The sequence below is a fragment of the Cygnus atratus genome, chromosome 14, assembly GCF_013377495.2.
Source record: "Cygnus atratus isolate AKBS03 ecotype Queensland, Australia chromosome 14, CAtr_DNAZoo_HiC_assembly, whole genome shotgun sequence".
In the NCBI taxonomy this organism is placed as follows: domain Eukaryota; kingdom Metazoa; phylum Chordata; class Aves; order Anseriformes; family Anatidae; genus Cygnus; species Cygnus atratus.
Window position 1 is genome coordinate 7,145,757 of NC_066375.1, and position 141,351 is coordinate 7,287,107.

The window sequence follows — 141,351 nt, forward strand, 5'->3', positions numbered from 1 at the left end:
GTCACCACGAGTCAAAATTTGCTTTCTTCTCGCTCGGTAAATTGGTCCCGTTGGTGCCCCACTGATGCAGCCCCGTGGACCTGGAGCTGCTGCCATGGGGACGAACTGAGCCAGCGGCTGCAGGGCTGTGTGACAAATGCCTCCGGGCCCCAGAAACCCCAGCTTCGGGGCAGCGCGGTTTAATGAGCACACTCATCCCTGTGCCGTGGGACAGGGACTGGGAGATGGGTTCAGGTAACAAGCGTGCAGGTGCCGTGCTGCCTCTTGCTGCTCATTTTTCCTGCTTTAGCTGGAGGCTCAGGGGAAGCAGGAGTGGCAGTGGTGGCTGGCAGCTGCAGCGGGGATTTTGGGGACGATGCCACAGTATGGGGCACGGAGGATGGAAATAGGGGCTGGCTGCTGAGCCGAGGAGCAGAGGTGAGCTCAGCTGGGGCGTGCCCCTGGTGTGGGCACCCGCCGTGCCCGTGGTGCTGTGGAAACCAAACCATGGTGAGCTTCTCCCAGTCCTCCTCTCCCTCCTGCTCCTCCTGCCCTTAGCCCAGGACCTTCTGCAGGCTCCTGTCTGACCCAGAGCATCCTGATCCACCTTCAGCAACCGCACCCAGCCGTGTCAGGCTGGTGAAGTGGCACTGAAGAGGCATCCTTCTGCTGAGTGCAGTGCCCAGGAGGAGAAAGGGACCTGTCCCAGGCTCGCAGAGAGGGGAATTTCTTGCACTTGATGGGACATCCCGGCAGCAGCAGAGCCCGGGGCCCACGGGGCTGCGGCTGCAGGGACTTTGCAGACAGAGGCTGGGGCCACGATCCCCCTTTGCAGAGCCGGTTGTCATGGTGGGGAATAAACCTGCCTGGAGCGAGGGAGGGAGGATGGAGGAGCTGCCCCGGGAAGGCAGGGGGCTGCGAGGGGGGAACCAGGCGGAGAAGTGTCCAGGGGAGCCTGCAGACCACCAAGCCCAGCTGCACGGTTAGGAAAGGAAGCAATTAGAGGCCTTGTGGTTCGGCGGTGAAATGAAAGCAGGAATTACACTGGAAAATGTATATATAGAGCAAAGGAAAACTAGATGGTGATTGGTACTCGATGGGAGATGCGAGCTGTTAAGGATGCAAAAAGCAGGGTAAAAATGCCGAGGAAAATCCACGACTGGAAGGGTCTAAGAGCAATAAGAAAGGCGTTTTAAAAATTATATTTATATTATTTCAGACAAATGCTTAATAGAGACTGCAAAAGTGCTAATGATGATACATAGCAGGCAGAGACATGCAGCAAATATTTCTGTTGCTATTCAGAAATGAGCAGGCAACTCGATCTGTCTCGTGTCAGGCTGCTGAAGTGCTTTCTCCTTCATTAAAGTTGTAGGCATGCTAAATAGCATCTGCCAGCAATGAACACTGGCACAGTGGCAGGTCGGGCACCCTGTGCACCATGGGGTGTGACAGGGGGTCCTGAGCAGAGCCCGGGGCCATGGGGTGCGGTGGGGTGAGAGCGGGGTGGCAAGGGCAGGAGGCTCCCGACCAGGGAAGGGATTGCCCTGGTAAATCCTGGCTGCTCATCCCGGCGTTAATCCACGGTAAAATGAAAGAGAAGCTGATGGGAGATTCAATTAATAAAGAATTAAAGGATAGAACTCTAATTAATGCCAGCGCACATGGTTTTATGGAAAACAATGCCTTGTCAAACAAACCTGGCGCCGGCCTGTGCTGCTTGGCTAGCAGAGGGGGCTGCACGCTGCAGGAACTGTGCTTTGCTGGGCCTGGCTCAAAACTGAGGGTTCCCTGGTCCCCAAATCCAGTGTGATGCCTGCTAGCATAGGGCATGGCAACAGGATGAAATGTGGGGTGTGAACAGCCCCCAGCATCACCCAACAGCTTTCAGGCTGCTGGGGACCGCTGTGTGCCAGGGAGTTCCAAAACATTGCCCTGAGATAACGTCTCCTGAGGACGGGCTGTATCCTGCTGCGCTTTCAGCGCTTCCATCCCACCCACTACAGCCCACCCGGAGTGCGGAAGAAGTTTCTGGCACGGCATCCAGCACTCTGCTTTCACTCAGGAGGATGAACTGTCCTTACAAGACAAAGATGCGCTACATTGGCGGGTCCCAACGAAGCCAGAACTAGTGCTGGAGGAGGTCTGCAAGAGCTGTTTGCAGGGCAGCACAAGAGAAAAAGTCCTTTACCAAAGGGAAGGCAAAGAAGAGCTTCTGCTCATGCACATGAGCAGGGGGAAGAGGTCCTAGCCAGCCACCCGTGAGTCCCCACATGGCCCTGTCCCTGTCCCCAACCCCACGGCCACCCTCCCCACAGGGACATCCCCAGCCTGGGCACACGGAGCTAAATCTGCATCATGGTTATCCGTGCTTCAGGGCTTAGCCCCTTCCAGCCTCACTGCATCTCCACATCCCCGTGGCATCTCCTGACGCTGGATCATTTACAATGCCCGTGAGGCAACCACACGGACTCATTATTATCAGCTAACGAAGCATCCAAGCACTAAACACGCAGTCTGCGAGTGGATGAAGAGCTCAGGCTGAGCCCGAATTGCCACGCAGCGCCGGCTCCTCGCACAGGGAGCAGGGCTGAGGCAGCCTGGCAGGACCATCCAACCCCTCTGAGCCATGAGCAGTGCTGGCTGTCCCCGCTGTCACCCCAGGGACCAGGCAGCCCCACGAAGGCACCAGCATCGCCTCTCCCAGCCACACAATGGGCTCACAGGGGCAAAGCCCTGATGCAGCTCCTGCTCCGAAGCCACCAGCCCTGGGGAATGAAGGACCCTGCTCTGCTTTTTGGGCTGCACCATGGGGCTGTTGGCTGGCTGGGGAGGTGGGTGGGAAGGACACGGCATGTCCTTGGCCTGCGGCACTAATAACACAGCCTCCCTCGGGCTGCGTCTCCCTTCCCAGAAGGATAAATATTTGATAACAAATTACTTTGAAGATAATCCACTTAATCCTTTGCCATGTCTCCAGGTTTCACTGTAATTAAAGTGTGATTAGTTTTCTAAAGGAAAGCTGAAACCTCTGCCTCTCCTCAGCCCATCTCCCCCAGCCAGCTGCCCGCAGCCGAGCGGAGCCTGGAGCCTTCCCCCTGCGCACCCCACGTGGCTCAGGCCGTCACGCCTGGATCCAGGGCACAGCAGCCAGATGTGCCTTCAGCACCGTGAAGGACACGCTGCAGAAGGGCACGAAGCCCCTGGGAGCTGCACGAGATGCATCCCTGGACCGAGAAGGGGCTTTAGCCCCCTGCTCACCCCGTGTTGTCTGCCCCCAAAGCCCTCCCCAGCCCCTGTGCTCGCTTTGCCCTTTTCCCTGCCCTCAGCAGTTGATGTCTCTGCCCTGCTGCTGTCCTGGTTTTGGGGCTGGGGTCTGTAGAGCAGGTGGGATGCCACCCCACACACTTCTGGGTCGCTCCGAGTGGGGTGCAGCTCTGCGCTGGGGGTTCACGCGCTCAGCCTCACCGCTGCCCTCCCACCTCGCAGCTCTCCCATCACCTTTCCGCTCTTCCTGGCACCAAACCCAGACTTGACTCAGCTCATCAGAAATAGAGAGTGAGGGGAGGTGTGAAAGCCAGGAGGAAAAAAAAAAAAAAAAAAAAAAAAAAGGAGAAGAAGAAAGCAAACCCAAGCAACCTGACTAAGGCAATCTGCAGCCTCCTCCGCCACCCCCAGGATTCCCAAACCTGGGATCTCAGGGCTGGGCCATGCGGGCCAGCACCAACGCCTCCCTGCGGCCCTGGCAGTGCTGCTGGGGCTGGGAGCAACCCTGACACCGCCGCACCTCTCACAGCACTTGGAGGGGAGCCGAGGAGTGGCTGAGTGACACCTCGTTTGACAGGGAAGTCATCTGGTGAATCTGTGAATTCGCAGCGTGACCCAGTGCCAGCTCTGCCCATCGCTTCCCAGCACAGCTAGCCCTGGCTCAGACACCCAAGGGTACTAAAAACTACCATTTCCTCCCTCTGTACCCCAAAACAGGTCTGACCTCCTCCTTGCTTCACCCTGCTGAGATGGAGGTCCCACACTGTCTTTGCCCAGGCCGCCATCACCACATTTTGTTGCAGAGCAGCTCTCTCGGCTGGTGCCCTGGTGCTGGGAGCACAGACCTGGCCGCCACGCGTGGCTGCAGGCAGGGCTGAGCAGGTTTGCAAGCAGTTGGGAGCAATAAATCATTCACTCCCCCGAGCAGATGTGCCACGAAGGGGCCGGGGCTGTCCTCCCTGTGCATCGCAGAACATCCCATCCCTCTCCGCGTGGCAGGAGCCCTGTGTGCCACCGCAGCACCGTCGAGCATCACGGCCCCTCGCCCCCACCCGGGGAAATCAGGGCTCCCAGCAGCCCCACATCCAACCACATGAATGCAAGTGACACCGTGCCCCTCCCATCATTGTCACCTCACCCGGGGTGGCTGTGTCTGCACGGCAGCCCTGTCAAGGCAGCCTTCGGAGCATGGGAATGCTTATTGCAGAGTAAATCCCACCCGAGCACAGGGAGAGTGGGAGAGCTGCCCCACACTTAGGCAGAAGTTAGCTGTAAGTACACAGATGAAGCTGCATTATTCAGAATTATTGGGGTTTGCTATTGAATCCTGATAGCTGGTCGGTGTCTTTGATACGTATGAAAGTAAAAAGTGCTTTTGGAGCCACTGGCTCTCCTGAATATTTCCTGCTGCTCTCCCCTTCCTGCTGCACCGAGCAGATGTCTGAGCAGCCAGGCTGTGTTTGGGGACGAGAGGAACAGCTCGGGGATTGAAGCTCTCCTTCACCCAGCTCCACCAGCCAGCAGCCGCCTTCTTTGCCCCTCTCCACCGCCACATGAAAAACGAGCTCACCAGCATGGTGACCATGGCATTGAGCTGCGATACACCTCCTGCTGCCCCCTGAGTCCTTGCACCCTGTAACTTGTTTTCCCAAGGGTAAATCCCAGCTGAATCTGGGATGAAACCCAACATGGACCTGGCGAGGGTTGTGCGGGCAGGGCAACACCCATCCCCGTCTGCTCCAGCACCTGGGCCCAGGTGAGGAGCGGTAGGCAGCAACTCCAACCCACCTCAATTGGCAACTCCAGCAGCCTTTCTGCCCTGCAGGGACCCCCGAGGCCTTTCCCTGGCTCAGCAGCGTGTCCTCACCAGCACTCACACACAGAGGACGGGTTGAGCATCCCCAGCACAGCTCCTTTCTCCCCAGGACACCCACGAGAGCTGTGCCTTGGGCACTTGCGGGTCCACCTGACACACCACCAGCAGCTACATTTTGTATTTTTTCCTCTTGGAAACACCTCCTTAATGGGCACTTAACATCATGCTTAAGTGACAACGAATTACACATTTTATTTAAGAGCAGACGCAAGGAACAGTGTAATTCCCTATAGACTAATGGTGCATTTCCCCTCACAGACAGCTAATTAAATATTTAATCAGCACAATAGCCAGTTAAGTATTGTATATGGGCATAAATACAACCCAATACATTTCCACGCTACATTAAGCTGAAGCTTGTAGACACTTGTCTCCCCAGCATCAGACACGACAGCTCAGTCAATGCATCCTTCGAAAGCAGATTCTATTTATTTTCCATCATATTAAGTAGGCATCATTTTGATTCTGTCCCGGCCGAGTGTATTACTCTTCAGCAGAACCGTATGAATAATCTGCATCAAACTGTGGATTAGGTGAAGATTGCTTCCTTCCTGCTCGGCAGCTCGCTGTGAGCTGACTGCAGATTTCAGTGAATAATTTCTCTTTGGATTGCATCCTGGAGCTCCAGCAGCGACTGGAGGGCCATTGTGCTCAGCGCTCCTCGGGTGCTTTAGAAGAGACGATCCCTGTCCGGAAGATTTAGCAATTAAAGCCAGAAACACAAGCCAGAAAAAAAAAAGAGGAGAAAGGAAAGAATTCTGACTCTGCTCATTTAATGGAGAGAGCTAAGGGAAAAAGAGGTTAAAAATTAGTTTTTTAGACATGGTTTGTCACTGGTGTTTCAGTGGGTTGGGCACATCAGTGACTGGGATGACCCGTGATGTGATTTGGGCAGCTCCGTAAGCTCCCAGGGCTCTGCAATGCAAAATCAGCCCACAGATGGGGCAGGCACAGCCGCTGGGCAGGAGGGAAGGGTGTAGGGCATCTGTTGGCACACCATCCGTGGCACCAAGGCTGGGATCCTACACCCTCCAGGCTGGCTTTGCCATGGGGAATCGCAGGCTGCCCTCAGCCTAGGGCATGAAGACACGCATCCTGTGGCCAGCACATGGGGCATCACCCCCCAGCCCAGGTAATGCTGACAGCACAGCCTGCATAGCTATAGCCCAAGCAAGAGAACCATTTCTGGCATTTTCTCACATCTAGGGGATGCATTCATTCTGCGGGAGTCTTGTTTGGGGCTTGATTTCTATTCAGCTTTCTTACCATCTCCACTTCCCAAGCTCTCATCGACTCTGTTATAACTGCAAGAATGAGTCTATTTATAGAGCACGGTTGCAAAATAAATCAATAAACGCAGAGCAAAACCAAGGCCAAATCCCCAGCTCTGTGGTGGCTGCAGGGGTGCCCAAGTCCCCCAGCAGGCATCTGGCGAGAGCTGGTTGGAAACCCAAGAGTTGCTCCAGGCACCAGCAGCGAAGCAGGACAGGGGACAGCTGGCTTTCTGGGCAACTTCAGATGGGAGCCAAAACCCTCTTTTTGTTTGTGCTGGTGCCAGCCATCAGCCTGATTTCAAGACAAGCATGTAGCACGGGGCACCTTTAGGCAGGGTAAAGCACTTCACTGCGTGAGAGGACGGAGATCCTGAGCATCATTCAACTGGGAGGGCAGCAGGGCAAATCCTACAAACTGTCCCTGTAACAACTGGCGGTTTTCAAGGTGTGTGAGCCAGCCTTCGGGGAGTCTGAGACTGCAAAAGGGTGAAGTTAGAGAATGATCAAAATATGGGAGGGACATCATTTTTTTGTTGATTAGATTAGTTCCTATAAAAATCAGCTACCTGACATAAAAGCTTTAACGTGAAAGAATCACACAGGTCCTGCCTGTACCAGATTATCCCCCTGCCCTTTCCCAATGTACTCTCTCCAGCAGCCATGTGAGATCCCAGCCCTTCCCCGAGCAGTACCTCTGGGTGTGCAGGGATCGCAGTAGGGCTGGTGTGCAAGGGGGAAAAATGCACGCCTGCAGAGGAACAGCCCATGTACCGCACCGACTGCCAGCAGGGCATGTCCCCAGCTGCTCAGAATTAGGGAAATTTGGGAATATGATGGCCACGTGGCTGGCTGCAGGTGGGGGAACAGCCTGGGCACGCGGCTCGGATGATGGACTCGCAGCGCTGAGCAGGTTCACGCCTCGCAGTGACCCGTGGTGGTGACGGCGTCACGACCTCACAGTGCTTCCCTCTCCCGTGCATTATTTCATCCTCGGCCGGGCTGTGAGCACGCCTGTGTGGTTACATCACCCCGGCCGATGTGCAGCCAGGCTTTAAGCCACGTGAATGCCCTCGGTTACACGCCCGCAGCCTTAATCGCAACCTGAATATCATCAAAGGTAAATCTGATGGCAGACAGGGGAGTGACGAGGCCGGGACCTGTCTGCGAGCACCCCCAGCCACCCCGCCTGCCTGCCCCCATAAATCTCCTCCCGTCAGGGAACAACATGCGAGTGCTAAGGGTGATTTCCACTTTTTTTTTTTTTTTCTCTTTGCTGCGCTGAGCTCAACCTCTGCAACAGCTGCCAGACGTCGTAAATCACCAAGCAAAATCCTGGAGCTCGGGCTCGCTGTCTTGTAAAACAAATATCTTCCAGATTTTGTAGCGCCTGATGCTGGTGACAAACTGTCAGTTGTCGGGTTCTTCCTCCTCTCTTCCATTTATTTCCTAGCCCCATGTCTCTGCTGCTCCTCGCCTGCTATATATCTCCCGTTTATTGTTATTTCTTTTCCCCCTTTGTTTTAATAACTCTTTTACTGTGGATTCTTGTAAAAACAGCTGCTCTAGCAAGTAAAAAAAAAAAATAAAAAAAATCTGGAAACAGATGCCCTGGCATTGCTGCAGCTGTAATCTGCTAGATTTATAATTCCTCTTCAGTTCAATATTGATTCAGAATAAAGCAACTCAAAACACACTGGCAGCTCGCAGCTTTTTGTAGCCTTTCCCTATCTTTCTTCTTCCCTGCCATAACATTTCTTTTCTCTCATCCAAACAACTGGAAATGTACCGAAGAACAAAACAATGCCAGCTGATGAGAGACACCCAAGTGTCCGCAGAGCAGAGGGTTTATGTCTGGGAAAGCTCAACAGAACACCATCAGCTGCTTTGTTTATTGTTTTAATTTATTTCCTCCTGCCCAGCTTTTGCTGTTGCCTCTCCGCATCCCTCCTTAGGTTGCTCCTCAGCCTGTCGGGGACTTGGCAAGCTCCGGGGCTCACAGGGGAACGGGGATGCTCTGCGTGTGTGTGTGAGGGGACAGGCACCGGGCCCCCGGCTCCTCAGCCCCCGTCCAGCACCACTCAGTGTACAGTCCCTTGACACCTTGTCAAACCCGAGATAAGAGCACTTCCCATTGACAAAGCTCTTTGAAAGCCCTCAAAAAAGGAGTGGAAGAGAAAAAGAAGAGAAAGCTATCAGGACATTTCCTTCAGGTCTGGAAACAAAAGCCACCAACGCATGGGGGGGGGGGGGGGGGGGAGGCAGAGGAGGTCGTGGCCTGGGGTGCACCAGCATCTCGAGGGCTCTGCTGCCACCCTGCATCCCACCCCACACCGCCCTTCTCCTCATGTGCTGGGCTTCCTGCCTTTCCCTTTGGAGAGGGAAAATACAGGGCAAAAAGCCTGGCTTTCTTCTAGCTCTCGAACACAAGAGCCCTTGGAAAGGACCTATTTTAAGAGCGGAGAGCATCCCCCCGCTGGAGAAGCAGTTCGGCAGCGGCAGGCTCAGCACCGTGCCCTTCGCTCAGGCACTCGAGCCACCTGCCTGCAGCCACTTATGGCAGGAGGGGACACGCGCCAGTAGCCCCGAGCAGCAGGGCACATGGGGAGGGGGACTCGTGTCCGGGGGGGCACCCACTTCAGCCTTGCACCGATGCTTCTCCCCTTGGGCAGGTAGCTCTCGGCTCCCGTTCTGGGCTTGCCTCTCCCCTATTTCCATTTTGCAGCCTGGGCTCCTCTCCCCTCGGTGGGGCTGAGTGCAGTAACTCGGGGTGATATTATCCATCTCGTTTAAGTTTTTATGCAGTTCACTTATATTTTCTCATAACCAGCTTTATTTTTCCCTTTCTCCTGGGTGTCTTCAGCATTAGATATTTTAGTGCTGGTTTAAGTGCCTTCGTCCTTCTTTCCCCTATCCATAAGGTTATTTTTTAACAGTGCAAGCAGAGTTTAGCACACTTTGAAAATAACCTCTTAAAGGAGGGCTTGGGCACTGAAGTGTTCCCGATCCACCCTGCAGAAGACCTCAGACCAAGCAGTGCTCCTCTGATCCCAGTGGGCATCCAGTGAGCCAGAGAGGAGCCAACTTCTCCTCCGGGTCCAGCTCAGCACTGCCCAAACTGCTCCTGCACAGCAGCTCAGAGGAAAGCTGCAAACCTCCCTCACTATCTCACATACGCACTGGAGAACCTGCTGTAAGTTCCTCCGTGCTAAAAGCCCATGAGCACAGTCAGAAAGCAGCCAGCTGCTCCACGCACAAATGGTTATGACGGGAAATGGTCTGAGAAGCAAAAGCGAGGCTGAGGGCTACGGCGTTCAGAGCAGCCTTAATTATTAGAGCGTGAGCCTCCGCGTCCCTCGAGAAGCATGGAAAATACTGGCCTAAAAATTCACGGTGTGATCAGAGAAGCTGGAGCCAGGGAGTTTTGGGGACATCCTTGCTGCAGCCAGCCTCGCTGGCTCCACCGGACTTGGAGTCGGTCCGATTCGTTGCAGCGTCTCTGAGCTCGGAGCAGAGCGAGCAGACAAGGCTCATTGCCTATTCCAGGCAGAAAGTCCGCAACAACAGTTGTGGTTTTCTATTTTTTTTTTATTTTATTTTTTTTAATAAGGTTACTTGAGAGAGAGCCTGGAGGAGACCCTCTCACTCCTCATCACCGAGCCCCGCTGACGGGTGTGCACGGGCTGTCAGGGCTGCCTGGGGAAAGCAGCGGCAGGATGAAACCAGGCTGATGTGGTGCTGTGCAAGGGGTGGCTTTGCCTGGAGAAGCGAGCTCCTAGCCCACCACAAAGGCCCGGAGAGGAGAGCAGGAATGGCTCAGTCCCACATTTCTATATCAAGCTCTGCCACCAAGGCCGTGCCTTGCACATCTTCGTCCTTGTGCAAGGTTCCTGGTCCCACAGCTGAGGATTTCCCCCAAAACTCCCGTGTTTGTTGGCATCCTCCCGTGCTTGAAAAGCGCAGCAAAGCTGTTTCCTCCTGATCCACTGACATGCTGCCTGTTGTGCAGCCTGGCCCTGAGGTGGGTGATGGATTCAGGTTACTCCTGGGGAAAAAAAAAACAAAACCAAACGTGTCCCCATGCAAAGCTAATCTCTGGATATGTTCATGCAACTGTTTGTAGCGTGTGAGATGAATGCGGCCCACAGCGCTCCTTGCTTTGTGCTCTGCTCCAGCATTTATCCTCCCAGCAAGCCATTGCCACCTCGCCCTCCAGGGCTGTGCTTCCACTTAGACATCAGCAATTTCCCCTGCCACGGGAGATCGGCGAAATTACCTAGCTGATTTAAGGCCAGGGGAGTTAAAAGAGTGTTTCGCTCCGGGAAACTCTTCCAACAGCTCGGTTGCTTTTGCACCTCTCTGGGCTGCTCCTTCCCCTTCGCAGCAGGCAGGCGGAGCAGCAGCCCGTGGCCACGCAGCTTCCAGCCACCCCCTTCGCCGGGCTCTGCTTGTCCAGAGCAAATGCAGGCAGATTTCCCTGTTGACTGCAGGGATTTTGTTCATTCAGGTGGATCCAGGGGGAATATTGACATGTTTGTTTTATTTATTTTTCCGCTAGAAGCTGCACGTAGGTCTGTCCCATACGGATTAACCTGCAGGCCGGTCACTCCGCAGCCAGCTCCCCGCCTCGCTCCCCAGGGACCAGGGCTCGCGGTGTTGGTGCCCCTTCCCCGGGAGGGCTGGCAGGAGGGCAAGATGCCCTCACATGGAGCCAGGGCTTGAACTTTCTCATTAAAAGCTCCCTGAGCTATTCAAGTACTTGCACGGTTTTGCAGCGTCATGGGTGCCGGCTGGAAGCAGCTCCAAGTTTCGGGGGCACCCAGCTGAGCCGCAGAGCAAGGCTCTGCTCCTGCCCACAGGTGAGCTGGTTGCTGAGCACAGCACATCGCCATTTTGAGGAAAAAAAAAAAAAAGGAAAAAAAAATCCAACAAATTAATTCAGTTCACATGAGATTTGAGCTGAACTTCAACCGGTAAAGGATTGAAGGATAAAGCAATGCCATGAAAAAAAGTCTGGTGACACAGCCATGTCTGAGGTTCATTTATTTTTTAAAGGCTTTTTTTTTTTTTTCCTTTTCTCCTGGTTAAAAACAACATTTACAGCAAAGAGGAAGCATCACCAGCATACACACATTTATCCCCAATCCCAGCCGGTGTGGCAGAGCTGGCTTTCTGGATGTCGTCTGCCACCGGCCCAGCGTGGACACGGAGGTCTGGGCTGGATTTTTGCTTTCCAACCCCTGCGGTGGCAACACAGAGCTGAACCCGAGCCAAAAACCTAGTGGGATCTTGAGTGGTATTTTGATCATTGCTTCCCCCTTGCTGTCAGAGGAAGCTGTGCCATGCCTCCAGCAAGATTTTTTTTCCAGAGCTGTTGTGGCGAGGCTGGCACAGCAGCAGAGGGCACAGAAAGCCAGCTCTCATCTCACTCCCAGCCTGGAGAGAGCGGCTGGCACAGGTGGGCAGCTCTCTGCAGCATGTAAAGGGCCCTCTGCTTTCCTTTACCCACCCCTGCAGGCGTCCCCAGGTCAGAATCCGGCCCTCCTCCGGTGTCAGTCCTTGCCCTGAGGAGCTGTGGCCAGAGGAGACCAGAAGGAGAGCACCAACCCAGGGCTCTGCCATCTCGTCCCCGTGCTGCCGTGCCATCTGGGGGCCTCATCCCACAGCTCCTGCTCCGTACGCTCCCCTTAGCACTTTGTGCTCTTCTCTAGCTCTCCACCAGCCCCTGCTGGCCGAGCCCCTCCTGCACCCCTGCTCCTCATCCTCTGTCTGAGCTTTCCTGGCACCGCTGCCCCTGTGCTGCGCCCTCCCCTGCAGCATCTCGGCACAGGAGCTGCAAGCTGGGCAACCCAGCTCACTAGCAGAGAGCTTCCACACGGGGACTGAGCTGCTATTAATTTATCCTGTATTTGTTTTGAAAAGCACCTCGGCAAGGTACACTATTTCCCTTTCCAACTAGAGGCTTAACATCCGCCGTCTTTCTTCTGTCTCAGAAGCAAATCCCCATTTATTTTGCATGCACCCGATTAATCCCCAAGGCACTACACCTAGCGGGCCAAAACGAGAGCTCTGCCTCTGCTAAAACACTTCAGGAGAAAGAGGAGAGGGAGAAACGCTGGGCCTTTAGCTGAAGAGATTGGCCTCAGTGCAGCGGTGTTTCAGCAGCGCGCCAAAGCTCGTGTGCGGGTGTCGCTAGTGCCATGGAGCACAGCGAGGAGGCAGCTTGGACGCCAGCAGCTTTTCTGGGGCTCCTGGACGTCTGCCCGTGGCTTTGCTCAGAGCCAGGCTTGCTGGGCTTGCAAACAGTTCTTGGGGGTCCTGTGAAGCCACCCAGGTCCCTGCTGTGATGCGGGGAAGTCCACCCATATATTGTACAGGTGGCTGCATGGGTATAAGTGGTTTTACTTGGTAACTCCAAGGGGATTCAATCCATCACAAAGCGGGTAGGAGAGACCCAAAGCATCCATTTTGAGCGTGATCACTGATGAGCAGACACGGTGCCCTTCCTACGAGGCTCTTCAGATGCTTTGATCATCTGGGATACTCCCAGGTACAAAACTGATCCACCTGCAGCACTGGCCAATTGCTGCCCCAGTTAGAGCTCGTGTGACTCTGCTGAAGTCAATTTACCAGGCAAACATTTCATTTAGCAAGCAGGCTCAGAATCCCACATTTAAGCATATGTCAAGCCAGCCAGTAGCTTTGTTTTAATTAACTCTCCAACTTTGTGGCTGTCATTTCTTTATATAAATGAGTATGTTCTGCCAAGGGCAGAACACGATCCTGTGCGAGCACCTACAGACCTCTGCTGGGGCACGAGCACTTCTCAAAGGGGGCAGAGGCAAGGAAGGGGCTGGGGATGTTGCTGTAGGGGTGCACATGGCAGCGATGTGCTGCAGGATTAAAGCAGAGGCAGCAGAGCTTTCCAGCCTGGGTGCTCACAGAGAAAGCAGGGGTGACACGTAGCCGTAGCTTTCTTGTAGGATTTTGGTGGCCATGCATTATTCAGCAGTGGCCAAAGCCTCCAGCTGCCGGGGGTGGCTCAGCGATGCTGGAGGTCCCCTCTGCTCTCCGGGCAGGAGTGGAGGCGTTTCACGGGTCGCTGTCTTCTCCGCCCACGAAGGAACAATGGAAGGGAAATCAGCTGGCGACAAATCCTCATTTATAATTAAAAGGGGAGCAGGAGCTGCCTGAACGTGCCTTAACTCGGGAGCTGCAGCCGGCGCCCCACAGCTGGTCCCCGCCAGCAGCTGCCCCCTGGCGGCCCGGGGAACTTTGGGGAAGTTCAAAGCCATTTGCTGCCGTTCTGAGAAATAACAACTTCTTTACGTTGGAAAAGACCAAATATTTGGGTCTTTTTTAGCGATAACCCCAGCGGGACGCTGCGGTGTCACAGCCTTGCTGCTGGCATCAGCAGCGCCGGGCACCATCCCAGTTAAAGGGGCGAGTTGGCTCGTAAATAAGGAGTGGATTCACCCCCCCAGATTTTGGGATATCCCCCAAATTCCCCCAATTTTGCTGCCGCTGGTGCGTTCAAAATAAAAAATAATAAAAATAAGTTCAAAGAAAAAAAAAAGACGTTAAAAAAAAAACACATGCCGAGCCAACCCATGCAGTTTACGGTCCGGTAGAAGGCAGCTTAATTAACCCTGCACTTCCCCGCGGGGCGCTAATTGCGTCGGGGCGCCTCCCGCAATTAGCGCGCGGGCTGCAGGGAGGGGCCACGGGAGGGGAGGGGGGCGTGGCCTGCGAGTAACCCCGCCCACTTTTGGCGTTCCTGGGCGTGTCCCGGCGAGGCCCCGCCCCCGCGCGGAGCGGAGCGGAAGTGCCGGAGTTGGCGCTGCCGCGCGCGGGGCAAGTTGGGCTCCGGCGGGGCGGGGGCGGCTCCGCGCCCCCTGCTCGGCTTCGTCCCCTGCTGCTGCTGCTGCTGCTGCTCCTGCTCCTCCTCCTCCTCCTCCTCCTCCTCCTCGCCGCCGTCCTTCTCCCCGCGGCTCCCATGCGGCGGAAGCAGAAGCGGCTGCTGCAGGCGGTGGGGCTGGCGCTCGCCGCCCTCGTCTTCTTGCCCAACGTGGGGCTCTGGTCCCTGTACCGAGAGCGGCAGCCGGACGGCGGCGGTGGGGCGGCCGCCGGGCAGGGGGCGGCGGCGGTGGTGGTGGAGGTGGGGGCTGGAGAAGAGGCGGTGAGTGGGGGGGGGGGGTACTGGAGGGGTACTGGGAGTGGGAGGGGGGGGCAATGGGGGGGCACTGGGAGTGGGAGGGGTACTGGGAGGATACTGGGAGGGTACTGGGAGTGGGGGGGGAGGGCTGCTGAGGGGTTACTGGGAGTGGGAGGGGTCCTGGGGGGCTCCTGGGAGAGTGTCGGGGGCTACTGGGGGAGTACTGGGAGTGAATGAGGGGGTTCTGGGGGGGGGGTACGGGGAGTGTAGGGGGTGCTAGGGGGTACTGGGAGTCTATGGGGGGAGATGGGGGGATACTGGGAGTGTGTGAGGGGCTTGGGGGGGGTTCTGGGGGTTGCTGGTGGGATCGTGGGAGTGTGTATGGGGCTGCTGGGGGGGTCCTGGGGGTGATTCTGGATGTGTGTGGAGTGCTGGGGAGGGGGTCCTGGATGTGTGGGGGGTGCTGTGCGTGTAGGGAGTGCCCAGCAGTGTGGGGCTGCAGTGGGTGGGGGGCCAGAGCTCAGCTGCGCTGTGTTCTCTTCGTGCATGCCTGGAGGAGGGGCTGAGCTCTTGAGGACCCCCGCCCGTATCTCAGTGTCTGGGGGGTCTCACCTGGCCCCTCTGTACACGGGGAAGGGGAGCAGCAGCCCTACAGCAGCGGGGATGGGAGGTGCGGACCTGGGGGGAGGCAGCCCCCCAGGAGGCTGTGGCAGGAGGGAAGCTGCCCGCCTGGGAGGCTGCCTGCAGGGAGGGAGCCGAGCGCGGCTCCCGTGAGAAATGGGAGCAACTGTCTTGACATAAGCTGAGGAGAGAAGGGGCTCGTGTAGGGGATGGGTCGGAGGTGGAAGGCGAGTACTTTCTTGGCAGCTTATGGATCCGGAGACCAGAGGTCTGCTTGCCTTTCTGGCAGGGCTTGGTAAGGGAATAAAGCAGGATCTTTGCTCTAAGGAGTAAGGAAGGGAAGTTTGCCCCCTCCTTGCAACGGAAGGAATAGTAATTGTGTCTCCCAAGGGCATCCCTTCTGCTCCATTTCTCTTCACCTGTCTTGGAAAGGTACGGGGAACACGCATCACCAGTTACTTCGGGGTCCCCACGGACCTTGTGGCAAGGGCTAGCAGAAAGCACCGGGTGGAGTGTGAGGGCGATGCCTGTGCCCTTATCCTCCTCCGGGGAAAGAAGAGCACGTATCTGTTCCCCCTGGGGCGGGGGATACCAGCTGGGTACCTGCTGCTTGGTGGTATTGCAGCAGACGACTGCGTTCCTTGCTCGTCCCTCTGGGGTAGTAACAGGCGACTTAAAAGGCAAACCCCTCTGCTTAATGAGAGGGACAGGAATGCTAGATCACCCGGGTTAGACGTTTGTAAGCTCAGTTTAGCTGCATTTACTTTTGGCTCTGTAATTGCTTTATCCCATCCTTGGTTTGGCTTTGTACCATTACGAATGATTGGGGCTTGAAAGCCTGAAATGTCAGTGTGTAACTATCGGTTCGTCTCCTTGTTCAAAACCACTTAAAACTCTTAGTTGTCTCAATCTTCCCCTCCTCGGAGACTTGCCATTACGACCGCGCCGTAAAGGTGGAGAAACTTAGTGTGGCAATTTCTGCTCAGAGAGCGAGGAGGCTCCAGGAGCGAGGTGCTGAGGTTGAGCTCTTCCTTCCCAGCAGAAACATTTTTCAAATTCAAGCATTTCGGGTAAGCCCAGACATAACCATGATATACCATGCTGATAGGGGAAGAATAAAGCAGATCAGTCGGTACCTGCCTTAACATGGGATTGTGTAGCAGACCCCAGACCTGCCCAGAAATCCTTTTAATTCCCAGTGATCCTTGTGTGCCCGCATTTCCTGATGTTACTGCCTTACGCTTGTATTTCTGTTGCGTGCAGGCGATCTATTTTGCATGACTGACAAAATTAAGCCCTGTAGGCCACTGCTGCGCAGCTTCAAGTAGGACGGCGAAATGAAGACCAGTGTAAAATCATGCCTCTTCTAGAGGTTGTGAAGGAGGAAGTCGGTAATTATTCTTAGGCTTCAGAGGTCCTTGCTGGAGGTAGCAGTTAACGCTGGTTAAATCTACCAGGGCTGAAAATACAATAACAAGCTGACTTTTTATTTTTCATCTTCCAAAATCGTCCCTGTGCTGCAGGCCTTGGGTCGGAGCAGCTGTAGGCCAGGCGGTTTGTACGGTGCAGTGTGTCACTGCTGGTTTCGGTGTGTTGTCTTCTCGGAATTAAGAAATGTCATATTGCTTGTTATACATAGCGTTCATCCTATTTTTCTTTATGCTATGTCTGTTTGAAGCATGATGGCTGTCAATAAACTGAAATCTACTGTTTTGGGTGTGTGGTGGGCTGGGCAGGAAATGTCTGTGCCGATTACAGGAGAACTTGAAATAAAAGCTCTCTGCTCTTGTGTAAATTGGAGTTGCTGGGTCTTAGGCTGAAGGCTCAACCTTCCTGTCTAATTAATGGGGAACTATGGGTTGCAGTGGGGCTGGCAGTAAAGATATACGTCCATCACATGCATATATTTTTGAAGGATCAGGCCCTGAAATGTTAGCTTGTGTTACACTGAGCAAGGGAAAACAAATCCTGAAGGACAGCTGGCTGTCTTGGTAAAAATAATTTCAGATGATGCAGAATAAAGATAATTTTTTTTTTTTACTGTTGTCATAGAGTTATCTGCCAGCTGACTGCAGAGAGTTTGTCTGCTGGGTGTCCGCAGTTCTGGTGGTTCCCGTCTCTCTCCCGTGGTCCTGACAAATACTCACGGTTTTGGTACTCACTGATCGACTTCCAGCTTGTAGATGAATTTACTGTTTGTCTACTCGTTCACGAAGCTATACGGAGAATCTGACTTCTTAACACCAGTACTCTAGTTTAAGACCACAGGAGGCTGTATCATTAAAAGAATGATATACACAGCAGTCAGGAAATATTTTTTTCTTTCTGGCTTTAATTTGCCTACTTGCACAGGCTAATCTTTGAATTGAAGATGTTTCAGATGTGATACAGAAATGAGCTTTCCAATGAAATCTCTGTCCGTGCTCATTCTTTTGCTTAAATAGTGTCTGCTGTTTGGTAGTTTTATCTTTCAGAGTAACAGCAAAAGGGCAGAAGAGTTTTTAAGAAACAGTTGGATTAAAATGATAAAAAAGCACTTCTTAGAATATACAGTTTCAGTACGAAAACTTTTTAAATTGTGCCAGGAGTTTGTGTAGCAGTGTGCCTTGTGCAGGCTTATTACCTTCAAAATGGCAACGTATCAGTGCACGCTATTTTACTTCATTTAATCTTTCTAGTGGCTGAAACAAACACGTCAGAAATTAAGCAATCAGAAGCCATGTAAATATATCCTAGGAAAGATTATGCTAAGTTGTTTCTGCAGAAGTGCCTAGGTGGCTAATTGCTTCTGTATTTACATGTTGAGGGGAAACACGGTGCCTGAAAATAATGCATTGCCTTAATACTGTGGTTAGGTTGGTGTTCTTCTGTCCTTCTGCTGTCGGGTTTCTTCTTCTGGAGCTCTGCTGGCTGGCTCTCCATCCCCAGGGAGAGGGGATGGCCTCGAGTCGTTAAAGTCCTGCGAGAGATGTCATTAGGAAAGCTGATTCATTGAGTTTCTTTGTACTACACCTGCATGTGAGGAAATTTCCTTTATCATTGTGTATTTACAGTTGCTCATCGGATGATATGAACTAGCAAGTCCTTTTTTCATGGGGCTTGTAACAGCTTTGGTTGGTGTGGTGGCTTTCAATAGGGACGATAGGATCAAGGTGGTAAAATGTTTCTGCTGACAACAGAAGTATTAGCTTAGTAGCTTATGCTGTTGAGAAAAAATGGCAGTATGTGTATATTGGCGTGCTCACGTAGTGCAGATTGACTTCGGTGTAATTTCATCTTTTTTAACAAGCATTCGATAGGTAAAAACATATGATCTGTAGGTGTAGGGGACTGCAAGAGAAATTCAACCTGTTCCTTCTGTCTCCAATCCCCGCTGTCCGCCTCAGAAGCTGCTGGGCATCGTCAGCTGAAATGTTTGATGTGTGGTCCTGCAGTGTGCAAAACCACAGATGAGGTGGGCTGTGGGCTGGCGGTTTATGCTTGGGCTGATGCGAGTATTTATGTGGTTTCTAATCCTCTGCAGATATGCTGCTCTCTACCTGTCTGGTCGGGCAGGAGGTCTGTGTGATGTGCCCTGTTAGGGGAATGGGGCATTTGAACTCTGGGAGAGATTAAGCTTGAACGTCTCCTTCTCTGAATTGCTGGATAAAAGCATTGGAGCAAATTAGCAGCCTTTCATTTTACGCATTTCATTTGATATGATGCATGCTTTATAAAGTCATCCTGTAGCTTGCTGTAATAGTAATTTGTGTTCTATAAATTCACTCGCGAGCATGATGGACGTGTATAAATCACATAGCTGATGGTGTGGTGCCCTCTGCTGCCAGCTGTACCTGGCTGCTCCTGGCTCCGCAACGAGACACGGGCTGCAAATGGGATTGAAAAAGGCTTTGCGAGAATGCAGCCCTTGGACAATCTGGGTTTGTAAACTTTGGCTTTCGTGCAATTAGGCTTAAAGCATCCAGGCTGTATTGCTGAAAAAGCAGCCCTGTTAGGGGCTGGGCGGGGAGCAGCGCGGTGCTGCCTGCCCAGCTGCTGCTGCTGCTCCTCCTGTCCTCTTCAGCAGAGGAAGATGATCGGCTTTGCCATCCCGGCCTCAGGGCAGCACTGAAACTGTCACCGATTGTCAGCTTCACGTCGCGGCTGGCAAGCGCTGGCCGGGAGGGGGGTGGCTTAGCAGGCTTCCCCTGCTGCCAAGGCTTCGCGAGGGCTTGGGGAGAGGGAGAGGAAAACCTTCCTGCTCTCTGCCAGCCAGAGGTGAATACAAAGCCAACTTGTCCTGCTTCCCGTGCTGATGTCTTTGGCAGCTAAACTGGTCGTGCCATAGACCTCGCTGCCTGGCAGCTCTCTGCCCTCTGCGGGATGGCTGTGTTATCCCTTCTGTTTGCTGGTTGCTTATCTGCTGATACAGAGGCAAACTTTGGAAACCTTATTTTGATAAGCACAGAGTTAAACAGTTGACAACTGAGGGCTAAAGTGCAAGTGCTCGAGATAAAAAGCACTTTTTTATGCCTGATTTCTAGTATAGGCTACTGTAAAGTTCATTATTTTGGTGCAGCTGCAAAATGAGCAGTTTCTCCTGGACCAGTTACGTGTGGTACTGCAAAGTGAGCTGAAGTGAAAGCCCTGTTTCCTTCTCCAAAGGAAGGAGAACAAGGGTTTGGAGCACATGAAGTGGCTATCCCGTCTTGCAGTCGTGAAGTTCAAAGTCCAGCTGGGAGGGGACGTTGGCTAATAAATTATGGCTCTCCCTGGTCTTGTTATTCCTTAACTGGTGGTCTTACCTGTGATGGTAACACGGAGCTGAGAGCACAAGCAGGCTGTGCTCTAGCTCCTACGCTGCATGAAGATGAAAGGTGTGTTATATTTGCTGTTCTGCTGGGGTTCTCCTCTCGTGGAGCAGATGCTGTTACCAGCCCAGCCATGCCATGGCTAGCTGTTCAAACGTGCTCTGTCCGAAGCTCTTAAAAGCTGTGATGCGTAATTCCTGTACTTGAAGGAAAATTGTGGCAGGAAAACTTTCTGGCTCCTGACACCCCGACTGCTTTGTAGGTCACCAGTGAAAACTGTAATCATACAGAACAGCGGAGCTGTTTGTCTTTCCCATATGAATGGGGATCGGATGGTGATACAGCGAGATTTGTGAGCAACTCCACTTACAAATACCCTGTCAGGCAACCGCCGTGCATTTGACCAAGTGGGCTGAGAAAATAATGGGAAGCTTCTGACCACCAGCAATGTGTTGAAGTCAGGCAAAAATGCTTTCTAGCAGACCTTTAGTTACATAGTGCTACCTTCCACTCCCTATTTAAATACAATTGCAGTCATCGCTATAAAAAGATAAGGAGCAGCCGTTAAGCTTGCTGTCACTCTTGTTTGCTTCCCTGGGGAGCCACCTGTAACCTCGCTTGCGTCATGTAGGAGCAAGTCTGGGTTAACACAGAGGAAGCTGTTATCCTGGTGTAAGAGCAACCCTGTGTACTGCTCGTGTCTCTGCAGCCCTGTCCCGACCCAGGCAGCACAGTCCAGTAGCCCTCAGGCTCCCCCTGAAAAGTGCAGAGCTGCTGGGGGGAGTTAGGAGTTGGTAGGAGGTATTGCTCTCTGTGCTTGAAATATCACTGGGGGGGGGGGGGGGGGGAACACCTTGTGCTGCAGAAATGCATTTGGAGCTCCTGTGAAAGCAGGTGTTCCTACGTGCTAGCTTGGCATCGTGCTGAGTACAGCAGAGCTGTCGTTTGTAGGCTTTTACGGAGTGCACCCCAACCAGCATGTAGCGTGCCCAGTTTTATGGCACAGTGTGCTTCAGGGTGGCAGAAATGTGTGTGAGAGCAAAGCTGCTGTGGTATTTACTGTCAGAGGACTTTGCCTCTCTCCAGGGTCCGTCATGCCTCGTGTTTTCCGTGTTATCTCTGTAGAGCGACCTCAGTAAGTTGTGCAGCTTTAAATAGTTTGATAACATAAATATTGCATGATACTGTGCAGACACAGGGACAGAGGCGGCTGCAGTAACTTGGTGCATATGAAATCCTTGAAGAGTAGCAGAGAGGTGCTTTAAAGTTAAGTGACTGGAATGCATGTGCACATTTTCTTCTGGATCATCTTTACTGGAAAACTGGAAAGGAATTTTTCCATAGCTGAGTGGATTGAAAACTGGAAAAATCTGGTGGGATATACTGGGATGGTAATGTGCAGCTTGGCCTGGGAGTCCTCTGCTTCTAGGGAGAGCTATAAGAGAAACTCTGACTTGACTTCAGATCCCAGTTTGTTTGCAAAACTGAGAACTCTCAATGTTTTTTAGCAGTGAACGGAAAGCATGAATCTGTTTATCTGATTTTAGACTCCTGAACGAGTCCTGATGCTCAAGTAGCTTTCAAGTGTATAACGGTGATGCTCTATTCCCTAATCCCTAGCAGGTGCCTCCCCCCTCCTTTGTTTTTATATTTTTTTGTTGTTTGTCATGAAAAAAACTTTCAAGCTTTTCATTGTCTCCTTTAGAGTTTCCTTGTGGTTTTATTTTCAGGTCTGGCACACTGCTCATGCCTTTTAACAATCCAGGGAGCTAGAAGTGTTACTAGTCCTGCTTTATTCAACTTGAAGCATAACCCCTCGGTGGTAATGGTATCTCTTCTGTCAGTATAACTGACACCGTGGTGTTATTTGCTGCATTTTGTGTTACCTTGCCTGGATAATGGATAGGTAACAAGGATGGGAGTGTTTATCTACACGGCTTTGTTACGAACATAAGTAGTACTGGTTATCAAATTATGGCTGACGTGTCAGACTGTGCCTCTTTTGTTAGCAGATTTAATGGGTCTGGCCACGATTACAGAAAGCTACAGATAAGTAAATCGATGTGTAGTGCAGTTAGCAGGCTGCCCCTCCTTCCCAAATGCTTGGGTAGTGGAGTAACCTCTGCTGAGCCTGAGATCTGCTGGCAGCTCTGCATCCAAGTCCTGCATGCCCCCGAAAATATCAGAAATATGTCACTTGACAGTTCTGCTTATTGTTCATAAACGTGATAAAGCTTTAAATTGCAGCTTCAAAGAAGGGAGGTCTACCACATCTTGGTCCTTAAATCTGCTTTTCTTTCTAAATAATTAGCTCTTTTCCCTGCCCTTTTGCAGTTGCTTCATTTTCTCTAATCTTAGCTCCAGGGTTAAAAGAGAACTCTCTAGAGCATATATATCTATAATTAAGGCTTTTCAACCACAGCTACAGCGGAGCATAAGCAGCGCTCCAGTCTTGCCAATGCTCAGGGAAGAAACTTTTTGTAGTGGAAAAGCTGCTGATTTTATTGGAACTGAACTCTTTCAGTTACCCCACTCGTGGAGTTCCATCTGATGCTATTTTGTGCCTTCCCACTTCACTAAGTTACCTTTTTCAGGTCGATGACATTTTCTGTAGCTCACAAGAGAAAAGTTATTTATTCTTCCTGTCGCTTTTTTGGAAGCACAAACTACCAGCTACAGCAATTAGCGTCCATCACTGGTGTATTCAGAAAGCTTAAAATATCATGGAATTCATTTTTAAGGCCTGACTTCTTTGGGTTTTGCTACAACTCTGTACAGGCATCTTAAGGCAAACTAGGTTCTCCTTCGCTGTACCGAAGGGTGGTGGTGTTCATCAGGCTTTTGTCTCTTGGAAATCATGACACGAGCACATGAACATGTTGCCAGGATGATGTCTCCTGTTGTCTAGGTGCTCTCAGATGTCTTACAACTACTGTGAGCGAGAGCCTACTTAGAGGCAGCTACTAAATGGTAGCTGATGGGCTTGAAATTTGTACTCTGCAAAACGTGGCTTGTATTTCTGTAGCCTTTGATTTCCTTTATTGTTGAGTCAAATTAAAATGACAGACATAGTGAGGGTGTCAAATGGAAAACCCGTTGCAAGAGAGCTGTTGTAACAAGTGTGGATATTGTGACTCTTCCCTTGGCAAGAAATACAAAATAAAGGGAAAGAAAATGGAGTCAGCTGAGACTTGAATGCAGAGCAGCACCCACCCTTTAAGTTCGCTCAGTGTTTATTCAGTGACTGTCTTCCAGTCTCAACCTCTTATTAATCTTTCAGCTGCAATACTTTTTTTCTCTCCAATTAGCACAAGAAGTAGCAGAAAGTAACTTCTAAAAAAATCGTCTCAAGGCGGTGGATGCTGGCATCCTTTCCCGTTACGCTGAGCGTTGCCTCTGCAGTGAGGTCACTGATTTGTGCTCAGAGCTGCTCCCCTCAGCACTGATGTGTACTTCTTGCATGTATGTCATGCTCAGCTGATGTAGCAGTGACTTGACACGTTTCCCTGATGTAGCTTTTGAATACAAAACTGTCTATTCTGTGTGGTTGAGGGTTCGCAAAGTGACCGCTCAAGCCAAAATCCCAAAAAGCATTGCAGTGTATTTTTTTAAAATGCATAGGAATTCCAGTTGTTTATTGAAATAATGACCAGCCAGGGTGTTAAATTTCAAAGGAATGGTGAAGAGTGTTTTTTTTCAGGTACAAATATTAGAACTTCCATCTTAACCTTGCATGAACTCTTTCTGCCGTAGAACTTCTATTCAGTAATAAAAATAAAGGAATTGCAAACTAATAACTAATTAGTCTGTCTCCTGCAAGAACTTTCTGGATAAATAAAATCTACATCTGTATATGACTACTCTTTACCCAAGTTCTTTGAAGGAGAATGGAGTTTTTTCCTTTGGTCAAAGCCTCACCGTGATTTAGGACTTGGGATCTTATCTGGAAGCACTGTTAGCTGTCTCTCTCATGGGTAGAGCTGCTTTGCTTCCGCCCTGTTGAGCAATTATTTTTACAGGGTTGGGTTGTTAGAAAGGGTTCTGCTCTGATTTATCTCCAACGCCTGAAATCCTTTGCTTGCAATTGTATGTGCAAACTAAGGTGACTTTTCAAGGGTAAGTCATCTCCTCCATCTTTGCTTATGTTTACATAAGAAGATCTAACGTTTAAAATCTCTAATAGCCTGTCTTGTTTTTCCAAAGCAGAAGATTGTATAGGCTTGTCTTTGCGTAGGTTACTTGTGTTCAAAGTCATTTGGGAGGTTACTTTTATCCAGTTCATGACACTAGCAACAGAACAATTTTTCTCCATGATGGAGAAGAGGTAATTTGTTCTTCCTTGAGCATACCTAACATTTCTTAGTCTTTAGATGAAGTCCTAAGAAAAAAATTTCACAGAGACTAGCAAGCATGAGCAGTTGCTTAATGAATAAAACAGGTGAAACAGTGTGCGAGTGTTCTTAATGTTTAGACTAAAGTTTTCAAAGGTGTCTTAGGGTGTGATGCTCCTTTGAAAAATGAGAGTCTTAGTGACTTTGATCTAGGGTATGATACAAAAATATGGGATGCCAGACCTGGTTATGTATAAGATTATTTGTTCTTTTTTTTAAAGAAAGAGCAGTTCCTTCACTTCTGCTCAGACTGACTTTAATCTCAACTCTGCTTCCTTGATAGTGGCTCTCTTTAGAAACTGTACTTTCAACTCAGATAAGTAAAAGCAAAAATATATTCCTTCACTAAAGAAAATCAGAACCCCCAAAGGTAGGTAAATACAAGTGTAACTCTGGAAAGGGCTTCAATTAGGCAAGTGAGTTACTTGCTGTAACATTACAGAAGGTCACTTAAATTTATCCAGACTGCCAGTTCATATTAAATACTACTTAAGATTATTCAGTATCTCAAAAAGAAGTGAACGCTGATTATCTTTTGTCTTTTCATTTATCTTGCACGTGATCGGTTGTCAGGGTTTAGTGTGTGTTAGCCAAGTAATAAGGTCTAACCCTTTTCTCACTTGTGCATATGTTAGTTTTGCTTAGCCACCAATACACTCTGACCTGCTGCTCTTCTCGTATTCTTAGGCTGCAGCTTGCTATGATGGAAACAGCAACAACAAAAAATTAGTTTTAGATGCTGTCTAACTTTTTTTGTGATGTTTTGGAATCTGTTTCAAGGAATTGATTTTGCCTGCAAAAAAAAAATCTCACTTCAAAAAAGCAGCATCTGTTCACAGGTCTCCTTCACTGTGGCAAAGAAGCAATGTTGGCACAATTAAACTGTTTAGAATGAGACTCCTCAAATTTGTTTTGTTTGCCTTGGACCGAGGGCATGGAATTAAACGGTATAAACATCTGCAAAGTATTGGAAGACCTCTGTTTTTGATGCAGAAATCTATTTGTATAGAGAGAGACCAGAAGACTACCAAAATCATTCTTTGCTACCATTTTCCTACTGCTGCTGCTACTTTGGAAAAGTGGAGGGGAGGTCAGCCTTTAAGGAGTAAATTGTCCCAGTAATTGCCATGTGTATCTCTCTTCCCTCTTCCTTTAATCATTCAAACCAATTATGTTTAATTTAGGATGCACTGAGGAATAAACAGAACTTTGATAAAACAGCTGACATCCAGCATGGGCAGTTCCAGCTACAGAAAAAGGTGCTAGTGAAGTGGAAGCAAGTGATGCCGTGCTGAAAGTGTAGGTGCATAGGGCTCAGTTCTATACCAAGACACTATCAGTTATCTGAACTCCAGTGTTTACAGAATTTGCATCAATTGCATTTGTCTGTTGCACTTTGCAGAAGGATCTATTAAATTACAGCTGATGTGGAACTCCTTTGGAGAGAAGCAGGAGAGGAGAATTGTGTGCTGTGCTTCACAGAGCATATACACTGTAGTTAAAAATACATCTTTGACATCTTTGTATTGAAATTTGGCCAATTTTTCCTGTAGTGCAGTTAGAATGTGCAAAAGCTGCATCTCCACCCTTCCAATTAGTCAAGATTTATCAAAATGTCCCAGACTGAATTTCACATAAGAATTAAAGGCTTCTTTGCTCAAATACTGCTAGAGGAATCTTTTTTTTTTTGTGATGGCTTTTATCATTGTTGCTTATAAAACAGATGTTTTAAAACATTATGAGGAAGAATATCAAATATTTACTGTTCCTGTAATTGAGTTTAAAAACAGCAACCCCAATTCTACTATGAAATCCATCTTCTATTTCAGTCCACAGATTTCTGCCACTGCTCTGACAGGATAGGCATTGGTCTCTTGATTTTATTTTTTTTTCTGTCCTTGGTAATAGATCCAGAGGAGCTTTTCCCTTATTGTCTCCTGACAGGACTGTTGTCCTATTTGAACATCAGTATTTTGCTGGCCCATGTAAGCCAAAGTTTCTATTATCTTTTCTCATAGTCTCCCTCAGCAGGTGTGTGTTTGGGAGGGCGTTGCTGGACTCTAAGATGGAGTTTAAGAACTCCCGCAGTCGTCCTGCCAGATGTGTGTACAGTCTCTGCTGCTGCCTTGTGCTGTCTCAATCTAAAAAGAAATGGTGCTGCTGCTACATGCAACGTAACATGGTTTTTGCACACACAAATTTCAGTTAAAGCCTAAATAATCACTTTTAGGGGAAGTCGGTTCTCTTCTTCTTGTGCATCCTCCTAAGCAGGATGTCATATGCACCATCACCTAAACTAATTCTTATATTAGAGCTGGACTTCTGAATTTAAATTTGCTATCTATAGCTATTCTCTTCCAACTGCAGGCTCGTAGATCTCTCTGAGGAGAAATTTCCCTGTTCTGCCTCAAATTGTTTCTGATCTTCAGATGCAGGTTGTGCGCTCTGTGAATGGGGATGCAGAAGATTGGAAAAGTCTTATCTGAAACATGTGAAGGTGCTACTTGAGTTGTCCTTGATTTCGACTGCTGCAGAGTGTGTATAAAAGATAATAGGTTTCCTTCTGCCGTAGTTGCGTTATGTTCTGCAAATATGAACTTAGGTCAACTGATTACAGAATAAGAGTCCTTGGCAAAGCCAATTACACACTAACAAAGTGTCTCAAACTTCAGTCTGTGCCAGGATCCTTTTCCTTGCGTTTTGGCCAAAGCTGTTACCAGTACAAAATAACACTGCTTTCCAAGGGTGAAAGGCTTAAGCTCTGGAAACAAGTACTGTGGTTGTGCCATTCAGAGCGCTGATATTTTTATAACAAGAAGCTTTTTATAACAAGAAGCTGCCCATCGTGGAAAAGCTTCTGAGAAGCAGCTGTAAATTGATGCACATGAGGAGAGCACTGGTGTTTGCAGGTAAATTAGCTGGGAATTGTCAGTCATGTAAGAAAACTTCAAATATTGGCTTAGCCTGAAAATGTTAAGTGAAATACAAAACCATGGGTTTTCTCTCTGGATATTTGAAAACAATAAGTCATCTTAAAACTTGTTCTTTTAAAATTATTTCTAGAGAGTATGAATCTTCAAGCCTTATGCAGTGAAGTCTATTTTTATAGTCCTTGAAAACAAAACCTGACAGACCATATTTGCCAGCACTTACATTGCTCTGGTGACAGTGCTTCTTTTTAAAGCATGCCAGAGGAAATGCTTTGTGCTGGAGCATATGTCAGTGATTAGGGGGACCAGTGCTGCAGGATAAAATGGCAGAATATTGTTGTGTGTAGGAAACACTGAATGGGCTGAACATGAGAGATAGTGGTGTCCAACTATTAGTTGTAAAGTAGGAAAGGGAAATAGTTATTTTAGGGTTATCTGCTTGTAACTAATGTGCTTTCTTGCAAATCAGTTCACGTTTAACGAGGTGGACAGCTTGTTCCCTTCTCTGTATGCTTCCTTTAATTTCTTCATTTAGATAAGTGTGTGCCCTTTGTATCTCCTGTAGTTTATATAACACAGATACTTGCACGCTTTGTTTATGCCAGAGTGAACTGAAAACCCTAGAAAGTGAGAGCCTTTGGTACCTAACTCCTCCAGTGGATTTCGGCCTAAGTGGGCTTAAGGGCTTAGGCTGAGAGCGATCCTCAGAAACCAGTTGATCCTTCCCAAACCTGAAGCCCATGCTCCCAAGGCTCTTACAAGTATTTTAGGTCTATTTTTTAGTTTCCTGTAAAGTTCTTGCTTCTGAGTAACTGTTGAGCTGATTAGAAAAACCATTAAATTCTCTGGGCCCATTAGGGAAAAGTGATGGCTTCATGAGAATTGATTTGTGTTTCTGCAGTGCATAGGAGGCCTGGTCAGAAATCTGTAAGGAAAAAATGCTTCTCGTAAAGTCACATCAACTGAAAGTACATTCATTTTCCTTCCCTAAAGTTTTTTCTATAGAAAGTGCCTTAAAAATCAGATTGTTTGCTGGTACGGGTACAAGAAAAGCAGCTTCAATAATTTGACTTTATACTGTGTCACAAGTACACCACAACTTCCTGAGAAGGATGGCTGGGCTTTCACTGGTTACTGAATCCAGTGTTTAAAGGTCTTTGGCGTTTCCAGTCTTCTGACTGGTGCAATTGCTTTATACTTTCAATCTTCCATCTCAGACATGAGATTTCTGGATCTGGTTTCTTCCTTAGCTTGTCAGAGCTGTGACAGGGTCTGACTTTGAAACGTTGTTGTTTTTAATCGCTTTTTTAATTCCTCATAGCTGTTAGAGGTTTCAACATTTAAGAGGAGCACCAGCTTACGAGTCACAACATCACAGTAGGATCACATGTCTTTGACATGTGACATCAAAGGTGACATGTCATCACATGTCTTTGGCAAAATGTTTTCAAGCTCCTTGAAGTTGGGTTCATCAGTAATGAGTTCACGTGGGCTGTTGGCTCTATGTGCAGTTACAGCCTATTTTTGCAGAACTCTGCATACGTGTGGCTATTCCTCCCAGAAATAGCATCTTTTGGAAAGGCAATGGCTCTGATCAGAAGATCAGCAGTGAGGCATCCTTCCTTTTCTGGTGGAAGCTTGTTGAAACTAAGGTATCTGTATTTTACTCAAGAATTGTCTTGATATACTGCTAAAGTAAATTTGTGCATAGACTCTAGCGATCTCTTCCATTTTGGACGAGGGAAGCATTACCAAAGAAAGGTTTCTTCCATCCTATTTAGCTTAACGTGAGTTTGGGCATGTCTGGTGCTCCTGGATTACGCAGCTAGGCTTCACTTCTTGTTTCCTAAATGAAAGCAATGTGTAACACATCACCATTCGTTGTACCTGTAAGCTGTCCTCGATTCTGTGCTGTGTACAGTCAGCAAGAAGGATTAGGAATTAGAGGAGATGAGTTTGTGCACCTGCGTCTTGTTTGAAATCACAGCATACAAAGCTTCTAAAGTCTATAAAAACTCCCAGTGGATCCTCAGAGGAAGCTGGCTGGTGGTAAAGACCCTGAAAGCTGCTTGGTTATAGAGTACTCTTAAATTTTAATGAAATGTAATCCAGCATCCTAATTGCATGTCTGGGCTTATGAATTTGATGGTGACTTCTAGCAATTCTGCTTAGTACCTAATGCATTGAAACTCCTTGTGCAACAAGAAATCTCCCTCCAGGAGATCTTAATCTTAACACACAATACTTGGGGGGGTGGGGAAGGAGAGGGAGAAGCGGCAGTCGCAAAGATATCCACTGGTTTCTTGAAGCTCCTCAGGTTTTAAGTTTCTTTTGTGGTTCAAAGCAATCTTGGCTTTAGTTTATGAAAACTACCTCCTTATTAGTCTGCAGAATGGCTTGGACAACTTAGAGGGTGTATGCAAGAGATTACTGTGATCTGCAGCCAAAATGGTAGAAGCATTAAACAATGCTCTTCAGCAAAGGAACTGTGGAACAGCTTTCCAAAGGGTTTTTTTTTTGTAGCTCAACGAGTAGCTACAAATGCTGGCTAGTATCCCTGGAATATTTGAGAAATCAGAGTGTTCAGCAGGAGTTGGTCAAGAGTTAGTTTAGGTAAATCTCTGCCGTGTAATGCCATACTATTGCTTTGGTCACCCTGGCTTCCTTGCTCTTGGCTTCTGCTTACCAGCCCTTTCTGAAAGGTGACAATAAGAGACTATAGGGAATGCTGCTGAGCTTTTTATCCTTTGACCTCTGCACACAAGATCTTCATAATTCATCTGTTTGGGTGTGAAAGGATAGGCAGGAAGATTGTGTTATTCCCTGGATTGTCAAACTGTTCTGGTTATTCTTACACTTTTGTTGCATAGCTGTGTCCCAGTCTGAAGTGAGACGTTGCTATAGTGATTCTTGCTCTTTGTGGTGGTTTACTTTCAAGCTCAAAATTGTCCAATAAGAGAACTGGTGTAGTTCTTGCCAGTCATGTATTTGCTGACCACAGGAGGGTCGCTGACTGCCCTCCACTTCCATCGGGGCTGCACGGGCTGATGTGGGAATTCAACTGCACGCACCTCTGGAGCACTGGGTTTTGAGGTGGAGAGGATGTAAGTGCCCCTTTCCTCATCTTGCCCTCAGACAGCATCCTATCCCAAACCCAGCTGGCATATTGGGCTGCGTTGGGCAAAACGCTTGGCACTAATTCTAGCAAAGCTGGTGGTTTTGTAGTACTGGACAGCTGGTATCCCCTGGACCTGATGCAGTGCTTGACGTAACTATTAATCGGCATTAATGGAATTGCCTGAGCGGTCTTAATTTTTCTGTGTGAAGTCAGCAAGGTGGATGGTTGAAATGCACGTGACTGAATTATGCTCTTGCCCTGCTCAGAGGTGAGACGCTGCAGTGGCACAGCAGGGTGATGGTGCCCAGCTGATGGGGAGGTGCTTGCGCTAAAGCAGCCGTCTTGGATGTGATGGATTACGTGTCCTCTTGCTTTCGTTAACAGAACAGCTCTTTTCTTTTGTATATATTGCAGAAACTGGAAATGTTAGTGTTGATGCATTGCAGTTCAGTGTGCAGTGGTGTCAGTTGGATGGGCAGCTTTCTTTTGAGGAACAACTGACAAAGCACTGGCTGTCACTTGAGAACCGTCCAGGAAGAAAAGTGTCCCTCTGCTGCAGCTCTTGCTGCTCCATCTTTGCTCCTGTTGTGAGGAGGAGAGCTGCTGCACTTCAGAAGGTCATAGTTAAAAGAAGTTACAAAACAGGACCCCAGCGGAGTATAATCTCCTCAAAAATAATCTCTTGGGAACTGTGTGTGCTTGATACGCAGACATTTAAAGGAGGTATAAGCATTCCTAAAGAGTAAGGGAAAGTTCATTTGCATCCAGACAAAGACCCTTTGGCCATCCGGACTTGTCTGCGATGTTGTTTGCTGCTTGCTTGTGGGCGAGGAGGTGCTGTCTGAGCTGTGGATATAAGGCGCTATGCGACGTATTTTAGCAGCACTTAAGCTGCCTTGACCTAATTCTCTCGCTTTTTAGAGAAGCGTGGATTAGCAGCAGCTTGCCAGGAAAAGTAAGCGGCAGTTAATTCTTGTAAGTCAAGTCCCGAATGACTGTGATTTGGGTAACGTCCTTGTAGAAAAAAAAAGTGGCAAACATCGAATGACTGTGATAAGGATAGATGGGGTGATCTTTGTGCCAAGCAGTGACATGACAGACAGGCAAACTGCACGGTGAGGCTCGGATTGTGCTGGTGACTTCTGGCTGCTGCTTTCCTCCTCTAAGTCGTGGCTGAACTCAGCTCTGAGCAAGAGCGGCTTCCTTGGAGGCCTTAAGGCATTCCACAGGATTCCAGATCGTTCTGAAAATGCTTTCTAAATGCTGTCTTAATTAAAGATTTAAGTCAGAATTAAGTTATTAAAATGTTCCAGGCATTTTCTAGAAGTCTCCGAAAGCTGACTGCACATTCCTTTCCAAGTTGTTCTACTCCTTGTTCTGGGCTACAAAGTGATATTGTGCTGCTGGCGGATTACAGATATTCAAATAAATGATTTTTTTTTTCTTAAAGCAATTTTTGCCTTTTCATGAACTGATGCTGCCATTGAGTAGCTCTTTAGGATATTTTGTAATCTTGTAGCTGCGGTCCTTCAGCAGTAATGGGGGAAAAAAAAGTCTGGTTTTCTTTGGAGGGCATTCCCAAAATCCCTGGGTATGTCAACTTAAGGCAGCACCACATACAGACTAACAGCCGTTTAAAATGTTTTCCTTTTTTTTTTTTTACGCAGCCTGTGGCTGCTTCTAAAACACTGGGTGATCATACATGATAGATTTTGTACTTTACAGAAAAATTGCATTGTGTGGAGCTGTTGGCAGCCCACACAGCTGTCGTGCTACAAGTGTTTAATACACTGTTTGGGTGATGGGAAAGTAATGAGTGCTTGCGAGACTTGCCCGTACAGACAAGTTGTGGTGTCCTGGGTCTGTCCCTGCTGGGGGCTGAGAAGCGTGTCTGTGCTGTTATAAGCGGTGATTAAAGGCCTGAATCTAAATGATGTAGTGACTTCTAGGCATGTGTTTGTGCATGGATTGGGTGCTTCTGTTGGACTGTGCTGTTGGTTTGGGGTTTTAGTTAGGGTCTTAGAATCTTAAGGGTACATCCCAACTAGCTGTATTGTCTAACTTTTTTGGCCCTACCAACTGTGTATGAAATTCCTTGTCCTAAAGCCACAAACCTCTTCTGCATTTTGGAGGGTGGAACTATTCAGCAGCCCTTCCCAGGACAGTAGTCTTAGCAGCTGTGTCCAAAAACCCCAGTACAGAAGCAAGATCAGAGCAACACTTGGCTGCGTCACGCTGAGTGGGCTCAGGCTCCTTGTCTGTTGTGTGGTGCTGAACTTTGTGCCAGGCTGCTGAGAGAGAAGCAATTACAGGCTGAAAGCAGCCCTTGGTGCTGAAGGGAACGTGCTGACAGATCATCAGCAGAAATTCAGGCTTCATAGGCTGCTGCAGAAAAGGCTGCGTGGAGGGCACTATTTCTGTAACAGCAATGCGGAGTTCCCTGCTTATAAGGTGTGTTTGCAGGAGAGCTGTAGGTCTGCTATCTTTCCAAATCCATGTTCTGCGTAGATTTTGATGCTCTTTGCATTTTAGAGGTAGCTTGATAGAACTAGTGGCCTCAGAGTTGTATTTTCCAGATGAGAGCAGGTAACTGCTCTAGAAGCTGACATTCAATCTCCCCTTACTCAGCTGGTGCTATAGGAGTACTTGGTGGTTTGAAGGTCTTCCCAAGTCTGCAGTTCACCTTTGACTTCTGGCTGCTCAGTCTTATCAAGTTGCAAAAGGTATAAGAAACAAAAGCAGAACCTTGACAACTTGTGTTGCTTCTTTCGGGACCTGTGAGCAGCTGTGAAACTGCTCTTCAAGCTGATGTTCGGCTTTTGGCTGGCAACTGCAAGAGCACATCAAACAAACCCAGCCTGAAAACCAATGCATGGTTGTAAAGAGCTCTGTTGTCATGTGCATCGTCTGGATATTTTTTTTCCCAATAAACGAAAAGCTAATTGTGTTCTTTATATTTCCTTTCCCAATAAATGAAAAGCCAGTTCTTTATATTTCCTTTGCAATCTTCTGGTGTATCAACAGCCATGTAATTATCTATCCTTATTAAAGCTTCTGCGGGGAAATGGATGACTGGCTCTGTAGTTGCTGTGCTATTACTGTTAAGTAACAGGGAAGCCTGCTAGGTAGTAAGTCAGTAAAAGCGTCACTGGGAAACTGTGGTTACTGAGTGCTTAAACCAAAGGCAAATTCTCAAGTGTCTTCTTCTGAAAGAAGAATGGAGAGTGGTACTTTCTGAGCTTCACGCTGAGGTCAGAGGCTATGCCGTGAAGGCAGAGTGAGTGCATTAATCTGTGGGGCTGAGAACATTTATCTCCTAAAAGGAAAAGGTATGACGGGACTATTTAATTATATCTTAAGTTTCCCAGGAGATATGAACCTAAAGCGTTGCGTTCAGCCACTTCTGTCACCGTACTTGATAATTTCTTTGTAAAGCATCTTACCTAGAGAAGTTGGTTTTCTAGCACAAGCTTTGCTCCCCTATTGTTGCTCTGCTCTTGAAAGCATTTTGCAGATTTGCTTGGTGTGAGAGGTGCTTCCTCCAGAGCAGCATGAGTGAAGAGGTTTAGGGCTGCTCACATTAAAAAGGCCCTGAGATTAGATAGATGCAGAACAGTTGCCTCCCTCTGACCAACAGAAGAACGGACAGTGGGAAGGTGAAGTGGGAAGTTTTATGTAGGCTTTGGACCACTTCACTGCAATCTGAAGCGCAAGTTAGGTGTTTATTCAGAGGATTTCCACTTGCAGTATTATATGCACATATTACTTGCGGATATCCACAGCTTCTCTGGGCAGCCTGTGTGGCAACTCTGATTTGCACAGCTCAGGACCCTTTGGAGCAGGCAAACAACCTCATTGCTGCCTTTGAGTGGCTTTCAGAGGGAATGGAGGACCTGGGTTAGAACAGAGTTTCTCACTAGGTTAAAATCCCTGCTATCATTTCCTTTTGTAAACCACTGTTTGAGATGGTTTAAATTTTAAAACCACAATGGAAGTTAGGAGGGGATGTCATTTTGTGCACCCATAATGTTGATATCCTGGCTAAAACAATAACAAAAGGGAACCTGTTTCTAGGGGAGAAGTGAAGGGAGATATTTTGGGAATGGCACTTGTATGAGAACTTTTGGAGCTTCTGCCTCTTACTGGTAAGATTTTGGATGTTTGACCTGTAGTATCAAAGCCAGCTGGGTTATGGGAATTTAAGTTTTTTCTTAAACTTTTTAAAGAAGCCCAATTAGTAGAATTCAATTCATAGGACTTTAAAAATTAATGGTAAGTTCCCTTATAAAATATAGACCACTTGAGAATAACCTAAGAGCAGGCATATGGTTTTGATTTTATTTTTTTCCTTCAAACACTGGCACAGTACTGAAGCCAGACAACTTTATTTTCCTGATGCATTATAACCAGCTGCAGATGTTTTAGACGTTATAAGCTTCTAAATGTGCTTTGACAAATGTCTCCTGGAAGCCAGGAGTTCTAAATATTATATGCAGTGTATTTGAAGGAAATGTTGAAAATAAAGTTTTCGGAATTAAATGTTCAGTGTCTGAATCAAGAAAATTTACTTTCTGCCCTTGTCAGGGGTTTTACTGGCTGCAAACATTCTTTTACAAGACATGCACAGATGTTAGTAGGGGGCATGCACAGAGTCCAGAACAAATATTGCCCTGGATGGTCTTACACTGTATGTTATTTATTGGCCTTTAATAACTAATACTTGAAGGTGGACATTTGCTTGAGATGGTACTTCAACATATATCTAAAGGCTGGACTGAGTTTTATAGCTGGTATGAAACTCTTCAGCATTAAGCCAACAAAAATTTGATGTATGTGTTTGAACATACGGAAGCATTGAGTTTTATGCACCAGTGACAGTGCCATGACCCTCTACTACAGAAGCTTTTGTGATATTTCAATTGTTCTGTTTGGGATTAAGATAAAGGATTTCAAATAAAGATATTTTGGTACTTTTTTTTCTTTGCAAAGCTTTGAAGTGAACGCTTGCTCAGAAGGGCATCTTCATTCATTGCACTGTGTGTGTGTGTATGCACAGTACGAAATGTTCCTTGCATGTTCAAGTGTATGGCTTTGTGGTAGAGAGGGGCTACTTGATTAATTACACTGGGAGTTACATCAGGTGTCCTCGGTTTCCGAAATTCAGACAGCTTGACTTACTGCTACAAAAACCATTCATTCATTTCTACATAACCTGAGAGAGGTTGGAGAAATACCTATGCTTTGCTGTAGACACCTCATTAAAAAGTGATCCGGTATTTATCACTCTGAGTTCTTAGTCTGGTCAATGCAGAAACTGAGAAAGGAGGCAGTGTTAGAGGACAGGCTGAGTGCCTAAAGGTTAATTGCTCAAACTAGGTAGCAGAAATATCCCTCTAGGCAGTGAAGTTCAAAACAAGCAATATATTTGACATAGATTTAATTGCTTATATACTAGCAGTTCTTTAAGTAACAGTGGTCCTAATTCTTTGAAATCTTTCTAGAGGCTTTGAAAGGGAAATAGGAATTGTTTAAATGTTATCACTAACTTCTTGTGCAAAGTCTTTATGGGTAAAAGATGTTTCAGAACAAGATACATACCTTTTCATTTAAAGGTTAATGATGCATCTGATTTATACCCTGCAGGGTAACCAAAGGGAGCCTCCGTGCCCGTCTGTTACCCCTAAAGATCATTCCTCCGGCTTTGGACCAGTTTAAATGTAAGCCAGCTTGTGCTCGCTGAAATCCCTAGAGTCTGCCTGGCACTGGGGAACAATTCCAAGAGAAGATTAGAGGTGGCAAGTGTCAGTGGGTAACTACTTGAGCAGGGACCTGGCTGCTTGCTGGGAGGAACATGGCACGCTGCCCTGTGCTGGGGAGCCGAATCGAGCAAATGCAAGTCTAATGATTTGGATTTTGCTACTTCACATTAGTGTTTAAAACTGCTTAGATATAATCCTCCTAGCAAATCTCTCCATACTTTGAGATGGCGAACATTCACTGCTGTACACTGATTTTTAGGTATGAACTGGCTACACTGAATTCTTGTGCAGCTGAACAAAGGCTCTCACTGGTGCCTGGCAAAGAGAAGGTTTCTTGTTTTGATTCTGTTTGTATAGGAGCATAAAATGGTTCTTTGTATTGGTGGGCTGTAATAAATGAAACAGCCAAACTTTTGGGTTTTGATGCTTCCCAGTCATGTAGTAACTCTGGAAAATGATATATACCCAATGCTCGGTCGGTATGGGAGCGAGGGGGGAATTCTGCTGACTGTGACTTTCTGTAGAGGTGCTGGTTGCATGTGCTTAGCTGGGCATATTTTCATATTTTACAAAGTATAATTGGGAAAGTTTAAACTAACGGTTACCATTCATATCACATATCTTTATTAGTGGTTGCTCATCTGAACCACAAAGAAGTTTTTCCCCCAGTCATGCAGGACGCTTCCGCTGTCTGCAGAGCTCGCTCTGGTTTCTTGCCTTGACTTCATCAGAAAATCTCAGCGATAGCTGCGTGTGCCCCTCAGCTACAGAGCTGCTCTGGAGGTCCCCTCTGTATTGTGTATGGAGCCTGAAGTCTTTGCCATGCTACTTTCTTCTTCCTCCCGTGTTCTTTTTCTTCACCCGTACCTCACTTGGCAGTCCTTCGGCCAGGTTCCTCTTCACCGAGACTTTCATCCTCCCTAGCATAAGGAGGTGCCACCACATGCTAGGAGGACTGTCAGCTCTCTATCGAGGTAATTAAGGTTTTCCTGCTGTCAGCTTCTGCAAGCTTGTGTGATTTGCCTCTTCGAGTAGCTGTGATTATCAAATTAGGGATACTGTGTTTGGCCCAAAGCGAAGGTGGCTTTGCTGGCAGGTAACTTCGTTACCCTATTGACGTGTGGGCCATCATTTGAAGGGCCTGCATTTTCTAAAGGTCTGCATTTCTGATTGAAAGACAAGTCACAGTTCATTTTCAGAAGCATCAATTAAAAATGGAATATTCAATTAAAAACAAAGTATTTTCAAGCAGCACTCGGAACATATCAATACTTTGAAATCTGTAGTAGCTATGAATTCTGGCTTGCATCTTAAGGAAAAGAATATGATCCCACCTCTAATGGAAACTAACAGAAAGTTGGCTTCTATTTGATTTTAAGGAATTTGGCGTGGTTTCTTGTCCCTGTGGTCTAACTGGAATATCTTGGCTTGTCTGAAATCAATGCTGCTTTTTGAAAATGCATTTAAGAGAACTGTGGAAGTAGAAGTATTTGATTTTTCCCACATCACCACCACCATGTACTATAGTTTCTTCATACTTTCCTTCTTGGATAAAATGTTTAGCCAACTCTAATGAGAGCTGCTGCATAAGTTATTCCAGACAGTCAGAATGCTCCTTGCTGATGAAGGCCTTCAACTATAAGCATTTTCCATTTTGGTTTGTGGGGTTTGGTTTAGTTTTTGGGGGGCAGTGATTTTTCTGAAGCTTGTAAAGATTATTTAAATAGAATAGTGTTGTTGTGGAGTCAGGGTTAATTGGGATCTTTGTTACTGAGATTAAAATGTTAGCATGGGCTCGATGCAGTTCTGAAAACTAAAGCATCTGTTTGAAGTTTTATATAGGGAGGGTGGTTCAAATTGCTGCAACCAGTTAAAGTTGCCTAGGCGTGTTAAAACTAGGTGTACTGAGCAGCCAAAAATGTGCTGAATTTCCCACCCCCCAGTAAGCATTTATCGATTCCTTTAAGGCTGGCACTGAGGTTTCCCTTTTTCACACAAGCGGTTTTCTGCTTTGCAAGATTGCAGACCCCTTCAGTTCCCTAAGCCTGAAAGTTAGGGGAAGCTGGAGACTGGTATATGTTCCTACATGAGGGAGTATGAAAGTGTGAATTTGAGGTTGCTAGTGGTGGTGATATCAAGAATGGCAAATGAGTTACCTTAATATAGTCTCCTCCAGACTACTAGCAGCACAGTAACCCAAGAGCATGTGTTACGTGGGGTTTTGATGCACGTTGTTGCAGTGATGGAGACGATCCCGTGGTCTGCCCTCGCTTTTCTGTTCGCTTCCCACTCTGTTGTGCTGGTGCAGCTCTGTACGGGGACCCACTGTGTAAATTAGATCGGGGAGATGAGCTGCAGTCAAAACAGGGAAAAGGCTTTTTAAATGAGCTTGCTCCTGAAAAAGATGTGTAAAATAGCAATGAAACTCAGCGAAAACTCTCTTGTGGTGCTGTGTAAAGCAACGAGTCCGCTCTCACCTGCTCAAAGACGCTGCAAGGGTTTACCTCAGGCTATGGAAAAAAAGGTGTCAGGATTTATCAGTCTAAGGCTAGTTTTATTTGAAAGTACACAGCTGCCTTGATTTTTGCTTGTTTTGTGAATTGGAAAGTAATTTCACCAAACTGTGTATTAAGAATCTTATTATTTTTTGTAAGATTGACGTCTCATCTCTTATAGCATGTGTTATGGTCCTTCCTCTTCCTAACGTCATTTGTGACAATTTAGTCCTATGGAGGCTGCTTCTGAGCTGCTGTCGGAAATGAGATTATTGAAACGTTGCCATCTATCTGAGCTTTTTAGGGTTCATATTAGCCAACTGCTCTGGTTTATGCTTTTTGGGATGGTGAACCTGTCTTGCTTTTTTGCACAGTGGTAAACTCGTGGGAATACATAAATATTTCCTAATTTGGAAATGTCATCTTGAGACTTTAAATTTTGAAGTCTCCTTGCTTGTTACTTCAAGTTTCAAGAAATGTTCTTAGAAGTAAAAAGAGCTAGTTCACTTATGTGTGGCCCCTGGAGTGTTTTATAACACGAGGCCTGAGAAAATGGGTCTAGCTGAGGGCATCTGCGAAGCAACACTGAGAGAAGTGAAAGCTTTGAGAGAGGTGAAAGTGTTTCCTTGCTCTGTATGCATGTCAGATGGAATTCAGATGCATTTGAAAGACCACTCTGGCAACTTGCTTTTTTGTACTGAGGCTGACTTTTAATGTTAGATATGAATTATGAAGCGATCTGAGTCTGTATTCAGTGTGTATCTCTTAATAGCATAAAATTATTCAAAGTTGAGTTGTTCCCTAGCATTAGATGCCTGGCATATTTAGGATTCTCGCCTTTCTAGCAAAGGTGGTAACTTTTACATGCAGCATTTTCAGAAGACAGTTGCTTTTTTATATTGCCTTAAAATATTTATCTTGTCTCCCAGCAATCTTACACATGCTTACATCCAAAATTAAAATTGTATGTATTTAGTGGATTTAGTTTGGGATTCAGATCCACACTGAGAGGGGGGAAAAAAGCTTGCAATACAGCATAATGTTCCCTGATCTCATGGGCAGTGTCTGTTTCTTGCTCGCCTGTGTAGGTGTGGCTGATTTTGGAGCTATGGTCCAAATAATCTGCCTACATCATGTTACTGGTGTTGGTAAAGTGTGGTGCTTATTTTTTTTTTCCCTGAAGCCTGACAACCACCCTTTCCCTTGCAGTTCCACTGCTACTTATAAAGTCATCTTTCTTACCCCCAGTCTATTTCTTCTCTGCATCCTTTCCCTAGGAGAAGCACTGCATAGACAAATGTTTTCCATGATAGGTTAGCTGATGAAATGTTATGACATGCTATAGCCACTTGAAAGCAGTTGTTGTTGTCTTTAATTTTACGATGTCAAGTTGCTCTGCTCTAAGTAAGTGCCTAAACTCTCCTGCTTCCTTCTATAAAGGTCATTATATGTGGCTCACCTGTAAACATGTCATGTTGGCGTGTCCTCTCCTTTCAGGAGCAGAGAACGGATGTTCCTGCTCACCAAAAGGTGTTTCAGTCACTTGCTGCAGAAGATGGTCATCAGGCTGTCAAAAGCAATCTTTATAGGCAGGCTGGTCTTTCGCAAGGAGATGTGTTTACAGAGCATGAAATTAACATTTTTGCACAGAGGCAAATAATTGCTTACAACGGAGGCTTTAGTAGCAGATTTGAAGCTTGAATGATTATTAGTGAGGTCAGGTGGAGCACGTAGGGATGTCCACCTCCCGAGCAAAGTCACTCCGAACTTTTTAGCCGATTCACTTATGCCAAAAGGTTTTAAAATGTTGCAGTGTTCAAGCCTTGTTTGTCACTTGAAAAGAACTTGTAATGAGCTGTGTTACGTCTGTATATGTGGTATGGTTCCTTCAAAATCATTCTTGAACAGAAAACTCTTCTGATTTGCAGGGAGGGAACCTGCATTCCCATGATATTAGTCTTGAATTATTATATAGTAGTGCTCTAGTGCTGTCGGTATTTTTGTAGTTGTTCTTTTTTAAGACTGCAGAAAGTGTCTGTGAAGTAGGCCTTTGTCGTGAACAAAAGGAAGCTCTGTAAAAGCTTTTTGTGGTCAGGAGATCGGTCTGAAGGGCCAGTAGGTCTTGGAGAGAGTCGGCTGACCGGAGCTGCTCCGGTGATTGCACTTATTCATCAGGTCAGGGCTTTTCCTTGAGTAGTGGTAAAAAAACGTTTCCAAAGAACGGTTATTGGCAAAATTAATCAGATTGATTCTTCACTTATGACACAGATCAAGTTTTGAACTTTGGTCTCTTGTGGTAATAAGAGCAGTTCATTATCACTGACTGCATCTCGTCAGTCCCGGTTTGCTCAGCCTGCTTTACTCCCCACTCAGCGGATACACACGTCTTACAAAACATTTGAAAACCACTATATTAAAATAGATAAACATTTTCTAAAATACTTCGGTTCTATTGCAATCAACTGTGGCACAGAATTTAGGAAGTCTGCCTAATGCTAGATGCAAGTGTCCTGTCAGACTTCAAAGTAGAGGTGGCTCTCTCTGCGTACCTCCATTGCAAATGGTGCTGAAGACTTGGAGCACTCTGTTTTCAAAATATCTCTGCTTTTTCAGGGAGAGGAAAATAAAAATGTGGCCAGCATTGCAAACACTGGTCTGAAAACCTTTTTTTAAATACTGCATGTTACACCCATGATTTTGCCATCGCTTTTCTGCAGGACGTTATTCTTCAGAGGCAGTGGAACTCCTTGCATCATCCGTATCATTCTGAATGGCTCTAACGATAACACTTCTGTAGAGTTATTCCTGTCTGTACAGTGACAGTGCCATATAAAAGAAACATCTGGTCACCGGTAGCAGGGATTGAAGAGCTCGTACTTGTTTATATATCCCAGGGTCTTTGAACTGGGCGCATCCTTCAGTGTGGTGTAGGAAACCACTCTGCATCACCAGGCGAAGTGCTAGCAGCGTGCTGGCAGGTTTGTCCTGTGTGTGCTGAGGTTCCTTTCCTCCTCCTGCATTGAAGAGGAGGAAGAGGAGGAAGGCAACATTGCCTGTACAGTGAGCAAGGTGCTATTCCAGAGGGACCGTGTTCCTGTCCTCTGCCTGCTGCAAGACTGGGGGTGTTTGTTCTCTGGGTGTTTGTTGGTGTGTTTTTTTTTTTTTTTGCAGCAGAGCAAACAGCACAAGCTTTCATTCTGATTTCTGACTGATCTTAGGGACGAGAAATAAAAACTAAACAATACACATTCAGCAAGGTCACCACTCCAAGCATCACCTGAATACTACTCGGAACAACTGTTCTGGAAACACCCAAAATCCGGGATAAAGGATATGCCTCACTCCTTGCTCTCATTGAAAGAAGGCTTTAAAAAAAAATTAGATGTTTACCTTTAAAATTCTTCCAGACAGGTAAAAGAGCACCATGTTTCTGTGCACTTCACATAAGCTGTGCAGTAGCACTGTTTTACCAGCACTGTTTTTGCCTTGAGATGTTACACCATAAATCTTAGGAGGACAAGAGAGGTGGTGCATACAGTGAATTGCTCAGTTGCACCTCGACAAGACCTGCTAATAGCCTTCCCTATTTAAAATAGTCCCAGCAGAACGAACTTTTTTGCCTGTTTAATAAGACTTGGTAGAACAAAAACGTAAGCAAATGTGAGGAGTTTATGTAGGCCATTCTCTTCAGTATCTTATGTACAAACGTGTTTTATTTCTTTATTGATTTTTTTTGTCCACGCTTAAACAGTATTCCTTCAGTATGAAGTGAGACTCATAAAAAAAACTAGGTATAATGTGTTCAAGTCAGATTGGTTACTTTATTCTAGCACAACAAGCTACAAAATCTCCATTGCAGAGAATGTCATCCTATACAACAATTCTTCTCAGTCCCATGGAGCTTCATTACAGCGAGGTCAGGCTATGTGCTGTAGAGAAGAGAATTTAGATTTTATTATAGGGCTAACTCCTGTGCTGTTGTAATGATACTGAAGGACAGTAAATGCTCCAAATAATTCAGTTTCTTTGGAATACAGTTCTGTGCTGTAGAAGCTAGAGTAGATCTAGGAAAATGGAAAGCATTGTGGTACGTTTTAGTGTGATTCCTGCTGGATGCTCATGAGATTGTCCAAGTGCCGTAGCCCTTGCTTATTTTAAGCTTCCAGAAGCCAGTCAGTGAAGATTACCAGAGCTGGGTGTTTTCACTGTGTGAGATCTCCCTTAAGACCCTTGTGGTAAAATGAGACTCCTCAAAGTCTAGCTTTTGGCCTGAGATGGGGCACATTAATTTCTCATGTGATTGAAAAGCATCTGCCACAATTCCAGCTGTGGTGTGCTTTTAATCTCATGTTTTTCCATTTCTTGCTGCAGTCTAGAAAAGCGAGAGGACTTTCTGTGATGCTTACCCTTCCTGTCTACCCAGTCATCTCTGCCCTAGTCAGCACCCATAATTTTACATGCTTCTGTGTATGATGTTTCTGTAAATATCTCAGGATGAAATTTTTCTTGAACAGTAGGAAAAAATCATAGAGTCAGTGATCTGTCATCACCCATGACAAAATGATCAAACAGCTGCTGAACAGCATAATAAGTGATTCATATCTTGCATTTGTTTAGTTAATGCCTTTTTGTTTACCCTTTGAATGGTATCCCAATTTTTTGACGTGGTCTTCGGTTATGTCAGGACCACTTCAGGATTCTAATCCTGTTCTCCACTTTGCTGGCAACATCAGCAGACTTAAACATGCTTTTTATCCACTTACTGAAATCGATAGGTAATTTCACAGAGTCTAGAAAGGTTCTGCAAAATCTAATTTTGACACGACCTGGATGTTTGCATCAAAACGTGTAGGTCTTGATTAAATTTGGGTAAATTGCAATTTGGATATCAAGAGTAACAAGGCTGCTGCCTACTCACGTTCGCATTGCTCAGTGGAGTGATGTCTTCTCTCGCAGAGTTATCTGTCCCAGAAGAAGCTGTATGTTTTAGTTTTTATCCTGACACTGCTATAGATAGTACTTGTTTGTCACTCTGTAGGTGAAATCCAAAAGTGATTTGTCACCTGTACATGTACATAGTTTTTGCATCCCCAGCCCCTCTTTTCCTTAACGCCCCAGCTGTGCTTGTGCTTTTCCAGTTACTGGGAATCTCATCTATTTTACACAGGCAGTTGGATGCAACTCTGAGTTGACCCCAGACTGTCAACAGCCTTCCTCCCAGACCCAACCAATTTATCTTACCAGATTCAATTTCTTTTTTCCTATTGTACCCTAACCAGGCTCAGACTCTTGCAAGTCTTTGTAACCCATCAGTGATGGCTTGGTTTTCTAGAAGGTGTTTGAAGACAGAAATTAGCTAATTTTAGCTAAGTTAGCTCTACTTTTTGTCCCAAGTGGGATAATGCAGCTTTTGCCTGATCTCCAGGAGTGGCTCGTGCTTTTTGAAAGAGAAAGCTGTTTACAGGAATGCTCTGACTACAAGTCTCCTACAGCTGCTGGCCAGCCTCTCCGCTCTGCAGCACCCAGCAGGACTCCTTGCCATCAAGGGCAGCGACTCTATTTACTGCCTTTTGCTCAGGGAGAACTTGGCAATGCAAACAAAACACGAGTATATCAGAGGAACTGACAGCATAAACGGGGAAACTGGATGCTTGAGGATGGCTCAAATGTTTTTTGAGTAACAAATGTAATAGCAGGAAGTCTGATGGTGAGAGGAGCGTGATTAATTTTGGCATCGATCTGTGCATTTGCTATTGCTAAATGCAGTGTGCTTGTTGTTTGAACCAGCAGTTAAATAACTTGTTGGGAAGAAGAGGCGTGTAAAATGTTGCCTTTTAGTGCTGATGTTTTCAGTTTAGCATAACGCTGTCAAGAAGCATCAAGTCTGCCAGGAAGTTGGTAGAAAATTTTCCTTTAAAATTCTTGAACTATCTAAAAGGAAAATAGTGCTATTCTGTTCTAAACAACAGGAAAATGGGGTTTTACTGCATTGCTACTAATAAAATGCTGCTTTGAGCCTGATGCTAGGCGCATGAACTAGGGAGCAAAACCTGGTTAGGCACCACCTGAAGTAATAGTGATAAACACGTTCAATTAAAACCGAGGCTTTTTCTAAACCACAGCTGTCACAGTGGTTGTGACAGGTACTGTTGGCTGAGCAGTAACTGGAAGGCAGGAAAGTAGAGTCAGCACTGAAGTTACTGACTGCGGAGTGTGGAAAATAAAACAAATGTGTGCAGTTTTCCTTGCTTTATTGGAGTTGGTTAGAATCACTTTATTCCAGTGATGTTTAAGTATTGCATTAGCAAGTTACTGGTAGCAGATGGTAATGTGAAAAAGCAGCCTCTGAAAATACCTGCAAGCCTTTTGATGTCTTAGGTTCTTCTTAGAGTCCTTTGGGCCTAGGACTTTATTCAGCGGGTGTCTGTAGTAGGAAAAGCTCGGGAGGTCCTGTGTCACCCATCTGCGTTTCCAGTGACAGTTTGTTGTTAGACTGCAGCTGTGACCTGCTGAGGAGGGTGAGCTGGCAGTGTCTGGGGATCCTCTCCTGTGCTAGCAGGTGAGCGTGGTTGGCGGCTGCTTGGCATCCCCCAGTGCTGAGTCTGACTTGCCGGCAGATGTTGTTGTCATTCCTGGTCACATCGTGCCTCCCCACACGTTCCTGATAGGAGATACTTCTATCATTTTGTGTGACTGAGTGATGGATAAAGCCTCAATTTAAAAAAAAAAAAAAAAAAAGGCTAAAATACAGACTTCTTTATAGTATCTTTCAAAATTTTTAAGGGAAAAGCAATTTCTAAGCTTCATATGCTGCTTGCTAGGGGAGCAGCAATGCTCTGTGTATTTTTCCAGGTAAAATCCAGATCACTTCTGTTTTGTGTGGTTTTTTTTGAACTATCACAGTCAGCAAGCTTTCAAACTGCCTAGTTCCTCCTACTAAGAAAACATGTTTATAGTGCAGTCTCTTGTCTTACTAGTGGCTGTCTTTATCACAAAATGTGAGGCATCGTAGTAGCATAGTTTGCACATTGGAAAGTCTCAAAATTGAGATCTGTGCAGCATGGTTTTATCTTGGTTTATCAGTCTGAAGGAAAATACTTAGACCTCTCTCTGGACATCTAGATAGATTTCTCTAATGGATACATTTGTCAAACTGGATAGATTTTTGTCCTGTTCTCACTTCAGTTTGTTGGATCTTTAGCAGCCATCTCAATTTTTTCAACAGTTACACTAGGATTTCCCAAAGTCTGTTCAGGACCATTCCATTTAATGAAATTTGCAATTGTGGTAACTCTTCCACCTTTCCAATCACGTATGTTTTTTTTTGTAAACTGAACAAAGTAAAATTTGCAGTCACGTACTTACCAGGTCCAACTACTTGCAGTACCTAACTTACTTGTAATTTTGTATTTGCTGTCCGCATACTGTAAATCTCACTTGTGTAGTATTGATGCTGAGGATGGTACGCTATGTTCTTTGTAATATCAGTCATGAGATTTCTGAATTTCTGCTAGTATGATATATGGTATGGTTTTCTGCTAATTTTCAAAATACTTGGAAGTTGTGTTCATCTGAGCAATCTTTGACTGGCCTAATGTTCCTCTAAAGTGATTGGGAGTTTCTACTTAGGGTACAGGGAATTCATGGAAATGATGGAATTAACAGGTCGTATATCCAGTGTTTTTATTAAAGAATAATGCAGGTTAGTCAAGTGTTTCTGCTTATGCAGCATAGTCTGTAAGTCAGAGATTCCAGAAAGCATGTACGGCAGAAAGGGATGGAGAAGAGAGTTGGGAAGGCTGTAATCTTGTTTTGAATGGCAGTTCAGAGATGACTTATCTAAGTCCTCATACCTTGTGTATTCGCTGTCAAAGCACATCGTGGTAGTAGTACCTCAGGCAGTGTGAATAACATTGTGCTTCCAGCCTCGACAGGAGGATGGCCCAGGGAGCAAACTCTTGTTTAGGAAACTTATAATGTGTTGCTGTATGTTAAAGCAAGGTCAGTGAACCTGTGCCTGTCGCTTGAGGGGGAAAATTAGGAGGTTTCTGATGCAACTAAATGCCCGCAGGAGCTTACTCCACAACTTTGAGCAGAACCCTTAGACGTGCTACTACGTGGGAAATCCAGCATTTCTGCTGATATCAAGGGCTTTAAATGTTTAAGTGAACGGAAAAGACGAATGCTTTAATTTGCGCACAACAGCTATGAGGCCTGTTCTAAAGTCTAAAAATGTTTCAGCTGGGTTTTTGACAGCTGAAAGAAATCTTGAGCCTGAAACTGTGCTGCACTATCAGGTATGCTCTAAAACCTGGGGAAGAATTTGCTGTGTGCGCTGACTTTGAGAAGGCATTGTGCATTTGGAGGCTCGGATTGAATTAATCAAACAATAGGTTTAGAACAGCAAACACTGCAAAACTGTAATATTATTTCTAAAGGTAAGTGAAGAACAAAGTGTAAAGTATTTGGTAGAGAGAGATGACTAAGCTGGATGTCATATCGCTGTCCTCAGCTGATGTCTTTAGATTTTAATCAGCTGATAAACCAGGATGTTTCTGCAGATAAACATTCCTTTGTGCTAAGGGCTTTTCAGCAATTGAGGTCAAATAAAACTTAAATGAGGGAATGTAAAAAGGGGGAAAGTTTTGGTTCAACAAAGTACTACCCTAGCAGTTGATCCAAAAAGCTTTCTGCATTAAAAAGTACTGTCAGCTATAATTGGGTAATGCTTAAGCAGTAGGCCGTGTTGTCCACCAAGTTACAGCATGCATGGCCTCTTGAAAGAATCCTGAAATTATTTCTATAATAGCTCTGCAAACAGCTACCAGCTGTCCCTGGGTATTCTGCAGTAAAGGCTCTGCTCTGTCCCGGAGCACTGGATTCATTCAGCTGGTTCAGGTTCAGCTGTGCTTTAATTAGCTGACACAGGATAAGGACTGCTCAGGAGTATGGGCAGCAGATCTGGCTCTACTTCCCGAAGGTGCCCAGGCAAGTTATCTCCATACCCTGAAGTGTGACTGTCTCAAAAAACAGCACAAATCCGAACATATGGATTTCAATTTTAGTGGTGTTTCTGGTGGGAGAGAAGAGCACGATGGCCAAATTGTAGGATCTTGGCATTCTGCAGGGAACCTCTAGATCTGATTCAGACTTGTTGCTTGGATCTGAGTCACTACATAGCTGTGAAGATGTACTTGACTTTTTTGTCTTTGAAAGCACTTAATCTTTCCGCATGATGTGCTGCCATTTAGTTCTGCCTTGCCTTTTAACAGTTCCTGAAATGCTGTAGATATGGATTATATTAATGTAGCTTTTAAATTTTTGATGGACTGAAATAGCTTCAAAAACTAACCTTTTGAAAACACTTGGGTAGGATGCAGGACAAGCTTTTAGCAGCTTCCTTTTTCTAGTAGTACGCTATCTCCTGTTCCAGTAAGTGAGGAGCTGCGACTGACCAAGGTTATGCTTGGCTTCCTGACCCAGGAAGAATGCCTCCAACTGATGTTGCAGATACTTTATTTTTTTTAGATCTGAAAATCGCAGCTATTTTCACGCTAGTACCAAGGATGGAGGCTGTTTGTACTGCATGGGTGCTGTACCTATTTGTTCAACACGTGAATAATCAAATTTCATTAAGAAAAATAAAATAAAATAAAATTTCTCCATGGTGCAATAAAACTTTATTTATGAGAGGGTTACCAACGTTTCGTGTGCATGGTCCCGCAATAATTAAAACGTAGGCTTTCCTTCCTTCCAAAATTGTTTGTCTTCCAGGATTTGGAAGACTGGAGAGAAGCTGGTGCTGCACGGTGGTGAGGTTTCGTGTTTTTCTTCTGTTTTGCTGGGGCACGGCTCATGACAGGCTGCACACAAAGTGCGTGCTCTTGAGTCTTGCACTGTGTCCTCCGGAATGATGGAGCAGTCTGCACGCTGGGCCCTTAATAATTGCAACTTGCCAGCTCTGCAGCTTGTGCCAGCGAATAGATTTTGAAATGATAGCGTCTTAGCACTGTGAAATGTTCAGAGTGCTGCAGAGAATTTTTTGGCTGGTGGTGTCAGCAGCAAAGGGAGGAACCTCTGAACCATGTCCCCTTTTTTCCTTGTGTAGTTTAGGCACAGCTGTCTGGGAAGTGAAATGCTCTTCCTTCTGGCCTTTAGAAGCTCAATTTCTATTAACAATACAGGAGGAAATCCCACCTTTTTTGTGTGTATATGCTGTCAATTGCTGGTTTAAAATATCTAGTGGCTGCCTGGAGTGCTTATGGAGTTATAATCAAAACTGAACTCTTGCAGTGTATTTCTGCTCAATATTTTTGACCTAGCTCAAGTTAGCACACAGGTATGTTACCTACCTCTGCCTCAGGCTAAAACTTCCTTTAATAAATAGAAGAATGGTTTCTACGTGCCCTCCCTTTCCCTGTTGTTTATCTGGATCATTTTGTCATCTTCAGCATTTGGTAAGGTATAAATGCAAGATATCTTTGTTGAGTTGCTAGGATAAATGGAGAGACTTAGGGTGAAACTGCCATCCTTTTAATAACATCTGAAGATCATAGTTCCTTGAGTCTCATTATAGCTACTTGGTTTAAAAAATAAAAAATAAAAGAAAACTCAGCAGAATAAATGTTTGAACAGGGTTTGAAATCCATACAGCATTATGATTAGCTGTATGCACTTCAACAAATCTTTTTTCTTCTTGTATATAAAGCTCTTGGCTTACATCTGCATCCACTCTTCTCGTATTCTGTCTGGAGCCTGGCACACTAAATAGTGATTACAGAAAAGATTAAAATTCCATTTTTGTGTTTGGTGTTTAAACGCTGATCGATTCCTTTGGTGGCATGTTAAGTAACAGCACGGTAGACAACAGAAGGGGCTTATTTACAGCAATCTGTCTAAATCCATTTCCAATTTATTGTTTAATATGCCTTTCTACTTCAATTCATTTTTACTTTAAAAAAAAAATAGAAGCAGGCAGGAGATTATTTTAAGGTATTGCTGGAGAAGTAATCACTTAGTGGTAAACAGCTTCCAGTTTTTAAGGAAAAGTTAATGTGTTTGAGCTGAAACAGAAGTTATGGGCTTGCTCTAGGAGTTAATGGATAAAATTCAATGGCCCGTGCACTTACATAACTTGACTAGATGATTGCAATAAACCTTTCAGGCTTTGAAATCTCCTCTTTGTTTTGCTGTTTACAACTGACCATTTCAAAAAATGAACAGATTTTTGCAAAAAGAGAAGCTAAGCTAGAGAAAAACAGAACTGCAAAGTCTATAGCCTGGTACTTCTGTTTGCTGACCTGTTTTATAGGGACAGAAATCCAGATCCTTAATGCCAATTTACACTAACTGTGCAGAGTAGATAACTTCAGTGTTCAAACAATGGCCATTGTAGTTCACAGTTAAAATACAGATAAGGAGGGGATTGCGCTGGTGGGTTTTGGACAAAAATGTTAGGCCTTCTGCTATGCAATCAGAATTAATGGGAAAAAAGGATAAAAGTGAAAACTTACGTGAAATGCAGTATTCCAGGTAAGACTTAGCTCCCCACAAATGAGATGCTTGTTTAATAGTGAAGGCAAAAGTCGGTCCTAGAAAACTTGCTGTGTTTTGCAGATTGCTTAGATATCCGTCTAGAGCTTCTGTTGAAGGAGTATCATCAAGTTATTTAATTTGCATAAATGAGTCAAATCCCATGCAGCATCCTTGAAGAAAACCACTAAAAAAAGTAACAGTATGGTCCATGTGTGCTGTCTGGATTTCTAGAGCTCAGACAAAATTAAAAAAAAAAAAGCTTCCAAAATAATGTCAGTGTCAGCAACCTGCTCATTTTGACAATGAGGGAGACTGGGTGTATATGCACATATTCCCCGTGACAGTGGTGGCATGCTGCCTGTACCTTTACACACTGCTCTGCTAATAGTGATGACATGAGCATAAAAATTGCGTTCGGGGGGGAAGGTAAATGTTTATCATTTGCATTGACTTTTTTCAGTAGTCTGCTTAAGTTGGTTTTCGAAGTGTGATTTCTAGCACAAAATGCTCTGCTACCAGACTGCTGCGACTGCACCTTCCCTTCAGGGCTACGCTGATCGTGGGTGCTGGCAAGTTCACTGAAGCAAAGACACTGACGTTCGTTTTCTGGCACTGAAAGTCACTTCAAAATTAATGTTCAGACATTGTTGACAGAACTTGTCAGTGACTCACAGCAGGCTTTTCGGATACAATGCTTTAATAGTGACCTGTGAAACCAATGTAAGTGTTATAAGTTTGCTTACAAGTGATACAGTTAAAAGAAATATTTTAAACTTTTAACACTTACCCAAGTTGAATTAAATTTAGTGGAGCATTTCTGAATTGTATTGACTCATGTAGCTTACCTGCCCAAGGCTAAAACAGCTCCACAATGCAGCATGTCTGTCATGGCCATCTGCAGATACGTCTAGCCTTAAAGATTGAAAAGGTACTTCTAGAAAGGTATGTTGGTACTTCTAGAAAGGAGATTAATATCGTGTTTATCTTGTGTGAATCTTTTGTCTGGCTTCGTTTGTACAGGGCAGTAATGTTGTAAGCACTGAAGGCAGTGGAACAGATGAGTCACGCTGTGCAGACCTCTTTTTCCTTCGCCAGTGCTAATGTGGAGAAAAGTCAGGCCTTTCCAGTCTCCACGAGCAAGAGCCTAGGAAGAGGCTCTGTACAGGACTTAAGGATAAATAACTCATATTCTGTCTCTCCAAAGCCCAGTACTGTAGTTTGGAAAGGTCTGAATGACTGATGTCTGTACTCCGTCATTTTCCTCTCATCCTTAATGTGAAGCTTGCAAATTCCTGAAGTCTTTCTCTTGACTTGTGGCTTTGACCCAGCTTAGCTTAGCCAAACTCAAAGATTTTTACGCATAAATTTGAGAGCAAGACGTGATGTCTCTACTAGACTTCCTGCTGTCCGTATGCCTCATTTGGACTCCACATAATGCAGTGGCAGTCTCTGTGGCTTCTTCTTTTTTAATAGAACTGGAGGATGGCATGCTGTCGTGTCAGGTTTGTTTGCTTGCTCTGCAGGTATTCACATGCACATTGCTGACCTCTATGAACAATGGCTCGAAGCTGTGCAGAAAATTTATTTCTCTATTCATAGTATCTCATATTGAAAACACAAGCACAAGGTCAGCTCCAGCCCAGTACTTGAAGATGTTCACCCCGAGCAAGGAGGCTGAAACTGCTTTTTAATGGCTTTTAGATTGCTCCTTGTCCTCGTGAGAGTTAGGTGCTTTCTGTAGGCTTTGTGCAGGTGTTGGTCTGAGTCCTTCGAGGTATAATTTGAACTGGTCTCCCATCTCCTGAGCTGTTGTGTGAGGGAGCTCAAGATCCACCTTTCCTTCTTAGTGTATTTCAGATAGAGAGCAATCCACCTGGGTAGCTTCTTCTAAGGGATGTTTACAGGCTGCAAGTCAAAGGGAAGGGAAGGAGGTGCTTCTGCAATTCTGGTTCAAGGTGCTGAAGTCCCAAGGAGAGGTGGGATGTAAAACATTCTTCCTAGCTTCTTGTCAGCTTGGATGTCTTTTTGCTTGTGGGATTTCTCCCTTTTCTTCATTGTGCCTGATGTCCCCTGCTTGCTTTGTAGAGATTTGGACATCTGGCATAGGGTGGCACAGTGGTGTTGCAAGGCTCTGAGCTGCACTCTATATTTCTGGTTAGATCTAGCCCCTAGACAGCCTTATAATGCCTTATAGCGGTGGGTGGGAATTCCAGGGTAACTGCAGGTAGCAGGTTTTACAAGTGTTGAAACACAGCAAATGGCGGAACGGGCAGTGGCATTGTAAGCCATTCTCCTTGTACTGCTGATCCAGTCCAGAGAGCTATAAAGAGCAGACAAAAGACTTTAAAATATTGAGTTCTCAAACTGGCCGGCTGTTCCTGTGCCCAGTATGACACTTCTGCACAAGCCGAGTGTGCGGGAGGTTGGCAGAAGGCTGCTGGCAGGGAAGGTGTGGTGTGTGAGGCCTTCCAGGGCTCCTGCTGGCACGGGAGCATCCTGGGGAGGAGAGGGACCCATGAACAGGCCTGGCAAAGCAGAGATCTTGTAAAACAGAGGTGCAAATCTCACAGAAATGGTAGCGTGTGCTGTGGAATATTTAGTGGGGTTGATGGGGAGACCTGGGGAACAGACAGCCTTATGGCTGGTCTGGGCACGCACCCACTGGTTTTCAAGGTGCTCCGATCATGTTGTTGACACCAGCTTCAGACTGACCTGAGGACAAGCTTTATGCTTCCTCTTTTCCCCAAGGCGTGCTGCTGTCCACTGTGTACAGTTTGCATTACTATTGAAACTTTTCTTTCACATTTGGTTCCTGGTGCACGGGTTCATTTTCACACTTAAACATACTTTTTCGTAACAACAGGTGATATGTGTAGAAATCTGTGTAAGAACAGCGGTATTTAATGGGACAGTTATGCAGTTTAGTTTGATATTTATATCCGAGTTCAGCGATGGTCAGAAGCCCTTCCAGAAAGGGATGGTGTGCCGCTTCACCACAGCTCTGCTGCTCTGGAGCTGCACTGCCCTGTTCCTGTGAGTTGGGATTAGGTGAGGCCTTGCAGTGCCTCTTATAAAACCTGTTTCCCCTCAGCAAATGCCAACAGGTGAATTGAAGTTGTTAGATTGCTGGTGACAATCTTAATTTTGTGTCCTAATAGGTGCAGATTGAAATTTGGGAAAGTACACCACAGATTTCAGTATCTGAACAGAAATAAAGATTTAGAAGAGTAGAATTAATAGGCTAAAGGGGCAGTGATTATTAATGTAAAATGAGCTATCAGTTTTGATTCAGGTAACTTCATCAGGTGGAAAATAAAGGAACAGATGATGAAGATGAATAACGATGGGCACGATGAAAGAAATCAGATATACCATCTAAATACAACTCCACCGGGCTCTTTCTTTGAAGTGGTCACTTCTTCTGGGTATAACTGCCCTTTCCTGATAACCAGCCTTTACTGGCAGCTGTCTGGCTTTCACCACTGTTATGCCTATCCCATAGTGTGGTCTCTCTCTCCCTGTGAAGCCCTGAGAAATTCCTTTCCCTCCATCTTTGTGTCATGAATATTTTTCAGAGAATATCCTTGTTAGCTCCAGGTGACACAGGTAGAAGTTCAGTAATAGTTCTGAGAAGTAGCTGTGTGACTCCTTGTCCGTTTCGAGTGCCCATCAGTGTTCCTGCAGTGAAAGTAAATCTGAATTGCAGGAAGGGAAATGCTCTGATATTGATACTCATTGATATGTGTAACCGAGTGTCTGGTTTCTTGGATGAAACTCAACTTCTGCCAGGTCTGTAAAATGTCTTGCCAGATAAGTCAAGCAGCTGAGTGTAAATCACTCTGTGATCCTTGATTTGAAAGGATCTGGAATGATTTTTAATCTCTTGAATTGGAAAAGAAAATCCCAAGCAAGTTCTAATAGTTCATAGGGCAGCTCTTAATCAGGTTGAGCTCTCTTTCTTGTGCACGACTTGTTTATTACCCTCTGGCCTGGTAATACAGCCAGCACAACTCACGCTGTTTGTGCAGTTCCTTTGCTAAGGGTTACCACCCAAAACCAAGCAAACAGAGCATGCACCTTCAGCTTCTCTACTTCACTTGGACATCTTAGCTTAAATCCGTCTTTGATGGTGTTGTAAGCTAATACGGAGGGTGCTGAACTGGAGTCAAGAAAGCACTAGCAGCGTGCCTTTCCTGATGGCTATAGAGAAAGGATGCTCTGACAGGGATAACCTGCAAAACCTTCACAGCAAGGCTCAGCAGAGCTTGTCTGCCAGACTGCAGTGAGATGTGCTCCAGCAGACAGAAGGGAGCGAAATAGCAAGTAAAATGCCCAGATGCCCTACTTGTGCAAGACAAATCTAGGCATGAAAATAATGAGTTTGTAGTTTATTAAAGCAAATGGCATCTGTGCTTTTAATGCCAGAGGTATCTGATAACCCTGCAAGGTTACTATGCCAGCTGTTGCTTTTTATTGGTGGTGGTTTAGTTTGATTGACCCATTAGAGTGAGGCTTGAAGCCTCTTGCCCTCTGAGTACTTCCCTGCTTTAGCTTTTTTTCTTTATAGAAATTTGTAGTCTGTGGAGCTTGCTCTGCAAGTCGCATGAATTAAAAAGAAAAATTCTCATTCTTAGAGATGTTCTCTTCTTGATCCTAAACCCTATTTAAAATATATATACATATGTATCTCCCTTGTTTTCTGGGGATGTCAGTGCTTTTAGAGATGTATCGCGGTTTTATTTCCACACACCATAGTCTCTTTGAACCAGAATTCACCCCATCTTTCATTTGCTAACTTGTTCCCAAAGCACTCATTGCTTTTGAATTTCAGGAAAAACATCATGAAAAGAGCAGCTCTAATTGCATTCGGTGCAGGCTCATGCCTCATGTGAAACTTGCTTTTAAGTTGAGCAGCAAGAGTCTTAATAAATGACCTTTTAAATCTTATTTTTATTTTATTCAGGTATAGTAGTGTGCTCATTAATAATGATCCTGCAATAGGTCACCCATTAAAGCTGTATTGTTAATTAAATAGGAAGTAAGATGTATTAGATGTTTTCAAAATGAAAATGGGAGCTTTTAATAGGTTCTCTGATTAAGAATACTGGTCTGCATACATGATGTTGCACTTGGAAAAAAAATCACTTAGCTATAGATAAAGTACTGTTTTGAGGCAAGCAAAACTTGCTTTCTTCCTCATCCCTTTCAGGGTTAAAAACTGCCTGCTTGTGAGAGTCTGACCTTGAAGAAGATGTATTGTCTTCTCTTACAGGAAGTGGGAGGCTATCAAAAAAATGTTTCACGAGTTTTTTGGTTTTTTTTGTAATATATCCAATCTTTTGTTTAAAAGGCATCGTACGTGAGGCAAAAGAAAGACCCTTACTTTGGTGATGGACAAAGGAAAAAGGACTGGCATAACAAAGAAGCTATAAGGAGGGACTCAGAGCGTGTGGGTATGTACCTAAAATTACTGTGCATGTTCTAATACAGATTGTACATCAGTTTGATTTTATTTAGTAGTCTGAGCGCAGAACATATTGTTGAACTTCAGGGTCAAGATGCTGTTGGCATGATGCAACAGTTATTGCATGGTAATCCCAGTTAAAGCTGCCTCCACCAACTCTAAAATAACCATTATGAGACGAAAGGATATTGATAACATTCTGGTATTTTTAGAATAGGTACAGTATTGATTTTTAGAAGCTTACTTAAAAAAAAAAAAAACAAAAACAAAAACAAAAAAAACACTAAGCCTTTCCCAAAAGTGGTAAGGGATCCAGAAAGAAAAGAGGTGTAAGAAAAATGTTGTTGATCATAACATTCATTCAACTTTTATTCCATTGTCCTGGATTTTGTCCTGCATTATATAGAAGGGTCCATTTTGAGCATCACAGCTTTACACTGGTGTGTCTGCAAGGGCTCTTCTTCCTCTGTACAAGAACTCAGGTTGTTAAATATACATATCCATCTGTGCTGAAAAAAGCAACATCGAGGTATTTAAACCATATGTATTCTTCCTGCTGTGAAACAAAAAATGTTCTATAGATCCTCCCCAGCATTGCCATAGCCCCTTCATCTGTTTCTGATGTTAGAAGGAAGACTAACTTGTATGATTTCCACAGCTGAGTCGTTCGTAGCAAAATCTCTTATCAAATAAAATTGTTAGGTTGATATGGTTCACCTAGCGCTAAGTATGACATACAGCACAGACCTAATGAAGGAGTTTTGAAAGGGCTATAAGATAACTGCCGTCCTTTTGATATATGGATTAGTTTCTGGCCAGTTAAGCACCAATTAGTAGTAATGATGCATGTTTACTCTCTGTCTATAGGAAATGGAGAACAGGGAAAACCTTACCCCATGACTGATGCAGAGCGGGTGGACCAGGCATACAGGGAAAATGGCTTTAATATCTTTGTGAGTGATAAAATTTCTCTGAATCGTTCCCTTCCAGACATCAGACATCCAAAGTGAGTACACAGTTTACATTTCAACAAGTGAAAGTTTACAAGCTCTAAATTACCACATCTGCAAGAGTGTGCTGTCTTTATTTTATGGTCTTTTGTATCTTTGTCAAATAGAAGCCTTTCACAGCTGGGTGCCTGTTGGCACTGCTGTCTTACTCATAAAGGACAGTGTGTAATAATTGCAATGGGAAATGGGGGAGACAAACCAGGAAAAAAATGACTTTCAATTCCAAAATAGTTAAAATTACTAAAATCTTGCAGCCCTGCACAAAAGGAATCTTGAACTTAAACAAGAGGTGTCACGTTGCAAGAGATGAAGGAAGAAGGCAGTTCAGTTCCTGAGCCCACGGACATAGCCAACAACTTTTAGCAGCTAACAAGACAGAGCTATTTCTCTCTATAGTACAACAAGCTGGTGTAAACGTCTGACTTGCTTCACAAGTGCACTAAGCACAGTTGGGTAATAACTTTGTCACTAAACACTGTTTGGTTCTTAGGTTTGCCTGTAGCTGGAAATGACCATGAAATTTTTAAGAGCAGAACAAGACTGGGGTAGCTCCACTCTGTGTGAAGAAGAGTTTTGTCAGCAATAACATCTTCCTCTTAAAAACCTTTCCAGGGCTTTTAAGTAGAAACTAGTTCCAACTGAATTTTGGATTTTGAGTTCACCTATTTAACTCTTGTTGATACAAAGATGAGAGGTTTTTATACTGCAGACTTTAATTTGAAAGCCTTGTTAGACATTTGAGTGAAAGCTTGTTTTGTGTAAAGCCATTTTTATCACAACTTAGTGAATCTGAATCCAGCGTTTACTTTATGTATATGAAGTATAATTTGCAGAAATTGGTTTTTATAATTTGGGCATTTGAGAGCTCCTCTTTATGGTTAGGTGGCTGTGACAGCTATACTCTATCTTGACACCCTTTCTCAATGTATACCCATAAACCGGCTTAGTGAGTATAGCTCTATAAATGCTTTAGGCATACAGCTGAAATGTTTAAGTATAGAGGTTGTTCAGGTAACTAAAGATGTTTGGTCCGCTAATACTGAAATTCTAGGACATAGTTTGAGATTGCTAACTTAAATAGTTTCCTTTTGGGGCTGCCATGGGCTTTGGGAATTTAAGCTTTAGACAATACAAGTATTTCCTCACCTGAGGTGTTAATATATCACCTTACATTCCCCAGTGCTTCACAAAGTTGCTGATTCCTCATTACTAATTCTGCAATTTAAACTTTTTAAAAACGTGAAACTTCTGACTCTAGTCCCCAGTTAAAATTAATAAGTGAAGTGTCTTAAGTCACCGACACCTTAAGCTGGGATTAATGATCCTGCTGCAGCTGGTTTTGCTTGATGTTTGACACATCCTTTCCCCCAAAGTAGTGAGTTATAATTGCAGAGGTCTCAAGATGAGGATAAACAACATGTATATAATGGATGCTAGGATTAGGTGGGCAGGGAATGGGGATGCATTTAATGGAGATCTTCAGTAAAAGGAATTCACAACTGGAAAGGTCTGTTGTGCATTCCCTGCTCATTAAAAGAAAAGATACGCTTGAGGTGCTATGTTTCATGTTATTTGGGAGCTGGATCAGGGCAATTCATAATGAAGTTTGGCTGAGGTAAAGTCCGTAAAGAGCACTATAGAAAGAAGCAAGCTGTGTTTTAAAGCACTTGTTTTACCTAGCCTTTTATCTTTGGTAAGAGTATGGGAATTCAGAGGTTTGGAAGTGTGCCCAAAGGTAGAAGGGAGTGTAAGCACAAGGTGAACTGGCGAAAAAAAGAGATCTGCCGTGCCTTTTTACTATGCTTTGGGACCATGGTTGAGGTTCTTCCCAACAGCTGGCCTGGGGAGGGACAGAAGCAGCCACTGTTTGCGGCAGTGAGGTGCTGGAGCTGCTGTGCAGCTCTGCAGCCCCGGGAGAGGGGAGAGCCCTGTTATCTCCACGAGCTCTGGCCGGTGTTCCCCTGCCTGGGCAGAGCTGCCAGCTGGCTTGCATTGCCTGTCAGGGTCTGGAAATCCCGTGGATTTCCAAACACTCATGCTGACACTGAACCAGCTCGCTTCTGAGATGTTCTGTGTGGATGTGTGTGAACCAGTGCCTCACCTCTGCTTTTAAATGTGGAAACCTGCAGGGCACTGGGGAAAAGAGCATGCTGGATCTACCTTGTGCACCCAGATGATGCAGCCTTTTGTTTCAGCAGTCATGTCTTCCCCAGCTAATAGTTCCTCTATGTGCCTCTGTTTTTTTTTAATATTAAATACTAATTTTACAGGTCTTGTAAAGCAATTGCTGATGTGATAGCTGGAGGGAAACTGTTTCTTTCCATGTTTAATGGTTAAACTTAATAGCTAAAGTTTCTACTTGTTCAAGTCAGAAAATGAGAATTGCAGTTTAAGAAGGGTTAGAAGAGATTTGGGGGATCTTGTTTCATACTGTAACAGAATTATAGATAGTAGCTACCTCAGAAGAAGGTTGATTGCAATGCCAAGGACTGGATGAAAGCAGTCCATGCAGCTTTATTTTGCATCTTAAATCTGTGCATTGCAGCCATAGCCTGCAAGCTCTTGGCAGTACCCCAAGACAATTCATTAGACCCAGAATAAGCCACTGTCCTTTCACGCAGGCACCACAGTCACTTCCTGTAATCACAGATTTATTGGGCTTGTATAACATAGGTGTATCCTTCTCCATTCCCTGGGAAAGGCACCAGGAAAAAGCTTCCAGTGCCAGAGCTATTTTGTTCCTATCTGCCCTTCTGAGAACAGGGAGGGAACCACCTGTGTGCATGCAATCTGCTGTGCATGTGCTGAAATCCTACTCTGCAAATCAGCTCTCATGTGATAAGCACAGTGTTGTGGCAGGGCAGTGAGTGGAGGATGGCCTCCCTCCTGTGACAGTGGAAAGAGGACAGCCCACCCTGCTAGCCCTGTCATTAACATGTTCCAAAAATCTGTGCTCGTGTACTTACCTCTGTCTGTTTTGCACTGGACTGGGGTTTTGGGAATGTAATAGATTTACCTGCTAGTGAACAGCTGCTAGGTAATTTTAACTATAACTGTGCTTTGTATGGCCTTAGGTCTTACCTGTTTAAAAAAGTTCAAACTCCACTCCCAGGGCTGCACCTGCAGGAAAATAAACACTGCACTTACTGCATTAGTCTGAATGTTCTTCGGGAGGCTATCTGGAAAAGACACCCGCAAGACAAGGGAGCATTACCCCTATTTCAGACTTAAGGGAGACTAACGGCATGGGGGAATGCCCACAAATTCAAGGGGTCCATATGGTGACTCTGCGGACCTGAGTTTCCAGTCTCATTCCAGTTCTCCAGTGCTTTGTGTTTAAAACAAGGTAAACTAGACCAGGTCAGTGTTGTCTTGAATAAGTGTTTTTTTAGGCAGTTACGTAAATTGGATGAACTGAGTTGCTTGATGGAAATTACTATGGAAGTGTTAGTGTTTCTTGGCACCACCTTTGACCTTATTCTATCTATGTCCAGCTGCAAGAATAAACTATACCTGGAGAAGCTTCCGAACACCAGTGTGATCATACCGTTCCACAACGAAGGATGGTCCTCTCTCCTCCGCACAGTGCACAGCGTCCTGAACCGCTCCCCTCCTGAGCTGATAGCAGAGATAGTGCTGGTGGATGACTTCAGTGACAGAGGTATGATAATTCACGAGTAACGTTTTATCCTATCTTTATCTCTGCTTATCTACCTAAGGGATCAATGAACTTGCAAACAGGTGTATAAGGAAGGTGACTAGAGGATTTCTTTCTGGCCAGCAGCAGAGTTCAGGTAAATCTTGTTCCAGGATATTTTAAAGGCCAAAAGTCTAGCAAAAATTATGTTCCATATTCAGTTTGTGCTATTTTAGCTATTGATAGCATAGGTTGTCCTGTGTTTTGGACACCACAAAGAGGGAACCAGCTGAGCGGGATTAGGTGTTTGACATTCAGAATTCAAAAAAACAAAACAAAACAAAAAAAACAACCTGGGGTGGGAGGGAAATAGCTCACTCCTCCATATCATGTTTTCTTCTAGGTACAGAAAAGAGATACAGAAAAGAAACCTTGATAAAAAGGTTTCCACCTTGGACTTGCAATGATTTGGCTTTTCTCCTAAATGTTGTGCCCCTGGAAAGTCAATCTGCAGCATCCAAAGCTTTGACTGCTCTCCCTTGCTGACTTACACCCTAGTGCAAAATAGGGAGAGGAGTCTCAAGCAAAGAGTAATCATTTGGGATTGGGTTTAAGCGTTACATTTGAAGACAAAAAACTGCTGCCATAAGACATCACCATAAATGGAAGAACCATTTTTAGTTGTTGCAGCAGCAATGTATACTAGGAGTTGCTGAAGGTACTTGTTCTGTAGCAGAAAGATGAGATTTTTTTTCTCTGAAATATTTACACGCTGTGTGATTTAAATAAAGATAGAATTTAGTTTATATCTTGAGGTAAAACGTGTAGTTTGCACCCTTGCTATAGTGAAAAAGGCACTCAAGTGAAAGAGGAATGGATGTCTGTCCTGTAGACATTGCAGAGTTGTTAAGATCCGGTGGAATTTGAAAGCCCTGTGAAATAGTTGGCTCTCCTGTGTTGAAGAGGGTACAGTGACTTTAAGGGACTATGGTCAGATCTAGCAACTGTTTTCTCCATTAAAATTACTAACATTATTTAGCTTCTTTACAAGCTGCAGAGTTTGAGTCCTGCCACTGAGATTATACAACTGAGGATAAAGCACTCTGTATGGATACTAAAGGAGGCATCTTCAAAATTCTGGCACATAGGAAACTCCTAAAATGAGCTTATGAGTATTTAGTGTTCTGACCTTTATTGACTTTAAAATAAGCACTACCCACTAGCTACAGTATTTGTTCTAAAGTATGTCTCTAATTAGTTTGCAAGCAAGGCGTGCTGGTTGGAACAAATCAATCAGTTATATGAAGTATTTCTTTAGAGGATTTTCAGACTAAGCTGGGAGATGAAATACCCTCCCAACAAGGTCTCTTTATTGCTACTCAGTCTAGAAGCAAATTAGACATGCGGTAACCACAGCTGGATTGTACAAACAAGTTTCTTATGGGAAAAGTAGAAGTAATGAAATCTGGTCTTCTGTGGATCTGTTTTCCTTGTTCTCTAGACGTGTCCTTCTGGCCAGGTGACAGCACTTCTATGGCTCTCCCATCTCCGCTCCTCCTCAGTCCATGCACATGCCTTCTGTCCCTCTTGCTCTGTTCCACCTGCATCTGACAAGATGCGAGCTCTTCTAGTCAGTCATCCATCTTCCATACTAAGGTTGCAGGAAGTAGCTCAGATCGATTTGCGTGCAGCAACCATTTACAGATGGACACAGAAGACTGCTGGTGTTGGACAGGGAGCTGAATTGTCGAGGGAAGAGAACGAGACACAGGCACAGTGTGCTAATGAAAACCTTTTTTTGAAACCAATGTTTTCCCGCTGGCTCAGTTGATCTATGCATGTTGAGACAATTACTGGTTAGGATGAAGCATATTTCCTTCCCTGCTGTCAGTTCTGTATCTGCACCGTGGCATTTCCTGCTGGCAGCTTCTCCTTCTCCAGCAGTCGGTGTTCTTCCCTAACCACGCTGGAGCTGGCTTCCACATGCCTCCTGCAGTTTAAATAGATCCTTAGTCTTCAGGAGGCAGGAGCGCTAAGTCCTAAATACATAATCTTGACTCAAAAGGCTGTTGGTTAGAAGTTTGTTTTTAATTTGTGTTTTTTTTTTTTTAAAGTCTTTCTTTAACCCAAGACCTGAAAACTGATAATTTAACACCTCAAATCGAGCTGTGTGAAGGAGCAGAGGCTCTGGGAAAACTTTTACTTCGCATGTATGCTTGAGAAAGCCACATTCTTGGATATGGGCTGTTAGATCACTGCTCTGGTTATTTATCTCCTGTCCTGAGCTGATGACCATCACCACCTCTGTTCCACAGAACTGGTGAGCAGTTAATAGTGAGGAGAGATTTTCTTTGAAAATCATAAATGATTAGTCTTCTGTGTTGTCTGCCAAGTGGAATGCTATGCTTCTGTTTCAAACACTAGTCCCACAGATTTGTAACAATCTTTCTTCTGAAATTATAGAACCATTGTTGAACATGGTGATAGCTGGAGGGCCTGTTTGAGATCAGAGAAGCATAGTAAGAACAGTAAATGTCAGCTTCTTTCCCAAAGAGATCAGTAAACAGTCATCGTAAACTCCTGTGAATAGCAAAAGATGAGAAGAATAATCGCTCAATAAAACCCTATTATTTTTTTTATCGAGAGATTACCCAGACAAGATAAAATATCAGATATACTCTGCTGTACATCCTGGTGGCCTTTCAATTGAAGGTTGTCTAAACAGACCTCTAGCACTTTAACAGCTCATTAAAAAGACTAACCTTCAGAAACTGGGCTATCCCCAACAAGGAGACTGTATCCCTCTTGCTAGCACGTCTTGTGAACTGACCTGCGTTTAGGGTTAAAGGCACTGGAATTTGCACAGCTGCCCTTGGGGTTCTCTTGTTAGTGTTGCTCTCTTGTTCTGCTATTGCACTAGTTTCTGTAGGTGGTGATTAGTGTCAATCCATCAGTCTTTTTTGTCTATCTGGTCAATTCTCATACACGGAGAATCTTTATTTCACATAAAGAGGACTTAATAATAGAAATAGTAAGTATGGAGACACCAGGAAGTATGTGGAGACACATCACGTAGCAAGTATGCTGCACACATCAGTGGTTTTCTGACTTTCCTAAGTTTTTCATCTGTTTTCAAGCTTGAGAGTAAGAAATTCTTGGTGTGGTTATGAAGAGAGTTGAGAAGTCAGCTAACAAAGTGACAGGAGAGTGAAGACAGATTTCTGGGTTAGTTGGCGGCTGCTGTGTTCTCCAGCATACCTGAGAGGCAGCTGGGTTGCTTTCATTATTGGAGCTTTTGGACAGATGAATCATCTTCTGGAAGTGTCAACAGCCATTTATTTCTTAATTTGTTTGAGACACAATTCTGTGACCTTTAACAATAAATGTTTTTCAGCCAAAAAAGGCTGTCCTGATGACAACAAATCGTAACAGCAAGCAGCAAAAGCTTTACAAGTCATGCTTTTGAAATGTTTCCTTTGCTTTGTACGTGAAAAATCTGAATGTGCTGGAACAACTTGCTGTCTGGAATTTTGTTGGATGTCTGAAATATAAAGCAAATGATCAAAATCGAGCCTTATTTCAAAGTTAGTGGTGGATTCCATATCAACCACGTTGCTCTGGGAAAGCCCAGCTGTCAGTGGGACCAGTCTAATGCCGTGCAGCAGTAGCGTCCAGTTTGCCTGAGCAGCAGGGCATGCTGTTGCCTCCAGCAGCTGCCTTTGCTAACACTGGGCTTTCTTTGTCTGTGGGGATACCCTTGTTAGATGGTCTTCATAATCTGGTTTAAAAGAAGCTGCTTTCCAGCATGTGCCATTGGTCGCAATGGAGTAAATATTATGGGGCGATTTATAGTTGGTCTCTGTTATCAACATAGCATTCCCAGTAGGACTGCTATAATAACTTATGCTTTTTTCCCCCCCAAAGTTTGTGGGGATGTTGGTGATATAACAACTCTCTTTCCCTGACCATAAGCATTTAAAAGCAATAGGCAGGCTTTAATATGCAGAAGAGTATAGGTTATATTAGAGGGAGAAGCCAATTCAGTAGCTATTTTTGGAGGGTAAAAATGAGCTGCCTGACATTGTCTTTTCCTGCATCCCAGGGAGAACTGCTGAAGACCCATGCTAAAGACTCTCAGCTATATCATGGTGGTCCAAAATAACACCCTCTGGATAAGCAGAAATCAGAATGCTGTACATGTAAATTGTATCTTCAGAACTCCTGATCATAAAAATGCTTAGTTGTGGCAGTCCTACGTGGATTTGTGGCTTTGCTTTTCATTTATATGGCTATTCTTTAGTTCTGATCTCAGTTAAATTAAGCCTTTTCATATGCTGACTTGGAGGATACTAATTATATCCCTCAGAGCTTGTTGTTACCAGAATGGCTCTAAGTAAACTAAAATGCTTTTTTCATGTATATCAATTTTCTCCTGGGGACTGTCAGATGTGAAACTTGTTTGCTTTTTGATTATTTAATTACAACGCTGTTGAGCGGTAAGCGAGTTCCATTATATCATAGAAATGAGGAGGGGAAGAGAAGTTGAAATGCAGGTCAGTCTGTAACACTGCAGGTTTTTGTATCGACTCTGGCGTTTTATTATTGCCAGCAGGCAGTGAATAGCAGACAGACAGTTTGTGGCTCTTCGGGGGCTGCTTCTGTTTCTAGGTGAACAATCTGAATCTACAGTTGGGAGAAGTCAAGCTGTTCATCTCAAGTGTGTCCTGTGCAAAATGGATTGCTGGTCTCCGTCTAATTCTTGTAGCTTGCATGAGCAAGTGCAAAGCTGCCCTTGTCTCTTGCTACGTGAATGTTCAGCCGTGAGTTAAAAGAACATGGCAGAGTTCCATCATCAAGGTCTTAGATAAAGATGTTCAATGGTATTAGCACTGATATCAGCCCCTAGGGTACACAACTAGTGACTGTCCAGCCCCCTAGCTGTTGATTACAACCCTCAGGGCCTGAAAACTCAGCCAGTTTTCAATCCACTGTCCACTTTCCTAGCAAATATTTCAATTGGTTTGTCCATAAGGATGTTATGAGAGGCAGCATTGAAAGCTGACATGCCTTTATAGGTAAGAAAAACTCCAAAATGAGGGAATCCAAATGTACTGGAAGAGTAGACCTAATAAAATGGGCTGCACAAGCACGTTGTATGCCCCAATGCCATAGTTGCCTTGTTGAGTCACCAAAAGGCAACAGCCTAGGCAAGAGATACCTCAAAAAATTGAAGAAATGTTTGTGTTAGTATGATTATCTGGAACGAACTGATATCATGTATTTTCTGACCTTCCTTTAAATTAAAAAGTCATATTTTTACCTTTTCACCTTTAGCAGTAATTGAAAATTTTAAATTATTCAAGGTATTGTAAACCTTGTGCTAGAAGGCTGTACCTCTTGTTGAATGTCATTTGAAAGAAACATCTTGCCAGGTACTTGGGGTTAGCTACGTGCAGAAGAAAACCTTCACACAGGCGGTTCAGAAGTACTTTGGGTAGGTATTTCTTATTTTATGGTCTAGCGTGACAGAAATCAGTGACTGTGGCTAAGTGCTTAAATTTCATATGCATCACGTTTTACCATTTGATTATTTGCATATTGCCTGACAGCCCGTTCTTACTCAGTTTTAAGACTCCTTTTGTGTAAATGACAGTGTTTTAGTACAAGTGTTGTCCCTTGTTGAAGAATGAGAACCACAGCATCAGTCATCTGAAGCGTATGTTACTTGCAAAGCACTGTGGTGATACAGTGCTGAAGCTGAACGTGGCAGCACTGAAAATGCTGCAGTCTCAGAGCATCAGGGTTGTTCTGGAAGTGTTAGCTCAGCTGGGCTGTCGGCCTCAGCATTGTATGTATGCACAGCGGCAATACATAAAGACTTAGCATCCTCTTTACAGTAGCCAGTCAAAATCCGCACCTGTGACTGAAAGGCAGTAACAATTTTGAATGAATTTAATATATTTAATCCAATATGACAATGCAATTGCAAAATCAACCTTCTGGCTCTGAGATTAAAAAAAAAAGTCTTTCAGGATGTGGCATGCACACTCAGTTATATTAGATTTTGAGGAGGAAAAATGTTATAAGCAGGGTGCATGGGATTTTATTTTCCCTTGGGGGATCATTAGGGTGGTTCCAGGTTAAAACTTCGTCTTTCTTCCACCACTGCTCTGTTCCCCTGAGCTGTATTTTGTGAAAATTTAGGAGTTCTGAAAATGTTTTTGTTCATTCATTTTTAATGTCTTTTGCCATTTTTACAGGCTCTTTGCTTAGCTGTTTTTTTCAGCAGGACTGTGTGCAATAAGAATTATAGCGGCTGTTTTATGGTTGGAAGACACCTAAGTGTTGTGAGCCCAGAATACAACCTGAGGCCACTGCTCATCTTTGAAAGACAGCAGTAGTCTTTTAGACCCTTTAATAAAGGAGTCCAAGGAGTGTTTTCCCTGAGCAATGTCATCTGGCTTCACCTCTGGTAAAGTTGCCTTTGACCAACATTTTTTCCATTTCATTCGTCCTCTCACCCTCTAGGGTTGGTCACTTTTCCCTGTTTGTGCTGTCTCCACCATTCTGTAGCTTGCTTCAGAGTTTCCTGTTGGGAGTCTTGGAGCTTATCTGTTCAGTGAGTGTCAAAGGTAGCTGCAGCCAAATCCCCTTTCTCCCTTTTGAAGATAAGTCCCCGTGACTTTTTAATATTTATATTGCAGTACAAGTAATTCTGAAGGTAACCATATGGGATAATCTGAATGGAAAACAAATGTGGGTAAGGCTACTTGGCTGAACCACAAGTAGCATAATTTGGTCTGAAGGGCATGTCACTAAGCACAGCATACTGAAGGGAAAAGACAAGGAATGATTAATGTGTAATTTGGTGCAGCATCAGGTATGTAGCAAATACAACTCTGTTCCATTAACCACATCTGCCAGGCTTTAATTGAAAGAAATCATGCTCTTAGTATCTGAAATAGAAAAGGGTTTAAAACCTGAATTCTTTTTGATCTTTAAATGGAACAGTAAAGGATTTATGCAGCTAAAGAGATTATCTTTTCATCTTTAGGCACAAGCACTGTAAAAGTCATTTTTTTCTTCTTAAATGCACTAAAGTGCATCTGGTTAGTACATCTCTGAATAGAGTGACTGTGCTTAGGACAAAGTGGTGACAGTTTTTCGTACTGAATTTTGAATATGATTATTTTAAAGCTTTTAACCTTGAAGTATTTGGGGGGAGGGAGGGAACAACAAGCTTTTCTTAGGCAACTGTTTTTATACAACCTTTTCTTAAATGTTTCTTTCAAATTCTCATTTAGAAGCTGTGAAAACTGTCTCAAACAACTTATAAAAGGATTATTTTTGTAAATTAAGTTACAGGATGAAGAGGTGGTTCTTTTTGCCCTTAACATTCATTGCAAATCATCTCAGGTTTATTTAGATTTTCATAACAGCTTTGAAATAACTATCAGTGGCATCTCCCCTTGGGTAAGTGGCAGCAGGTTGGTCCTTCTAGGTACACACATTTGCAAGTCTGAGAAGAACATACTTTTCACTTTCATTAGAATAAAATTATCACAAAACATACTCTTTGATATTTGTATGTCAGTAAAATTCAGCTTCCGGATGATGCCCAGTTTCAGCGTGGTCCTCTGTCTTGTGGTTTAACACTACCAGGTGCATGAAGTCACAGTGTAAGGAGTTAAGTATTCCTCAGACTTGCAATCAAGTTCTAAGACTTTCAATGTTAAAATGCTTCTGATGGAAGCCAGTACCTTTGCAATTTTTTCATGACGACTTTGACTTTTGACTATCACTCACTCAAGTAGTGGCACAAAATTACAAGTGAAATATGATTCAGGCTCCAAAGTCACTTACGTGGTTGTGACCCACAGTCTAGATGTGATGTTTATTACCAAAACTCCTATGTGGATTAGGTACCACAGCAGAGTGTTTGTATTGTTGTAGTGAATTTGTGGACTACGCAATATTCTATTCTATAGTGAGCACTGAGGAGGGAGGAGCATAAAGCCAGGTGCAGTTGTCCAATTTCAGTTAATGAAAACAAGTAATTTGTTCTGTACCTCTGGCCATGTCTGATGGATGTGGGATATTTCAGAAAAGCGACTGATAAGATTTGCTTTGGATGCACAACGAAATGTGGATGGGATTCAATTTTCTATTTTTTTTCCTTTTTGAGTATTCATTTTTTAATGTCTTCAAACGCTGTTTCTGTACCTGTGTGTACCTTCGTAAAGGGATATCTAAAAACTGCATTGTTCATTAAGCAATGTCTGGAGAGTATTAAAAGTATATTCTCTTGTGTTTTAAAGGACCTGAGGGCCCATTTTAGTTGTTTATTGAGCTTTTTTTGTGACAGCCTAAATTAACTCACTGGTTTACTTTTCATCTTCTTGTATTTATTACTTTAAGATCAGTTGCTACTGCTGAAGGATCCTTCTGGAAAGGAGATGAGGTAGATTAAAAGGGTCCAGTTTACTCTGACCTCTTTCTGAGCTAATTATTTTGTAGTGAAGGATGTCTGGCAAACTAAAGTTTAGAGAAAATAATTGAGGAGCAGGCTTTCCATTACAGCTCATTAAATAAATCTAACTGCATCGCTTGCTATTATGATACCCAATGCATGTAGCTAGCTATTAGTGCAAGCTGCAGGAAAACAGATTTAATTTTCTTCTCCTCACCTTGAAGTATGTGTCCTCATCTACTAAAAGACAAAAATATCTAGATACCTGTCAGCTGCAGTGCAAATCAGCATTTTAATGCTTTACAGCTGCTTCTCTATAGAAGCTAATTAGAAATGTGATTCGAACACCCTTTGCCAGAGCTTGTATGTGATGTCTGCTATTCGTAATCACAGTTTCTGCTATTTCAGTGAACGTTTTCAGTGGTATTGACCAAGTAGCTGTTCTAACATAGGGACTTTGATACAGGTGGAAACTTCTTCGGTTTGAGAAAATTGGTAGGTAATGCAATTTAGAAATAGAAGCGATAATCTAAAACATTTTCTGCACAGATTTAATTGCAGTGATATTTTCTCAGTAAAGAAGTGGGACACTTGTTCTTTCAACATAGCATCTATTCATAAATATCATGAAAACTTTTGTTGCCTGTTACCAATAAGCTAGGTGTGTGATGTCTCCAGTGGAGCGTGGTAGTTTGCTGTGTTGGACAGTGGAGGCCAAGGCTGAAGGTGTCAAAGCAGCACACCTTCAGCTATCAGCACTACCCTCTCCCCTGTGTCATCGAGCTAAAATGAATGTGTGAGGTGAGAACAATATTGTTTTCTGTTACATGTTTTAGTTGTGGTATCAGCACAGCTGTGAACAGTCCTGGATTTGTGCTTTAGGACTTAATAGATTTACTGACCTTTCTGGCAGATGTCAGCAACTTACTGTAATAGTTGCATTTCTTGCCAATAAAGTAAACAAGAGCATTGGGAACTGATGGTAAAGAGGTCTGGAAGAAATGAGTGAAGTGTTAAGTTTGTAAAAATAAATTTCTTAAAAGCCAGAGTTTGTTACTACAAGTCAAATATCTGTTTTTTTTTTCTGCATCTATATTGGTAACTTTCTGTTTGACAAATATTTCATTTTTTGTTCTCTGACTTACAGACTATAATGCAAATGTTTTGTCATTCATGGTTACTAATATTCTTCCTCACCTTAGACACTTGAGATCAAAGCTTTTGGACTCCAAAGGGATGCGTTCCTATCAAATCAAAGCAACTTTCAAGTGGGTCATCTTGGACCTAATGGCATATTCTCTAACAGAAAAGTCCAGAATAGATTTTTCTGTTAATTCTTGCACTGTCTAGAATCCTTCCTGTGTTGTTATTTTGCACAGACCAAATTCTTTCAGGCCAAGAAGTTCTCTTTGCCTTTATCAGCAGTATTCACGTAAAGCTGAACCTCTGTGGACTGGCTTGTTTGTGGTTGTTTTTCTTTTTTTTGCTTTTCCCCAGCAAAAATCAGAAACTTTTAAGGCTTTATCAAAGCTGGGAGATTATGTTCCAAAATGTTTCAGCATGAAATGTCTTAACGCTTTATCTGCCTGCATCTCTCCAATTGATGGCAATTTGGTGGTTGTTTGGTCTCAGTCATAGGTTTTAGTCATGATATCTTACCCAATACATCACTATCCGCAGTGCAAGTATACTGACACGCTAACCAGAAGTAGAAGCAGCTAACCCCTCTAGCACAGCAGCTTCCTCTGACTCATTCATTCCCTGTGCATTTGTTCTGTTTTGAAGCCTGCTCATTGCAGAGGAGTTGTGTTGAGTTGGTTATGTCCTGTGAGTAAACTTCTGAAACACTTTTACACCCTTGCTTGTCTCTGCAGTGCTCAAAAAGCAATTGATAATATGGATTAAAGGCAGTTAAAGATTAATATAGTCTTGTGATTTTTAATTCCAGTAGGGAAAGTGAAGTATAAACTTTCAGGATCCTGAACCAGCGTGTGGTGCATACATGAGCCTCTGACTACTGTCAGTGGTGATGCCATTGGTGCAATGGCTTGTCTTAACGATTTTCAGTGTTTTCATCTGCCCATGCAGTATTTCTCAATTTAGTGAAAGTATATTAGCATTGAGCAGGAGTACAGACATCCCCATGGTTAAGCAGCTAGATAATCAAAAACACCAATTTGGCCTTAAGATGAGGGCACAGATTCCCCACTTTAAAGGCAGTATTTGGGACAGTAATGCCCTTCCTGCTAGTCACCATGGCTACATCTAACTTGTGCTGAATATTAAGTGTGCTGCAAGGAGTTTGCTTCTGTTTCAGCTGCTACGAAGGCTATGTAGCTGAAAAACTGTAGCTATGTAGTATGTCAGCAAAATATTCTCTGGTATCAAAAGCAATTAACAGGGAAATAACTGAATCACAAAATCACCTCTTTAGATCAAATACAGTCAACAGAGGAGGAAAAAAACTAAGTGGTTGCTTTAATCTTGATACATATTTAATGAAATTGGAAGGGAGAAGAGTAAACTAATGAGAATGACTGTTTCATCCTAGGAAAGACTGGTGCAGAAAGAGAAACTAATACTGTAAATGAAGTAGGGAGTCAGTATGGAAGAAGTAAGAACTGATGCATACAACACAGGCTGGCTCCACTGTTCTTAACAAACAAAAGGTGCTTAAACCTTACAGCGTGAAGGAAGGATGAGTAAATGATTTTTTTTTTTTTCTGGATTCCCTCAGGAAGAAACAGTTGAAGTGGACTCCTTTACAAATTAAACTTTCCTGAAAGAATAAAAGGCTATGCCATAGCTAAGATGATCATTCCTTATGTATTTCCCTCGTTGGGAAATGCAGCCTATACTAAACTTTCCCTGGGGTCTAGGTGTATTTATATGTTATGCCATTAAGTGAATTTTCTCATTTCATGGTTAATCCTTTATCTCTGTTCACTCCCATTATCTCCTGAAAACATAACTGAGCAGGGTTTGGATGTCAGCTCTAGGGTGGAGGAAGCTATGAGAAAGTTCCCTTTACAAATTCAGGAAGTTATTGATACATGTAAGACATCTGAAGTCTAAACAACTTGAGTTTATGAAAGCATGCAGCACAGGTTTGCATATGTGGCCTTTGCCCCCAGCAACTTGCAGTCTGCCTTATTTCTTAGGTCTTCTACTTTTGTGCATTTTATTGTACATACAGTTAACATTTCTGTCAGTGAACATCTAGGAAGAGAACAAAGATTTCCAGAAACCTAATTATATAATATACAGTCTCTGTATATACAGCTAATATACAGTCTATACAGCTAATATATATAATATACAGTCTCTGTATATTATATATATTAGCAAGTAGGGTGGTACAGCTTCCCCAAGGCTGACACCCAACACTGATGCAGGGCGTGCTGTGAAAACTGGGCCCAGTCCCTACTGCCAGTGAAGCAGGACAGAGTGTTGGCAGAGCGCAGGTCTGCAGAGCTAAATGTCATTTTTAGGCAGTCTACCACAGAATTATAATCAGGGAAGCAACAGCGATTGATATTCTCCCTTCCCAGGCCTTTTCTTCTTCCTTTATAAGAAGATTAAGCTGATCACAGCCTTCCAAGCAGAATCAGTTGCTATTATTGGGACTGGTGTTCACAGTAATTTATTAAATCAGTTTATTATCCTCTGAAACTTCACTGATCAGAGGGTGAAAACACTGAAGGAAAATTAAAACTAGTGTAAGTGCTGCCTGTTTGCATAACAGCACATTTGCTGTTTAAAAGGATTACTCATCTGTACCAAAACAGGGGGAGAAGTTAATTTCAATGATGTAGAGCTTTCTATTTCAGGGAGGCCTGACTTGCACATTGTGATAGATTCAGGAAGAAGTATAATTCATTCTTAAATTGTTAAACAGCACGTTAGGCCCAAGTATCTAAGTAAAGATGAATGGGCTCGTTTGTAATCTTAAATGAGCATGTCTGCATGTGGGAAGGTTGGGACAGGAGGCTGGGATAACCAGTAAACAAAGGCTGGGCAAACAGTTACTTTTGGTGCTTAGAGAGTAACCAAAATAACCTCAGGGAAAGAAAAACTAGCCCTGTGTGGCTGCAAGGAGATCTCACAGGTCCTTCAGTTCTCCTGTGCCATGTGCCCTACAGCTGGAGGGAGAAAGTTCTCCGGATTTCCAGAGTGTAGCAACTTTCATTTCTTCATCATCTTAAGTATTTCAGCAGGAGGTAGGGCAGAGATTCCATGGCATCTGAATAATGCAGGAAGGTGTCTGGGAAGGTTCCTGGTTTCTGCAGCGCTGCTCAGTCTGATGAGGGTGATAGTACTCATAAGAGCAAGGGCAGTGGTGTCACAGATGTGCTGTACAGTGTAAAATGCTGAAGCTGATAGGTCTGAAGTAACACATGAACCATGAAACACTGCACTAGCAGAATTAAAGAGGGAAACACTTCCCCTGTCCTTTCTCTGGGCATAAATCTTTGTCATAGTTTCAAGCCCTGACTGGTACTTACAGTGAATTAATTTGTTTCTATGCCCAGATCACAAATGTTGTTACCCCATTCCCTTCCAAATATTGCAGAGATCTTACAGGGACATGTGCAAAAAGTCTTTGTGCCAACCACGTCATTGTCATACAAGCTCTGCGTTGAGGCCTAGAAGCCTTACCCTGCCCTCCTCTGCAGAGCACACTTCTTCCTGAGTGAAAGTGAAGTATTATTTTTTTTTCCTGCAGCTACTGTGAGTTCAGGCATCTGTGAAAATAAAGGTTTCGTGGAATGGGACCAAAACAATCTGCTGTCTTTTCAGCCCTGTGACCAGTTAATAACCTTGACAACTCAAAAGCCTGAGCAATGGCCGCATGATTCAAAATGTTTGACTCAAACCCTTCCAAGCACAGAAAGCAGATGTGCCTTGAGCACCTCTCAGTTGCCTGTCAATCCCTGCAGCTGGAGGTGAAGGCCTTCTCCATCAGCCAGGCTCCAGAGAGTCCCAAACTGCCACTGACCATGAGTCTGCCCTGTAAGAGCCTAGTGTCTTCCTCAAAGCAACACCCACCTCTGTGTCTCAGAAGACAATGACCAGACTGATCAGCTCTGCTTCCTGCAGGGCCCCTACTTAAAAGCAAAAACAAGCTCTGGGCTGCTCAGCAGGCCTGATGTGAGCACTTCTCATCAGTGCTCTCAGCTGCCTGGCAGCAGCCTGCTGTGTGTGCCCAGCTCGCCTGGGGAGGGATGGATGCAGAGCTGCACGTAGCAGTCATTTTTGTAGCTGTGTCCCCATATGCAATTGCTTCTAAGCAGGTGCTTCAGCTCTTGGTGTGTCATTTGTGGGAGGGGAAAGGGCACAAACCAGACGAGGCTTCATCTGTTAGCTGTGGCAATACAGTAGCGTGCTGCTGTCTGCAAAACCACCCTGTGTAAGCTCAGGGGAATACAGTTCCTTTGTGTCCCATGGCAGCTATTGAGGGGAATAGCTGTTTAACTTAAAGTGTACGGGCAAAACAGTGTTTAAAGACACGTTAAAAACTTGACAACCGCTGAATCTTGTTCACTGATATTTGAGGGAAAATACTTTTGGTCCAAGCCAAATCAATTCAAAATAAGCTATAAAGCTACCGGTGGCTTTGCACCTGTGTCTGTGAAAACGTGGCTGAGCCACTGGGAAGCAGAAGAGATGGGGAGGGAACCTGCCCTCTGGGGGAAGATCCAGCCACGGCAGTGTGGAGACAGGCTGCATGGTTTGCAGGGAGAGGATGGGCTCAGGTAACTTCTGCTTTCCCTGAGCAGTTGAGTCCTATGGATCCTGGGACTGCAGTACCTTGTTAAGCTGATCTGTGCTGTGGATCCATGTCTATGTTGCCCTGTTTCTCATGTATTTGCCTCTCTAAGCCTTAAAGAAGATAATCCTTGGGCTTCTCTGTCCATGTCCAGCTTCTACATATGTTTGGTTTTGAAGAGGTAATGTTTCCTGTGTGCCTGTCTAGTAAGGAAATGTGCAGTGGCTGGGGTGAAAGCTCAGCTGGATGTAAGAAATCCCAGCCTTGGAAAGTCCTTGCCGTGCTGCCGGTGGTCACCAGCCTAATGGCATCCGAGGGTCGCTCTGCTCGGATGGTGAGGCCAGAAAGAAGAAATGTAGTAGGCAGACCACAGGAACGTGTCCTAGGGAAAAAAATCTTTGGGACCGCTTACCTTAAGCAGGCCTGATGAAGCTTCCCTTCTTTCTTTGCACAGATTTTTATGTACAGTTCAATATAAAGAAAACTATTTCTTGACTGGTGGTAGTTTTAAGTAGTTCTTGGCTGGCACTGTTAATGTATACACTGTATATCAAGTTTATAGCAAGGTCTGTTAGCAAGCTACCAGGCTAGTTTTTAATCTAGAGATAATCTTACTCTCATTTATATGTTTGGGCTATATTACTTTGCCCAGAGTGAGCACAGCCATTGGAATCCATCCAGCTCACCTAACAACTTTCATTAAAGAAAATTGTCCTTGTAATAAAAATTACTCAGTGTGACAAGACGCCATAATATATTTTTTAAAGCCTCATAAAATTTTGTAGCAGTTAATGCCACTTGTTTGTTTTGTGAGATTTTCTTTTAAAAGTAAAAATTGACTTAATTGTGACGATATTTGTAATAGAATGAAACAAACATCTTCCGTCTGGGCTCGTGGAGGTCAGGCTGGAGCAGGAATAGAGCAGGGTTAAGGAAAAAAGAAAAACTGCTCTTTGAAACGTGCATTTCCCTGTGTTTTGTATTTTGTTTGTGAGGTTGCTTGAAAGTCTGAGTTTTCAGTAAAGGGAAGTAGATATGTTAATAAAGTCTTCTAGCTTGCTGTTCATGATATGAGTCTTAAACTTATAAAACGCGATGATCATGCATGGATTTTTCTACAGCTATTGGGAGCAGCTTATCTGAGCATCGGCTCTCCTAGCTACAAGGACTGCACTAGATACGTGTGGGCACTGCATCAGCGAGAATAGGCATGTGCAGATATAGTACCTGGAGCTTGTCCTTGCCTCTTCCATCCATCAGAGATACAAGGCTACTTCTAGTCTGTGAGGCATTTCTTACCAACGCAGTGTAGAGCAGGCCACTTGCTACAAGCATGAAATGCTTTGGTACGGTGGTGTTTTTTTTTTTCTATGGAACAAGGTAGAGCAGTGTAGGAACTGCTACGCTGCCTGCGGGTGTCATTACAGAAGAAATTGCAAAACAAACCAGGGTAGTTCGGAAAGGTAGATGATGCCAAAATATAAAATCTGCAGCACACAGGTGGAAGACAAACCTCTGGGATTTTTCAGTCTCATATTCTCATTTCTGTTGAAACAGAGAGTCACGGGAGATGTATGAATATTTTCCACTGTTTTGGAGCCATGGATTTTTTTGGACTTTCCCATGTTTTGTAGCTCTGGTTTAAATAAATATTGCAGGATCTAATCTTGCAAATGCTACAGTATCTGGGGTTACTGGTAGGGGAATCAGATCAGACACAAATCTTTTGTGTGACAGTTCCCTCCTTTTATTATAATGAGCACTGGCAGCTACTCTTTTACCTAACTTGTCTTTGGTAGAATTATTAGGCCATACCTTATAGTTTTTGCTTGAAGTGAGGACTATTTTTCTCTTCTGTGATAACCTAACAATGGCAAAGGATGATCTGCGATGTTAGACAACAGTGGTGGTCGCCTTTTTTTTTCCTCCCCTCTTTTAATTTTTTTTTCTTCTTTTTAAGTCTACCCACTACCTCATGAGGAAGGCAGCTGTACTAATAATGAACCTAGTCTCTATAGAAGCTTCTTATTTGAAAAATCTGTAATTGAGTGGACCAAATTTCTGGTTGCTTGTGAAGATCTATTCATAAGGGACTTGAAAAGGATGATGAAAAAACGTGCTAGACAGCAAAAAGTACTAAAGGCTTTATTGAGCAGGCAGACCTATGTAGATATTGTGGGACAATTAGACTTGTTAGGCCAAAGAGTAAAACGCATTTGTGAGAATAAAATCCTGGGGAATGTTAAATAAAGCTTTGAAAAAGGTAAAGAGGTTGCTAGCAATACCTCCAAAGAAAAGAAGTCAATTTGGGTTATCTTTCAGTGAAGGTAGGTATAATTGCTTGAAAGGGGAGGTGCAGAACTTAGGTAGTCATAGGAATTTTGCCTGCTTTTTCTTCCAGCAGCTAAAACCCTAAAGCATAACTGCTGGGTCAGCACCATGCAGGAGAGCTCATAACTTATTTATTTGCCCTGTTCCTCTTTTCAGAGAGCTATTCCAGTACTGGGCTTCCCTGCCACCCTATTCAGGGGTGCTTTTATACTGTCTGCCTTTTCAGCCCCTACCTTTTGAGCCTGTTTTGGAGTCAAGGAGGACTCCACTACACAGCCTGCTGGTACAGGGTGTTGGTGCAGGGATGGCGTTTGTTATAGGACCACTTGCTGCACCTAGGCAAGCTCCTGCTTGGTTCCCTGGGGTCAAAGCGTATAAACCTGCAAGGTTATTTGGCTTTGAATGATCGCTTCCGTTGCAGTTTTTAGTGTATGAGATTTTAAGATTAGCTAATTGCTTAGATTTGACTGGCTGGCTTTTGCTTAGAGAGGCTTGTCTCCTTGATCTTTGGCTGATGGCAGCAGATAGTACGAAGCATTAATGAACAGTCCCTGGCACACTGTGAATGGGGTTTGCTGTCAAGTCAGAACTTCAGATGCCTAAGATCCACCCATTAGTGATTAGGCTAGCATCAGCTCTTAGCCCATTTTTAGGATTTTCTTTGGTGCTTTGCTCTTTGATGTAAAGACAGCTGTATGCCCCTCACTCTGTATGTAGACCAAGCTTTTATTTCCACATCTAAACAAGCTATCCATTGTTTTGATCGTTCAGTAATCTTTTTCTGCAGCTTTTCTATCTGAATTCTTGTTAATCATGGTGACTGCAAATGTTTGTGCTATTTCAAATGTGGCCTCAGTCCATATTCAGTAGCGTGAATATTTCCGTATTTAAATGCAAATATCTCCTCTGATAAGCATTTTATGTAGCCATCCAAATATATACAGAGGCTATGCCTGCCTTACTGGCTTGGAGGGACATCTGGCTAGGTTTTTGCTCTTTTTTAATCTATGCATGAGTGGATGGTCCTGTTTTGTGTTTAGAAGAAACCAAACACAACTTAAATGCACTGAGTGCAGTTTAATTCTAAAAGTAAATTGTTCCGTGTCTCTTCAAAGCTACGTTATTTTTCTGCAAAATGCCTAAGAATCCCTGCAGCCTGTTCTGATGAAGTTCTCCCAGAGGTCTGCTAGTTGACTTTTTTCTTTTCCCCTTCCTCTGCTTCTTTCCTTCTTTGTCCTGTACTCCTCCACCTTCTCCTGGTCCCTCCTTTTTTTTTTTTAATTACTCCTAAAGTTTGAGAACATCTTCGGCAGTCTTGTTTAAGACGTTACGTTTAAACTTTGGGTTTGAACAGAATTATTCTTATTTCTTTTTTCTTGTTACTGTATTTGTTAACTGTTCAGGACCTACCTTCCAAAGGCATTGTTTTCTGCTAAAGAAAGAACTGCATCTTGAAGAAATTACTTGCTACAGTGTTTTACTTCCTTGTTTTCATACAGAACACCTGAAGAAACGCCTGGAAGATTATATGGCCCAGTTCCCAAAAGTGAGAATCCTCCGAACCAAAAAAAGAGAGGGGCTGATAAGAACTCGGATGCTGGGGGCCTCCATGGCAATAGGGGATGTCATCACCTTCTTGGATTCCCATTGCGAGGCCAACGTCAACTGGCTGCCACCCCTGTTAGGTAAGCGTGGTGGTGCTGAGTGTTGTACGTGGCTGCAGACTGAACTGGTAAAGAGCTGGCAACACATATTTGTGTTGAGTTTCTTTTATTTCTACCTGCTGCTGTATCCTCACGCTGTGAGTAAATGGACAAAAGCACGAATTGTCTTAAAAAGGAAGAGGAAAAAAAAAAGATAAGTGAACTGTTGGCAACTTGTTGCCTTTATTTCAAGATTTTTTTTCTATGCTAGACTGTTCAAAAATCCTATCGTATGCTTAGTTTAATTAAAGAGTAAAGATCGTATTCTTCTGTTTCCTCACTAAACAAAATCTTAAATAATTCACAGCTTGATAGAAGAGTAAACTATAGCATGGTCATTCTGCAGCTTGCAGAGAGGGATTGCTTTATGATTCAGAAAAGATCTTTATGTACAGATTTTAAGTAGCTTCCAGGTTTTTTCTCCTGTATAACTATATTCAGTTTCATAGTCTGCTACCTTGTGGAAAATACTTCTTGTGAATAACAGCTGCTGGTATGTATTTGTGAAAACGTGTACTCCTTTCCAAGGCAGTGCTCCATCTTTAAGGAGGCATCAGTTTTACAACGTTAGTTCGTTTCAAGGATGACAAATTGAAAGGACAGTGCCTTCTGTTTCTGGTATCTCTGTGCCTCTGGCCAGCACCACCTCTAGTCAGGTGCTTCTTGAGGAAATTTCTGTTTAAGTAGCGAGCTCCCTTTTTTGTTTGTTTTTGCAGTGCTCAGCTGAGTGGAATGATGCTATCTGGATTTTGTGCTTGTTTTGAAGGGGCGTGTTCTCTGTGATCTGTGCCCTGCTGTAGATTTGGTAGGTTTTCCAGTTGTACGCACTGTTCTTCCCACGTTATTTAGAGTGGGCATCTTGCAGTATCCAGGTCACTTTGGCTGCCAGATACGATGCTGTATGAAAGTAGAAACTTTCCCCTAAAGAAAACCAAACTCCTTTACAGCCCTATTGCAAGCGATGTGTCCAAGAGCTCTCTGAGGTGTGGCTTTGTGGAATACGCTGGCAGCAGCAGTCAAGTGGGGGTTTGAGAAAGAAGTCAGATTTGTCAGCAGGATGGCTGGATGGTAATGCTGTTGCTTTCACAACAGTTTGTATCTGGTAATAACGTAAAACATTTGCTGCTTCTTGAGCCCTAGGGAGGGAGGGCAGAATTAGCTCAAATGCCATTTAAATGAGAACATGTACAGTGAGCTTTAATTTTGAAGCATAGAAAGGATTTCTGTTAGACGTGTGTTGGAAGCTGAGACATCGTTTGTCGCCTCGGCTCTGAAAGTTAACTTCCAACAAGAGACCTTCTCAGTAATAAAGTATTTAAGAAGTTCCAGATGTTTATTCAGGAATTAATCCTGTTTTGTATTATTTGGTTGGAAGAAAAGGCTGAGAGGAGGAGGTGAACTTGCATTTCTTGAGCCTGCTGAGAGTAGTTATGCCATTAGTCTGGATTGCTTCCTGCCAGATCCTGGCATAGCAATTAAAGCGAGGTGGTACAATGGGTTATTGCCCTGGTTTTGAATCCGTGCAGAAAGGGTTCACATCCCGGTCGCTCGTTAAAATGAGGGCTGTTAACTAGGTACGTACCAGATTGACATTTTTTTTTAACCTGGTGGTTTGGGTATCTGTGGTGGCATGTCTGTGTCTTTCTATTCTGCCTCAGCGTGATGGTCACGATAGCAAGAATGCCGGGTGTTTTGATGTCAATAGTTTTAGCTCTAATATCCCAGCTATCTCAGAAACACCAGATAAATTGATATGAATTGGAGCATCTGCTCAAAAGAGAATGGAAGGGAAGAAAGCTCTCGGGCAACTTCATATTTTGGTGCTCTTTTCAGTAATTTGATGGTCAAAAGAACCAACTGGTGCAGGTCTTCTAATGTGTTTCTCCAATCTTCAGATCGCATTGCCCGAAACCGCAAGACTATCGTTTGTCCAATGATCGATGTTATTGATCATGACCACTTTGGATATGAGACTCAGGCTGGAGATGCAATGCGAGGTGCATTTGACTGGGAGATGTATTACAAGAGGATCCCTATTCCTCCTGAGTTACAGAAACTCGATCCCAGTGATCCCTTTGAGTAAGTTACTGAAACGCAGCGTGCTAAGAGCTGGCTAACAAAATAACACCCTGCTACAGGGTTGGTTTACACCTCTGTGTATTAGAAACCAGAAGCTGATTGTAAGCTACTTGTTTTTTGGCAGCTGTTTGCTTTGTTGATTTAAAAGAACTGTATTGTGTAGTAGCTGTGAACACTCTCCTTTTCATTGCTATTTTTTGCCACCTTAATTCCCGCAGAAGTTAACATTTCATTTAAAACTGTAATGTGTAACATTTAATGTGGTCATTTATTACTGAGATCTTTCAAACATAACTTAGTATCCCTAATGCTCTGCCAAAAACAACAAGCCAGTGGCAGCTTATATGTCATTCCCAGGTGGGGGGAGAAGAAAACCTAGTGGAATAATTACAGCAATTTTGATGATTGCAGTGCATTGCAGAAGTAAATCTGTGATCAAGTTATGTTCTGCTGTTGCTGTGCTTGCCAACATTGAGACAGTTCTGCTGTCCTTTTTACTTCTGCAGCATAAAGAACAACAACAAAAAACCACCCTTGGAGGTCAAGCTCAATGACTTGATCGTACTACTGAGACAAAGAGCACTAATGTGCAGGATATGGGTCCCTCTGGAAGAGGTTATGTTCTGTCACTTAATGGTGAACTCTCCTGCCTCTTTGGAGGAGAGGCATTTATTGCTTCTGAAATGAGCCTGGTCTGGTCCTCCTCATTTGCAAGTGGAAAATTACTAGATAATGCAAAAACAATTGCTTGTTCCTGCAGGGCTGCAAATGCACTGTGAACTCCGGGTGGTGAAAAGAATGTTTGTGAAATCTTGCTTTTGTTTTTTAAATGTTTAGCTAGAGATCTGTATCTTTGAATATGTTTGTAATATGGAGTCTGGTTTTTCCTTAAGGTCTCCTGTAATGGCTGGAGGACTGTTTGCAGTCGATAGAAAGTGGTTCTGGGAGCTGGGAGGGTATGATGCAGGTCTGGAGATATGGGGAGGAGAGCAGTATGAAATATCCTTTAAGGTGAGCTATTTTCTCTGGAAATTACTTTTGTTTTGAAACGTAAGAATTGTTCTGAGACACAGAATGTGAATGATCTATCTTGTCCTTGCTTTTGCGTGTGACTAAAGGTGAAAGAGCTGGGAGTAGTAAGATAGTGAGCAGAAGAATCAGCGATGATGAGGGTCAGTTTTGGAGCGTTAGCTGGGGTGCTCCCGTTCTGTGGTCACAGCTGCAGATGCATGTGCTCTTCCCAGCAAGGGTAAGTCAGCTTGCGTGGAGCTATCTGTAACTGTTAGGTTTTTCGCACTCACCCTAGCAAGAAGATGAAATATTCTCCTTAAGTGAAAGGGATTCAGGCATCTCATTGCTCGCCTGGTTGGGTACCTCAGGCCTGAACTTGAGTTTCCCAGCGATGAGAGTAACTTACTGTCTGTGCTCAATCCATCTGAGTCCTGGCTGCGAGGAACCGAGCCTATTAATTACCCTGAAAGAAATCATCAACAATTGGAATAATAGCGCTGCTGCTGGCAGTGACTTCACATCGTTATCTGCCTGGCATGGGGACAGCTCTGTTACTTACTGCTTGATCAAGCTGCTCAGTTCGAGGGCTTTAAAGTAAGAGTTAGCCAAAAGCGCATACTAATAGTAACAAGTCACCGTGACCCATAAAGACCACTGGTAGCTGTGTTATCATGGAATATGGCACTCTGAAATACACTCTAGGAAACCCACTGGGATGCCCCACATCGCTTCTTTTCAGTGTTGGGAATCCTTCCCATAGTCTGTGGAGGATTAAGTAAAGATTTCAACATTTAACTCGGGGCCACAACATGGTTTCTCTTTCAGAGATTGAATATATGGTGGATATGGAATATATGGGTATATGAATATATCTCATAGGTGTCTGGATGCCACTGGACTAAGCTAGTTGGCCTCAGCACGGGCCCAGAAGTCAGCAGCAATGCTAGTATAGTGCAGAGTTTAGCTTCAACAGCTGAAATTTTTTATCTGTCTCCCCTGACAAACAGTCGTGGATGATCTCTAACAAAACAGATTCCGAGATCTCAATGCCTCTATGCGATTCAAGGCGTATCAAGCTATAGACAGCAAGCCGTATTACCATGCATATATACAACGTACCACCATACAGCAAACAATTTTTTTCATTCACAAAAAAAATGACGAACTACTAAAGCCATGGTGGAGATCCCTTCTCCTCTGTAACAGCACCAGGGAGAGAGGGAGGGACTCGCTCTTTGGGGATGTCGTTACAGGTAGAGCCATTTATTCTTTGTGTTGCATGTAATGAAATTGTGTAACGGTGTCATTCACTGCAGGAGGCGTAGTGGCAGTATTCAGCCTCTTTTCCTTGGCCCTTTTCAAAAGTGCTGGTTTCCAAGAGTGATGACACTGGCTGGACAAACCCTTTGTCTCTAATGCCCCAGCAGACAGTCACACTGCTTGATCTGCAGGAAATAAGACTGCTTCATTCATCTGTTTGCTTATCCTCTCTGAAGCACGCTGTGTTTTATTGCAGTCCAAAGATGGTAATTTATGGAGGGATAAGTTTGCTTTAATTAATCACTTCAGAGAACCCCTTTTTTTTCTTTCATTGTGCAACAGAAAAATGAAGTTTTAACCGAAAGAGGCTCGGTGTATTTTCAGAAATTGAGATAAATTTGATACATTCATCTGTGGCTGATAGATTTAATAATTCTGCTGGAATTGCAAGAATAGAAGGTTTGTTCATAGAATTTATGAAGCTATGACATTTCCTGGAGAGCTTAGAGCTATGTTCTTACCTTTAGAAGCAGACTGAGATTTTGTAATTAAAGGGGCACTGTCAAACAATTTAAAGTTCTGGGTATAGACGTAGGGTACCTACTTTCACATTATTTATTATCTAATGTGAATTCAGATTCTAAGTGTGCCAAATTTACAGCTCAGCTTTAACAAAGAGTCCATTCCTATGGCTGGGAGTTGTGGGTGCAGGTAATGGTGTATACTGATGGTCTTTGAACCACTGCATCAGCTCTGGCCTTCTCAAGCCTCACCAGGAGGAGATTTTTTTCCCCCCTCAAACACACTCTTTTTTCGGCCACATATGGACTGTACTTTACAGTTTTTTGCCTTTATTTTAAAATCCAGAACTATGTGGCTGAGAGACTGCAAATAAACAAGTTTATTTAGGAGCCTCTTGCCTTTCTGTTCTGCGATCATATGTGTTTCTGTCGTCAGCTAGCTCTGCTGCATTCATAGAGGGAACGTTCAGGCTGAAAACAAGCCAGCAGAGAAACCATCAGTCTTTAGCACCTCAGGAAACATTTAACCAGGGGATGGATCAAACTCCATTAATAAAAGCCTTGTTTCTTGGATGAAATGTGTACACAAAGCTTCACTAGAAAACATAGCATACAGTGGGGACAAAAATAATTTAGGCAAATGTTAAATTAGAAATAAATTTCCTAACTTGGGTCCTAACCCTAAACACTGGCAAGCAATCTCGATCCCTTAAAACAGGAATTTCTAGATTAGAAATGACAGAGTCAGTCTATCCGTTTAGGACAAAAACACGCACTCTTCTGACTTGTGTATATCCAGAATAGCTCAGTGTATGTAACCCAGTTCTTCGAAAGGTCTTCCTATGTCAGGTCATGTTCAGGTGCAACAAGAAGATTTCAGTCTTGAATTTTAGTCGCTGGCATTACACCTGTTCAAATGAGCTGCATCCTTTTGTGAACCCTGCATGCAAGATGCTCCAGGCAAAGTGCTCTGCAGGTCTGCGTGGTGTGAGAACCATTTTCCTTCATCTCAGTGGATTAACAAATATTAACCTTTGAGTGCATTCTTGCATTTTGAAGAAAGGATAAAAAAGCATGCACAAGTGTTTCTGTGCAGCACTGGCTACATTTCCTTTCTGCTGTCCCTAACTCTCCAGCCCTAGTTTCTCTGTTCAGTGGTCACTTCTGACACCGTTTCTGGTTGTATCAATGAAGTTAGTGCTGATTGTGGCCTTCGCTGCGTTATTCCAGGCACATACTCGTGCTGCTTTCCAGCAGCTCACGTTTGCCCACACTGAAACAAGCCTGGCATTTTGCTTTTTCTTTTCTTAAGCAGCACATCCTGCTTAACTCTAAGGCTCTCAGCTGCAGTAAAGGGTGGCTTCTTTCTCCCTTCCTGTCCCGTTGATGCAGAGATCAGTTTCAGACTGTCAACTAGAATTTTTGCTCCCTGTTCACCGTATGTGCTTGAGTCAGATTTCGGAGTAGCCTTCTACCAAGCACCAGCAGGAAAATGGACATGCACACACCCCTGTCCGCCTGTGAAATGCAATTATTGGAAAGTGCTATCGTTAATCTAAAATGCTCCAGACGATAAGGAGGAGCCGTGCTGGTGTGTGTTATGCAAACACACAGATCCCAGCGCCTCTTTAGTCACCTCAGTCTTTTATAGAGCTGTAAGTCCCAGCTGTAACGGCAGCTGATGCTTACAATGCAGAGAATTACAATTTTCCTGAATTACTGTTTGCCCTTGCTTTCATCCTCTCACTTACCTCGTTACGCAGAGAACCCCCTTGGCTTCTCCTCCGTGTCCTTTTCTTCCCACCTTTCAGTGTATGCTCAGACACCCAGCCAGCTTCTCTCCATTGATCCACCCCATGCTCTTTATATTTGTTGTGCCTTGCAGAAGCAGCTTTCTTTTCAAGGTTTGGCTCACTCTTTTGTGTGTGTGTGCTTTTGTGTTTTTTTCTTCCTGTCTTGGGAAGCATTGGCTCATCGTGCTGCAGTCTCTGGAAACCATAAACCTTGTACACCCAGATAATTTGTGTTCACACACCAACCGTGGTATTGTATTGTGTGTTTGAGAGGAGAGGTTTAGCTGTCTTACGTGACATTCTTTTCTGAAATGGCAGAACGGGAATTGGATCAGAATAACATTCCCATGTAGAGAATAGGTGGCGTGTTATCTTGTGCTTTCGTAGCAGGCTAGCTAAGTCAAAGGCTCTTGAGTTACTTTATGAATATGGAGTTATGGCTCCCCAGGCCACTGAGAAGACAGAAATAATACCACCTGTGTTATTTACTTCTCCTGTATATGCTTTAATGGTTAGGCTGAGATTGTAGCCATAGAAAAATCTGCTGCAGTATTCCCACAACCTCACTGTAGCCAGGTTTTCAGTTAATTCCAGCAGATCTGTCAGCTGCTAGATTCCTAACTCAAAATGTAGATTGGTGAAATTGTGCCTGGGGAGGAAGAGAGATTTCCTGCTCTCTCCTAATGAGATCTGGTTAGACCATTTTGTAAAGCCCAGCCTGCCGGACCAGCTTTAATTCTTGTTCTTGCGGCATTGCAGTAAATTGTTGTTTGGAATTAAGTGCATCAAGCTCAGGCTCTGATGTCTGCTGTCATGTCAGCCAGAGAGGTGAGGCACCAGCTCACCCTTCTATAAAACAGCAGTGAAAAAAGAAGAGCCTCCCTGGCCTAAGGAGGACGCAGTAAGTGGCAGGCGGTGTTACAGCAGAGACACCAGGAGCTCCCCCCAGACCAGCACCGTTTCAGCTGTTTGGCAGCTCTGTATTTTTAGCAGTGTAAGTTCTGATGTGTCATGCCTGTGAACTGTGGCCTTGTTTAAAAACAACCAAATATTGCCAGCTGAGTGGAAGTGTTCTCTCAGCTAGCGCGCAGCTATTTTGGGTTTGCTTCGCTAGCATTTATTCCTTGACAGGCCCTCGAATGTGATTCCCCTGACCTTTAACTCTAACTTTCTAGTGCTTTTGTTAGCTGTGTTTTACTGATACATGTCACACTCTTCCCCTCTCTCCTTTCTTCCAGTTTTATAGATTTTATAGATAAGGGCTGGTAATTGTCTTTATGGAGGTTGTAATGAGTTCTGTCACCGCACAAAGAAGCTCGCTAATAAAATAAATCAAAGCATCAATGAATGAATGGAAAGCATGCTTTTAAAATTAAATTTGTACTGCGAGTGCCACACTGTCACTTGCAGCATGAGACAATATTAAAAAAGCACTGAGTTGGCAAAGTACCTGGAAAGGGTCATGGAGGTCTGCTAGCAGGAATTAAGAAGCCTTCCGCTGGCTCCACACGGCAGTGTTGCAGCATCACTGGGGAGTAAATATTTTAAAGCATGATTAGGAAAGGAGCATGTAAAACTAATCTTAGATTTTACTTATGCAGTAAGTCAGTTGAGTGGCTTTTCTTATCATATCATTACATGGGTTTATGTAGTGTCTTCCTGTGTGCCTGGAGTCGTCTTGTACCAGCGAGGAGCTCTTGGCCCCACCTCTTATAGTTCTGTCTAGCTTTCCATACCCCTTCATCCCGGTGTGCCATACAACGTTTGGGCAGGCAGCAGGGCTAACAAGCTGGTGTTTTCGTTCAGGGTTGCTTTACCCTAAAACGCAGCTGGTTGTGAACCAACGGGGCTTACTTGGTGCTGGTGCAGTGTACGATGTGAAAATACAGGTTGCTGAGGGGTGTTTCCGCCTATGCAACTGAGCTCTAGGCTTTTCAGCTGTTCCTGCAGTTTTTTTTTATAGTTCCCAGGTTCTGGACAGATCTGTTGCAGCTCTTACAGCTTTGTACAAACCCTCTATGTCATAGAAACAAACAAAAAAAAAAATTCCAGATTCTTCTTTTCTCGGTCTACCTGTTAATATCCTAGTGGTGAAATCACATCATGGCCCTCTGTAGTAGAAAACACAGCAAACAGAGAATACGGAACATTTCTAATTCCACAAGAAACTTCACAGAAGCTGAGTGCAAGTTTCTTTTTTCATATTCATCCCTTCTGCACCAGACTCTTAAGACACAGCAGGGACAAAAGGAATGAAATTCTGTAGGAGTGTTTGTCAACTTTCTTCTTGTCTCTCTCTCACCGTAATGGCATGTAATTAAGTACCTTGAACTTTAGAAGTTGTCTGTGAAAAATATTCCACTAACTGAGAGCAACCAACCTCCATTAAGTTACACACAGTCAGCAAATGACTGTAATTATTAGGGCCAGTAGACAGAGCTGGAACTCCAGAGGACTTTAGTGTCAGAGCTAATAATTATGCAGCAGCCTTGGCCAAATATTTCTCTTCCGAGCTAAGTATTTAATATTGTCACCGTGGAATATTAATAGAATTGCCTGCTATGTGTGAAGCTGTTGACTAAGCTCATCGTACGGTGAACTGTGGTGGCTCAAATTAGCCACAGTGAATGGAGAGCTCAAGAGCTCTGCATCAGCTTGCAGCAGCAGCAGGCCTTCTTTAATACTGCTGCCTTGGGGGTATTAACACAAGATGTAGGGACAAAACGAAGGCCATTCAATGTCGTGCTTCCAGAATTCAGAAAAGCATTTGGCTTGCGTAGTGAAGAGTACTTTCTTTCACTATTGATTAGACATCTTTGGGAAGCACATATCAATATATTTCTTAAACCTAATGCAGGAGATTAGCTGCTTCAGAAATGTCTCCTTTGGTTTCACTTGTTTGGGCAAAATGATTACACCCGGGCTATAAATAAGGAATAACAGAAAGTTGTTGCAGACTGTTGGCACAAAGTGAAGTCTTCCCAGATGGGGAAGGAAACTTCTGGGTGTAATCCAGACATTAATCAAGCCTGAAGGTAGTCATCTTTAACTAGCAGTGTGTTTCACTGACTTTCTGAGGACTTTTTTTAAGGCAAATTATGTTTTCACCAGGAAGGGATTTCTGCTTAATTGTAAGGTTGCAAGAGCAATGAGTGCCTGTCAGCAATAAAACCATAAGAGCGATATCCCAGACTTTGCAGTGATAACCACCAGGAAAAGTAGCAGGTCTTTACTGCTTTCTGGCACTGGAGCAGGCTCGTGAATTCCCTGGAGCATTTTTCATAAGACCTGACCTGTACTGTAGACATGGCCTCCCTTATAAACAGTCTATACCCAGGATCTTATATGGCAGTCCAGTTTAATTATTATGATCACTATTGCTGTAATAACATATGTCAATTGAAAGTGTGCTGTTCTCTGGATTATTTTCTGTTCTTTCCTCTAAGAAACACAAAATTAAACTGTTTAGACATCGGGCTTGATAGTACTTGCAGTAAATCAGGGCTTGCATGGCTCTAATCAGGTAGTTATAGGATTTGAGACTAAAGCAAGGAGGGAGGATATGTCAGAGAGAGTGTACTTTGAAGTTAAAAAAAAAAATCTGGGTTAAGCTTTTTTATAACTTGAAAGTCTTTCTTGTTTTTTTCTCCATATAACCAAGAGTGAATCTATCTCTGCTGTTTCACAGGTATGGATGTGTGGGGGTCGTATGGAGGACATCCCTTGCTCTAGAGTTGGCCATATCTACAGAAAATATGTTCCTTACAAGGTTCCAACAGGAGTCAGCCTGGCAAGAGTAAGTGGCAGCAATGTTCCCCCTCACCCTGCGTGTGATCAGACAGCAGCCTCTTGGAAGGTTTTGCAAAGCGAAAGCTCTTCTATTTTCTCCATCTCTTAAGCTACAAAAGATGTCCATCCGCAATGTGACTGTGCCATTGTCTTCTGTTACCCCACAATGGGAGGAAAATTGAGGCTTGTAGTACACAAATTATACTTGTACAGGGGTCAAATGGAGCAGTTGTTGCAGAGGAGGATGTCTAGCACAAAGGGAAGAGAGTCTAGGGAAGCTACAGACACGTACACACAGCTCCATGCTCAAAATACCAGCTATTGCTAGGTGTTGAGAAAGAGCTTTGCAATCAGGCACTTGATATGGAATCACCAATAAAAAAAAAACAAGGTACAGTTTTATTTGTATAATAATTCAGTCATTTTAGTTGTGCTCTCCAAGAGCAGCAGGCTTCAGCGTGCTGATTGTCTTTCGGTGATTGAAAGACCTCTTAGTTTCAAGCATCACAGACCACTGAATGAGCAAGCTGTAATTCTCTACGATGGAAGTTCTGTGCCATCTTATTTTTTAATCTAGCATACCCCAAAGAGGAAAGAGCCTTCGCTTATTGTGCAGTAGCTTTGTCCAATTAATTTCTCAAATTGAGAAGGGATTGCATCCCCCTCTGGTGGGGAGAAGAAAAATCAGAGGAGCAGGAAGGCTGCAAAGCTATAAACCACAAGAAGATACCTTGCTGTCGTGCAGTCTTACAGCTTGCACAGTGTTAAAATGTTTCTCAGTTTAATAGCATTGCCCTAGTTATAGATTTAAGTTTATTACCCAGCCCAGCAATGACCTGTCAGAGGGACAGAGCGCTCTCCTGTCTGTGCCATCTTTTCAGGAAGGAGCTATATTTCTTCTGATTCAGTATTTGTCTCTTGCATACTTCCCCAGTGCTGGAAGGAAATGGTTGACAGGTGCAGGGAAGGCTGTTTCTTGGCATCTAAGATTATAAACGTCACCTTGAGATGAATGCCTGCTCTTTTTTGTGTAGGCCGCACTTGGGGCAGGGTCAGCGCACTGCTCGTTTTTAAGAGTCTAATTTATTTTGGCAATGGGCGACCACTGCTGGACTGACTGCCTCCAAGCGAGGTGAGCAGTGCTGTTGGGTCGCTGAAGTCATGACTACACGTGGCACATTTCTATGTGGCACCAGGACTGTCCCTAGTAATGTCAGAGAGCGGTCCGAGGGTCTGCTGGGTGCCTGATGGCAAGCAGTAGGGCTGGCTCAGGAGGGTGGTGTGTGGTCATTGCTAGGTTGGAATCACTCGGTTGGATTAGGGCAATGTTTTAGCATTACAGTGATACTTGAATTCAGTGTGTGCAGATATCTGTGTTTTCCCCAGAAGAAGAGAAGTCTCATTGCAGAGCCAATACAAAGCTGGAGTTTAACACTGATGCGACAGGTGTGATTTTGGGGGGGATATTGGTTTGGTTTTGTGGGATTGCTGTGCAGATCAATGTGAAATATTCTGCTGCCAGGGAGTAAACCCTTTGCTTCTGTTCTCAGTGGTCATCCCCTGAAAGCTGCGTATTCCTACCGTATCTCAGAGTTTCTCTTAAACAGCTTTTTACGCAAGGAAACCAAAAAAGAGTGGTAAGAATATTGTGAACTGAAGCTTTCCAGAAGGGAATAGTACAAATCCCATTCCTAGGTGAATATAAAATACAATAGGAAAGATATAAGGAAGAAGCTTTTTGTCAGGGACCTTTGAATGACCAGTGGTATTTACCAGCATCATTCTCTGAGTTGCTTTTTTTTTATTTTGAAAAATAAAAAAAATAGAAAACCAACTTTTGATTAATGTTGTTTTTCTTAGCCACAAGGAACTAGATATAATGGCCAAGTGCCAGGATTCTGTTTTGACCTCAGCTGAAAATATCTTTCTAAAAGTCCCCTGGAACTAGAGAATAATAAAAATAATCTCCTCCTAAAGCTGGAGAGAAAGAGTGGATGTGAATGAAAATCCTTCCTGAGCAAAAACAGGAGAGCTGTTCTGAATGCCAATGTCAGTAGTTTGTACAGAGATCTCTCATCTGTTTTTTTTTTTCCCCCTGGTTTTCCCACATGGCTGTTACCCCCACAGAACCTGAAGCGGGTGGCTGAGGTGTGGATGGATGAGTACGCAGAGTACATCTACCAGCGCAGGCCTGAGTACCGGCACCTTTCTGCAGGGGATGTCACGGCTCAGAAGGAGCTCCGCAACAACCTCAACTGCAAGAGCTTCAAATGGTTCATGAGCGAGGTGGCGTGGGACTTGCCCAAGTTTTACCCACCGGTGGAGCCTCCAGCAGCTGCCTGGGGAGAGGCAAGTTTGGGGTCTGAAATGTGCAGTGGGTAAACAGGCTCAAAGTGTTTCAAAGACCAGAATTCCCGTACCGTTATGTTGGCCTGCTCAATGAAAGCAGTGAAACAACAGTTTCTATTAGTGCAGATATAGGAGGGAAAAAATAGAAAAGAGAAAAAAAGAAAAAAAAAAAAGAGAGAGACTTGGCTTGGTCTGCATGTTATGTATTTAGTAAAAGGCAAAACACGCCAACGGGGAGAACTAGGAATAGGAGGCAGCTGAGCAATAGTAGAAATCTCGTATTTCCAAAGGGCTACACAACTGTTCTGAGCTGCTCTGTTCATTGGTTTTCCCATCTGAAAGCCAGGAAAGTCATCCCTGGTTTGAAAGTCAGCTGTGTTCTGGGGAAGAGGCACCTCAGGAGTGAAGTATTGGATTGTTGTACACAACACAGCAGGCTCTACGGTTGTGTAGCTAATGATTTTTGCTGTGTCCTGCAGGTTATTTTACAGCTGGCTGTGGGTCCCATTTTGAGTTCCTGTGCTTTCTTCTAGCTGCTATCTGCAAGCTCAGATATATAGTTAAACGAGGAGTCGTAAAACTGTTTCCATACAAATACCACCACTATTTGAGGCAGTTTGTCTTCTTTTCTTTTGTCTGTCACTTGATAAGAGCAGGAGATCCAGTGACTAATTTGCTGTTTCAGATTCGCAATGTAGGAACTGGACTGTGTGTGGATACCAAGCATGGAGCCCTGGGATCCCCACTGAGGCTGGAAAGCTGCGTGAAGGACAGAGGAGAGGCAGCGTGGAACAATGTGCAGGTAACAGTTTGAGAAGCGAGGCCATTGCAGAACTCTGTCGGGTGAGCAGAGGGTGCTGCGCACCCCAAGACTCACATGCTGATTTTATTTGATGGGTTTGGTAGCCCGATGTGGCATTTTTGCTTGTGGCAGGGTCTGGAGCCTGGCGGACTGTGCAGGGCTTTTACCTCCGCTTTGAAGTTCTTGGAGTAAACAAAAGAAAGCACAAGAAAACAATATGCCAAAATAATAAAAGAAACCAGTAACAAGGCAGCTGTAATATGTAACAAAGTGAATATTAACTTCAAAGGTTGTGCTGAAAGAAGTGATAGAGGAGCATCATGCATATTAATAAAGCTGCAGGAGCATTCAATAACTGCTCGCTATCATCCTCTTGACAGGAGGCAAATACATTATAAACACCCAACCGTTGCTGGAGAGAGATGAAACCAGCCAGGCTATAGATTCACCCTCTCGACATATGAGGTGCCAGAAACGACAGCTTTATTGTAACAGAAGGGAGGGAAATATTAGTTTGTCTAAAGTGTAGTAGCTGAGCTGAGAAAAGATCAAGAAAACAATGCCTCTATTGCAGAGCCATGCGTAACTCTTTGGGGGAATGGCTTCAGTACTAGGAGATAACGTGTTGCTGCATATCAATTTTGATGCATGAAAACTAGAAACCAATTTACTCGGGCACGGTCCAAAACTAAGCCTCTGCTGTGTCAGGAGGATCTTAAACAATTAGTGTTGGCTTATGTTGAGGAGGAGAATGCGTTTTGGATTTTTGTGTTGCCTTGAACCTAAATGATTATGGTAATTTCTGTCACAAGAGAGGCTTAAAGGGAGACAGGAGCAAAGCAGCTTCTTTATGCCAAAGTTTTTGGCCGCACTGCTTCAAGTAGTAGCGCTCTGCTCATTACCAGTCTTTCTTACTGTCCCACGAGATCCTCTCTGAATTGAGAGCCATTCCCTCACCTGGGTCCAAAAGGAGCCCCCAGAAGACCCCTTCCCCATGGGGACTGAGGGGGAGCATGCTGGCCAACAGCCCTGCAGCTCCACATTGACTGGTGCTGGTCACAGGGGACGCTTGCACCTTTACCAGAGATGCTGTTCTGTCAACGTAGGAAGCAGAAGCTTCACACCAGCACCTGCATTTAAACACATTTGTTATCTCTTGTGAGATTCAGCCTTACAATGCTTAAAGCATATGCGGTAAGCAAAGCCGTGATCATCATAAGATGCAGCTAGACCATGCTCCTGTTTCAAGCTGTGGTTGAAAGCAGGTGGTAGGGGAGCCGAGCATTCACGGGGTGGTACATCCATCAACAGTTCCCCCATGTTCTGACTGTGGTTTAAAGATGTGCTGGCATCCAGCAGCTTTCATTGAATACATGATTTTGCCAGGCATTTGATAGGTTATGCCTAGTCACTAGAGCTAAAACCCTTTCTCTTCTTTTCCGTGGTATCCCTCCTTTCACTTCACCCCAACAAAAAGAGGTCTGGAAGGACTAAGTCAGTGCAGGGTTAGTAGAAGAGAGCACCAGGAAGCACTGACCTAGCGTTTACCCTTCCAATACTCCTGTGAGGTGGGATGGGAAGCTGTGGACCTCCTGGTGTCTGGTACCAGAAGGCACGGGGCAAACTCAAGGTGACTGCAGGCTGCCTGTGCAGACTTGGATATTTACTGCCGGTGTTAACTCAGAGCTCCTGTAGCTCTCCCCCTTTTTTTTGCTGGCTGCGAAGTGCTGTAATTGGTCAGCTGCTCACTTAATCCATGATGTATGTCTGCATTGCAGAGACATTCAAGGCTGCTATTAGTACCCAAGCTAACTAGCATGGCCGCGTGCAGCAGCGCAGCCTCATTTAGCATGCTGTGTGGCAGTCCGCGGGGTAGCTCTTACGGATCCCCGTAGTCAGCAGTCCCTGTCCCCAGAGGGGGAAGCAGTTTTTCTCCAGGATAGTTTTGTCCTTTCCCTGAAGCAGTCCCCACCCTGCGGGCAAAGAAGGCGATGTCGTTGTGCAGGTGGAAGCGCTGTGCCCAGTACCTGCCGTCCTGAGGGTCCGCTTTGTCCTAGCAGGTATTCACCTTCAGCTGGAGAGAAGACATCCGTCCCGGGGACCCTCAGCATACCAAGAAGTTTTGTTTTGATGCCATTTCCCACAGCAGCCCTGTGACCCTCTACGACTGCCACGGGATGAAGGGGAACCAGCTCTGGAGATACAGAAGAGTGAGTGTGTGCGCGCGTGCACACGCATGTGTGTTCATTAAGGTGTCAAGTTGCCTGTAGGCACCTGAGTCTCCTTCAAATGCCACCACCCATGTTTTATTTGTCTCTTAGTCACTGTGCCGTTAATTACCCTTGATCAGAAAGAGTTGACTGCCCTGCTTCACGGGTTAGGAATGGTGAGCGCAGCTTCTCCAGGGCTTGCTAAGCAAAAGGGCATTGTCCTTGCAGTCCTGTCCACGGCTGGCGGTGAGGTGTTGCAACACCCTTGCAAAACCAGTTTGCAAAGGAGTGTGCTGCGTTTACTGGCTTGTTCTGAGCACTAGAAGGTCACGCCAAAAGTAGATAAGGGTTTATTCATCCTCCTACTAAGCAATGCTTTTGTTGCAAACAGGTAAGCAAATTCTTGATGGAATGCCGTGTCCTAGCCCTTGCAATCTGCACACACTGCTGCAGCAGGAAGAGAGCCTGGTGCTGGAGCACCTGCTCTCAGCAGTAGCTTTGGACCTTCCCAATGCAGATGTGAGCATTGGGTTCAGTACTGCAGCAAGGGAGGGGGTGGAAATGGACGTGCTACTTACCAACCGGTTAAGTGTGGAGTTTCTTCAGACAGGTTCAAGTGACAGAATGGCTTGCCTTAGTTTTTAAGACTTTTTTCTGTTGGTTTTAAAACAGCTCTGTTTCTCTGCTTAGCGACCTCAACTGAAATTTCTCTTCTCCAGGATAAGACCCTGTACCACCCAGTAAGCAGCAGCTGTATGGACTGCAGTGAGAGTGATCGAAAGGTCTTTATGAATAGCTGCAACCCCTCATCTCCAACACAGCAGTGGATATTTGAACATACAAACTCAACCATCTTGGAAAAATTTAACAGAAATCTTGATCTTTAAAGACTGACTGTATATATATACATATATATATATATTTTACAATTATAGTTTTTACTGGGGAGGGTTACAAAAAATTTTTTTAAGGATACTTTTTTTTAACAGTTAATGAAGGTAAAAGGGAGAATCTCAGGAGAAGGTAAACTAGCAGGCCAGTCTTTATTGTGAAGATGCTGCATCCTTCTCTTCTGGGGATGGTGGAATTCTAAAGGCTTTGCCAGAGCCATTTCTGTGCTGAGACTGGAATAGAAACTCTGTTTTTAGAGGAGTCTGAATGTTGATTCCAACTGCTTTTTTTTTTTTAATGTTTTATTTCCCATCTAGGTTTGGCATTAAATGATTTTTTTTCTCCAGGACCCTCAAAGTACAGTACTTTATGTAGCTGCTATGCAACCTGCTGAAGCATTCCCTCTTAGGTGCTTTATCTTCCAAAATCCATCTAAGTAAAATCTTGAACACAAAATTTAATCCTCTGATGTCACAGACATTAAAAAAAAAAAGACATCAAAATGTAAAACAAAATGATTTTTTTTGCCTTAAACCAAAATATATTTCAAACAGGTTGGCTGTTATTACTTTCCCAATGATAGCTGTGATAAAGGAATGAGCTCTAGAGGAAATGCAGCCAAGTGTTGGGGTTATCACCGTGGTTATTAGAGATGAGGAATCTGGGTTTCTGCTCCATTCACTTTACAGTCACTTTGTCACTCGCTGTTGAATCCTCAAGGTGAAAGATTAGCAGAGAGTTTTTAAGTGAGCACAGTTCTTACAGGTTAAGGTTTTTGTTAGGAGCCTTTGGATATCGAATTCACCTCTTGCACCCCATCTTTTTAGCATGGACACCTCCAGAGTTTCTCAGAGTTAAACACGAAGGCAACTTTATTTTTTCCTTTAGAGGCTAACTTAATTCATAATTGGTGTGAGCGGATTAATTCAAGATAATTGAGTCAGGGCTGAGATTAGCAATTGTTTTGTATCCATTTATTCATCAGTCTGTATGTAGTTTATTCCAGTGATGAGTCCTGTGGTCAGTGGTGGTGTAGGTTTGGGGGAGCATGCTCTTAATCTCTCTCTCCCTTTCTGTACAGCTCACTGTGACAGGAGATCTGTTTGCTTAAGCAGAGGTGTGGGATCAAGGGGCTGGTTTCACCGGTACCCTGTCCTTGGGTAGTCAGTTTGCAGCACAAGGTATTACCCTTCTGGTTGGGCTGCAGGATCGACCAGACACTGAAACAGAATTATCTCATCCCAAAAGCTGGAAAAAAAGAGTGGAGTGCTGACACTGAAGGATGAACAGAGGACCATCGGTTTCAAGTCTATCTAAAAGTGAGTGTTTAAAAAAATGAAACAAAACACTGGTTGAAAATGAAGTTGTTGCAAAAACATTTAATAATTCAGTTAACTTATACTGAAGGCAGCAGTGACATTTTCTAGCAAAAGCTGTGAATGATGGTGCAGTTAACCTTTCGCAAAGATGCTACCTAAATCAATGCAACTAGGCCTTTTCCAATAATCATCCAGTTCCACAGTTTGTCCAATCGTCCATTCAGTAATGTTGCAGGAAGAGGTAGTGTGCAGTTGCCTCTGGGAGTGAAAGGCTGAATCGTTCAGGGCAAGAGCAGTGTACCCCTTTGGGACTCTAGATAAACACAGTTAATGGACCTGCCCTCCTCGTTGGGGCAGGGAAGCTCTGCTCTGACAAATCTTTTCTGTGAAATCAAGATTTTTGCCTAGTGTCAAGAATCAGTCAGGCTGGCTCCCACCTTTGCAGAGCTCCGCAAGAAGCCCTTTCTCCTGTTGCCAGCTGTAGGACCACTACCTGCGTTTTAGATGTCTCTGAGGCCACGTAGTGCTGTGTCTGTGAACTGGGAGCAGACTAGGACACGACTACCTGCATCTCTAGTGCTCGAGTCTGATGTATTGACTGTGAGGTCAAAATCATTTCCACCTTTGTATCCTCACAGTCGAAGCTGTATCTGACCTGTGCTGCCAATTCACCTGGTTTGTGCTGTTACAGAGCAGGGGAAAATGGGCATTGCAGGTGGGACTGGAGTTGCCAAATATTTTAGTGTCTAACGTTTTAGGAGTGAAGAAAGGCAAAAAGCTCTAGGCTTTCCTTGTGACAGTTCTGCAGCAGTATTGCAATGGAATTGAGACCAGTGTTGATGTCTTATGTCCTCAGTACCTACGATCTGTCTGTCATTAGGATCCCTTTTCACTTCTGTGGGAGAGAGTGCCACTTCCCAGTGCTTTGTGTCCAACTTGCTTTCCTTAAGTTATTAATGCTCTCAGTAGTCTAGTATGTTGACTGTGGATCACTACATGGCCTGACTAGGTGTCTTTATGAATGTTTTAGTACCTGTGGAACAAGAAGCTGTTTGTCCATGAGCAGTGCAATTTTTTTTATATATATAATTGGAACACAATCAGTAAGTGATGTACATGGACATAGGGCATTCTGATTGCAGCTTGCAGCTTTTTGTGTCTTAGTTTTCTAACAAGAGGATTAGTTTCTGTTTCTAAAATGCATGGCTTGCTTTGTACTTGGGCTCACCTTGCGAAGAGAGCTTCGAGTCCTAGCTGATTAGCTTGCTGGATGCTTGCTTCAGAGAGAACTACAGTAACGAGCAGGTCTTTTACCACAGAGTGATCTTAATTTGGTGAGAAAGGACAGCTCTTGGTAGTATGCACCAAAAGATTAGGGAATGTTGAGGCGTTTCTTGCTTGACAGCCAACCACCAGTACGAGGAAACTGGAGCTGTGGGGTGACTGGTCCCACTGGGTCCTTCTCAGTGTGGTTGATCTCATCTGTTTTCTCAAGATTTGCCATCTGAATTTGTAAGTACCCCACAAATTCTGTACACTTCTGACTGGCTCGCTGGGCTTTGAGCTGTTAATTTATTTACATCAATTAAAAGTTTCAATACCCTAGAGGCTTTGCTGACTAATGAGAAGACTTAATATAGCCAACCATTCACTGATTGAGAAATAGAAGCTGTGTTTCACAGTCTACATCTTTTAATCGAGCCTTTGCTGGGCAAACTGGTTAATTATTCCAATTACCTTTGGTTATTTGTAAGCAAAATTGCTAAAGCATGAATACATAAGCAAATCTTCATATCTGCATGCAAGTCAAGACTGGAGATTAAATACCAGTGATTATCTAATGCAAAATAAATGCTTTTCCTTTTTCCCCAAAAAATATTCAAACAAACCCTCACTCCATGGCTGCATAAATTCTGCTGCTTTTAAATATCAGAATCCCAGACGGGAGTGGGATCCCTGGATGTGTGTTATGTCGCATAATAATACTTTGATTTGCTCTTGAAGTTCTTGGTTTGTACAGGTGCTAATCTCTAAGGTCTACAGACAGTAATAGGTTTGGGGACCTCATATGTGCAAGGTGCCCTTTTTCATGCCTGGGCATTTAACTTTCTTTTCCACACCATAACAGAAGAAAGTGTGACCCTTACCGAATGGGGGAATACAGCATCATTAAAATAAAGATGTGCCTTTTTAAATGTAAATGTACAGCAAATGCTTAAACTTGAACCATTTCCTAGTGCCTTGCTGGACAAGAGAGAAGAGGGGTAGGGGTTGGGGGGATAAGGATGTATGAGAAAGCTTGACTCGTGCAGTGTTTGTGTGTGTGTGTGTGCTTTTTTTTTTTTTTAAATGTTTGACTCCAAGTGCAAAATTTGTGTGGATGACAGTAATTCAGAAGCTCCCGAGTTTCCTCTGTTAAATTGATGTCATTAATGATTTGGGGGCGGTAGGACAGATGGTGTCTCTCCTCATAGGAAGACTTGGAAAGAGTGGCAGCTTCCTTTTGGTACGCTGTGATGACTAAAGCTAGACCAGAGCATGTTTTAGTTAGCTGCTGGATGTTTCACCTCATGGCGAAGGCTAATACATTTCACTGGCTTGCAAGGTCCTGCTTTTTATGTTCTAAGTAGCCAAATCAGAAATCACAAATAGTCCCAAGGGCACATCAAATCTCTGGCAGAGTGTCTTACAGACAGTCGACACCTTCCATCCCTGAGAAACCTTTAAAGGGTGCGTTCAAATCTTTAATACAGAAGTAGCAAGAAAGCAATTTCTCCCCTTATCTTTCTTCCTGGTTTGTTTTGCTGTAATGTCTGTGCTCGGGGCTTTGCTTTCCTTTAGTGGGAAGTTCCAGTCAGCAAACTTTGCTCTTCCCTGCTGCCCTGAGACATCAATGTGCTGAAAGTCACATAGGCAGCACCAGCCACCAGTACTGCAGGAACACGGTGCTCTCATGGCAACTGCGGGATCATTAAAGTAGTTCTGCTGGCTCGCATCACTGAGGGGAGGGGAGGGATATATCCTAAAAGTCGTACTGGGCAATTGCATAACTGCTGGGTTAAAAGGGAGAAGCCTTTATTTTAAATTGTCTTTCAGGATACGGACAGACACTTGAATGGTTTTGACTGGAGAGAACAGCCCCTAGCAGTCAGCCTGTCGTGCTTTCTTGCATTCAAAAGAGTGCTGGTAGTTATGTCTGAAACAGTCTGGCTTTGCTAGCAGGGGATTCAAGTGTGCCATCCATTCCCACCCGCCGCGGTTCATGTTCCTACTCACCCACTGTGTTTCCATCTACTTGTGACAAAGCCTGATGGTGCCTAAGTCGGTCCTTACCTGAGAAGCAGCAGGTTGGCTTTCCATTTTAACAGTTATTTAGCATGGCAAGCTTCTTCAGTGCTTCTTAAATCATTGGCAAGTTGTTGACAAAATGGTGAATAGCTTTAGGTTATTATCAGAGTCTGTGGAGGTAGTGTTTAATGGCCTTTCACAGGATATGTAGTAACGGGGGGTGGACTGGGGGGCAGGAGCACAAGGTCCTTTTCCATTTCCCAGTGGCCTATTGCTTGATTCTAAGCAAGGCGAGTCTGTGTGCTGTAATTTCCCAACTTGTGTAAGATTTAGCTTTAAGTGCTTTACCTTGCCACCTTAGTAAGTGTCGAGTCCATATTTTTAAAACAAATTTCAAGTCTTCACCTGCTTCAGGCGGAGGGGAGAGATGCGATGGGTGGAGAACGGGAAAGCTGAGATCCAAAATTTCCATCAGCGTTCAGTGCTCAGTTGTCTGTTCATTTCACATTCTTCATTAACCGGTCAGATTGACTTCCTTTATAAGTTTAAAGTGTAACTGAAATAAATTCACCTTCTGCTTCGATTGCTCCTTTATAGTGTCACACTTTAACTTGGAGATCTGTGTACGAAACTAGGCAACAATAGATTATGGAAATCCAAATAAAAATCCTGTCTGTTTTTTAACTCTGCCTCTGCTAGTTGAGTATGCTCCTTTAATCACTGCATTTGAGCTTTCTTGATGCTTCTGTATTACCCAAAAGGCTTCAATGATTCCAGCAGATGTGAGGGATTTGGGAGTTTTATTTAAAGATACCGGATCTGTGTGGTCTCACAGTTACTAGTTCAACTCTGGGGAAAAAAAAAAAAAGAGTTCTAATCCCAATTAGTGAGCAAACAAATGCGAACTTCAACCACAATAAAATCATGCTAAAAAAATGATCAAGCTAATTAGTCTAAAACATTAGCCCTTATAACAGTAACAAATAGCTTTAGCCTGTAGGGTGGTGAAGGGAATTTGTTTTAAAATGCATTCTCCAGGATCTTGGTGATAAGGTCTAAGTTCGTCTATTTCTTGTATTGCATGCATTTTATCTGTAAAACTGGATGGTGCCTCTTGAATCAGTGTATATTTATTTCTGTGCATATTAGGACCAACAGCCTAATATCTGGGGGTGGTAAAGGAATTGTAGCACTTTAATGTAGTAGCTTTCATAAACTGGGAATCATTGATAGAATGCCTAGTGTTTTTAAAGTTGAATGGACTTCCTTTTATAATATATTTAAAATAAATTTTTAATGTGTTTTCTGAAACTGTGTATGCAGAAATGACTGTTCATGCCTGTTTTGCTCTGGTGATTGATTTCCCTTCTCTCTACTTCTTATGAGAAGAAGCTTAGTTACCCTGGTCTGACATTTCTCTACTGTAGGATTCCTGCCATGTCGCACGCTGCTTTTCTCCAGCCCCACTGGGAAACATCCTTCCCAGCTGTCTTTTGTATTGGGTTATAAATTTCAGGGTTTACTGCTTTCGTGCCTGAACACTGTGTTGGGCATACTTGCCAGGTTCATGCAGCTGGGGGCTGCAGGGGTGCCTTTGGGGCAGGAGCTGTGAGTTCCCGTCTGCCCTTCAGCTGCTTCCAGGCATCTCTGAAGCCAAGGGGAACGCCCCATCGCACCCCAAAACAGCAGCCCGTGCAAGGAGCAGCACCTCACCTCAGACAAGTTTAACACAAAGCAGCAGCTGCAAGGGAAGGAGGATACCTGAGCAGAAATCTAGGGAGATGTGGACTGTGCTGGAGGAGTTGTGGAGGGAGCTGTGTTCGTGTAAGGAGGTGCTCTGTGCCATCCTGGAGGGACATCCTGGAGTCCCTGGGAGCTGACACCTGGGCGGCAGCTACCATGCCTGGGACGCTTCCCTCCCAGCCTGTCATCAGCCACGTGTTCAAAGCGACAGAAAGCTTTCCTGAAAGGCAGCTTGTGTGTTTGCTGCCACGATAAATGGCCATGAGAGTGAAATTTAAAAAACACCCAAGCCTGTATGTGCATCTTTTCTGAAGACCTTTTCCTGCAGTTTGGGGGAGCGCAGCGTTGCACATCAATTGCCTAGCCTAGGGGAAGACGGAGCCCTCAGTTTCCTTTCTCAGCATGTCTACCTTGTGTACAACTGCTGGTAGATCCATCCTACACCTTGGTTTTCAGGGGAGTGTTTTTAACAGCTCACTGCCCTTTTTGTGGTCTGGTCTTTGGGCAGTGGGAGCAGTCTTTTAGTCCAAGACTGGAGGGGGGTGTAAGAAAAAAAAATAAATTAAAAAGAGCTTCTTTCCAGGCATCTTTTGCAGCACGTACCTTTTGGAGAGTAGCATTTCTGTCTCAAGAACCCTGAATGGATGCCATTAAAACAGTAGGTTCCAGATGACAGCTACGTTGCAGACTTATCTGTAGGAGGTAGTGCTGCTCCAACTAAGATTTAAAGGCCTGCGCAGGTTTCCCTAATTTGATTAGAGGGATGACTTGGATGGGCAGGCTATTACTGCTTCAAAGGCACTAAAACTGCCTCGCTGCTGATGGGTTTATGAAACATTGTTTCTCACTTCATTGCAGTTCCCACAAAGAATTATTAGATCAGGTTAGTGATAGATACCTAATAAAGAATGTCTCTGTGAAGCAGTTTATTTTATAGCAAGCTACTTCTGGACTACCAGACTGTGAAATCTTGAGGTTCCCATGAGGATTAATATGCTGAAATAAACTGCAATTATACGAAGACCTCCATTTACTTTTTTTTTTTTTTGAAAGAGTAAAAAAAAAGTCATTGTGTTAGCCTGAGCTGGAGGTAGTTAGCATTGAAATAGCAAACGGACAGTGACAAGAGAAGTTTGTTTTTATTTTTTTTGGTTGTTTTGTTTTTTTTCCCCTCAGTAGGTGTTGCAAAACAATTTTAAAAGAATGGTTTCATTTGCATGGGATAAGATTGCAGGCAGAAACACAGCCTGATGGTAAGTACCAACCTGTTCAGGTACTGTTGGTGCCTGTTCCTCCAGTTGCTCCCAGCTCCCTGTGGAGCAGTCAGGGGAGCACCTGCAGCATCTCCTTGTCACGGGGACAGGAGGAAGCCCTGCCTGATACAAACATGCTCCCTTTTATCTAGTTGCTTGCTTCTGTTACATCTGTCCCTACGGTTTGTGCTTTGAGCTTCCCAAATGTCAAGGCAGTCCTGCCTGACAATCCAAGACTATTTCAGTGATCTCTTTGCTCCTCACTATCTGCTTGCTGGTCTGCAGGTGAAGTTGTTTGTTTCCACCACCTTCCCCTTGGGGTGGCCAGCTTCTGGGAGCGTCGTCCCTGTAAGAGTGCACTGTAGTTCTGCAGTACGAACAAACAAATTATTCATCGCCTGAGTGCACCAGCAATAAAAACTAAGACAAGTCAGAACTGTTGAGGAAGTGTCTGAAGACTGGGCCCTGCCCTCAAGATTTATTGACACGCTTGGTATTGCAGGAGCTGCCTGAAACGCAGATATTTTGGTGTTCCCAAGGCGGCTGGGTGGGAGCAGGCTGCAGGACACCCCTGTGGGTGCTGCTGGGGGCCGGCTGCTGCCACAGGACTGCGAGCGGCCTCTTCCCTTCAGAGGTATTTCGTGGGGGCACGTGCAGCACAGTTCCTTCCGTACCAAAGTACACTTTTCTTGAGTGTATGATTTCAAACTTCGCAGAAATATTTTATTCTACAAGACCTTCTTTTGCTGTTTATGCACAAAGTCTTTTCTTCTGGAAGGGGCAATTCTTTTCCCCTCTCCGGTAACTGCTGTCTGGTGTCCCGCAGCTGACAGCACCGCCAGAAGTGATGTCTCCACAGGGCAGGAGCAGCCCCTTTACTTTTTATTTTGTCCAGAGAGGAAAGAAATGCAAACTTTCAAGTTATCTTGCATTGGGAAGTGCTTTTCCAGGTTCAATCTTTTCACTGTAAGCCTCCTAATTAGAAAAATAAGTATAATTTTTTTTACACCTCCAGTGCTGATGGTGCCAGGACCAGGCAGGAGCATGTCCCAGGGACTTAGTTACAAGCACAAGGGAAGAAACGCACGCGGTTAGACATTTGCTTTTTATTTTGACCACGTTTAATTACAACGACGCCGCCTCAGCTTCGATCGGCGAGCGGGACGCGGGGCTGCCAGCCTGCGGCCGGGACCCGGCGCTGCGAGGCGGGGGAAGCCCCAGGGCCTGCGGGGCCGGGCCAGGGGACGATGGGGGCCGCGGGGGTCCCCCGGTTTCCCCGGGGAAGGGCAGGGGCCGGGGGGCAGCGCCCCGGGAGCCGCCCGAGGGGGGCAGCGCGGGGCCGGGCCTCGCCTGAGGGGAGGGCGGGGGGGAGCGAACCGCGTTGCCCTGGCAACGCCGCGCGCCCCCCTCCCCTCCCTTCCCCTCCCGCACCGACCTTCCGGCAGCCGTGCGAGCGCGGGGCCGGGCGGCGGAGGCAGACAGACAGCCCCTTCCTCCAATAGCCTCGCGGAGCGGCGGCGGCGGGTTCCTCCCCTCGAACCTCGCACGCCCAATCGGCGAGGCGCTTTGAGGGCGGCGAGGGCGGGACTTCCGCCGCCGGGGAGGCGGTTTTGTGTGTGAGGAGAGGAGCGGGCGGCGCGCGCGGGGTCCCGGCTCCCCCGCGGGGCGGCGGCGGCGCTTCGGGGCCCGGCCCGGCCCGGCCCGGCCCTGCTCCGCTCCGCTCCGCTCCGGCTGCGGCCTACTCACATAAGCCGGGGGGCGGCGGAGCGGCCTCCTGCGGGCTGCTGAGGGGGCTCTCCCCCGGGAGGGGGCCCCCGCGGGTGCGGCGGGCGGGCGGCGGGGTCCCCCCCGGGGGCTGAGGGGCGGCTGAGGCGGCGGCGGCTGAGGGGCTGAGGCGCTGAGGCGGTTCTCCCTCCCCCCGGCCCGGGCGAGGGGCGGGCGGGCGGGCGGGCGATGAATGGTTTCAGCACCGAGGAGGACAGCCGGGATGGGCCTCCCGCCGCCCCCTTCTACGGCCAGAGCTGCTGCCTCATCGACGACGGGGACCGCTGCGTGCGCCCCGCCGGCAACGCGTCCTTCAGCAAGAGGATCCAGAAGAGCATCTCGCAGAAGAAGCTCAAGCTGGACATCGATAAAAGCGTGAGTCCGCTGCCGGCGGTGCCCGGCCCTAAAGTTGCTTCTCCGCACGGCGAGTTGGGCTGCCCCCCCCCGCGGTCCTCCGAGCCCCAGGAGCTGTGGGGAAGGTTTGCGGGGCGAAACTGGGTGCTTTGCTTTGCAAACTCGCTGCCTCCGGTGCTTTTACGCTAGGGCACAGGGGAACGCGCCTGGGTGCGGAGGCAGCGGTGCCTTGGTGGCACGGAGGGGCTCCTGAGGCTCAATGCGGCAGCCCCGAAAGCCGTGGCTGAGAGGGAAGGCTCTGCGCAGAGGGTGGTGTTCGCAGGGAGCCAGGCAGCAAGCCGGCTTTGCTCGGGGGGCTGCCGTGCTGCTTTAATTTCAGTTTCGTACTGGAACGTGCTTGTGCCGCTGGGTGAAACCAGCGATACGGCTCGCTATCTCAATGTAAGAGTAACTAACATCTATTCTTACTAATTAAAGTCACAGTGAAGCAGGTTACTAAAATATAAACCGCTGCATCACGGCTGCAACGTGCAGCGTGCTGCCTTATAAATACAGCACCCGCCTGGTTGTTCGCTGGTCGGCACCAAGCAGCCCGATTTGCTGCTGGCCGCTTAATTCCCCAAAGTGACAGCTGTCAGCCCAAGATAGAAGCGGGTTGTTTGCCCGGTAGAGAATAGGTATAGCGCAGCAGCTCGTGAAGATTGCAGCAGGAATTTCTCAGAAGCGACTCTGCTACCGGAAGTCTGCTCTGCCTGCTTTTCTTATCTGATCTTTAAAGGTTAAAAGCATTAAAAACAAAGAAGGTGAAGTTCTGCGGCTGGCCATGTGGCAGTTTCTCTAGATGGTTAGGTCCCTTTTATACAGCCAAAATACAAAATGTCATGGGAAGAGGGTGACTAAATTTAAAACCTCTTGGTTTTTAGGAATAAAATTGTGGTTTCCTGGTCGTAGTCCCCCACAGAATAGTCTAGTGGTGTAGTTATTTCATTCTAGGGAAAAAAAAAATCTTTGTTGTTAGATGAAAGGCTTTATAAATAAAAAGAGGAATTCAGCCTAATGAACTCCAAATGAAGGGAAAGTAGAAAGTAAGCTGCAGAAAGGGATTTCGAATGTAGGGTGCTTGTGTCACCTGAAGATATTCTTGCCTTATTGGTATCAAATAATTTTGATGATTTGTGGCCCTTTTGCGTATGTACACTAATTTTAATGATATAATATCTGTTAAAATGTGGGTTCAGTGGTAGGGTAAGTTATAGACACTTTTGCTCTTACTTTGCCTGTTTTAATTGAAGTAATTAGCCAGCTTTTGTTTTGCCTAGGTTTTGAAACCCTTGCGTTAGTAATCTTATGTACTATTCAAACCAGAAAGTTCACCAGGGTGGAGCAGAATAATATTTTACTTGGTAGCTACCTGGTTGCTCCTAAAGAAAATGCATTTCCTGCAGACAGCTCACTGTGTCTTTCTGTTATATGACTACAACCATAAAAAAGAAATATGTTATCTCTGAGGTTCAGGTTCAACTGCAGCTCTTGAGTCCTTCACTTTCCTTGTCTTTGGTATTTGTAATGTAAGTTATCTTCAGCACAAGAGTACGATACCAGGCCTGGGGTTTAAGATTAGAAATTTCTTAATGTCAGCCTCTTACCCTCAGTCATGAGGTAGTAAGAACGTGTGCTGTGGTTCTGGTGTCTAAGGGCTGCTGTTGAGTGCTGCTTTTACACTACCCGTTTTGATTGCTTTTTTTGCCACTTCTGATCCTTAGGTGAGACATCTGTATATATGTGATTTTCACAAGAACTTTATTCAAAGCGTCCGAAACAAAAGAAAAAGGAAGACCAGTGATGATGGAGGTGACTCTCCTGAGCATGACACAGATGTCCCAGAGGTTAGTAGGTACTCAGTCATCGTAGGATGCTTTACCAGTTTTGAGCGTGGTGAGGTTTCACTTGGATATTTTCGTGTATTAGAAAATAATTTAATTTGCGGCTCAGCTGAAAGTACTGTGGAGTTACTCTCATTTTTGAGGAAGACTCTTATCGGTTGTGTGGTATCCTCGTTTTCTTCTTCATCATCCCTGTATGAAATCTTTGACCACGTAAAGCTTTATACAAAAAGAGGTATAATAATCCAACCGTACAGCTTCGTGTCTATACCACTCCCAAACGGGGAGCTGTTCGTTACTAACCCTTTTTTAAAGGTAAGAAAAGGATATTATTCCAGCGATGACTGGGGTCCTAGTATGGTTCTTAGTTACCTAGCATGCGTCATTTTGCAAGGACACTGGAGAATCCAGTCAGCGGCTCTGTGATTGGGGATGTGATACCCAGGGCTACTAGGCTTCTGCAGCAGACCTTCGCATATACTATTCTTAACGCTATTTGAAACTACCTTCAAATTGCAGACCATATTTGTAAGGCTTTTTATTTTAAGGAAACTGGCATATTCCTTTCTGTATTTCAAAATGCTAGAATCGTCTCTTCTCTGTCCCACTGTGTGCAGTGTTTGTTTTGGTGATGATTCTGGTACTGTTGGCATCGCAAAAAGTTGTGCAAAGGTAATGTTCGCGGAGGAGCCGAGTTCTGGCCATGTCAGCAGAGCCCTCTGCTGGAAATGCCACCTGTGCCAGCAAAAAGCGTTCTTCTGAATTAAAATAAGATATTTTTTGCCAGCAAAACTGTGTCCCCACACCTCCTGCGTGGAGGTTTCAAAAAAGTAGTAATGTTTGTTTTGTTTTCAAGGATACGTGACCCTTTGTTGTAGCTGATTGTGCTTCCGTTCCGTATGGATCTCTGCTGAAACTTTACAATACAGAGTTTACACCAGTTAACCAGAACGGCTGGTGGAGGCCCAGCTGGCACCTAAGAATGTTAGTGCTACAGGGCGTGCAGGCTGTTTGGTGGTTACAAACAGAGGGATGCACATCACATAGCGGGATATGGACCTCTGCAGTGTGTCAGTCTTAATGACGTTTTCTTGTTTTTTGGCAGAGCTTCCTTTTGTCTTTGAAACATGGCATTTCCCACATGATCTTCATCTTCCTGTAGCCTCCCCCTGCCCCCTGTTTTTAAACTCCGCACTTCCCATTGAAATATTTAAATTTCATTTCTTCTCTGTACTCTGTTTTATGTCACAAGCCCTTTGTTCGATGCCTGCTGAACTGATTATTTTGTATGTGAGTTTTTTAAACCTTGTGGGAACAAAAGATTCCCCTTTGCTCAGAGGTTGCAGAGGTGTAATTGAGAGCAGAAATTGGCCAGCAATTCTGTTGACAGCATGTGAACCAGAACAAAATTTTGTATTTCCCTGAGGCTATTTTGGTCCTTTAACATTAACAAGTACAAAATAGACTTAGATTTGTCCATCAGGCAAGGTGATGTGGTTCTAAACGTGGGCAAGGAACCTTTCTGTTGAAGAGGAAATAGCTCTTTTTAGATTATTCCGCATTTATGCTTAATAGACGCTAAAGGTAGTGCTTATCCCCTGTTCTCTGTATCACTTCCAGGTCGATTTGTTCCAGCTCCAAGTGAATACTCTGCGACGTTACAAGAGACATTATAAGCTGCAGACAAGGCCTGGACTCAACAAGGCTCAGCTAGCAGAAGTAAGTGGTGGCAAGCGGTACTATTATCTCTGTCATTAAAAATCTTTTTCGCTCCTGTGCTGAGGTGCCCACTTCTTGGACACCAGTACCTATAGTGACTCTCGCTAGCACGTACCATGTGCTCTGCGGTAGTTCTTAGGAGATGGTGCCAACAGAAAGCTGCGTGCTTTCTTTCATCAGAGATGGTCATGGAAAACATGGAAGCTGGCTCTTGAAAGCATGTTTTAGTAACTTGCTTTTTTCTGCTTCCTTTCCCTCCTTATTCATAGTTCCTAACCTAATACCTTTAGGAAACAGAAAGAGAACCTAGCTTTGAGTGGCTTGGATGTTATCTGAAAAACCTCTGTTCTGCTGAAACTCAAACGTACCCACTAATAGTCACCTTAAGTGCCCCTATTATTTTCTCTTTCCTCACAGCCACTTGAACTGGTTGGAATTGCTTATTATTTAAGGCAAAATCTCTGACCATGACTTCAGATTCCTTATTTCCCTCCCTTGTCCAGATTGTCTTATGATTCTCTAGTAAGTCAACAAGTAAAAGTTGTTTTTTTTTTCTTAAGGTCCTCTCCTGTTTTTTTTTTTTTTTTTTTTTTTTTTTCCACACCATACTTAAGAAATAACTCTCTGCAACTCTGTTATTCAGGCTAGTTGTGCTTGGTGTGCATCTGCTCTGCTCTCTCTCCTCATTTGATCTGAAGGTTTTCTCTAAGAAAAGTCTTTTCTAAAGTTGGAGGAACTGTAGCAGTTAAGAACGATGAGGTTGGTTTTGTAAGTTGAGGTTGTCACAACTGTCTGCCCAGAACTGAAGAGTGTTGCTGCTGCTTTAAAGAACAACAAGCATCAGACCAAAAAAGACAGTAAAACACTTTCTAGTTTTTTGCAAGTCAGCTAGGGAATGAGTGTACAGACTATAGAGAATGTGTAGTGTAGTGCACGTAGGAGTAAGGTAAACGAAGCAGGGTGGTTGTATGTCCTCATTAGTAGAGCTGATTTATCGTGTTATAACTAACCAGTTCATCGTCTGCCAGGTACCTCCTGCCATGAAAGGCTACGTACTTGAGCAATTTACCATTCGTATGCTCAGGAGGAAAAAATAATAAATAAAACTACTGTGCAAGCAGAAAATAACCTTAAAGGGAGCCTAACTTAAAGTTGTCACACACTTCCCAGATTTCCTGTGAAGTCTGAGCAGCTTTGACCCTACGCTGGATCCTCGTCCAGCTCCCATGCTTGAATCACTGCTGCCTGAGGCTCTTAGACTCCTGCTGCTACCCCACCGTAAGGAAAATTCAAACTTCCATAAATCTTCTTGGAGTAACTTGATGCAGGCTGAGCAATAAAATTCAGCTTTGGAGCTGTATTGGGTACCAATAAGAGCTTCTTCGCTATTAGAGGCAGACCTCATCCAGCTCCAATGGTATTTTATTCACTTTCTGAGGAAAAAGCCGCTAACGGTTCAGGGCTTATGCTCATATCAGAGAGGAGTAGCCATAACCGATCTCTGATCTTCCCATTGCAAATCCTCTGGTGTTCCTTTCAGTAAAAGCTTACCCAGTGTATTTTTCTTTGGACTCTAAATCTTTGCTACATCTGGTTCGCACAGCAAAGTGTTTCAGTGTTTCTGACACTCTCCTTAGAATACCGTGATGCAGGGAAAGCTTACTCTTCCAAATAATCTCGGCGTGAAATGCCACTGAGGAGAGAATATGCTGCTTTGGCAGGAGGACATTCTGGCTTCCAAATTCTGCTTGTAGGTTGGCTGCAAATACTGCTGACATAGCAAGACTGTGCTCTGTTCGTATGCACATTCCAGCTGTAAAGAGAGAGAGACGGAGAGAGAGAGGTAAACGAGGACTGACAGTTTGAATTGGTGCATGTTTGCCTAAAAGTATATTACGCTCAGTGGCCCTAAAATAATTTTTGGAAAACACAGAGAACCCACAGTTCCGGTTATTTCTACTTCTTAATTTCCGAATTTTTGTCTTTTTGCATGTTGTCCTTGTAGACTGTCAGTCGTCACTTCAGGAATATTCCTGTGAATGAGAAAGAGACGCTTGCATATTTCATCTATATGGTAAAGAACAACAAGAGCAGGCTGGACCAGAAATCAGAAAGTAGCAAGCAACTAGAATGAAGATTCACAAGAGACTCGGAATAAGAGGGATCTTGAAGGAACAGATGGTATTGTGCATTTTAGGTATATTAAAACTGTTCAAGTATATTGTAAATTTTTTTAAAACGCAGTAAGTCTGGATGACGGGAAAGTATAGACATTTTTATCAGGAATATATGAAAACATGTGCACAGCATGTTTCTGAAGACTTCTCTTCCCTCATTTAAAAGTCGCATTGGAATCAAGAAATGAGGATAATGAGGAAACAAAGTAAACTTGTAGGACTGCAGAGTCTGCCAACTCAGTGTTTTAAAACATTTCTGGAAATCTGCATCTCAATGTAATTTAGATCACAGATGGATTTTTTTTTCACTGAATTTAGACTGCATCACAAAACACCATGCAGTTTGTCTTGGCACAGGACTGGAATAGCAGCAGAGATGAAATTCATTATCGAGGTGCGTGGGTCAGAAGTTTGTCTGAAGCTTGCTCCCCACCTACACGTGCTCAGTCTTGCCTTGAGTCAGTGCTTCAAGTCTCAAACTTCTACGAATGCTCCAGCTCACCAAATGTACTCCAGTGAACGCAACTTGACTAGTCTGAAATTTTATTTTTCTCACCTTGTTTCACCCGACATGGAAGCCAAACAACTTTCTACAATCTCTTTTTTTCTAAGTTCTTGTATTTAAGAACTCACAACTTAATTGTCTGTAAGCATTTAAGAACTTCTGCAGTTCCTCAGAATGTGGTATCAAGGCAAATACAGCTTATTTGCTGGGTTTGATTGCGTTGGTAGAAATGCTCATTTAATTCACTTGTATGTGGTTCCCTTGTATTCAAGGCTGGGTGATGATAGGTGAAAGAATGGGTTCAACATCTGTCTCTTAATCTCTGTGCCACGTCAGGTGTCAGTCACAGGCGATGTGAATTTTACACTGAAGCTAGTCTTTAGCAGGTGTCACAAAACTGCTGTGTGGATTAATAGGCTTGGCAGTCTCCAGCGTAAAGACAAGCTAACGGGTGTAGTGCCATAACCAGGGTAGCAAACAGGCTGGAGCACGGTGCATTTCATCTGCCTCTACAAGCAAACAAAGCATCCTGAGTATTGGAGCACTTGCCTGTTGTGAGCATTACGTGCGCTCTCTGAGAGTTCTCTGTAGCAGAGGGTGGCATGCTGGTGCTCGCTAACTGGGCACTGTAGGAAGAAATCTCTCTGATTCTGTTATTTAAGGCCAAGGTGTCCTTACAAATAACACAGTAGTTATTTTGGCAAAAGGAGCTTGTGAAAGTGTTGGTCGTGACTGTCTGTTCTCCTGTGACCTCAAATTCTACTCAAGGGGATCTCACGATTTAAAGCACCGCTCTGTTTCCATGCTGTCCTAACCAACGTCTCCGCTCTGTCAAAAGATGCCAAGACTCCACATAGAGAGTGTATTCTCAACAAGCCTTAAGCAATGAACTGAACAGTAAAAAAAAAAAACATTGGCTAGCATTTTGCCAATGGCAGGTTTTAATATTCCCAAACTGGATGAAGCTTTGTTGAAGAACGGAACACACAGGTCACAATCCCAGCTTCGTACTGCATCACGTGTTTTGTAGGGCGTGAAGGGTTCACACAGTGAAGCTCTTGCTGAAGCTCTCCCAGGGTCTCTTTAAAAATCACGTCAATTTAAAGCAAGCTGTTCACATCAGCTTTGAATTGTGTGCTAATACTCTATCAACAAGTTAAATGAACTTCAGTGTGTTAAAGTCCTGTGTCATAGGCACAATAATCTGTTATGGTACATGCCCCATTTGTGAAGTTTTGGAGAGTGCAATGGTTTCAGCATTTCCTTGTTTGTTTCCATATGGATTTTAAGAACATTGGACACGAGAGGCTCACGGAATGAGGAGAGGATGTCTTGCATTGGTATTTCATGAATGTTTAAAACTTTCCTAATTATCCCGGTCCTTTCGTTACTGAAAGGGTGGAACAATTCCCACATCAGTCAACATGATCTGGCTTCTCTCATTCAAGACAGATAGGCAAAGTGGTACGTTCTCTGACTGCATGTTAATATTCCAAGTGCTCATGTAATCAGAGGATATCACCAAGGGAAAACGAGTTTCTGAGTTGAGAGTTGTGCCTCATCGTAACTTCTAGACCAAAACTGTAAAAAATGTAGTTTGGGGGTTCCTTTTTTGTTGTTGTATTTGTTTTTTTGATTTTTTTTTTGTCATTTGATTTTATTTCTAAAAGTAAATAAATCTGTTGGGGGTGTTTTAGCAGCCAGCAGCAAAATGATTCTTTTCAAGGAAATATGGTGGCAGGTTCCATCTGTTCAGGTGTATTCACTGGAATGCTTTGTGCAGAGGTGGTATCCAGGAAACTTTTTTTTTTTTTCTGAAAATAATCAATGGATGTAAAATGTGATTCTTGGTTTCTCTCTTAAAGCAATTATACTTCTTGGGAAAAATTCTTAGTGAAGTGTGATGATGAAGAGATGTTTACCAGCCATTAGCAGTTGTTTATAAGGTGGAAAGCTTCGGGGCAGGATACCAAAGAAACAGAAGAGTCTTTGGCTGTCAGACCCCATAGCCTTATAAACCCTTGCAAATGCCTTATTACCTTGTTCTCAACTTAGCCACAGCAAAACGCCTTGAGCAAAAGAAAGCCGATGTCTCGCTGGAAGGGTTAGCCACTTTCTGGCTGCCGTGCTATAAACTGAAATCACGTGTCAATTCAGTAGCAATATCCATGTTCAGGGTGCCTGTGATTCTTGAAAAGCATTTAGTGTCTAATAACCAGAAAACGCAACAATGCAATTGTCATTCTGTATAATACCGTTCTGTGTATTTGATTCCTTATGCTGCATGCCAATTAAAAAAAGACTTTCCAACTTTTTTTTTTTAAACTTCAAAGTAAATGTGTTTGAACCTCACACTTGTGAAGCCATGAGGTAGGACATTTTCTCAGCACTTTTAGATGGGACTCGTTGGAAAGGTGGAAGACCCAAATTGCTTTGGCTGGTGTGATAAGTTGTTGGATTTTTTTCCCTTCTTTTTCCATTTTGCTTTTCACAGATGGGCCTTAAATTCTGTCTAGCTTTGAACCATGGAGCTCAAGCCTTGGGGCATGGGGGATGACCACGTCATCTTCCATTTATAATAGTGGAAGCTTCTATCTTCCAAGCCTGCATAGGTGACATTCACCCCGGGGCGGAGAATCGTCTTTGAAGCCCTCGAGCCATTACATAGCCAAACCCAATTACATAGACTAATTCAATTCTCATTGAAGAGTTACATCAACTTCATTAGACCTCTGACCAGATCCAAAGCCATTAGTAGGAAATCCAAATAATGCAGAAACATCTCTACCAGAGTTAATTTCATCCTGTGTGCTGACCCTCTGCTCACTTTAAGGGAAGAAGAAGAAATCATTGTTGGTAGTTAATGGCTTGAGCTCAACTTGAGGGAGCTTGAAGCATGTGAAGACCGGAGTAAGCAGCAATCTGATGGCTGAAAAATGCAAATATATCGAAGGAGGCTGTGTTAGAATGCAGTTTCACAAAAAACTGCATCACAACGAATATCGTATATCAACCTGGAGTAAACAATTGCATCAAAAGCTAATGTTTCTTTTGACGGGCACTTTAGATGTTCAGACTGAGAAAAGCAGGAGGGGCAGGTTTGTGCTGCCTGTCCCCAGTACTGTGGTATCCCAGTTTTCCTTAGAAATCTGGCTGTAAAGCAGTAGATACTGTGGTGTGCGAAACTTGACCTAAACACATTAAGTCTGGCATTTAAAGTTAGCCTGAAGTGCAAGCTGGCTTTGGAGAGGCTTTGAAATGAAGAGCAGAAATAATCTGCAGTAAGTACATTTTTTCAAGTGGGTCATGATGGTGGAGAGACGAAGAAACAGGACGCGTGCGGCCTACGGAAAGACTGAGCAAAACAGCCTTCCACCGTTAGCAACACAGGGGGAAGGCTTGTTCTGTGTCGACTCTCGTAATGGATGTTTTATGAGACGGGAAGAAGGGGGGAGCTGTGCACTTTACGTCTTTTGGTTGAGCCAAATGTAAATACCAATGGGAGATCTTCAGCAGTAACTGCAGTTGGAGGGGAGAGGAATGGTCTGCTGGGGGACTGTTTATTTACACTGGCAGATCGTTATACTTCCCGAGAGCACTAGCGTCACTTTGCCTCTACACTTTAACAGAGTGGGTAACACGAGGTGGTCTCCCTTCCAAAAGGAGTCCTTGCACTGCCCGCAGCACTGACTGAAGAGTCCCAAAGGCGAAGGAATGTTTTTGATGCCTCACTCCTCTTGTCACTGACGCCCTTGAGCCACCTCTAGCTTACCAAGTTAGGGGAGGTCTCATTTTCCCCTTCCAAAGCGCAAATGAACTGTTACAACGGGAGGTACTCCTCGCACTTCTCACAGCTATCCCTGCTCTCGCGTTTTTGACTTGCCTGCGAGCACATCTGTTTGGAATGAATTAATGGTTGAAGAAAGAGCGGGGAGAGAAGGGGGGCTCCTGCCTTAAACTTGAACTTCCCTTGCGAGCAGCTCCGCAGGCCGTCCTGTGCATCAGCAGGCTTTGGGATCTCCTGCTGTGCCCCGACGGGGCTGGGTGTGCTCCTGTCCCAGGCACAGCTCTCTGCTCCACGGCCGCGGTGCAGGGGAGGTAACTCGCAGGTAACTCGCAGAACGGCTTGGAGTCTCTGAATGGGCTTACTGGGAGAGAAAAACTGTGTTCCCTCTTCTGTTTCTGGCCTCCATGTGTTGTGCTGATCTTATGCCAAATGTTTTGGACACCTTGTATTTTTAACTGTAAGATAGCTGTGTATTGTTAAAGCAACTCAGTAACTTATAGCAAAACTGTAGAACTAATTTCTCTGAGGTGTAGGAAATGTCCTGCTTCCACTGTGTATGAGACTTTAACTCTGTACCGTCTGACAAAGATCAAATGCTGAATTTCACTTTAATAAATGATCTATCTAGCAACAAGGCCTACGTTCCCTGCTGCATTTGCCTTTCTGCCCGTAGCGTTTTCAGCTCCAGAGCCAATGGAGTTTTGCTTTGCATGGATGTTTTGTGCCAGGCTTGTCTGATTCACCGTCGTTTCCCACCCACCTTCCTAGGGCTGAAAATACTGCAGACGTGGAAGGGAGAATGGCACCTGCTGACTAGGATATGCCAAGCCTGAAGTAGAAAACTCAGGTCATCGGCTGTTTTGTGACAAATCTGTGTGGGTTGCTGCAGTATAAATCACGGAGTCTCTGGAATGCAACAAAAGGCTCAGGAGCAAGATGAGTTAGCTGAAGAGCCCCATGACCTTGCAGTTCAGGGAATTTGGGGCTTTTCCATGACAGGTGTTGGTTTTTTTTCCCCTCTCTGTCATGAACGGTCAGTCAAATGCAACGTCTCATTTGATTGTGTTTCCTAATGAATGTTCTTTATGTAGAGTTCAGCCTTGAGCTTCTGCTTCCTTCTCGAGTACACCCTTGGCTGCGTTTCATGCATGACTTCCAGCTCCCGTCATCCAGTCAAAGCGGCGTGCCCGGCTGATAAGGTGGGTGCTACTCCAGAGCAATACTGACACAACATCCCGATGTTAAATCCGTTGAGAGATCCTTTTCTGTGTAGTGCTTTGTTTCATTTCATTTTCCTGTATTGTTTTTCATCCTGACCATCATTTTTGCACACCAAAGATGTCTCTTTTTTTTTTTTTTTTGCTGCAGCAAGGAAGTGAGCAATGCCAGAAATTGGGGCTCCGGTACTTGTTCTCCTGAACTCTGTCATGGCGTTTCCTAAGTCTCTGCTGGCAGTGTCTGAGGTATGTTTTAGCCTTGATTTTTAGCCAGGAAAGAGGTTGTAGCGTAACTTTTCAGACACTTGGACTCTCACAGATGAGGATGAGAGGATGTTGAGAGTTTTACGTTCAAGATACATGACCTGAATATATCATTGTCGAGTTAAATTACACTGTTGATGTGCAGTAAAGATTTGCACAGATAATTCTCCCTGAAACAATCACACACCGTCTCCTGTATCCCTATTCCTTGGTGCTGTCCTGCAGCCAGCTGACCTGTGCGCTCCTCATTGTTTGATCCAGTGAAATGCCCACGGGGAGGAGGGTGGCAGCTTGTGCTGTGCTGTTCTGTTTGCTGCTGGTGGCTTCCAGCCATGTGGAATGTGTCTGCTCGTACTGCCAGCGGTGCCTGCGGCAGGCATTTGGTCCCCCCTGCCCTACATCCAGGGTGTTAGCTTTCAGCAGTGAGGAGGTGAGAATTCTTGGGAAGCAACCTTAGGGAACTGAGTCAAATTGTGTTGATGTTTCTCACTCTGCTGTGAAAAACAGCGATCGGTAATTATGGCTGAGTCTAATCTCTTGGCTAAAGACAGACCTCGATGTATCGGAGAGGTGGGAGAGACTGAGTTGGCACACCAGAAACATCCCAGTGTCCTCACTGTCTGAGTTTGCGGACGAGTCTGGAGGCCTTAGCAAAGAACTGGGATCTTTTTGTGCGAGGCAGCGTGCTGCCAGTGTTGTCCCTGTCTTGGGGAGCTCACAGCTGAAGACAAGAGCAGAGGTGGCACAGGCAGGCACCCCGGCACAAGGAGCAGGGGCAGATCGCTTCACAGGGCATCACTTGCATGTTGCCAAGCTTTTCTAGGAGGTAGCAGGGAAAGGTCTTCAGGTGAGGACAAGGGCAGCATACCCCGGTGGAAAGGGAAAAGCTGTGTGATTTGCATTCCCAAACGGGTGAGCGGGGGTTCTCCTGCCTGCCAGCACCATGAGGTGTCTTGTGCAGGGAGGAGAGGCAGAAGGGCTGAAGGAGAACAACTAAGCAGCAGTTGTGCAGGTGCCATCTTTAGCAAGAGAGAGTAGACTGGAAACTGCAGTGATAGAAACAAACTGCTGGTGAATCTGTGATTTGTATAGACAGACAGATAATGTCGCTTAATCGCATTCTGGCTCCCCGCCAAGCAACCCACAGAAGATTTCATGCTCAGGCCCGGAGAGGAATCCGCTCAGTCTCTTTTTAACGCGTTTACGCTGAGAAACCGCGCGAGCAGCAGATTGATTTGATCAGCCCAAACCCGCACGTCCCCCTCTGCGCTCCCTGCTGCCGTGCGAGGGCAGTGTTAGCTCAGCAAGCTGGGTGCTGGGTGCTCGCTGCCTGCACCTCCCAGCCCGCGGCTGTGCGGCTGCCTGGGGGACCAGGGACATTTTCCTGTCCCAAGGATGGGCTCCCGCAGAGGAGCTGGCCATACTTGTCAGATACCGGAAGAGGGATTATGCTGTAGTGGGATGGGGAGATCATAAAAATGGCTTGTTTGGGTTTTTTTCCCTGGTGGAGATTGAAATTGAACATGTCCGATTCTCTGCGTGAGCCTTCGTACGGCCTCCTCGCAATGTTGATGGAAACCAGGCTTCGGTTCTCTGCTCCTCAGCAGAAAGGGCAGCACAGAGGACTGGGGAAAAATGTGAATGTGGATTTAATGGTTTTATGTTTTAGAGATGTGGTTGAGCAGGCTGAGTGTGGAGAGGAGAATCTCAGAGCTTTTTTTTTTTTTTTTTTCCTTCTTTTAATTTATTTCCCTTGTACCCAATAAGGGATGACTGCACAGTTCTGCCAGCACTCAATCTCACTTTGCCAAGAGTTGGAGCCAATTTCACATCTCTTATCCTTGCAAGCACTGTTGGCTTCTTCCCTAAGTACCTCAAAGCCCCCTAATGTGCTTTTACTTAATTGTTTTTGGAACATTTTCCAAGATCTGCTTCCTTTGCGTGTTGCAGGAAGTGCTCTGTGATCGCTGCGGCATCCTCAGCAGAGAGCACCGAGGTGGAAGCAGAACTGCCCGTGTACAGAAAAGCAGCGACTGAGACTGGGGAGGAGGGAAGCGTCAGGTAGGTGGATGGCTCCGCTGCTCCTGCTGCCACAGGTCGGGATCACCAGGGAGCCTGAGAACCGCAGGCAGCACGTCCAGCCCCTCTGCACGGAGATGGAGGGAAACAGCCCGGCACCTTCCCAGCTCTGCCCAGCCACAGGGGGCAGCCAGGATCCCACTGTCCCGAAACGGGGCCGTTCAGCTCTTCTCTGTCTGGTCTGCCCTGGAAGGATCCCTGTGCCCCCTAGGTTGACGTTCTCATTGTTTCAAACCCACCTTCTCAACAGAACCAGTTTTTGTTCTTCCTGGAATTTCCACTGGTTTACTGAGCATAAGCCCTGGCCTTCATGTAAAAAGCTGGGATTCACGAGTGCTTGGTGTTCTGCTGCTGGCCTTGAGTCACCTCAGCTCTCTGTGTCTCCATTTCCCTGGGGATTAAAAACATATTAAACGCCCTTTGCTGGCCTTTTCTTATAGGCTAGAACAAAGTACAGTGCTGGGGAGCCACTGTCCTTCACCAGGCTACTTCTCATCCTCTTTTCTCTTTTCCATGGCCCTGTTTTCCCCATTCCTCCCTGCTGTTCGTCTGCTCCAAGTGGCATTCCTCAAAGCAGGCCAATAAAGGTGTCTCTGCAAGGACTTTCCCACCTCTATATGCCACGTTCTTAGAAATAGGAGCCTAAAAGCATGTGGAATTGTTTGGTTTTGACCCAAAAAAGCTGGCTTGGTTCCTGGCTGTTTTGCAGTGTGGGTTGTTGAATGCAGCAGCCCAGGCACGAGTTTGTGTCAAGCTGATGATCCTTCAGAGCAAAGCCTGCCCTCCGCTCTCTCTAACAGACATGGGACCAAAGTAGTAGGAATTGAATGGGAAAGGTTGAGCAGGTGAAGGAATTTTGAGGTTAATACAAACTTTGTGCGCTAGCTTAGGTTCATAACTCCTCCCAGCTTCTTGTTTTGGGAAGGAGCTCCTGGCCGAGGCACTTAAACCAGGCTGCTCTGACCCCCGTGTTCCCCCAGCTGCTCCTGCAAGTCAGTTACGGGCCATGAGGATTTTTGTCAAGGTAGCTGTAGTTTAAGAAAAAAAATCCTTTTTCCTCTCAATTCCTCAGCTTTCAGCCACTGGTGACGCCATAAATTCCCCTGGTTCTCTGGTTACTGTAAAGTCTTTCAGGGTGGTCAGGACCTGAATTCCTCACGTGAAAGAACAAGCAGGCGAAAGGCAGCATTGCAAGCAAGGACCTTCCCCGCCTCGTCGGTCCCTCTTGCTTTGTGCTGCCTTGGCTCGAGCCACCTGGGTAACCGCCTGCCCCGCTGCCCACCCAGTGAACACCCTCCCGCCAAGCCGAGCTTCCCGCGGGGGCTCCAGCAGCTCTGGCTCCCTGGCCCCACTGATCTGCAGGCTTCTCAGGGCCAGCTCCGGGTTTGCCGCTGCACTTTGGCATCAGAGTGACCAGGAGAGACAGCTTGTCCAGGAAGACACAGCTATAGAGACGGCACGGAGCTCTGCTGAGAGAAGTGCCAGCTCTTCTCACCCCCAGCCTGGTTGTACGGCACTGATCCTCCGTGAGACGGCGCCAGCTCCCACCAGATTCCATCCTGGAGCTTAAACCCAGCTGCTGTGTGGGACGCGAGTGGGCTGCTGTGTGACACGTGTCATCCAGCTTACCTGGGGGCCATGCTGAGATGCTCTGGGAGAAGAGCAGCAGGAAAATGGCCACGAAGAGTCACTGCAAGAGAAGATGCTTGCTAACGGGAGTGCTCCACCACTGAGCAGGACAAGGAATGGTCTTTCTGTGGAGGAAGCCGTGGTAAGCACATGTGCTAATTCCACTCCAACAACGCGAGCCTTGTGAGAGAAGTAAATACTTCTCCCAACACCGCACACTGCAGAAGGGGCCCTCGTGGAGCGGAGCAATGAAAGTCGGTGTTGGAGAGGTAGGGGAATGGTGCTGGGGGTGAGTTTGCCCACTTTGTAAGGGTTGTTCTTGGGAACAACCTTGTGTCCAAGGGCACATTGTTCTCACTTTTCTTCCAGCCCAAGCAGCTGCATGGAGAAATACAGCCCGGGCAGATCACAGTGCTAGTGGATCTAAATAGGGGCAGCCATGGGTGTACAAAGCCAGATTTATTTAAAAAAAATAAAAAACCAAAAATGTGGGAGCCTTTATCTGCCCTTGTGGCTGCAGAGTCTTCCCACGCTTGGAGGCTGTTTCTACAGCTATGGCTTGGAAATGCATCTTCCCTTTAGGTGGGTCTCAGAACCACGGGACTCCCCAGGCATGGAGATTTGAGGAAGAACGTCCTGAACTTTGCAACTGAGGGGCCCTCCGCTGGACAGCAAACCTTCCCACCTGAGTGGTACTCGCAGGAGACAGTCTGACTTGGGAGCCAGCAACTGGGCTCAGAGGCTCCGAGTGTTGGGAGAGGATCAAAAAGCTCCCCTGGCTGTAAATCTTTCACCTGCCATGTTACTCACTGGGGCTTGTGGCCATTCCTCCGAGGTCGGCCCCGGGTCAGGATTTCTCCTGTCTCTTTAGCCCCCAAACCTGGAGATTTTTGTCTTATCTTTGACGCCATCTTGACACCGAAAACAAATTATGGCCCAATTACCCTTCCCAAGAGGGGCTGGGGCTACCTTAAGTGGCCAAAACTGTCGGGCGCTTCCTTAAGAGCTGGTAATTAGTGGGGTGCAGGCTGGGGAGCGGGGACACCCCCCTTGGCACGGGGTCCCCTCCTGCATGGGGACATCCATCCAGCCCCATCCTGCCTGCGCTGGCCGTGCTGTGCCCCCTGTTTACAGCGGGCAGAGCAGAGATGGGGCTCCCGCTGGCCCCAGCCGGGGGGTGCAGGGGTGCGGGGCTCACCCCCAGCCCAGCTGCCCCCAGCCCTGCCCCGTGTCACCACCCGGGGCCAGGCCCTGTGACACCGCAGCCGCCCTGGTCCCGGCCGTGACCTTCGGGGCGGCCTTGAGCGAGTCCCTGCTGGGGCTGGGGACCGGCTCTGCCTCCGTCCCCAGCGCTCCTCGGTCCGGGAGGTTAAACCCCGGGCGCTTGAGAAGTCCTTTTTCTTTTCCTCCTTCAGTGCCATCGGAGCGCAGCTCTCCTGCGCTGTGTGCCCGTGCATTTCTTGCCTGGGGCTGCACCACCCGCCTGGGAGCAGCGCCTGTTTCGGGTGCCAGCAGGCACTGAGCCGGGTCCCAGCCCACAGCCGGTGCCCGGGCAGCCCCAGTGCCTCTCCCTCTGCCTCCCCTTCCCTTCCTGCACCCAGCCGTGCGTGGGCACCGACACCCCCTGACCTTGCCGTTTTGCTCCAGCTCCCCTCTGGCTCCTGGGTGAGCAGTGGCTTGGGCTGGGGCTGCGTGTTTCTTTCCTTTTTTTTTTTTTTTTTGTCAGATTGGTATTTTATTTGGCTCCATACTGTCTACCGAGCTGTCCGGCGTAACCCTTCCCTCGCTGCTTCTGAGATAAGGCCGGGCTCCCCGGAGATCAGATAAACAGGCCCATAAATACCTACACCAACAACAAGCAGGGTCTCGGCTTGGCAGGGAGGCAGAAGTATGCAAAAGAACGCGAGGAGCCGAATCTCCACGCACCAAACGCCGGCGGTGCAGAGCGTGGGGTGGGAAGCGTACGCCGGCCCCGCTGCCCCCAGCTCCTGCCCCCTTGGCCGGGCAGAGAGCCGGGGGGCAGCCGGGTCCCCTCCGCCGGCCCCGGTGGCTGGATTCCAGCGGAGGGGATGCGGCACGTACGGTGCTGCCCCGCGGGCAAGCGAGCCGTGCGAGCGTCTGCTTCTGCCCGGGCAACCCGGGAGGCTGCCGCTTCCCCGCGGCATCAAGTTCACGGCAGGGTCGAGCCGGAGGTGTGCGACCTCCTGGCCACTGAGGTTTGCTGTCAGGTGGCCAAAGCCTTGGAGCCGGCGGGTGAGAGGTTCTTCTGCCACTCAGGAGATGTTTTTTTGGGGAAAAAGAGGGGATGCTGAGGGAAGGGCGGCTGGGAGCGACCGGCTGCTGCCTGCCCGAGGCTGCCGGCTCTCCTCTCCCTGCTGCTGGGGTTTGCTGTCGGAGCAAACCGAGGCTGCTCTGGGGCATCTCCCAGTCTGCTTTTCCCCAGCTCAGTGGTCCCCGGGCACTGGGCTGCTTGCATACACGCCCCATCCAAAGCTTCCCTTTGGGGCAGGAATGTGTCACAAGGGGACAGGAAAAGTGTAGTGCTTGTTTTCACCCACCCCCAAACACCACTTGATCTAACCTCGCAGGAGAATCCCCTTGCTGGGCAGGGAAACCCTCTGCGGAAATGGAAACGGAGCATTTTCACTTGGAAAACCACAAAGGAGCGAGGGAAGCTTGCACGGGCAATACGTTTCCGGGAAGTTTGCTGCCAGCAGGTACAGCTTACCAGAAACGGGTGGTGAGAGCAGCAGCGATCCCCCCGCTGCGGGCAGAGCACCGCCCCGCCCTGCTGCCTGTCCCCTTCCCAGGAGCAAAGCTGGAAACCCGTAAGAGAAAAAACACGGGTTTTCGGTAGGGCGGTGCATCCCCGGGCCGCAAGTGACGTTCCCAACAGATCCCGTGCTGCTGGGACCGAGGACACCGGCTCCTGTGCGCGTCCCCTGCCCTCCACAGCAGAGCAAGCCCCGGCACCCCGTTAACCCTTTGTCCCACCCGATGCCACGGGGCAGCCCCGAGTGGTGCCGTATGGACAGGGGGATGCGAGCAGGCACGTGTAAACAGGGGCTGGGCTGGGTGCATTTATGGTGCGCTGGATTGCAGCGTTACGGAGATGGTTTGGGAGCGTTCCCGTAGAAAACCCGTCCTTTAAGGGATTGTGAAACTTAGCCATAAAATAGGATATTTGGGGCTGATCTGCTGTAAATGTTCTTTTTTTTCGTTCTCCCTCAGATGTGTTTGTTTTTAGAAAGGCCCCGTCCTAGCTTCGCTCGTGGAGTCGGTGCCGTGCTAAACTTTTTACAGCCCGAATAAAAAAAAACACCCCCGCGGGCGGGTTGCTCCGCTCCGAGAGGCAGCTTTCCTCTCGGCCTCGGTGGAGGAGATGAGGAAACAGCCGCGAAGTGGGGCTGGGGAGGCTCGGGAGCAAGGGAAGGCTGATGCACGCAGCCGGGGTGCTCAGCGAGCTTTAATTGCGCCAGCCCCCAGCGGCTGCATGTCCGTACGGGTGTGTTCGTACGCACGCACAAAGTGCTTCTAAAACCTGCGCTGCTCCTCCGGGAGGGAGCTGGTGCCGTTTGGTGGCTGCGCACACACCCCGATAGGCACGTCCCTGGTTTACGGACATCGCATCGTTATTAATATGCCGTTAGTCACAAACAAAAGCTTGTTTTCTAATAGAAAGGTGAACACTCCCAGCTCATATTAGCCTTACAATTAATTTATGACTCTTCCCCATCCTAGTGTTCTTTGCCCTGAGCAGCCTGACGAGCGTTAGGATTGGTCCCGGCATTTCCAGGAACGGCAGCAGGGCCGGGCTGGGGACGCAGGATCTGGCCCGAGCCCCTGTGCGCATGTCATGGCAGCAAGTCCTCGGTAACAAAGCCGCCGCACAGAATAAAGGAACGAGGATTCAGCTTTAATTATTAAGGATTATTAAAGATTTATGCCTGAGAAGCAAAAGAGCTGCACGGGGATGATTCGGGGATGCGTGAGCATCAGTGTGTCCGCGGCTGGCTGCGTCCGTCGCGTTGGGACAGCGAGGAGGGGACACTGCAGCTTCCAAAACGCGTCCGAGGCAGCGCCTGCAGGGATCGCTCCCTCTGCTGCAGCGCTGCCGGTGCTGGAGCCACGCAGGGGGAGCGGGGCCTGGGTTCTCCCGGTGAGAGCAGGGTCCTGCACGGGGCCGGGGAGTCGGTGCCCGTGCTGCAAGGAAACGGGCGCCGTCCGGCCCGCGCAGAGGCCTCATCCTGCCGTCCTTCCCCAGGATGAACGCGGGCTGGGGCTGGCTCAGGAGGGAAGGGGCTGCAGGGCAGGGGCAGGCTGGGGGCAGGCCGCAGGTCCGTGGCTGCGGGACCCAGCCAGCTCCTGGGGCGCGCGGAAGGCAGCAAGAGATCCACTGCCCCCGGCCGCCCTTCAGGACCCAGGCAGAGAGCCGAGCGCTCCCGGGGTCCGGCTCCGTCCCCATGGCTGCGCTCACCCTCCGGACATTTCAGCCTTGACACAAAACGTTCCCACACAAACTCCGCACGAAAACAGTCCCGAAGGAGACGTGCGGAGGATCCCGGCCGAGCCGCAGCGGAGGCAATCCCTTAGCGCGGCTCGGCCCCACGGCAGCGCTGACCGAAGACCCAGCCTCAACCCCGCAGAACCCCTCAGCTCCACGGGCCGGAGGTGGGGGGCCCGGCCGGGAGCCCCCACGCTGCCCAGGGCCCTGCGGCCCCCTGCCCCTTCCTTCCCCTGCCCCTGCCCCTTCCAGCACCACCTCGGCCGCAGGGCCGCGGCTCTTCGCGCGGCAGGGAAGGAGAGGAGGCCGGAGCCGAGGCCGTTTGCACGAAGTTTAAGTTTTTATTCGTTTGCTTTTGCGGCTGGTTTCGAAGCAGTCAGTTTTTTAAATACGTGCGGCGGTGCGCCCGGTCCCTCGGGAAGTGGTCGTGCAGAGCTGAGGTAGAAAACCCGGCCCAGGAGCGGTCCCAAATGCACCTCTAGGTAGTTTCAACGCAGCCACGCGGCTCGGGGCTTTGCAGCAGCGACCGAGTGACACCGGCCCGGCCCGGCCCGGCTCGGGAAGGAAGGGAGGAAGGAAGGAAGGAAGGAAGGAGGGAGGGAAGGAAAGACGGCGACGGGACGGGGGGGATTGGGCCCGGCCGCCGACGGGGCGGGCAGGATCCGGCCCTCGCTCGCGTCCCGGCGGGGCCCCGCTGCCCGTGCCCGGGGGAGCCGCCGCGCTCCGGGCCGGGCCGAGCCGAGCCGGGCCGGGCAGGGGTCGGCCATGGAGCGGCGCTCAGGGGTTCAGTTCCAGAGCCCAGACCTGCTGGGGCCAGCCCGTGCGGCCCTTCAGCTTCTTCTCGCCGTGGCCCAAGGGCTGCGAGGAGTAGACCTCGGGCTGCTGCGGGAGGGAGGGGAGACGGGGAGAAAAGAGCGGTGAGGAGCGGAGCGGGGCGCTTTTTTTTTTTCTTTTTTTTTTTTTTTTTGGCTTTTTGGCTTTTTCCCCGGCCCTCTGCAGCGGGGAGACCCGCGGCTCCCCCCGAGGAGCAGCCGGGACACAGGGGCAGGAGGAGGCGCCCCCCGCCCGCCCGCCCCAAATCCCTCGGGGAAAGCTCCCCAGAGCCGGGACCGCAGCCCCGGAGCCGTCGGGGCGGCCTTTCCTCCGCCGAGGGCCCCCCGCTTTTTTATTTCTCTTTTTTTTTCTAGGGGAAAAAAAGGGCAAAAGAAGCAAAGCCTCCGGCAGGCTGTTCCCCCAGCCCCGGCGGGGCGCTGGGCAGCGGGGCCGGGCAGCGCAGGGGAAGGGGCCCGGGCCCCCCGCTTACCGTCTCCCGTTTCCTCTTGTTGTCCCGGCCGTCGGCCTTCTTCAGCTCGGCTTTGAAGCCCTCGGTGTCCCCGGGCTGGCTGTCCTTGGCCAGCACCTCCATCAGGTAGGCGATGTAGCTGGTGGCCAGGCGCAGCGTCTTGATCTTGGAGAGCTTGGTGTCGGCGGGCACGTTGGGGATGCACTCGCGGAGCTCGGCGAAGGCGCTGTTGATGCTCTCCGTCCTCCTCCTCTCCTTTTTGGGCCCCCCGACCCCTTTCCTTCGCCCCAGGCGACCGCTGAGAGCCTCCAGCCTCCCCTGGCCGGCCGGGCCGTACTCGGCGGGGCCGTAGCTAGGGCTCTGCCCGGGGAGCTCGGGGGCCGCCTCGGCCGGGCTGAGCACCCAGCCGGGGAAGTAGGTGCGCTCCTGGTGGCACCGCGCCGCCGGCCCGAAGAGGAAGGGGTCGTGCAGCATGTGGTGGTGGTGGTGGTGGTGGTGGTGGTGCTGGTAGCCCCCCACCACGTTCATGGTCCGCCCCGCTGGCCCCGGGGGCCGCGCTCAGCACCGCACCATGGCCGCGGGGGCCGCCCGGGGAGCGCTGCCCGGCTGGGGGCGGCGGGGAGGGGGACGGGGTTTGGGACGGGGATGGGGACGGGGGTGGGGACAAGGATGGGGATAAGGATGGGGACGAGGACGGGGATAAGGATGGGGACGAGGACGAGGTCGACGACGACGGCGGGACGCTCCTCCGTGGGGCTGCGGCGGCGGCGGCTGGCTTTGGGGTTTGGGTTGTTTCGTTGTTGGCTCTTTTTTTTTTTTTTTTTTTTTTTTTTTTAACCCCTTCTGGAGCCTCCCCAGCCTTGCCTTTATATAGGGCCGGGGGGCCTCCGGGGCTCCCCCCCCCGCCGCGGAGCCAATGGGCAGGGGAGGATGCTCGGGGGCCCCGGGGGGAGCGGGGCGGCGGAGGGGGGCGTGCGCCGCGCTCCCGGCTCCGTTTATTTGGGCTCGCACCTCCGCCGCTCGCTTTCTCCTCCCGCTTGCTCCCTGCCTGCGGGGAGAAGGGGGCGAGGAGTGACCCGAGGGGGGACCCCAGCCCCCGCCCCGTCGCCGGTCGATCCCCTCCTCTTCCCCGCAGCCGGTTGCGGGGGTGCCCGAGCCCCCCTCCCCCGGAGCGCAGCGCCCGTCGTGGGGCGAGGGGCGGCTGCGGGGGAGGCGCGGGTGCCGCATCCCCGACGGCCGGGGCAGGAGAGCCCCTGGGGGCCGCAGAGCCCCGGCTGCTTTTTGCTTCCCAGGAGCTGCAGTCCCGGGGCAGGGGCCCGGACCCACGCGGGGGAGACCCCACAGGATCGCGGTGCGGCGTGGCCGGGGCACGGCAGCACCCGGAGGGCCAGGGGTGCTGGGAGCACGTTGGGGAGCGGGGTGAAGGCACCGCGGGGAGCCCGGTTGGGTGTGCATAGGCTGGGCACATCGGGTGGGCTCCCATTGCTCGGGGCACGTTGCACGCGCGTGTGCAGCACACAGCTGTGTTGCACTAATACACGCTGCACACACACACGGGTCCGCCGCACACGTGCAGCTCACACAAAGACCCCCACGTCTCGAGCCGGAGGTGCCGCACGCCTCGCTGCGGGGTGCACGCAGCACAACCGGCACGGGCACGGGCTGCGGGCACACCTTGAGGGCATGCACCCACGGTCAGGGTGCTGCACACACACCCCCCAGGCTGCACGCACGCCCGTGTGTTCTGTGCACGTGCACACGCGCTGTGCAGGCCTTGCACATACACACACGTGCAGCCGTGCAGCCACTGTGCACATGCCTATATAAATACATACAAGTTGTACTGTGCATGCAGACGTATTCACGACAGGGCAGTGGGTGCGTGGGGACGTGCCCTGCGTGGCCCTGTCCCAGTTTGTCCCAGGAGGGTCCCGCTGGGGCTGGGAACCTGTACTCGCTGCAGCCCCAAACCTGAGCCCAGCACGAGGCCCTGCTGGGGCCATTATCCTGCTCCCCCCTGCACCCACGGGTGACGGCTGCTGGGGTGACAGCATCCAGGTCCCAGCCCGGCCGGGTGACACTGGGACCGACCCCTGCTCCTTCCCCAGTTTGTCCCAGTGAGGACAGCCCGGGCACTGCGGTGGCGATCGCGGCACGGCGGGGCAGGAAGGGGCTTTGGGCCCGAGGTATGTTAGCGATTAGCGGCGCTTTGCAGCGATTCATCTTGCAGCGGAGGGTGGAAACGTTGGAGGGTTGTTTGCAGGCGCTTGTATTAATCATCCGGGCTAACACACCATTAACGTCCTCCTGCATTTTAAAGATGACAAATTTTATTTGACTTCTCTCAATCACGGTTCCCGGGCGGATTCGGGAGCCACTTAAATGCCTCGGATTTTCCATCGTTAGCCGTTACAAGGCGAGTTGCAAAGGCAGGAGGCCGGGGGCCAGCCCCCACCCCGGTCAGCCGGGGCAGGGTGCGAGGGGGTCTCTGCTGCTGCCGGGCCCCAGCGGCTGGGGGGGAGCAAACTGGTTCAGCCCCACTTCACCCCCCTGCTTTTTCCTAGATGATGCAAAGCCCCCCCCCTTCCCCTCCCACTTTATACAAGCGCCCTGCAAACATTTGCTAGCGATTACTCCGCCGTTGGAGTCAGGCCTTGGGTAGGTCGTTGTGTTCCCCCCCAGCTCCCCATTCCTTCCCAAACCGGGGTCTGGGTGGGGTCCCCGAGCCCTGCGTGGAGCCGTGGGGTGCCGGCGCCTGCATGGGAGAGCCGCAGGGTGCGGGCACAGCATCACCTACGGTGCCCAGATCCCTCTGGCAATCCCCAGCCTCCTCACCGAGCCTCTCCCCAGCCCCAAAAGCCCCGATTCAGCAAGCCACCCAACCCCACCCAACCCCATCCCTGCAAAGCACCCCCCCGAAAACCTCCCATAGCCAGAGCCCGGCGCTGCACAGCCTGCTGACAACCGCGTCCTGCTGGAGCCGGGCGTTACAGCATCGCCTCGGCCCAGCAACGCCAGAGGGAAGTGAGCCCAGCCCCAGCCCGGGCGTTATCTTGCTTTATCCCCCCCCAAACAGAGGTCCCCGGACCCTGTGCATTTTGGAGGGGCTCAGCTGAGCAAACAGTGGGACCAGCGTGTTGATTTTCCTTTGGAAAATCGTTCTAATCTTTCGTGTTTTAATAAAATAATAAAACCGGAGCCCTTTTCCCTCCGCCACCTTCTAAATCAAACCAGACTGCCTTTGTCATGGCGTCCAAATTTAGCACTTCTCAAACTTTTGGTGAGTTTCTTTAATTTCATGTCTCCCCGCTCGCAACTGGGGGGAAACGCCGAGCGTTTCGGATCGGGCGATTTACGGCTCGCATCGCGGAGGAGCCGGGTTTCTCTCCACCTGTTTTCCTTCAAATCCTTCCCGGGGAAAGGCTGCCTGCCCTCGCGGCCGGCCGGGGGCAAGGGGGCCGGTGCCGCACATCGCCACGGGGGGAGGTTATCGAGGGTCTCTGCAGCCCCCGGCACCCCAGGAGCCGCCCCGCTCAGCTCCCATCACCTGCCCCGCACGGGGCTGCGGCTTCGGCCCCAAACCCTCGGCCACCTCCTTATCAGCGCCCGGCGCACGGCAGCCCGGGGTGTCCTGTGACTTTGACGCCAGCTCTGCTCCCCCCTCCCCTGCTCCCTTATCTAAATAGGAGCGTAAATCAGGGCCTTGGCAGATGCCCTGGCAGGACAGGGACTCCATAAAAAGGGGCTCTGCTCCAGCTCTGTTTACATTGCAGCCCCGTAAAATATTCCCCTTGTCTTCCCTGCTAGCGTCTCCCTGCAGGGGCGCCGCCGGGAAGGATCCGGCCCCGATGCCCCTCTCCCCATGGGGTTGTGCCCCCCACCCCGGGCAGGCCGTGCCCCCGGGTAGCTCCGCGCCCAGCCGTGCCTCCGAGCCCCCGCTCCGGGAGCGAGGCTGAGCCAGGTCCCCGGGGCAGCTGGGTTGTGTCTGAAGGTGCCCCTGGGTATTTATAGCACTCGCCTGGAATAACGCAACAATAATCACTCAGCACCTCCTAGCCTGGCTGCTCCGCCGGGCCTCGGGGAACGGCTGCAGAAGGCCTGGGGAAACTGAGGCAGGGCGGGCTGTGGTTCCGCGGGGGGTTTATGGGGTGGAGCGGGGCTGGCTCCAAGCGCTGCAGCTTCGAAACCCTGCCTGGGTGCGCAGACGAGTGCTGGAGGCGCGGGGTCCTCCTGCACCCAGGCGAGGTGTCGGAGCATCGCAGCAGAGCACCGCACAGCCCTTGCAGAGCTGCTGCCCGCCTCAGCCCCGGCACCAAACCCGCTGCTTGCGGCCCCGCTGCCGCTGTCACGGCGAACGGCACCGCTGAGGCCGCCGGGAGGTGCCCACGCGGCTGGGCTTTCCCAAACGCAGGGCGAGGGACCGAGCGGGGCACAGCACGGCTCTCCCGAAGCTCACTGCCCGCTGAACGGCCACGGCCAAGGCCCCTCCTCGTCCCGCTGCCTTCCTACCCCCGAATTCTGCCCCTGGGTGCTTGCTGCAGCGAGGTGACAGCAGCGCGGAGCTCTTGGCCTCCCCAGGCTTCTGGAGAGGACTCCAAAGGGGTTTTCCTTTCCTTCCCAAACTATTAAGCAAGCGTGGGGACAGGCTGCTGCTTGCCAAAGCCCTGCCAAAGGAACGGGGGGGAATCTGGGGACAAACCCCATGGCTCCTCACCCCCAGGCACATCCCGTTGCGGTGGCCGCGGCGTGCTGAGCCTGAGCCCCCTGTTCCCAGCAGCTATCCCTGGCATCTCCTCTGTATACACGTCTCCCGCGCCTGCCCTCCCCGCCACATAAAGGATGACTGCAACCATTGCCTCTCGAGAAATACAATCTATTTATGGCCAAGCAGCCCCTGCCTTGTCTGGATAAATCAAAAGGAAAACAAAGCTTTATGGAAAAAAGATTATTAAATTTTCCATGTGCTCCTGAAGGGATGCGCCAGGCGCTCGGTGTTTATTTTTTTCCTCTCTCCTCGCGCGTACTGTAAATGACATCGTGTTTACAAAAGTTTTTATGTCATCAGAGCAAAGTCACAGCTCAGCTTCCTCTCCTGTGTATTTTATGTAGATGGATGTGTCTGTGAGGAACACTCAAACTAAACAGAGCGCTGGTTTATAGGAAAATGTATTTATTTGAAAAATCGTAACTCACGATTTCGGCAAAACCGGGCTCCACATTTATTGCCGCTAATGGGGTGTGGCGGCCATAAATTAACCTGGAAAATTGCTGTGGCCGTATCAACAACGGCTCATTGTGCTGACGGAGCAGGGCCGATCCCCAAAGACGTCCCGTGTCAATTTGCAGTTGCGTTTGGACGCAAACAATAGGCGGGGGGGGGGATGTAGTGGCAGCCTCGGCGCTCCCTGCTGGAACCCGTCCCCAAATCACCGCTCTGAGCTGGCGTGGGTGCCCCGAGTCTCGCTTCAACCAGCGCCGTTCCCTGAGTTGACGGCTACTGAAACCAGTGGAAGGGGTCTCTACCTGCCACAGAGGGAATTTTCTCTTTATATTCCATTACCTGTTGCGGGCACACAGTTGAAAAATATGGAAAAAAGGATCTGTGAGCGCCAGGTCGCAGCGCAGGTAACCCACGCGCATGGAGAGCCGCTCCAGTCAGCCCCGAGTGGCCTGTCCTCATCCAGAAGGAACCTGAGCAACGAAGCGGGAGCCGCGCTGCTGCCCTAAATCCTCTGCTTCCCACCCAAATTCCCTGCTGAGACCTCGCTGAGCCCCGGGGCCGGCTGCAGGAGGTGCTGCACGGTGGGTTTGGGGCCGCCCCGATGGGTTTGGGGCTGCCCAAGTGGGTTTGGGGCCGCCCCGCGGTGGCATCTCCCCGGCTGCAGGGAGAGGCGGCGAGGAGCCACGGGCTGGTGCAGGTCCCTGACAAAAACCAGCGCCCGCCCCTCCTCCGTACTCTTTCCACTCCTGAAGCAAATTTACAAGGGCTCTAAAATGTCATGCTCCAGGGCATAAGCCAACTGCTAATGGCTGGGGATTGGGAAAGACATTTCCTCCATGCGAGAAGGATTGCATAATCGCTTATTAAGGCAGCTCCTGGCGTCTTCGTCTCAAGCATCTGGTTTGGGGCATGGCTGGAGACAAGCTGCTGGATCCGGGTGGGTGAGAGCCGGGCTGGTGCCTCCAACTTTCCCTTCGTCCTGACGGGAGCGCAGCTTTGGGTCGCCTCGCCCGCACGCACCCGGAAGAAGGCGAGGGGCTGCGGTGTGGGGTGCTTCTCCCCTTCCGTCCGCCCTCCATCTCCTGCTGGCGGTGCCAGGTGCCCTGCCCACGGTCCCCTAGGCACAGGGCATTTCTGAGGATTGAGGCTTCCCACGCTCCTCTCCATGCCTGGCCTCCGTGGTTTTTTACTGCCTTCGGACTAAAAGTGGCCAGGGGCAATTCCAGGTCCCTTCACAGAGCGCCTGGTGCCACGATCTGGGCTAAGCCTTCCCAACACTACAAAGCAACAAGAACAATTTCTCTTTTGGGGCGTTACTAGCGTGGATGTCCCTACGTCTCACAACACCCCAGGGTGATGCTCCTCTCTCCCTGGTGCAGGAGTCGCTGCTCCGCTGTCCGGGGGCAGAGGGGCTGCTTTCCTACGGGCAGCCCAGCCCCTCCGAGATGCCCCAAGCCCTGCTCCCTACCAAAATCTGCAGATTTCCCGCGGCTGTGCAGCTCAGCTGCAGCCGCCTGCCCCAAATGATCAAGTTGCTGAAGATGCTGATGGTTTGGGAACCAGTGCCCCCACATGGGACCGGCACTAGTGTTATGCCTCCTGAAACAAGCCCTTTTCGGAGCCTGGCTCATCCCCACAGCTCACAGTGCAGTTTCCCAAGGACTGTAACAAGAATTGGCTTTATCAGCCCAAACGGACCAGTTCCCCCACTGCTATCCCGTGAGTGTGAGCGGCTCGTGCGCCTCTTCAAATGTGGTGGGGGAAAAAACGCAGACGAAGCACCCTGCGTTAAGCAGAGAAAAGGCAGATGCCACGAATTTATTAAAGTGGTCAGGAGACTCGAAAGCCAGAGGCAGGAAATGAATCTGAGCAAAGATGAAAACCTGAAGGAAACTCGAGGTTTGGAGGGTGAGATGTAGGGAAAGGGGGGAAGAGGGGCCGGGATGGAGCTGGGGGTCGGGGAGCACGGGGACCCCGCTGTCCCCAGATTTGTACAGCCACCAGGCTGCTGTAAGGCTGCAGCAAGTGGTGCAGGCTGGTTTTTCAAGACCAGATTCATTTTCTGCCATTTGTGATGATTTTAAAAATTAACAAGCATCTGCTAAGACTTTTTCACAACTGAAAATTATTTGGGGGCTGGGGGTTTTAAATAATTTTAGTGCTTTTTTCCGCCCTCCTTTCCCATTTCATAAACGGGAGATGGCAGAAGCAGGAGCGCAGCCGGGATCAGACCAGGGCTGCAAATATTTTCCTTTTTAGGATGAAAAGCTTGGGGGGAGGAGATGGCGAAGGAGCTGGGGGTCAGTTAGTTTTGTTGTTTCTTTGAGTTTGGGCTTATGATTAAAAAAAAAATGGGGAGAAGTAAAAATCTGGAGATCTGCAAAGCAACCGTATCTTTGGTTAAAACATTTCGGCACAGAAAATTTGCGTTGGTCACTGGTTGTACCCAAGCCTCTGCCTCGCCACCCCGGCTTTTATAGGTGCAAACCCGCACGATAAGGAGGGGGGCGGCAGGAGGGGCTGTCCCGGCTGCCTGGTTTGTCCCCATCCCGTTGGAATGCACTCCCAAAATACCCCATGGAAGAAGCATTGCAGACACGCCGGCCCCGTGCAGTGCCCGAGGAGGTGGCGAACGTGACGCTGTTATCTGCCATGGGCAGCCACCCCAGCACCCCATGCCCGGCTTTTGGGGTGTCCCAGCTGGGGATGTGCTGGGAATGGAAAAGTGAATCCAGAGCCGTGGAGAATAATGAGTACATTTATTATATGTCGGTGTCTGAGCCCTCCTAACGTGCTCTGGAAAAAAAAAAATAAAAATGCTTAAAATCTAGCTTATTGGGAGGAAAACACTTCTGTAAAAATGCTGATGTTCCCCACCCCACACTTCTCAAAAATGAAACAAAATACTTCGCTTTGAGCTGAAGATATTTCTGCTTTTGGCTCCTTGTTTCCCAGAAAGTGAACGTGAAGGGAAAACAAGCCATCCCCATTAAAATGTCTTTAATCGAAACTCCAGTTTTCTGTTAAACTTTGCTTGGAAACATTTGGGGCAGCTTCGTGCAAACCAGTTCTCCCCTTTGAGAAACAAGTAAAAGAAAAAAAAAAAGCGCCATTTCTGCAGGAAGCATCTTGTTTGGGCGAAAGAAAGAGGTTTGTTTTACACTATAAATGCCCTGAAACCCACCCACTGTCTCGCCGGGGATGTTTTTACAGAATCCAGGCGAGGAGAGGGGCACTGGTGGCATTTTGCCTTCTCCCCTGCTGCTGCCAGCACTGGCAGAGGGCAGCAGGAGCCTGGCTCTGGGTGCAGCTGCATTTGGGGCCTGACTCGTGGGCAGCCCGCAGTGAACAAGCAGCTTTTTCCAAGGAGGTGTCAGCAAGACCCCTCCGTAAAATCCTTGTTTTTCAATGATCCATTCCCAAAAAATCCCAGTAATTCCTAAGGCAGCAATTAAAACACCAGCAATATCATATATATAATAAATATATATATTATATATAAATATATAAAATATTAAAATATTAATATATATATTAAAATACAGAGGGACAAGAGCTCACTTAGCTGGAGGGCCGCTCTCCCGGTGAGTGCCATCAGACCCTGATTTGGGCATAAATGTTTCTCTACTGGGTCTTCAGCTTGGTTTGTCATGCAGCTAGCTCCCAAAAACCCAGCCCAATGGCTCCGAGCTCCCTGCCCTACCCATTGACAAACACCATCACCACGGATGGGGGTGAACCTGCCCGTCCAAGGTGCTGCTCCTCGCGTCCCCTCGCCCAGGAGGAGCCGGGGGCCAGGCCTCGCCACTGCCACATCTCCCTTTCGGAGGGTTGTTGTTGTCTTCTTGAGCCGAAACCGAAAGAAATATCATTGCTGAAGATGACAGGCCTAATTTACAGTGTCATTAACCAGAGCCGAAACCTTAGATGGGCTGGGTCTCCTGTGTGCGGCGGGTTTCCCTCGCGCGCCGCAGCTGATCTTTCTCTGATTATGCCAGATAAAGGCCTCTGCTGGTCCCTTTCCCCTGCTCGGTCCTTGGCTTTCTTCATATGGATGTTATTATTCAGCATGTGGGACGAGGAAGCCATTTCTCCCCCTCTCTCACACACATCCCCACCGAATGAAGGTAACTTCCCCAAAGCTCCCCGGCACACTCACACTTCCCTGATGTGTTTGTAGGGGCCCAAATAAGCACAGAATTGGAGGCCGGAGCAGCAGCTGGGAGTAAAACTGCTGGGTACAGAACAAGGCCCCCACAGGCAAGCTGGGGTGCAGGATCTGGCCCCAATGGGCTGCACCAGGCTCACAGTCACTGCCGTTAAATCCAACCATGTTTTTAGGGAGAGCGGTCGCTCTGGGCCCGGAGCAGTAAGAAGCTCATGAGTGTTGCAGCTGAGCGTGCCATGCTGAGGAAAAAATACCTCACCAGGCGAAGAATCTCCTCTTTGCCCCTCAGCTCCAGCTCTTCTCGTGCTGACAATGAGCCCAGCAAATCTCCCTACGGCAGCAAGGACATTTTTTTCCCCCTCCTTCCCTGGCGCCTGGCAGGATGGGGCTGGCCGCACGCCTCCGTCACCACCACCCCATGGGGAAATGCCCCGGAGCAGATCAGCCCCCAGCCGGCCAAGCCTCCCCCCAGCCCCCTGGGAGCAGACAGGAGCTGTCTCCTCGCTAATCGCCCCCCTGCAGCCCTCTGGCCGAGCCCCTCGCTGCTATCTGGGGCCATCGCGGCCGCTCCAGGCTGACTCAGGCGAGATGCAGGCGGAGATGCTGCAGGGCCTGCAGGGCTGCAGTGCGAGGGCGGGGGAGGAAAATCCCGAATATACATGTCTGAAATGGAGAGCTGGGGCACCGGCTGGTTTCCTAGATGTTGTTTCATGACCAATAGTCAGAAACGGACCCCTTTTCTGCCCTGGGGACAGAGGGACAAGAGGCAGCCGCCAGCCCTGCTCCCAAGCTGCCCTGACAAACCACACCTCGCCGAGCTGGGTGCTGGCCCGTCCTCCTCGCCCTGAGCAGCAAATGCCGGTGTTTTTCCTCTTCCTCTGTCAAATCCACCATAAATTTCCCTTTGCCGGCTCCACCAGCGCCATGTTCCCGTTAAACTTCCAGGCTGATTACATCCGTCAGTGTCACTGTCTGGAGCTGGAATGTGTCACCCTGCTCCAGAGGAGCCATTTATTTATACGTAGCAGAGCATTTCAGGACAAAGTGCTGGGCTGGATCACGTTGGGACGGTTTTTTCTGCGGTTGTGAGCGCCGATCCATCTCGCGCAGCAGGAGGAAAGCGCCGCTGCTGGATTCTTTCCTATTTATTTTTCCTAAACAGAAGGCTGAGGAGGGGGAGAGTTGCCTACCGGCGGGATCCTGCGCTTCACAGAGTGCCCTAAGCAGAGGTGGTTTGGTTTGTAAAGGCTTCAAAATCCACAGGTCTGGAGCAGGAATTTCTTAGTGACCAGGCATTAGATGCAACAATCAGACCTCGAGGGCTGAAGAATGAAATGAAATGATGCTCCTGCTCTCGGTAACCATACAAGCATGCAGCTGCACGGGGAAACCCTGGGTGCTGGGAAATGCTCCATCCTAGCTGTGGCATCCCCATCCCTGCCTGGTGTGTGTTTGGGGGAACTGAGTGACGGAGGTGAGGAGCTGAAGGGACGCTGGTCACTGGGAGGACAGCCACCCACCTGCACCATGTCATCCTCAGGGCAGCAGTGGAGGACTCAGCTGCCTTGTTTTGGACTACCAGGCCCTTAGGTGATAGCATGTCACCGCTAATAGGTTTCCCATTGCTTTTTCCCAAGCTACCTGTGGTGGCTGCTGCCAGGGGCAGGCTCAGATGTGCTGGAAAAAGCCTCTCCTCGGGGTGCTGCCCGGTGACCTGCATATGGTAGGGGTGGAAGAGACAGTCAGTCTGTATTGCTTTGTTTATAAGAACATATTTGCAGTGATTGATGTCCAAGCTGTGGAAGTATGCTTGCAAGTGGGACTTTAAAACATGAATCAAACGATGTTTGGAATACGTATGCTGCTCTGTCAAACATTTCTCCACGTTTGGAGTCTGCAGAGCCTGTGCATCCAGAGGTACCGATGCTTGTGCAGAGGTGTCTGGTGGGAGAGCGTCTGCCCTGAGCATGAGCATGGGCATCCTCCTGCGTCCTCCCTCATCCTCAAACATCCTCCTGCATCCTCCCACCCCAAGCATCCCCTCTCCTCACCAACCAAAACAGGCCGGGGAGGCTGCTGGGGCTTGCAGGGTGTGGGAATGCCACTGGGGACGGGGTCGGGGTTTTGTGCCCCCGGCTGCTTTGCCGGGCGGTGTGTGCCGAGGTGTCCCATTAAGCCCCGTCCATCAGGGGACATTCCTTTATACGACGCTCCTTACTGCCAAATCCTCCCCTGGGAGCGCCGAGGAATGAACACGGCCCTGGAGGACAGAGTCAGCTTTCAGGCTTCCTTCCCCTTTAGATAACCCGCGGAGAGAAGAAAGGTCTGGAAGAGGCGGGCGGTAGCCAGATGTGCATGGAGCGCATGGAGACCTCGGCTGGAGAAGCACATGCTTCAGGTTAAGCCCCTGAGCAGTCCCAGCTGCAGTGGTATTAATGAAGTCTTCGGTTAATCACATGCTGAACGCTCTCCTGATAAGGGCCAGGACAGTTCAGAGGGGATGGGGAAACTGCACGGAGCTTGGCTTTGCGTGTCCTACTCAGGACGTCCCGCATGGGGACACGCACATGTGGCCAGGTGGCACCAAGCAATGTGCCAGGCTGAGACGAGAGCCCTACCACGGCCTCCCGGTGTGAGACACCGAAACCACCCTTCCTGGGCAAGGCACTCATGGGGGATGCCCGGAGGTGTTTGGGTGCCAGCTGGATGCTCTTCCCTAGCCATAAATGACATTTCCAGCACCAGATTCAGTGAGCGCATTTGGGACTGAGAGGGACACCAGAACCCGGGCATCTCTCCAGGGTGGGCAGAATTTCCTCCCTCCAGGCTTTCTGCTGCCCCTCAGGGACTCCGCATCCACCCACCTCCTTCCTCCACCCATGACTTTTATTTTTTCCCCCCAGGAACCCTAAGAAAACCATCAGAAAGAGATTTCCAATCGATGAAAAACAGAAAGCCCTCTGTTCCTCCGCTCAAACGCGCTGCCCTTTCGCGAAGCCTCTTTAAGTGCGTGCACGGAAAATGCATCCAGTTAGCAGATCCCCTTCCCTAGCAGGTCAGCTTTCTGTGCCTTTTAGCACAGGGGAGATTTATTCACTTCACGGGTATTTTTAAAAGGTATTTTCTTTATAGCTGGGCTTCTCCTGCTTAGGAGAGATTAGGAGATCGTATTTCATGACTTCTCGTGGATTCCCTTTCTGAAGCTCTAATGAACTATGGGCGAGTGAACGCAGTAATCCAGTCTGCGCAGGAGCTTGTTAAAGTCGCTGATTCCATTATAATAACTAGCTGCATCTGATCAGATTACTCCTTTAAACCACCGATTACAGCGGCGTATTAGTGCTCCCGGAGTGGTCAGCGGCAGCTGCGGGATGCGGGGCGCTGCCCTGCACGGCGGTGGTCGTCCGACCCCTGCCCTCTTCCGTTCCTCATCGAAAGCAGGAGCGAGCAGCCCCGAAACCATCCAGAGAGAAAAAAAAAAATGTCCGTGCCTGCAGCCAGACCCATCTGCCGGCGCACAGGCAGAAATGTTTCTTTGTCTTGGGAAGCGTCAGCAAAAGAAATTCCCTTTGAGGATAGGGCTGTGTTTGCAAGCCTTCAAACCCCTCATCTGGACAATAACAGCTTCTGTCTAAGGAAGCCAGTCCCGTAAGGCACCGGCCAAGCCCGCAGTATTATACTTTGGGAGGGTAATTAGGGCTCTGGTGCTGATAAGGCTGCAGACCTCAGCCACCTTCTGCTCTGGCCATGCCGGAGGGATGAGTGTGCGCGGGGCGGCTGCCGGCCGGGCTCCTGGCTGCACGGGCAGCGGGGATGGGAGCAGCACAGGCAGGGCTCCGTCGCTGTCTCTGCCTCCCAGGTCTCCAAAGACGCCTCTCGAGCTCCTCCGGGGCTCGCAGAGGTTTCTGAGCTAGCGCCGCGCTGCCCGAGCTGTGGCGGAGGAGGCTGGATGCTCGGGCTCGCAGGGAAAGGCACGCCACCGGGGACTCCTGATGATCTCATTAACTCACGAGAACAGCAGAAAATAATTGCTCGCGGTTCAATGCAGTCCATCTGTGTGGGATTTTCTCGATAATAAGTGCATACGGCCTGGTTTTAATGGTTTTCAATGTTTTTAAACTGAAACATTTACTCGTGCCGGAGCCCGGGCAGAAATCAGTTCCAGCCATCGGTGCAGCGAGGGGATTTGGAGGCACAATTCTCAGGTTGACTTTTTAACAGGGTTCGTACAAACTATCCTGCCCGTAATGTTCGTGTAATTGATGCTTTTGAATACTCGGAGGAGGCCAAGGCCCTGTGAGACTTTGAAAGTATGTTTTACAGTATTTTCTGTTGTGATACATAAAAAAAACGTGAGTCAGGCAAGCAAAGCTCCTGAGACCAACTCGAAATTATTTACACACACACAGACACACGTTTTTAAGTGATTGCACTTAAAGCTTTTCAAAATGTACTTTTTTTTTAACAAAAGCTGATTTTTCACATAATCACAGGACTCCAGCAGTTTCGGTGTAAATCCTGCCCCGCAGCCAGGGCTAGCAGCGAAGGCAGGAGGTGCTGGCCAGCCAGGGCTGACTGCGCTGTCCTGCAGCAGAAATGCTCCGAGCAGGAGTTGATTTGTCTTATTTCCCTGGAAATTGGGAAATACAGCAGCTGGCACAAAGCAGTGAGCGACTGTGGGGCATTTCGGTGATCAGGGTGGGCAAAGCGATGGGCTCAGTCCTTTCCAGAGGCGGTGTGTGAGCGCCAAGCGGGTACTGAGAGCGATTTCCAGGGGATAAGGGAACTTTGCAGGCGTCTTGCAAACACACACTGACTTTCCTTAAAGTCAATGCTATTTAAATGACGCTCTGCCCCCTGCCAAAAGCCTGTCCTAATTCTCTCCCCATGCAGTGAAATGCTGAGCATTTTCTGCAGTTTTACGCTGCCACACTCCCTGAGAACAAAGCACGCTGGGGCTCGGCACCGCTGGCATCCACTCCGCACCCAGCCAAAACCTTTTCTGGCACCTGGGGGGGGGAAATAACCCCGCTACACCCTTATCTTGTATGCTTAATCCCTCCTTTAAGTGGCACTGGGTTAGGAGGCTCCTGTTCCAGAGCATTGCTCAGCCGCATCCCCGAGGGAGCGATGCTTCCCCCGGCCCCCTCCGCTCCTGGCCCGCTGCGATGCTCGCTGCTCGGGTGCTGCCTCCCTGAGACAAAGCAGACCCCGTCCCGCTCGCTCCCGGCCGCTCTTGGAAACCGTGGAGTCCGAATCCGGCCCGAAGCATTTCAAATATGCCCCGTGCAGGCTGGAGCGCGGAGCCTGCCTTAAGTGGGCAAGGGATTTGGTAATCGCAGCCTCCCGCCGCCACCTCGGCCCCGCCAAGGGCACGGCAGCCCGGCTCCAGCCTCTGCGAAACACTGGTGGGAGGCTGGGTTTTGTGTGGTAGTAACAGCTCATGTGCAGGGCATCCCTAAAAGTCATTTAGCCTGGACGGAGCTGGTTTGTGGCGGGAAGGCAGTGCTGGGGTGATTTGGGTAAGGGCATTTATTTGTTTGCTTTGGAGATGCGTTCCTTTCCTTCACAGGAGCCCCAAAACTGCCACAATATTCCCTGGGTTTAGCAGTCAGATAGAAAACTGGCATCAGGAAACTGCTGAGAAATAACAGTTTGAAAAAATAACTGTCACGGGCTCCCAGAAGCAAAAGGCGAGCAGCCCGGGGCTGCTGGGGCACTCTCCACCCACCGGTCCCTGCACAGGCGCAATTTCCACGCACCCCCGAAGCCCCTCATGGCAAAAGGGGCTGAGCTCGAGCTGCTGCACCTGCCCAGGCTGCAGATCTCCTGGGCACGGGGCCGCCGGGATTTGCAGGGCATGGGGGAGCCTTGGGCTTATCCGTTATTGGGATTACAAGGTCACGGTGCTAACGCCT

General features: G+C 46.9%; 3 protein-coding genes across 3 annotated transcripts; 2 read left to right on the forward strand and 1 right to left on the reverse strand.

Moving 5' to 3' along the window:
• Positions 1 to 14,200: 14,200 nt before the first annotated feature.
• Positions 14,201 to 100,568, forward strand: GALNT10 (polypeptide N-acetylgalactosaminyltransferase 10). The gene is made up of 12 exons (XM_035559830.2): positions 14,201 to 14,572; positions 55,538 to 55,640; positions 56,519 to 56,657; positions 60,156 to 60,322; positions 78,369 to 78,554; positions 80,468 to 80,651; positions 81,545 to 81,662; positions 88,925 to 89,032; positions 91,153 to 91,374; positions 92,060 to 92,176; positions 94,237 to 94,386; positions 95,106 to 100,568. Exons 1-12 carry the CDS (start codon positions 14,390 to 14,392, stop codon positions 95,271 to 95,273), a joined length of 1,845 nt encoding a protein of 614 aa, XP_035415723.1. The 5' UTR covers positions 14,201 to 14,389; the 3' UTR covers positions 95,274 to 100,568.
• Positions 100,569 to 104,743: 4,175 nt separating this feature from the next.
• Positions 104,744 to 113,596, forward strand: SAP30L (SAP30 like). The gene is made up of 4 exons (XM_035559826.2): positions 104,744 to 105,019; positions 106,762 to 106,884; positions 108,502 to 108,600; positions 110,606 to 113,596. Exons 1-4 carry the CDS (start codon positions 104,834 to 104,836, stop codon positions 110,732 to 110,734), a joined length of 537 nt encoding a protein of 178 aa, XP_035415719.1. The 5' UTR covers positions 104,744 to 104,833; the 3' UTR covers positions 110,735 to 113,596.
• An 11,943-nt stretch (positions 113,597 to 125,539) lies between these two features.
• On the reverse strand, positions 125,540 to 126,572 carry HAND1 (heart and neural crest derivatives expressed 1). Its single transcript, XM_035559829.1, has 2 exons — positions 126,066 to 126,572; positions 125,540 to 125,644 (listed from the first exon to the last, which is right to left on the reverse strand). The coding sequence occupies exons 1-2, from the start codon at positions 126,570 to 126,572 to the stop codon at positions 125,540 to 125,542; spliced, it is 612 nt and encodes a 203-aa protein (XP_035415722.1).
• Between the last annotated feature and the right edge of the window lie 14,779 nt (positions 126,573 to 141,351).

Excerpts from the sequence above, each read along its gene's own strand:
- GALNT10 (XM_035559830.2), top strand. The coding sequence starts at position 14,390 with ATGCGGCGGAAGCAGAAGCGGCTGCTGCAGGCGGTGGGGCTGGCGCTC. Across the intron at positions 56,658-60,155 it reads CCAGACATCAGACATCCAAA|CTGCAAGAATAAACTATACC; the intron begins GTGAGTACACAG and ends ATCTATGTCCAG. Across the intron at positions 60,323-78,368 it reads GGATGACTTCAGTGACAGAG|AACACCTGAAGAAACGCCTG; the intron begins GTATGATAATTC and ends GTTTTCATACAG.
- SAP30L (XM_035559826.2), top strand. The coding sequence starts at position 104,834 with ATGAATGGTTTCAGCACCGAGGAGGACAGCCGGGATGGGCCTCCCGCC. Across the intron at positions 106,885-108,501 it reads ATGACACAGATGTCCCAGAG|GTCGATTTGTTCCAGCTCCA; the intron begins GTTAGTAGGTAC and ends TATCACTTCCAG. Across the intron at positions 108,601-110,605 it reads ACAAGGCTCAGCTAGCAGAA|ACTGTCAGTCGTCACTTCAG; the intron begins GTAAGTGGTGGC and ends TTGTCCTTGTAG.
- HAND1 (XM_035559829.1), bottom strand. The coding sequence starts at position 126,572 with ATGAACGTGGTGGGGGGCTACCAGCACCACCACCACCACCACCACCAC. Across the intron at positions 125,645-126,065 it reads ACAAGAGGAAACGGGAGACG|CAGCCCGAGGTCTACTCCTC; the intron begins GTAAGCGGGGGG and ends TCCCTCCCGCAG.